Raw genomic sequence first — 138,957 nt, forward strand, 5'->3', positions numbered from 1 at the left:
CCACTCTTATTTTCTTTCCTCTGCCTCCTTCCTTTCCTTCCTTCCTCCCCTTTCTTTTCTGTTTCCTTCCTTCCATCCTTCTTTCCTTCCTTCTTTCCTTCCCTTCAAATCTTTCCTCTGCCTTTTTCCTTTCCTTTCTTCCTCCTTTCCCTCCCCTTCCTTTCCTTCCTTGTTCCGTTCCTTCCTTGTTTTTCTCCAAATCCTCTTTCCTCTGCCTCTTTCCCTTCCTTCCTTCCTTCCTTCCCCACACATCCACCCATCCGTCCCTCTCTTCATATTTCTCCCTCCCTCCTCTCTATTATTGTTATCACCAGAATTTCCAAACTCTAAACCCTGGTTAACGGTGAGATAAAACAGAGAAGAAAACAAGGAAAAACAATGAGTTGAGCCCCGGATCCTGATTTTATTTTCCTTCACGTTTTTAATCTCCTCACCTGGTTGCCAAAAGGTGGTAAAATCAAGATAATTTGAAAGGGGAGGGGGAATGAATATAATCTCTCTCTCTCTCTTCCTTTGGGGGGGGGGCAGCTGTTTCCTCCAGACTGTTCTCCGCCCCTGCAAAAATTAACCTGTAAATATATTCTGTACTTGGGGTAGGGGGGAGTTGTTGTTTTTTTAACAGAACAAACTGCTTCCGATTGGGAGAATATCTCTCTCTCTCTCTCTCTCTCTCTCTCTCTCTCTCTTTCTTTCTTTTTTCTTTCTTTCCCCCCCTCTCTCACTTTCTCTGTGTGTGTCTCTGTCTTTCTCTGTCTCTATCTCTTTCTATCTCTCTCTCTCTGTGTGTCTCTGTTTTTCTCTCTGTCTTTCTCTGTGTCTCTCTTTCTCTCTGCCTTTGCCCCCCTCTCTCTCCTCTCTCTGTCTCTATCATTCTCCTCTTTCTGTCTTTCTCTGTCTCTCTCTTTTTCTCTCTGTCTTTGTCTCTCTCTCTCCCCCCTCTGTCTCTCTCCTCTCTCTTTCTCTCTCCTCTCTCTCTCTCTTTTTCTCTCTCTCTGTCTCTTTCTCTGACTGTCTTGTCTGTCTCTCTTTCTTTCTCTCTCTCTCACACACACACACACAAACAAACACACACGTGTTTCCGAATCCCTTTTGCTTTCCTTTGCAAGCGGTTCCTCCAAGCAGGAATTCTGCAGAGGCTCGAACGCTTTCCCAAACGGACAAGAGACCCCCGACTCAAAATAATTTGGTCTGTTTTCGTGCAGGATTTTTTTCTTGTTCTTTTTGTGACGGGGAGACAGTAAAATCTCTTTTTGCAGCTGCCACCTCGAGCGCCTTGGCCAGACCCCTTTCGCGATTTTTCAATCTACGTTCCTCGGAACCTCCTGAAGGATGGGTGGATGATTGATGGATTACCGATCGGGGCGTGGACGGAAAAAGGGGAGGGGGCCGCTAGAGAAAAAGAGACAGGGAAGGGCAGGAAAGAACGATCTACGCGGGGAGGGGGCTAGAGAGCCGTTTACGACCGTCGCCCCCGCCCCATTATTCTTCAACCATGGAGAAGTACCAGGTCGGGCTACTATTAAAGTTTGGGTCGGGAAGGTGGGTGGTGGTGGTGGGGGGTTAGGACATTGGACACCCACCCACCCGTTTCCCCAGGAAAAAGACACGTTTTTTGAAAAAAGTGAGTGGGTGGGTGGGTGGGTGGTCTGGACTGGACCCAAACTACAATTTAAAAATTTCACCTGAATTAAAATGGATAGGTTTAAATTTTTGATGTAGTGGGGAAGGTACCAGGTTAAAAACGAGGAGAGGGTGAGCTATACTCTATCTATCCATCTATCTATCTATCTATCTACCTACCTACCTACCTATCACCTATCTATCATCTATCTATCTATCTATCTCATCCATCTATCTATCTACCTACCTACCTACTTACCTGTAGATATATAGATGTCTATTTATTTGATATTTTATGTTGTCCTTCTCATTACTGAGGGCGGCAGCTTACAACATGTTAGCAATAGCATTTTTTAACAGAGCCAGCATATATATTGCCCCCACAATCCGGGTCCTCATTTTACCCACCTCGGAAGAATGGAAGGCTGAGTCAACCTTGAGCAGGTGGTGAGATTTGAACCACAGACTTAGCAGTCAGCTTTAGTGGCTTGCAGTACTACTGCACTCTACCCACTGCGCCACCTCGGCTCATACTTTAGCTTGTGTTTCCTGCTCATCCAATCAACCACAGTTAAAGAAACCATGGTTCATGGTTTCAACCATGGTAATGTGTAAAATAAATCAGAGAATGTGTGTGCCCGCATGTAATTAGATACGTGTTTATATACACACATACAGCTAGAGAGAGGAAATAGCTATATTGATAGATAGTTCATATGAGATAGATAGATAGATAGATAGATAGATAGATAGATAGATAGATAGATAGATAGATAGATAGGGTGGGTGGGTAGATAGATAGATAGATAGATAGATAGATAGATAGATAGATAGATAGATAGATAGATAGATAGATAGATAGATAGATGATAGATAGATTTATTTATTTGTCCAATACACAATACATATGGAAGAGAATAGACATGAAGTAATATATATAAAGATAATATGTAAAAATAGAGGAGAAAATATATGAAAGGAAGAAAATATATATGATATATGAGATAAAGGAAAGACAATTGGACAGGGGACGAAAGGCACTTATGATAGATAGATAGATAGATAGATAGATAGATAGATAGATAGATAGATAGATAGATAGAGATAAAGGATAGACAGACAGACAGATAGATATAGATAGAGAAAGGATAGATAGATAGGCAGACAGACAGAGACAGATGACATAGCTAAGAGACACAGAGATTAGATAGATGGATAAATTAGTCAAGATAGACAGATATAGATGGATGGATAGGTAGACAGACAGATGCTGGCCATTATAGAGGTATAATATTATTACAATATTGTCTGTTTTAAAGGGAAAGAGGATTCTGATTATTACAAAATACGGAACAAATTTTATAATTGGTTAAAAGAATGAAATGGCAAATTATATATGGAAACAGTTTAGTAGTTTAATAATAAAAGTAGTAACTTAATTCACAGTAAACATAAAGAATGTGCGATCATAACGTTATGTAATGTTAAATGTATATGCAGCCAATGATGGCTTCTGAGAGAAACAGGGTTACAAATAACCCAAATGTTTGTTGTATGTTTGACTGTGTTATGTGTGTATCTATTCAAAAAATAATACTTTAAAATAAAATAAAATATTATCTGTTTGCTGGCAATGCAGATTGTGAAGGAGCTGCCCCCAGGGGCTCTGGGAACGATGCTAGTTGTAGACTCCATAGCAAAAGGAAAAGATACCACAACAAAGAAATACATGTTGAAAAAGGTGAGAGAGGAGAGCAAGGAAAGGCACGTCACTATGGCAACAGGATCCGATTCCCAAATCCATCCCTGTGAATTAACTCAAGAGGCCAATCCGCAGGTTCGAAAAAGCGGCAGAATAAAATCCAGCTTTGGGCTTTGTCAAAAATAGAATAAAATTAAGTTTATTAGTCTGGCCATAACCAGGGTTTCTTTGATGGCTCCAGCCTTGCCATCTCTTTCCAAAGATTTAGCGTTGATGTTCAGCCTTTTATATCCTGTTTAATATTCACCAAATCTTTCTGCTTCTTTAAGCATAAAACCAGAATAAAAATCAGCCGCTGGCAGGAATGGATTTTGTCAATGTTTAGAAACATAGAAGACTGACGGCAGAAAAAGACCTCCTGGTCCATCTGGTCTGCCCTTATACTATTTTCTGTATTTTATCTTAGAATGGATCTGTGTTTATCCCAGGCATGTTTAAATTCAGCGACTGTGGATTGACCAACCACGTCTGCTGGAAGTTGGTTCCAAGCATCTACTACTCTTTCTGTCTAATAATAGTTTCTCACGTTGCTTCTGATCTTTCCCCCAACTAACTTGTTCTTGTGTCCACTTTCCTATTAAAAACACTTCCCTCCTAAACCTCATTTAACCCTTTCACATATTTAAATGTTTCAATCATGTCCCCCCTTTCCCTTCAGTCCTCCAGACTATACAGATGGAGTTCATGAAGTCTTTCCTGATATTTTTTATGCTTAAGACCTTCCAAATATATTCAAGGCTTAAATAAGGTTCAGGAGGGAAGTTCTTTTTAACAGGAAAGTGAACACAAGAACATGGGGGCACAATCTGAGGTCAGTTGGGGCAAAGATCAGAAGCAACGTGAGAAAATATTATTTGACTGAAAGAGTAGCAGATGCTTGGAACAAACTTCCAGCAGACATGGTTAGTAAATCCACAGCAACTGAATTTAAACATGCCTAGATAAACATAGATCCACCCTAAGATAAAATACAGGAAATACTGTAGTATAAGGGCAGACTAGATGGACCAGGAGGTCTTTTTCTGCCATCAATCTTCTCTGTTTCTCTGTTTGGCTTGTTTCTTAGTTGGTATTTGGGTTTTGTGTTATCATGATTTATTTAAACTTTAACAAAAAAAAAAGATTATTATCTATGTTTTGACTCTTTGGGGGCAGGTTGAATGCATTGACGAAAACCAGGCGAACAACGCTCTCCAAGAGGTAACACTGCCTTCATTCTCCTTTATTTTTTAAAACTATACATCCCACGAAATAATATAAGACTGTTTGCTTATGTTTACAGGTGATGGAGCTGTTGAAAATAAAGCATAAGAACATTTGTGCCTACAAAGAGTTTTTTATCATTTGGGACAATAAGGTGAGAAACGGGATCGCTGATGTTGCAAGCATTCGGAAGGTTTTTTTAAAAAAATATTATAAATATTTTTTAAAATATTATTTTAAAATTTAATGGGATTTGGGAACAGCTGTGGGGGGTGTGGAGAAGAGGAAAAAACTGCAGGAAGTAAAGTGATAGAATAATAAAATGAAAAAAATAACCCAAGGAACTCAATGAGAATAATACATTCGTGTCATAACCAAATATTACAACCAAAATGACTTGCTTCGGTTTGCAACTTACCCCAGACAGAAGAACAATATTTGAAGGCTCCTAAAAAGGGGACTTTTGGCCAAGATTTTATTATGATTTTAATTCAGATTATGGTCTTTCTGATCAATCATTGCAAAATTATAGGCTATGACCTATAAAGCCCTTCATGGCACCAGACCAGAATATCTCAGGGACCGCCTTCTGCTGCACGAATCCCACCGACCAGTTAGGTCCCACAGAGTGGGTCTTCTCCAGGTCCCGTCAACTAAACAATGTCGCTTGGCGGGACCCAGGGGAAGAGCCTTCTCTGTGGCGGCCCCGGCCCTCTGGAACCAACTCCCCCCAGAGATTAGAATTGCCCCCACCCTCCTTGCCTTTCGTAAGCTGCTTAAAACCCACTTCTGCCGCCAGGCATGGGGGAAGAGATACTCTTTGCCTTAGGCCTCTACAATTTTATGCATGGTATATCTGTATGTATGTTTGGTTTTTATAATAATGGGTTTTTAACTGTTTTTAGTATTGGATTATTATTATATGCTGTTTTGTTACTGTTGTTAGCTGCCCCGAGTCTGCGGAGAGGGGCGGCATATAAATCCAATAAATAAATAAATAAATAAAATTGAGCTCGTTGTTGGTGGATTGGGAGAAACAAGATTTTTTGTGTGTGTGATTGTGTGTGTATGTGTAAGGAATCTTTGTGTTACATGCCCTGACACAAGGGTAAAGCTATTTGAGCTGTTATTCTCTCTTTTTTTCCAGATTTCTTCTCTCTTCCTTTGTCTGGTGATGCACCAATACCACCACAAGGATCTCTTCTCGCGCATCGAAGCCAAGAGGCTAAGATATGAGGAATTTCCAAACAAGGTCAAACCAAAGCTACACGAATTGTCATGATCTTTGCAAATCGTGCACAAATTCGTCAACTTGCAGAAACTATATTGTTGTGAGCTGCCCCGAGTCTTCGGAGAGGGGCGGCATACAAATCTAATAAATTATTATTATTATTATTATTATTATTATTATTATTATTATTATTATTAAATTTCCCCCCACCCTCAGAATTATGATTCAAGAACTCTCGGTTCTTCCTAAACCGTCTATATAATTTCTCTCCGCAGGTCATTCAGATGTTCGCAGGACAAATGGTGGATATATTAGTTTACATCCATCGGCTAAAAATTTTCCATCGGTGAGGAAGATTTGATTATTTAGGAGGGACACAATCCTCATCAATTTGAGAGTAGTTGGTCTAGGGGTGGCTCAGTGGTTAGAGCGCAGCCCTGCAGGCTACTTCAGCTAACTGCTAGCTGTAGTTCAGCAGTTCAAATCTCACCACCATCTCAAGGTTGATTCAGACTTCCATCCATCCGAGGTGGGTCAAATGAGGATTGTTGTGGGCGATATGCTGATTCGGTAAATTGCTTAGAGAGAGCTGTAAAAGCACTATGAAGCGGTATATAAGTCTAAATGCTATTGCTATAGAGAAGGACCAGGGGAGACAGGATAGCAGTCTTCCAAAATTTGAGGGGCTGCCACAGAAAGGAGGGGATCAAGCTATTTTCCAAAGGACCCAAAGGCCAGACAAGGAATAATGGGTGGAAATTGACCAAGGAGACATTCAACCTGGAAATAAGGAATGAGAAGGGGGGTTGGACTAAATCAGGGGTGGGCAAAGTTGGCTCTTCTATGACTTGAGGACTTCAACTCCCAGAATTCCTGAGCCAATCATGCTAGCTCAGGAATTCTGGGAGTTGAAGCCCACATGTTATAGAAGAGCCAACTTTGCCTACACCTGGACTAGATGACCTGCAAGGTCCCTTCCAACTCTGTTAATCGGATCTAATCTTTCAGAAGTTGGGGGGTAGTTGGATTAGACATCCCAATGGTCAAGGTCAGCCGTGGTCACCCAATTAAACTTCAGTGGCTCAGCAAAACTGCACCTGCCATTTTATGACAGTTTTAAGAGGTGGGGTTTTTTATTTTAGCAAAACGGCGTCTGTAGCTAACCATTTATTTGTTTAACCACCGTTCTGATGAAAAGAAATTCTATGTGTCTTTCATGGGGGTTGGGGGAAGTTTGGCGCGAGCCTGCTTGATGGTGGCCCCCTTCTGTTCTATTCCAGGAATCTGAAGCCATCTAACATCCTTTCCACTGACGAAGCCTCTTTCATGGTTTGTGATTTCGGTTCGGAAACGCTGATGACGGATGAGGTGAAATGGAAAATAAGGGTCGAAGAAGGTAAGTTGCTTAGTGGCCTCAAGGACTCTCTAAAAAGGATGCAGATTGTTAGTACAATGTACACAACTGATTGGGTTTGGCAATATATAACACAAATCAACAATGTGTTCCATGGCTGCCATTTGCAGGACGTTTGGAGTACTGTGTTCAGTTCTGGAGACCTCACCTACAAAAAGATATTGACAAAATTGAACGGGTCCAAAGACGGGCCACAAGAATGGTGGAAGGTCTTAAGCATGAAACATATCAGGAAAGACTTCATTAACTCAATCTGTATTGTCTGGAGGACAGAAGGAAAAGGGGGGACATGATCGAAACATTTAAATATGTTAAAGGGTTAAATCAGGTTCAGGAGGGAAGTGTTTTTAATAGGAAAGTGAACACAAGAACAAGGGGACACAATCTGAAATTAGTTGGGGGAAAGATCAAAACAACGTGAGAAAATATTATTTCACTGAAAGAGTGGTAGATCCTTGGAACAAACTTCCGGCAGACGTGGTTGGTAAATCCACAGTAACTGAATTTAAACATGCCTGGGATAAACATAGATCCATCCTAAGATAAAATACAGAAAATAGTATAAGGGCAGACGAGATGGACCATGAGGTCTTTTTCTGCTGTCAGTCTTCTATGTTAAAAATTGTTCCTGGGTGAATTTTCTTTCCTTGCAGAGCCTGACTCTAAATGCTGGATGGCTCCGGAGGCACTTGAGTTTTCTTTTAGCGACAAATCCGACATTTGGTCGCTGGGCTCCATTTTGCTGGATATGATAGCCTGCTCAAAGGTGCGTTGTATATACAGTGAAGGGCTGCAAAATCATTTACTACAAGGTGGGTGTGGCTTATTTTGTGGGTGTGGCTTGCCAGCCATGATGTGACCAGATGGGAGTGGTTTGACGATCATGTGACTGGCGGTGGCTCCTATTGAGAATCTCTCTGGCGTTGTGCATCTTTCGCAGGTGTCAGAGTCTACGTTGTTGCTGCACAACATTAAAAAGGAGGCCAGAGCTGTGGAGCAGGCAGTGAGCGACGTGAACCAACAGCAGCCCTTGCTGTCTCCTATCCTCCTCCGCATGTTGAAAATCGATCCTTTTGCGAGGCCAACGGCAGAGTGAGTCCAGGCTGAGATTGCCCTGTTGTAGAATAACACATCTTTCGGCTGTGGCGAGGGGGGCGTTTGCCCAGGTTCGCCTGGTGCACCAGTTGCGACCCTATCTGGACCGGGAGTCACTGCTCACAGTCACTCATGCCCTCATCACCTCGAGGCTCGACTACTGTAACGCTCTCTACATGGGGCTACCTTTGAAGAGTGTTTGGAAACTTCAGATCATGCAGAATGCAGTTGCGAGAGCAATCATGGGCTTCCCAAGGTATGCCCATGTCACACCAACACTCCGCAGTCTGCATTGGTTGCTGATCAGTTTCCGGTCACAATTCAAAGTGTTGGTTATGACCTATAAAGCCCTTCATGGCATCGGACCAGAATATCTCCGATACTGCCTTCTGCCGCACGAATCCCAGCGACCGATTAGGTCCCACAGAATGGACCTTCTCCGGGTCCCGTCAACTAAACAATGTCGTTTGGTGGGCCCCAGGGGAAGAGCCTTCTCTGTGACGGCCCCGACTCTCTGGAACCAGCTCCCCCCAGAGATTAGAACTGCCCCTACCCTCCTTGGCTTTCGTAAGCTCCTTAAAACCCACCTTTGTCGTCAGGCATGGGGGAACTGAGACATCTCCCCCGGGCATATACAATTTATGTATGGTATGTTTGTGCGTATGTCTGCTTAATAATGGGGTTTTTAAAATATTTTACATTGTAAATTATTAGATTTGTCATGAACTGTTTTATTGTGTTGTGAGCCGCCCCAAGTCTACGGAGAGGGGCGGCATACAAATCTAATAAATGAATGAATGAATGAATGTCATTAAAATAATGTTCATCCATCGTGTTCGAAGAGGACCTTGACATCTCACAGGTTGTGGGCTGTCCGCGATGTGCCCACAGGCGGCTGGCGAAGCCTCTACGGGCACAAAATGTTCTGCCACATGTCGGGCAGAAATGGGTGGGCACCGTTGTCAAAGCATTTGCAGCTCTGGTTTTGTGGAGATTTCGCTTCTCTTCTGCTCTAAATGTTCTTCTGGCCTCAGGTGTCGGGCAGCCTTGGTGGATCAGTGCACCATGTCGGTCGATCTTGTGCCGGGGTTTCCCAGGAGGTAGTGCCGATATCGAGGGACTGGAAGGAAGCTTTCAACGTGTCTTCATATCACCTCCACTGTCCCTCGTGCGATCGCTTTCCTTGAGACAGCTCACCACTACATACATATATGTTGTGGTGGGCTCTGGGCCAGCTCCTGCCCCAAAGGACTGTGGGGGTGGATGTGGGTGAATCCTCCTAGTGTCAGAGGCCAGTTTCACTGCCGATGGCTTCCGACAGCGAAGCATCGGTAGTTGATAGTGAAAGTGAAATGGGATCCCCATTAGATAGTCGCCCCATCATCGTTATCATCATTGGATTCAGAGGGAGAGACATTCATTGATGTGCACAGACGCAGGGAAATGTCTAGGAAAGGGCAACTGCGTAAATACTACAGGAAATAAGAGCACCTGTGGCTGGGTGTAATTAGACTAATTGGGGGCTGATGTTAAATTGTCAGCGTTCTGGCCTCTGGGTGTGGAAGTTTATCCGTTTGGCGAGGAAGAGACGTGTATTTTTGTATCAGGATTCTACAAGACCCTCTTTGAACTGTTTCCAGGACTTTTGAACTAAATCATAGTCAAGTTTGTGAGTTGAGAACTCTTGAAGGAGAGCGGCTGTGACGTCTTCACAGCTGCTTGTTATCTGCTTTGGGTTTTTTTATTGTTCTTCACAGCATTCAAGGCGGTGAGCCCTTTGACTGACTACAAGGGTGTTTGGCTCCTGTTTTACTTTCGATAAAAACAGTGTTGTTGACTTTACAACTGTTTGTGTCTGAATTCCTACCTTTGAACTTAATTGAGGGCTCGTGCTGAGAAGCCCGGCAGAACACATATGTACAATAAAATAAAATAACAGAATATCAGAGTTAGGCAGGAAACCCTACACCACTTCAGAGAGTAATCCAACAACTTCCTAAAAGCTTCCAATGTTGGAGCATTCACAACTTCTGGAGGCAACTTCTGTTCCACGGATTAATTGTTCAGTCAGGAATTTTCTCCTTAGTTCTAAGTTGCTTCTCTCGCCTCTTTCCTACAATTATAGGGAGTTGGTCGAAGATCCATATATCCGAAGATGCCTCATTGAAGCTAAATCGCCTCTAATAAAAGTGACAAAGAAACTTCCTCCAGGTTTCCTGGACATAATTCAGACCGATAAGGTCCAGACAATTCTAGGTAATATGATGTACATCACTTAATGATTGTCATAGGGGTCAAATAAGCAATGAGGAAACAATCAATATTAATAAAAATCTTAAGGATACAAGCAACATGTTAGAGTCACGCATTCATAAGTGGGAGGAAATGGGTGATAGGAATGATGGGGGAAAAACTATAAAATTATAAAACTATTTTAAAAAACTATAAAAGACTATTTAAAAACTATAAAAATTAAAATTAAAAAATCAATACAATAGAAAATCTGAGAAAACCAATATAAAACTTAGAAACAATATAAACGTAATCTAAAATCCCACATAATTAAAAAATGTCATCTGGCGGGACCCAGGGGAAGAGCCTTTTCTGTGGTGGCCACGGCCCTCTGGAATCAACTCGCCCGGGAGATTAGAACTGCCCTCACCCTCCTTGCCTTTCACAAACTCCTTAAAACCCACCTCTGCCATCAGGCATGGGGGAATTGATTCCCCTGGGCCGTTTCCGCTTTACGTATAGTTTGTATGAGATGTATGATTGTTTTTTATATTAAGGGTTTTAAATTGTTTTAACCATTGGATTTGTACTGTTTTGTTGTTGTGAGCCGCTCCGAGTCTCCGGAGAGGGGCGGCATACAAATCTAATAAATCACAATAATAACAATGATTCTTGACAAATGTATCTTTTTCTTTTATGTACACTGAGAGCATCTGCACCAAAGACAAGTTCCTTGTGTGTCTAATCCCACTTGGCCAATAATTGATTGATTGATTGATTTTATTAAGAGTCCGCAACAGAAGGGTGGCTTAGAAATCCAATAAAATAAGTAAATAAAATCTTTCTTTGCACGTCTGTGCAAAACGTACCAGAAGAATTTGAAAACGGGAGCGTTTTTGGTTTTGATTGTAGGATGGATAGCATAGAAAGTGGTTTTTTCTTTTAATTTTTAATCCCCTGCAGAATTCATGATGTCTTACCCGGAAGTTGAAGAAGGGCAAGAAAAGGCCATCGAACGTCTCAACAGCCTGCTGAACGAGGGGAGAAGTATGGAGAAGCTTCTTTAGCTCTGATTGGATGATGGTGGGGAATGGAAGGATTTATAGTCCCTGCAGAAAACTAGTCATTTGCATCCTTTTAGAGAGTCGTTGAGGCTACTTGGAGGTTTGTCTGCATCCTCAGTGGTGCAAATAGGCATGGAGCCTTCTTGGAGCTGCTGAGTTAAGGACTCCCAAGTACAGTGGTACCTCTACTTACGAACTTAATTCGTTCCGTGGCCAGGTTCTTAAGTAGAAAAGTTTGTAAGAAGAAGCAATTTTTCCCATAGGAATCAATGTAAAAGCAAATTATCCGTGTGATTGGGGAAACCACAGGGAGGGTGGAGGCCCTGTTTCCTTCCAGGAGATGCCTAGAGAGGCCCCTTGGAGGCTTCTCCCCACCTTTTTCAGCCGTTTCCTCCCAGGAGATTCCTAGAGAGGCCCCACGGAGCCTTCCCCCCATCTTTTCTGGCCCTGTTTCCTCCCAGGAGATTCCTAGAGAGGCCCCACAGAGGCTTTGTAAATGGAAAATGGTTCTTGAGAAGAGGCAAAAAAATTATTGAACCTCCAGTTCTTGTCTAGAAAAGTTCTTTAAGTAGAGGCGTTCTTAGGTAGAGGTGCCACTGTATTTCCAACCTGTTCCAAATCAGTAATAATTGATGCTAAATTGCAGGGAGATTATCAATTAGGCAAGGAATACGAAAGTGGACAGCTGCGGTTTCTTCCCTCCACAGTTGGGGTCAAGGTGTTTCTTCACCTGGTCGACCCGGTGATCAATGCCATGAATAAACACAGCGATTCTATTGAGACGCTGCTGGCTGGATTTTCGTTGCTGCTCGGGATCGCCGGGCGAGGTAAGAGAACCGGCAAACATTAGATCCTCTCTGATAACCAAAATAATTATTTATTTATTATTTATTTATTGGATTTGTATGCCGTCCCTCTCCATAGACTCGGGGCGGCTGACAACAGTAATAAAAAACATCATGTAAATCCAATACTAAAAACAACTAAAAAACCCTTATTATAACACTAAACATCCTTACAAACATACCATGCATAAATTGTAAAGGGCTAGGGGGAAAGAGTATCTCAATTCCCCCATGCCTGATGGCAGAGGTGGGTTTTAAGGAGCTTACGAAAGGCGAGGAGGGTGGGGGCAATTCTAATCTCTGGGGGGAGTTGGTTCCAGAGGGTCGGGGCCACCACAGAGAAGGCTTTTCCCCTGGGCCCCGCCAAGCGACATTGTTTTGTTGACGGGACCCGGAGAAGGCCCATTCTGTGGGACCTAACCGGTCGCTGGGATTCGTGCAGCAGAAGGCGGTCTCGTAGATACCCTGGTCCGGCGCCATGAAGGGCTTTATAGGTGATGACCAACACTTTATTGCTCCTTAATTGTATGCCAATGACGACATACAAATCTAATAAATAATAATAATAATAATAAATACATTTAAAAAAAATCTTTCCTCTACTTCACGGAAATTCGTTTTTCACGGGTGATCTTGGAACGCATCCCCCGCAAAAAACGAGGGATTACTGTAGTGGCAAAGTAGCTTAGATGTTTCCGTGTGGACTTTTTGCTACTGACAGCTGTTGCTCAGGACTTGAACGTTGAGATCCTGGCAGAGGAGAACCACCTCAGCTGCCTGCTGAATTCGATGAGGACCCATTCGGACCACGAAGAGCTGCTCTGTATGATCTGCACCTTGTTGATGATGATGTCCTCCAACGGTAAGGCGCGCTTCGCTCGGCCCGGTGGCTTTGCCGGGCTGGGAATTCTAGCACGGCTCAGGTGGGCCTACAACTCCACGATCCATTGTTCCGTCCCCTCCCTCTTCTCTTTTTTTTAGAAGCAGCTGCCGAAGCCCTCCGGGGAGCCAACATCTTCACCGACATCTTGACCATCTTGTGTAGTTTTGCTCACAACAAAGAGATCTGCTTCGCTTGTTGCGGCCTCATTTGGACCCTGGCTGTAAACGGTGGGTCGAAAACAAGTCCATTGGGGCCCCTCTGATTGCGCAGCTGGAAAATAGGGCCTCTGCTGGAGACACTCATCCCCAGCTCTTCCAGATGTTTTGGGCCACTTTGGATGGGGAGTAACCTATTGTAGCTACTTAGGAAGTTCAGGAGGAAGACAGGCAATGGATGAGTTGATGAAAGAGGCAAGGTTAATCTATCCTAGCAGAAGGAAGGAGTGAAAGGTTTCATACGGGAAGTCTTCGACTTACAAATGACTCATTTGATGACCTAGAACTAAGAAGAAAGTTCCTAAAAGTTAGAACAATTAATCAGTGGAGCCACTTGCTTTCAGAAGTTAATTTATAGATGCATAGATAGATATATCTATATCTATCTTTCTATCCATCTATCCATCTATCCATCTATCCATCTATCTATCTATCTATCTGCCGCCCTTCTCCAAATAGACTCAAGGCGACATAGAGCAATAAAAAATACAATGATTAAAATACAGTCTAAAACCCCAATACTAGCATTCATACATCGGTCATTCATAGCTAGTTTGCAGGTAGAGTATAACACTCAAGAGCCCCAGGCCTGCCGGGAAGCTGTGTTTTCAAAGCCTTTCAAAAGGCCACAAGGGTGGGGGCCATGCAAACCTCCAGGGGGAGTGGTTTCCAGAGGACTGGAGCCACCACAGAGAAGGCCCTTCCCTACGGCCCCGCCAGGTGACATTGTTTGGCTGATGGGACCTGGAGACTGTGGGATGTGTGAGGCAGGAGACGGTCCAACAAGTAGCCACGTAGGTACTCCAAAACTGGAGGTTTTTAAGCAGAGATTGGATGGCCATTTGTCTGGAATGGGATAGGGTTTTCTGCCCCAGTTTGGGGGGGGGGTTGGACTAGAAGACCTCCAAGGTCCCTTCTGACTGTGTTACTTGAAGTTACAGCGGTACCTTTACTTACGAACTTAATTCGTCCCATGACCAGGTTCTTAAGTAGAAAAGTTTGTAAGAAGAGGTACCACTGTATTTCGGGCTCACCTGTGGTCGTAAGCACGCACTCCGGGCCTAACGTTGTTGCCTTCTTTCTTTCGTCAATTCAGTGGCCGACGTGACCCAGAGCCCCCTGAAATACGCCACGGAGCTGGTCTCCGTCATCCTTCACATGCATCTCGCCCACGTGGAAGTTGCAGAGACGGCCTGCAGTGCCTTTTGGGCCCTGTCTCTTCACGGTGAGTCTCCCAAGCGAGAAGGAAGATTGACGCCTGTTGGGCACCAACAATATAATCGGGAACGGAATTTCTGCTGTAAGTTGCTGCGGGCCGTTAAGTCAAGATTGACTCAATTTAGGTGCTAGCGAGTGAAGCCATCGTACTTTGCCTACTTTTCTGTTTTCTCTCTCCGACGATCAGCTGTGTTTTAGAAGCAATTTTTCAGCCCTAACGAGGTGCTACCAGAGAAGCAATCTTCTGTTTTGCCTGCTTTTTTCATTGCTCTCCAATGATCAGCTGTTTTTCAACTGTGCTTTAGAAGCGGGTTTTCAGCCCTAACAATCTTCCGCGCTTCGCCTGCTTTTCTCATTGCTTCTTTCTCCAACGATCAGCTGTGCTTTAGAAGCTGCTTTGTATGTCCAACCAGGGGATAAAACACATGCGCATATGCTCAAAACCAGAGAATTAATGCTCAATCTGACTAAGGAGGCTAGCCAGATTATTATTATTATTTATTATTATTTATTAGATTTGTATGCCGCCCCTCTCCGAAGACTCGGGGCGGCTCGCAACATAACAGTGATAAAATGCATTACAAATCCAATAGTAGAAAAATAAAATCAATTTAAAAAACATTAATAACATAGTAAAATCCCTAACTATACAATCATACACATTCAACCTAATCCGTCATACAGTAAGGCCGAGCAAAAAAAGGGGGGAGAGAGTGGTAATTATCCCCACGCCTGGCGACAAAGGTGGGTCTTCAACATTTTATGGAAGGCGAGGAGGGTGGGGGCTGTTCGAATCTCTGGAGGGAGTTGATTCCAGAGGGTCGGGGCCGCCACAGAGAAGGCTCTTCCCCTGGGTCCCACCAGCCGACATTGTTTAGTTGACAGGACCTGGAGGCCAACTCTGTGGGACCTAATCGGCCACTGGGATTCGTGCGGCAGAAGGCAGTCCTGGAGATATTCTGGTCCGATGCCATGTAGGGCTTTATAGGTCATAACCAACACTTTGAATTGTGACCGGAAACTGATTGGCAGCCAATGCACGCCGCAGTGTTGATGAGACATGGGCATACCTAGGGAAGCCCATGATTGAATACCTGGTAGGCAGAATTTCTCTCCCTTCCCCCTCCAATTCCCTAAAAACTAAGGTGCATCTTATACTCCGAAACATACGGTAATAATTTCATCAGAGGTATTATCTCTGGCTTCCCTTGCAGGATGCATAGACGAAGTCAGATATGAGCCTTATGCTCTGCTTTTGCTTGAAGCTATGAGGCAACATCCCGACAGCCCCGTGGTGGTGAAGAACGCTTGCCTCACCCTGGCCAGCCTCCTGAGGACGTCCGGTAAGAGTTTTGAAGCAACGCCTCAAACCTCCATCGCTCTGAACCTCCATTGCGAAGGGATTTTAATAAAATCCCTCCCTTTTCAGAGTTATCCGGTTTCCGGTTCATAGTTACGGATGAGAAGGGTAACGGGATAGTCCTGCTGAAAGATTGCTACCAGATCCACAGGGAGGATCCCGAAGTGGTGGAAAACATTTGCATCCTGATCGACGAGATGTTTAAATATGGTAAACGTTTTGTGTGGAAGATCCTGTCTGCCCAGACCTGTGGGTTGCTTGCCGGTTCAGACGGCTTTGCCCGTACTAGTGGGGGAATTTATTTATTTATTTATTTATTTATTTTTACTTACTTACTTACTTACTTACTTATTGGATTTGTATGCCGCCCCTCTCCGGAGACTCAGGGCGGCTAACAGCAATAATAAAACAGCATATAATAATAATCCAATACTAAAAAGTTAAAAGCCCATTATTATAAAAACCAAACATACATACAGACATACCATGCATAAAATTGTAAAGGCCTAGGGGGAAAGAGTATCTCAATTCCCCCTTGCCTGGTGGCAGAGGTGGGTTTTAAGCAGCTTACGAAAGGCAAGGAGGGTGGGGGCAGTTCTAATCTCTGGGGAGAGTTAGTTCCAGAGGGCCGGGGCCACCACAGAGAAGGCTCTTCCCCTGGGTCCCGCCAAGCGACATTGTTTAGTTGACGGGACCCGGAGAAGACCCACTCTGTGGGACCTAACCGGTCGCTGTGATTCGTGCAGCAGAAGGCGGTCCCTGACATAATCTGGTCCGCTGCCATGAAGGGCTTTATAGGTCATAACCAACACTTTGAATTGTGACCGGAAAGTGATCGGCAACCAATGCAGACTGTGGAGTGTTGGTGTAACATGGGCATATTTAGGGAAAGCCCATGATTGCTCTCGCAGCTGCATTCTGCACGATCTGAAGTTTCCGAACACTTTTCAAAGGTAGCCCCATGTAGAGAGCGTAACAGTAGTCGAGCCTCGAGGTGATGAGGGCATGAGTGACTGTGAGCAGTGACTCCCGGTCCAAATAGGGCCGCAACTGGTGAACTGGCAGCGATGGCTGGCTGTCCAGGCCCCCGAACCAGTTCTCTGTTCGCCGTGGCTTGCAAAAAAAACCCCCTTTGCACATGCACAAAGGCTTCTCATTTGTGTGACATGAGGGGCGTACGAACGAGTGAAGCTAGCCAGTAGGGAAGGTAAATAGAACCCACCCCTTCCCGCGAGCCACGGCAAAATGATCCCAGCCTTTTAACCTATCTCTTAAATCGCAGATGAAATTATCGCAGAGATGGTCTCCCACGGCATCACGGAGCTGCTAAGAGAAATGAAGGACAGATTTACTTCTAGCTTGGTAAGTGGGGAGGGAGGACTATTAAGGGGACGCTTTTCGCGGCAGCAAGATTTATTTCAACCCAGTTATCAAGGTCTGAGAAGGGACCCAAGGAACCCAGGGTAAGCAAGGAGAAGATGAAATTGGAAGGGGGTATTGTGGTCCGCCAGTGACCTGCGGAGCTGGCAGCAGAGTCGGAGAGCGAGGAGGCTGGGAAGGAATCTAGGCCAGGCCTGGAGAAGGCTCTATGTACGAGGCAGAGAGGGAGCCTGGGCCATCTGGGAGTTTTGTGCTGACTGCAGAGCCTCCAGAGGATGACATGAGCAAGGCAAAGGAACAGGGGAAACCTGTTCCCGATGCATGTTATGCGCAGAGCTGCCAGAAGGCAAGTTACGGAAGAAAAGGACTCCTCGGGATGAAGGATTGGAGATGATTGGCTGAAAGCATTCCGCCCTCCCCCGATGGGTCGCCCTCTAGGGAGGCACAGCATGCCATGATTGCCACATCAGAATGAAATGACAGAGAAAGTTTTCTCAATGGGGCGACCTTGAATGCAACAAGACCTCTCCTGACATGTGGTACAGAAAACCAATTCGCGAACGCCACATACGTTAAGCCATCCTCCAACTACTATTCATTCCTATACCATATAAGGCTTCCCTTTGGGTAATAAACAGAAGCTACATTCCTTGCCTTTTCCCTAGATTTCGTGTTAGCAAAGGAATGTCAGTAATGCATCCTTATATGGAAGTTAGCTATAGGTTTTAATTGCTTTATGGTCATGGATTCTGCAGAATGCTTGCTCAGCCTGGGCTGCCTTTCCATAGAGGAAGAATTAAAGTTTTATTCAGCACATGATTTAGGCTTAAAACATCACTCTCCAGCAATATTTTATTCCCAAATTTCAGTGCTTAAAAATCTATGATTACAACAATTGGCTCCTCCCATAGGACATAATAGCAGAGCAAACATATGTGCTTGTTGCAAGAAGCAACTTGCTTCAATTCTGGTCGGTGTAACTCAGGAGTTCCATTTGTGTTTGGCCTTGCAAACACAAGCCTTTGCTAGCGTTTCAAGAGTGGTAAAGGTTGGTACTTATCAGCCTTCTTCTGAAAGACTGTGGAAGACTTGTTGGACTAATTAACATCACTTGGGACTTTTTATGGCTGGGAATGAACAGAATTCACAGCCGTTGAAATAAAAAAGTTTGTTTGGGATTATATTTGTGTTTTACGATTTATCCGGAAGCCAAAGTCAGAACATTGGAGTGGATCATGGGACTTATTACGGCTGGGAATGAACAGAATTCACAGCCATTGAAATAAAGAGGGGGTTTTTTTTGGGGGGGGACTACATTTGTGTTTTATGATTTATCAGGAAGCCTGGGTCAGAACAGGTGTTTCTTTATTTACTTAACAGTTGTTAAGCGAATTTACAAGTGTGTTTCTGACGCCACAAATGTTGTACGCATTTACCCTCAGGAAATTATTGCCCTGACAGAGAAGGCACTCTCAAAACTGCAGAAGAAAGGTGAACACTTTAAGTTTATTGATCTTAAATGAAATATATTATTGTCTAAAAGAAAGTCCTCACCTTTTAAAAACGTTGCCTTTTTAAAAAAAATTAAAACATTAACCTCTTCTCAATTTTTACACTCCACAGGACTTCTCGTACAGCACGACCCCTGATAGAAGATACATTTTTCTTTTTTACGGAACTTTGGAATTTATTTGTAAAATGTGAACAGACTGATGTTCTGCTGAAAACAATGAAAGGTTCTATAATAAATAGGAAAACGAGTTGCAACAATGAAGTTTTTTCCCCCCAACAGGTGGTTGATTGCCAGGATCAAATCCTATCCATGGAATATGGCAAAAAGGTGGGGAGACAAAAGAATGAATTTGTTTTAAAGCTTTTTGACAGATTTAGACAGAAAACAGCAGAGGGAAGGGGGAGAGAGGGAGGGAAAGGGAGAAAGAAAGAAAGAAAGAAAGAGAGAGGGAGAGAGAATGCTTTCTTCTGCTATATTCCTGCAAATTTTGGAACCTCAACACAATTTCAAAATTCAATTTCTGCATAAGGCAGGAACAGGTACGGAGAAAAAGATGGTAGCTATTTCACTTAAATACTATCCAATGCATAGTCTGGGCAGTTAAAAAACTCAACTGATTTAAAAGGAATCCTTACTGGTGCCTACAGATGAAACAATCTAATAAAAGATGAACTGTTATTGCCCATACTCTAGCTGTGGAGGTAGGTCCCCGACTTACGACAAAAAATTACAATGGATTTATAGCCATCGAGGACTGCTGTTTATGATGCTTTTGCCAAAATCCCAGCTTTTGGCAAAACCAGGTCCCCCCAGCGATTTACTAGCTCGTGTAGAGTGCCAAAAAAAAAGGTCGTAAACAGATCGCTCGCATAATCAGTCTGCTTTTACCACTATCGCAATTTTACGGCTATGGCGGGTAGGGTCCATTACGGTTGTAAAGTTGAGGAATACCTGTATCAATTCCCGCAGGAGGACAATTCCATAGACTGCAGGAGCAGCTTTCACATTCAAAGGTCACATTTTCACTTCTCATTCTCTAGCCATCTAATTGGCCAAATGCCGCAGCGCCTCACCGTCTCTGTAAAAGCCCACGCGTAACTGGTCGGTTGTTTTAAACGCTCATTTCGAAAAGTAAAATAGAATTCAAGAGGCGGATGAGAAATCCAACAGGCACAGCGACGTGGGCCAAAGGAGGAATCTGAATTGTTCATTTTGCAAACGTTTTTGAACTGGATTTAGGGATCGAAGCTTCTGGCCCAGCAACACGCAAAGGTTTTTTTTTGGGGGGGGGGGTGATCCTCAATATCTGATCCCTGACTAGAGACTTACGACAAGAGGATCAATAGAGCATTATAGCATTTAGACTTATAAACCGCTTCACAGTGCTTTTATAGCCCTCTCCAAGCGGTTTACACAGTCAGCCTCTTGCCCCCAAAAATCTGGGTCCTCATTTGACCCACCTCGGAAGGATGGAAGGCTGAGTCAACTTTGAGCCTACTGAGATTCGATCTGCCAAACGGCTGGCAGCCGGTGATCAGCAGAAGTAGCTTGCAGGACTGCACTCTGACCACTGCGCCACCAAGGAAGGAAGGAGGGAGGGAGAGGAAGGAAGGATGGAAGAAAGGAAGGGAGGGAGGGATTGAGGGAAGGAAGGAAGGCTGAGTCAACCTTGAGCCTACTGAGATTCGATCTGCCAAACGGCTAGCAGCCGGTGATCAGCACAATTAGCTTGCAGTACTGTACTCTGACCACTGCACCACCGAGGCAGTATCCCAAATCTACGACTGCACGGGAAATAAACCCTCTCCCCCAATTAATTTATCTCCGATACCCAATTTTAGGGCCAAAAGGAACAGCGGCAGAATTGATCAAGCAAAAACCCCAGCCAGCCAAATCAAACGGCAATAACTGGATGCGAAAGAATAGTCTGGATTTAATTTTTCTTGGCCTTGTGGATGTCTTTCAGAGATGCTTCCCACTGTTTTTTCACCAACGTGTAAAGTCGCATCGCTGCTTGAGCGTCTTGGACCTGCGGAGGTGGGAGGAGGGAAAGAAAGAAGCAGGGAGTGAAATGTGGCTAAAAAAATTTTTAGCAATGGATTCTCTGCCCAGTTGCTGGGTGAGTGAGCATGGCTGTGGTGGCCGTGGCCTAGCTGGCCTCCTGCACCGCAGTGTGGAGGCTGTTTTTGCCTTCCCGGACTTCGGAGATTTTCCTCAAGTCTCCAGAAAGACAAAAACGGGCTCACTTGGGCTGTAGAGTCCCCCCAGAAGGCTGAAAAGGGGCCCATTTTTCCGAACCTCCAGGGGGATGAAAATGGACTCCGTGGGCTGCAGAGGCCCTCTGGAAGGCTGAAAATGGGCCCAATTTTCCGAGCCTCCAGGAGGATGAAAACGAACTCCGTGGGCTGCAGAGGCCCTCTGGAAGGCTGGAAAGGGAGCCCATTTCCTCAAGCCTCCGGAGGAACAAAAACAGACTCCCTTGGGCTGCAGAGGCCCTCTGGGAGGCCGGAAATGGCTCCTTTTCCTCAAGCCTCCGGGAGGATGAAAACGGACTCCTTGGGCTGCAGAGGCCCTTTGGAAGGCTGGAAATGGAGCCTATTTCCTCAAACTTCCGGGGGAACGAAAACAGATCACTTGGGCTGTAGAGGCCCTCCGGGAGGCCGGAAATGGCCCCTTTTCCTCAAGCCTCCGGGAGGATGAAAACAGACTCTCTCGGGCTGCAGAGGCTCTTCAGAAGGGTGGAAATAAGCCCATTTCCTCAAGCCTCCGGGAGGACGAAAACGGGCTCTCTCGGGTTGCGGAGGCCCTCCGGAAGGCCAGAAACAGGCCCATTTCTGGCTTCCAAGGGCCTTTGCAGCCCAAGGGAGTCCGTTTTCATCCTCCTGGAGACTTGAGGAAATGGGGCCATTTCCGGCCTTCCGGAGCCTTCGAGAGGCCCATTTTTCACCCTCCATGTGGACCCTGACCTTACCTGGCATCCAAAATGGGCTGCGTGGAGATTCCTCGGAGGGGCAGGGTGGGCAGGTTTGGGATTTGGGAGGGGGTTCGATGAAACATGCAGAATCTTCACTAGTGGATCACCCTAGCCCGGAGCAGCCCACCCACTGGGCAGGAGGCTTTCCCCCCTGCCATTCTGTTAGCTTTCTCGGGTCGATCGACCGGGACCCGGGTTCTAATCGCTTACCGAACTGTGTTCCGATGTTTGCACCTTTACATTGAGAAGTTTCTGGCACAGCAATTTGAGGGAAGGTCTCGAGCTCTGCGGAAACAGGGAAGCGTTGATCAGCGAGAAGAACTTGAACGCTTGAATTTCCCCAGCTGGCAGCCCCCGGCTTACGGCCACAGTTGTTCAACGAGACATTTGCTAAGTGCATCTTGCCCCATTCTGCAACGGCCTTGCTTGCCACGGCCATTAAGCGAATCACTGCAGTTATTAAATTTGTTGAATAAATAAGTAAGTGAATGAAAAACGGCTTATAAGCGGCAGTTGCTGTCACGCTGAATATTGACAGCCCCAGAGACATCCTAAGTCATTTAGTTATGCAGTAATTAAATAGTTAAGAGTGTATGTGTTGTATTAGCTCCACCCATTATGATGTAAAATCCTGCCACATCATACATGCATCATTTCCTTCTTGTTGAGATCCTCCATATTGTCTTTACTATATTCTCTGTTAGTTTCAATGATGTAGCACGCATCTCAGATGCCTTCTAAGGCAGAGGTCCCCAACCTTTTTTGCACCAGGGACCGGCTTTAAGCTAGACCAGTTTTACATGGCCCGGTGGGGGGGGGGGGAGCTAGCTGTCAGCGGCGCCGTAAAAGGGGCGATCAAGAGAGGAATGGGTGAATGAATGGACGGAGGGTGGGAAGGAAGGAAGGAAAGAGGGAAGGGACAGGAACAGAAGAAGGGTGCAAAGGAAGCAAGGAAAGGTGTGAAAGGGGAGAGTAAGAGAGGAAGGAGTGAAAGAAGGGAATGAGGGAGGAAAGAAGGGAGGAAGGAAAAGGAAAGCAAGAAATGGAGGGAGGAAAGGAAGGAAGGAAAGGAAGGAAGAAGGGGGGAAGGGACAGGAACAGAGGAAGGAAGCAAGGAAACTTATGAAAGGGGAGAGTAAGGGAAGAAGGTAGGAAGGAGAAAGAAAAGAAGAAATAGAGGAAGGGAAGGTAAAAGAGAGAAAGAAAAAGAGCAAGAAAGAAAGCAAGAAAGAGAAAGAAAGAAAGAAAGAAAGAAAGAAAGGCAACTTCAAAGAAAGGCTCACTGAGCATCTCTCACTCTCTCTCTCTTTCTATCCCTCTTTCTTTCTTTCTCTTCCTTTATCTCCTCTCTCCCTCTCTCTTTCTCTCCCCTTTCCCTCTCTTTCTCTCTCTCCCTCTCTTGCTATCTCTCCCCCCTCTCCCTCTCTCTCCCTCTCCCTCTCTTTCTCTCTCTCTCCCTCTTTCTCTCTCTTCTTCTCACTTTCTCTCTTGTTTTCTTTCTGTCTCTTTTGCTTTCTCTCTCTCTCACTCTTTCTTGTTTTCTTTCTCACGCTCTTTCTCTCTCTTGTTCTCTCTCTTGCTATCTCTTTCTCCCCCCCTTTCTCACTCTCTCTTTCTCACTTTCTCTCTATCTTGCTGTCTGTTGCTCTCACTCACTCTCGTTCTCCGTTCTTCTCAGCGGTGACGCGCGCACGCCCTGCCCGCCTCACCTTTGCGAGAGCACTTTCGCCCCGGGCTCTCAGCAAGGGGGTTTGCAGGAGAGGTGGGGCCGGCGAAGGTGATATTCAATGTCGGGGGCGCACAGGCGGTTGCACGCGCTCCCTATCTCCCTGCTAGCCCACTCGGAATATTCAAAATAAGAAAAGCCTTCGCCGGCAACGGTTTTTCTTATTTTGAATACTCCGAGTGGGCTAGCAGGGAGATAGGGAGCGCGTGCAACCGCCCGTGCGCCCCCGACATTGAAGACCTCCGCTGAGAAAAGCCTTTGCCGGCATTTCCTCTCGGCGTCAAGGAGGCGCAGCGGCGGGCGGAGGGAAGGGGGGGGCAGCGGCGTCCCTCCTGGCCTTGGCGGGCCGCCCGACCCTCCCCACCTCCTGCAAACGCGGCGGGCGGCGGGCGGCGGGGGGAGAGCGAGGAGCCGGTTCCGGCGGGCGCGGGGCTTGGCTGGCTGGCGGGGGGAGCGCCGCTGGTGGTGCGGAAAGGCCGAGGGGGCCCTGGCGCCGCGGACCGGCTGAAAACCCCCAACGGCCCGGTGCCGGTCCGCGGACCGGCGGTTGGGGACCTCTGTTCTAAGGCATTCAATTATATTTTTTATTTTCGTAATAAAAGTAACTTTGTTTGAAAGCTGATTCTCTATTTTAATCCATCGACTCTCGGAAATTATTATGGTCCACGCGGGCTGTAATTTATCTCTATTTCTGTCATGGTAGCAGAGGATGGTTTCGATCCATCGACCTCTCGGAAATGATTTATTATGGTCCACGCGGGCTGTAATTTATCTCTATTTCTGTCAGTTGCCTCTGTATAGAACAGGGGTCCTCAAACTTTTTAAATGGGGCCAATTCACAGTCCCTGACAGTTCCACCCCGCAGGGCTAGCGAAGATGAGTCCTGTGCTCCACTGAAGGGTGGGCGGGGCGATATGGGACGGATTAATGGCTTCAGCGGCCCGCATGAGCCGTAGTTTGAGGACCCACGGTATAGAATCTGTTCCTTTGAAATCAAAAAAAGGATATTTTCTTACCTGGACCTGCTTTTTGAAAGGTTTGTATTTTTGTGTGTCTCGGATTTTTTTTTTGGGGTGGTCAAGAAGTAGAATCTGGAAAATAAATTTTAAAAAGACCCATTGGAATGATTACTCGGAGCCTCTTTCTCTCTCTCATCTATCCATCATCTATAATCTCATTTATCTCTCTATCTCATTTATAATCTCTAACATTGTTCAGAGGTCAAACATTAGTGGAACAAGGTGGGGAAGTGGATAAAAGAAATAACAAAGGAAGAAGTGGGGGAAAAAACCAGAATTATATTTACTGGGTATTCTCAAAAAGAATTTTTTTTTAAAAAGTACAGTAATACCACGTCTTACGAACCTAATTGGTTCCGGAAGGAGGTTCGTAAGGCGAAAAGTTCGTAACACGAAACAATGTTTCCCATTGGAAACAATGTAAAAGCGTGCAAGGGGGGGGGAAATCCCAAAATAGTGCTCCGCTGGGCGCCGCCGCCTGGCTGTCACCTTTTAAAACAGCTGGTGGGCTTCTCGGCATTCTCCCGAACCTGAACCTGGAAGTTCAGGTTCAGGAGGCCGCCGAGAAGCGCACGGCTGTTTCAGAAGGTTATAGCCCGGCGGCGCCACTCGGCGGAGTGCCGTTTTCGGCCGATCTGGAGGCTGGAAAGGAGGTGGGGAATCCCAATAGGGAATTCCATGGGCGGAGCTTTGACGTCACGAAGACGTCCTTCCTGGTCGGCCGAAACGTGGATGTAACTTGATGACTAATGGCATGTGACTGCATGATAATTACAATTTACACATGGTATGTTTGTATGTATGTTTGGTTTTATAATAAGGGTTTTTAGTTGTTTTAGTATTGGATTGTTACATGCTGTTTTTATCATTGTTGTTAGCCGCCCCAAGTCTACGGAGAGGGGCGGCATACAAATCCAATAAATAAATAAATAAATAAATAAATAAATAATAATAATAATAATAATAATAATAATAATAATAATAATAGAAGGGGGTGCCAGGCTTTGTCAAAAATAAGTGCCTTCCCACAACAGGCTGCCTCCTGTCTCTTGATGGATCTCAATAACCACAGCCCATCGTTACCTTTAAGTCGTTGTGAAGTGCATGTCCAACTAAGGTCCTACCCCTGAGGATGTCCGCTACTTCTTTCTGGACAGTTTTGAAATCCTCCCCTAAAATTCAAAGAAGAAAAATAAAAATAAAAAAGCACAACATTGCAGAGAATTTAGAAACATAGAAGACTGACGGCAGAAAAAGACCTCATGGTCCATCTAGTCTGCCCTTATACTACTTCCTGTATTTTATCTTAGGATGGATATATGTTTATCCCAGGCATGTTTCAATTCAGTGACTGTGGATTTACCAACCACGTCTGCTGGAAGTTTGTTCCAAGGATCTACTACTCTTTCAGTCAAATAATATTTTCTCACGTTGCTTTTGATCTTTCCCCCAACCAACTTCTGATTGTGTCCCCTTGTTCTTGTGTTCACTTTCCTATTAAAAACACTTCCCTCCTGAACCTTATTTAACCCTTTGACATATTTAAATGTTTTGATCATGTCCCCTCTTTCCCTTCTGTCCTCCAGACTATACAGATTGAGTTCATTAAGTCTTTCCTGATACGTTTTATGCTTAAGACCTTCCACCATTCTGGTAGACCGTCTTTGGACCCGTTCAATTTTGTCAATATCTTTTTGTAGGTGAGGTCTCCAGAACTGGACACAGTATTATTCCAAATGTGGTCTCACCAGCGCCCTATACAGCGGGATCACTATCTCCCTCTTCCTGCTTGTTATACCTCTAGCTATGCATTCAAGCATCCTACTTGCTTTTCCTACTGCCCGACCACACTGCTCACCCATTTGGAGACTGTCAGAAATCACGACCCCTAAATTCTTCTCTTCTGAAGTTTTTGCTAACACAGATCTGCCAATACAATTTTATTTCATTTAGTGAATTTATACTGTTAAAGGGTTGTGCACAAGTCTTTTGCAATGAGGCTACCAGTTTTGTAGAGAAACCGTGGTTTATCCAACCATGGAGATCAATTATGGTTTATCCACATAAGTGATGAGTGGAACCACATAATGCAGTGCAGGAGGGCATTGAATTATGTGTGTGAGCATGAACGTGCATGCTATCGCGATTGTGTCTACACGCTTTTGGGAAAAACAGGTCACCATCACTGACCTAGACATCCAAGTTCAAAACCGCCAACAGACAGCTCACTTACCTGCTTTTAAGTCATCAGGCCGAATCCCGCTAACGCCGGTTCTGTAGTCGGTCACGCTTTCCGTAGGCTTGACATACTTGTCATAAACGCATTTGCCGAATACATTCACAACCGAGATGCGGGCCAGCATGCTGTCTTCGCCGGTGGGCCCTATGCCCACCATCTCGCAATCTATGGCCACCGCTTTGGTTAGCCTGCCAAGAAAAAGAAGGTTTAATTGCCGTAGAGTTGAATGGACGCCTCGAATGGCAGCAGAACGACCACCAACTGCTGCTAATTCTCAACTTACAAAAATTCATTTTGTCCGGATATCAGAATATCTATCTATCTATCTATCTATCTATCTATCTATCTATCTATCTATCTATCTATCTATCTATCTATCTATCTATCTATCTATCTATCTATCTATCTATCTATCTATTGGATTTGTATGCTGCCCCCCTCCGCAGACTCGGGGCGGCTAACACAGTGATAAAAACAGCATGTAACAATCCAATACTAAAAGAACTAAAAAACCCTTATTATAAAACCAAACATACATACAAACATACCATGCGTAAATTGTAAAGGGCCTAGGGGGAAAGAGGATCTCAGTTCCCCCATGCCTGATGGCAGAGGTGGTTTTAAGGAGCTTACGAAAGGCGAGGAGGGTGGGGGCAATTCTAATCTCTGGGGGGAGTTGGTTCCAAAGGGCCAGGGCTGCCACAGAGAAGGCTCTTCCCCCTGGGTTCCGCCAAACGACATTGCTTAGTCGATGGGACCTGGAGAAAGCCCACTCTGTGGGACCTAACTGGTTGCTGGGATTCGTGCAACAGAAGGTGGTCCCTGAGATGATGTTTAAATTCAGTTACTTTGGATTTACCAACCTCGTCTGCTAGAAATTTGTTCCAAACATCTACTACTCTTTCAGTGAAATAATATTTTCTCATGTTGCTTTTGATCTTTCCCCCAACTAACCTCAGATTGTGTGCCCTTGTTCTTGTGTTCACTTTCCTATTAAAAACACTTCCCTCCTGGACCTTATTTAACCCTTTAACATATTTAAATGTTTCGGTCATGTCCCCCCTTTTCCTTCTGCCCTCCAGACTCTACAGATGGAGTCCATGAAGTCTTTCCTGATACGTTCTATGCTGAAGACCTTCCACCATTTTTGTAGCCCGTCTTTGGACCCGTTCAATTTTGTCAATCTCTTTTTGTAGGTGAGGTCTCCAGAACTGAACACAGTATTATTCCAAATGTGGTCTCACCAGCACTCTCTACAGGGGGATCACAATCTCCCTCTTCCTGCTTGTTATACCTCTAGCTATGCAGCCAAAAGCTCCCTTAAGAAATGTCCCACTTGACCACAGGAAATTTGGGCCTCGGTTGTGATGATTGAGCCCCCCACTGCAATAAACTCCCTCCGCGTTCAACCCTCGGAATCTATATAACCGTCATTACCCTTCAAAAGCATGTTCTTTCACCAGTTCTGGGTGGGTTCTCTCGTTTGGGATGCCCAGATTCTGCCGGGCGACTTTTGCAGCTTCCGGTCCCAAAGCTGCTTCGATATCATCTGGATCCACATCATCGAACCAGATGCTAGAAAGACAAAGGAAGCCACAAATGAGGGGAAGGGAGGCCTAAGAAAGCCCCCTTCAGTTACCCGCTGCGAAATAAACGCGAGGTTCACAACAACCGTGCATGGCTGGATAAAAATCAATGACATTTTTTAAAAACAATTAAAAAAAACCAGATTTTTAAAAAATAAATTGGATTTATTTAAAAAATAAATTGGATTTTTTTAAAAATTATTTTTATAAAATTTATATTAATAAGGAGTAAAAATCTATCTAAAGATAGTTTATTTAAGATTTATTTATGAGCCGAGGTGGCGCAGTGGGTAGAGTGCAGTACTGCAGGCCACTAAAGCTGACTGCCAGATCTGCAGGTCAGCGGTTCAAATCTCATCACCGGCTCAAAGTTGACTCAGCCATCCATCCTTCCGAGGTGGGTAAATTGAGGGACCCGGATTGTAGGGGCATAGGCTGGCTCTGTTTTTAAAAAGTGCTATTGCTAACATCTTGTAAGCCGCCCTGAGTCTAAGGAGAAGGGCGGCATAAAAAAAACCAAATAAATAAATATTCATTAAATTTGTATGCCAACCATTCCTGAAGGACTCTTGGGCATATCCCAGCGACCGGTTAGGTCCCACAGAGTTGGTCTCCTCTGGGTCCCGTCAACTAAACAATGTCGTTTGGCAGGACCCAGAGGAAGAGCCTTCTCTGTGGCGGCTCCGACCCTCTGGAATCAGCTCCCTCCAGAGATTAGAACTGCCCCCCACCCTCCTTGCCTTTCGTAAACTCCTTAAAACCCACCTCTGTCGTCAAGTGTGGGGGAACTGAAACATCTCCCCCTGCCTATGTAGTTTTCTGTGTATGATATGACTGTATGTATGCTTTTTATATATTGGGGTTTCTTGCTTTTTAGACTTTTTAAATGTATTATTGTTATTTTAGAGTTTAACTATTAGATTTGTCGTTATATATTGTTTTTATCATTGCTGTGAGCCGCCCTGAGTCTGCGGAGAGTCTGCGGAGAGGGGCGGCAGACAAATCTAATAAATAATAATAATAATAATAATAATAATATACAAGGAGTATAAATCCTTCCATTCCCCCACCATCCAGTCAGAGTTGAAGCAGCTTCTAGGATGAGGAGCAAAACATATTCAAAAGAAAACCCAAGAAACTCCAGTGGTCTCTTGAAAAATGCACCTTTGGGATTAATTCCAAAGCCCTGAAGACTTACTCCACTGGCGCTGTTTCTACTGGTTCATCCTCTTTCCTTCTTTTATGTTTAATATCTCCTGGTTTCTTCTCCCCGTTGCCCATCTGGAGGCTTCTCTGCTTTTCACCGGCTTCTTGAACCTTCTGTTGTCCATTCTTCACAGACTTTTTTGGTCTCTTGACACCTGCAGGACTCAAACTTCGAACCTGAACCTTTGAGGTCAGCTTCTTCTCAATTCCATTCGATCCCTGATACCGTGTGAGACAGTTTTCACGTCTTTGGCAGAGTGGTTTTTCTTGGAGTAAGTATCAGGAGCAGTAGTAACAGCAGGATTCAAATGGTTGGCCTTTTGCTGCAGAAGCTAAAAAAAGAAACCGGAAAATTCAATTTTCAGGTTGGATTTGCACAGCGTAGTAAACCAAATGTCCACATTTGTTATGTAAGGCACAAAGTTGGTTGGGTTTACCCAACTTCCAGAGCTAAAACCAGCTATGACTTTTTTCGGCCTGGTCTCAAATTTAGAATACGCTGCTGGGGATTCCAACCAACTTCAGTTTAAGAGGATTTTAATTTAGTGACCATAAGTGCCTCCTAAACATGTTTATTTTTATGAAATTCAAGATGCTTCCCCCCCCCCCCCCTTTGCATCTGGGAGCATTTGGGTAAAATTCAAGCCCAGAATTATGAACTTGACTTGGTCTGAAATGTCAGCAATAGGATTGTAGGATGTCAACCTTTGTTTACTTAAGTTGGTGAACAACTCTTATCTCATATTTTCCTTCCTTTTATATGATTAATATGGTAATATGGTAAATGATTTAGCTTTACTAGATAAATGGTCAAAGCAATGGAAACTGCAGTTTAATGTTTCCAAATGTAAAATAATGCACTTGGGGAAAAGGAATCCTCAGTCTGAGTATTGTATTGGCAGTTCTGTGTTAGCAAATACTTCAAAAGAAAAGGATTTAGGGGTAGTGATTTCTGACAGTCTCAAAATGGGTGAACAGTGCAGTCAGGCAGTAGGGAAAGCAAGTAGGATGCTTGGCTGCATACCTAGAGGTATAACAAGCAGGAAGAGGGAGATTATGATCCCCGCTATATAGAATGCTGGTGAGACCACATTTGGAATACTGTGTTCAGTTCTGGAGACCTCACCTACAAAAAGATATTGACAAAATTGAACGGGTCCAAAGACGGGCTACAAGAATGTGGAAGGTCTTAAGCATAAAACGTATCAGGAAAGACTTAATGAACTCAATCTGTATAGTCTGGTGGACAGAAGGAAAAGGGGGGACATGATCGAAAACATTTAAATATATTAAAGGGTTAAATAAGGTTCAGAAGGGAAGTGTTTTTTAATAGGAAAGTGAACACAAGAACAAGGGGACACAATCTGAAGTTAGTTGGGGGGAAAGATCAAGAGCAACATGAGAAAATATTATTTTACTGAAAGAGTAGTAGATCCTTGGAACAAACTTCCAGCAGACGTGGTAGATAAATCCACAGTAACTGAATCTAAAACATGCCTGGGATAAACATATATCCATCCTAAGATAAAATACAGAAAATAGTATAAGGGCAGACTAGATGGACCATGAGGTCTTTTTCCTGCCGTCAGACTTCTATGTTTCTATGTTTCTATTAAGCAAAGATTACACGATTTTTATACCCAGCATCTTTATATACCCATTTTTATACCCAGCATCTATTCTTTTTTTTTGGAAAAAGTTTATTTTCTCCACATTATCTCATATATACAATACAGCACATATACCGTAAACATATATTCATACAAACATTAGTTTACTTTAACTTCAAATCTTACTATTATTGACTATTATTAGCCCATCTGTTCTTTCCTTCTCACCTCTCTCCCATCTACTTTTACGCCTTCTCTCCATCTTTCTTCCCTCTCCACTTCCTCTTTCCCCCTTTCTTCCCTTCCCTTCTACTTCCTCCTTCTACATCCTTCCCGGAGTGAAATAGTTTTATTCTACTAGGTGTTTAATATGACGGACTGGCAATTTATTTCCATGCTTCTTTAAATTTATCCAGCCAATTATTATACTTTTTATTTATCAACCTGTTATTCATATTCATCTCCTTAAGCTTTATTTTAGGTATATGTCATTTATCTAATGCTCCTTCCTTTTATAGTTTTGTCATCTGGGTTATCTATTTGTTTCTATCATTCTGCTGCACGAATCCCAGCGACCAGTTAGGTCCCTACAGAGTGGGCCTTCTCCGGGTCCCGTCAACTAAACAATGTCGTTTGGCGGGGCCCCAGGGGAAGAGCCTTCTCTGTGGCGGCCCCGGCCCTCTGGAACCAACTCCCCCCGGAGATTAGAATTGCCCCCCACCCTCCTCACCTTTCGTAAGCTCCTTAAAACCCACCTCTGCCGTCAGGCGTGGGGGAACTGAGATACTCTTTCCCCCCTAGGCCTTTACAATTTATGCATGGTATGTTTGTTTGCTTGTAGGTATGATTGGTTTTAAAATAAGGTTTTTTTTAGTTGTTGTAGTATTGGATTTACATGCTGTTTTTATTATTGTTGTTAGCCGCCCCGAGTCTACGGAGAGGGGCAGCATACAAATCAAATCAAATCAAATCAAATCAAAAAATCACTAACTAACTAACTAACTAACTAACTAACTAACTAACTAACTCAATAAATAAATAAATAAATAAATACTGGTTCCTTAAAAAGCTCCCCTCCTGCACTCAATGATCTCAAAGAAAAGTCCACTGTCCAACTATACCTTTTGTAAGGCTTTCCCAATTTTGATGAAAACTTCCTGAGATGTTTTTGGTGGCAAATCTACCACTGCTTTGGATTCTGTGATTGCTCTCTTCTCCACTCGGTTGATCGTTTTCCAAAATATCTTTTTCTTCTTCTTCTTTCTGTGCTGATTCTTAAGGTTCCCTGGTTTAGTCCGTAGAGTTATCTGCTGGGGGATGGGGATTCCTTCTTCTTTGTTTTGGTCATTTCTGAGATGAGACGGTCATTCAGCAATCACTGTGAAAAGACACGAGACTCAGAATTGGAAGGGACCTTGGAGGTAATAATAACAAAAGAAGGGACACCTGGAGGTCTTTTAATCCAACCTCCTGCTTAGGCAAGAAACCCTACACTACTTCAGACAGATGGTTATCCAACATCTGCTTAAAAACTTCCAGTGTTGGAGCAGATTATCTCAGGGACTGCCTTCTGCAGCACAAATCCCAGCGACCAGTTAGGTCCCACAGAGTGGGTCTTCTCCGGGTCCCGTCAACTAAACAATGCCAGGGGAAGAGCCTTCTCTGTGGCGGCCCCGGCCCCTCTGGAACCAACTCCCCCCAGAGATTAGAATTGCCCCCACCCTCCTTGCTTTTCGTAAGCTACTTAAAACCCACCTCTGCCGCCAGGAGAGGGGCGGCATACAAATCTAATAAATTATTATTATTATTATTATTAATTAAGATTCCTTTTCCCCCTAGGCCTTTACAATTGTATGCATGGTATGTTTGTATGTATGTTTGGTTTTTTTATATTAAGGGGTTTTTTAATTTGCTTTTAGTATTGGATTATTATTGTACACTTTTTACGATTGTTGTTAGCCATCCTGAGTTTTCGGAGAGGGGCGGCATATAAATCCCAATAAATAAATAAATAAATAAAATTCACAACTTCTGGAGACAAGCTGTTCCATTGATCAACCGTTCTGACTGTCAGGAAATTTATCCTTGTTTAGTTTCCACACATTGCTTATTGTTCTACCCTCAGGACTCTTTGGAGAAGAGGTTGACTCCCTCTTCTTTGTGGCAGCCCGAGATATTGGAACACAGCTATAATGTCCCCCCTGGTCCTTTTTTTCATTAAACTAGCCATGCTCAGTTCTTGCAACTGTTCTTCATATGTTTTAGCCTCCAGTCCCCTAATCCTCTTTGTCACTCTTCTCTGCACTTTTTTCTAGAGTCTCAACATCCTTTTTGCATCGTGGCAACCAAAACTAAATGCCGTATTCCAGGTGTGGCCTCACCAAGGCCTTATAAAGTGGCATTAACACTTTGTGTGATCTTGATTCTATCCCTCTGTTAATGCAGCCTAGAACTGTGTTGGCTTTTTTGGCAGCTGCTGCACACTGCTGGCTCATATTTAAATAGTTGTCCACCAGGACTCCAAGATCCCTCTCACAGTTACTACTGTTGAGCAATGTACCACATATACTGTACCTGTGTTTTATTTTTCTTGCCTAAATGTAGAACCTTACTTTTTCACCATTGAATTTTATTTTGTTAGATAGCGCCCATTGTTCAAGTTTGTCAAGATCCTTCCGTATTTTGTGCCTATCTATATAGATAGAATGTATCTATCTATCTATATAGATAGAATCTATAGAATATAGAAAAACCACACACACGTTTGTGTGTGTGTGCGTGTGTCTTTGTGTCATTTTCAAATTCAGCAAAATATGTTACATATACATACACTGCTCAAAAAAATAAAGGGAACACTTAAACAACGCAATATAACTCCAAGTAAATCAAACATCTGTGAAATCAAACTGTCCACTTAGGAAGCAACCCTGATTGACAATCAATTTTACATGCTGTTCAGCACATTCAACTTTGTAAGTTCAGATCTAGGATGTGTTGTTTGAGTGTTCCCTTTATTTTTTTGAGCAGTGTATATAATCCATATTATATATACTGTATTTCATATACAGTATATAAAATATATAGAATCCAGAGCATGATACCATGGTCCTTTCGAGATTGAAGGATGCCAATGCAATACACACATTCACACACACATACATATACCTTTTTATTTTTTTATTTATTTATTTTGTCCAATACAGAATGAGGGTTTTAGTGGGTATACTGTATATCCTATATACACATAGTAAAATACATGATGAAGGTTATAGAGGAGATACTCATAGTAAAATATGTCTAAGAAATAATAGAAAAGAAGGTATAGTAATAGGAACATATCAATGAAAGAATAGAAGAAGAGAGATAGGAATAGAAGAAAGGTATAGGAGAGATATAGGAGAGCAATAGGACAGGGGACGGAAGGCACTCTAGTGCACTTGTACTCGCCCCTTATACATATATACATACATATGCATATATATACACATACATGTTTTTTCTGTCATTTTCAAATTCAGCAAAATATATTACATATATATGTTACACACACACATATGTACACAAACACACTTACTATTACTACTACAGTACTACTACTTTATTAAGGATAGCTGCTTATGTCAATGCAAGGCAATAGCTTGCCCAGACACGCTCACCTGGCCTTTCCCGGCTCCCAAGCTCCACCAGGGACTTCCTGAGCGGACGAAAAAGACCTCCGGCTTCCCCCACCACCCCTTGCAGCAAAGCCGCTCCTAATGCAAGCAGCCCCACGTGGCTGGCAGTAGCAGCAGCAGCAGCGTTGGTTTAAACCGGAAGTGGGTCCTTCCCCAGATGGCGCCCGGTAGGAAACAGGAAGTCGGTGACTTTGGTTCCTACCGGCAGGCAGCATTCATCAGGATAAGATGCGAAAGGGACCTTTGGAGGTTTTCTAGTCCAGCCCCTTGCTCAAGCTGGAGACCCTACCGTTTCAGACGAGGGGCTTCCAGTCTCTCCTGAAAATCTCCAGTGAATGGAGCACTCACAACTTTATAGTGGCAAGCTGTTCCACTGGTTAACTGTCCTCACTGTTAGGAAGTTTCTCCTTAATTCCAGGTTGCTTCTCTGCTTGATTAGTTTCCATCTGTTGTTTCTTTGTCCTGCATTTGGAGAATAAGTTGGACCCTTTCTCATTTGTGGAAGCCCCTCAAATATTGGAATATTGCTATTCACAATAAAACCTATTTTAGTTTTACTGTTGTGAGCCACCCTGAGTCCTGAAGGATTGGATGGAATTATAAATCAAATTAAATAAATAAAATATTTTTTCCCCCTCTCTCTGTCCCCTTCTCCCCCCAGACTGGTCATTCCCAAATCTTGCAACCGTTCTTCATACATTTTAGTCTCCAGGCTGTTAATCATCTTAGTTGCTCTTCCTTGCATCAAAGTCTCAACATATTTGGGGGGGGGAATGTGACCAATGCTGGATACATTCTCTAAATAAATTTCATACGAATTTTGGCAACTTCAACATGGGGAATTGTGGGCTTGGGGATTGTGGCAGTTGAAGTCCTCCTATCTCAAAGAGGCCAAAGTGGAGAAGGCTTGCTCTAGAACAGCGGTTCACAACCTTCTAAGCCCACGACCTCTTAATACAGTTCTTCGTGTTCTGATCCCCAACCATAAGTCTAGCACCAATTATCCCAACAGTTTTAAGATGAGTGACAGGAAGGTCAGAGGGATATCCCCACTGTAAACGCCTGATTGGTTGGATTGCAAAAATATGTTCAAAAGGCACCAGAATAAAAGCTTTAGTTCCTAACACAGGAAATTTGTCTCTTCCCATGTGGTCTTAGGGGACCCCTGTGAAATAGTCACTCGACCTCCAAAGGGATCGAAAACCACTGCTCTAGAAAGAAAAGAATAGCAGCCAATCAGAGTATTTTGGCCAGAAAGTGAAAAGCTTGGCTTAGCTACATTTTAAACAGAAGATTATGGAATTACTTGTAGAAGAGAATATTGGTAGTTTTAGGGTTTGAACTGTCCTGTGCTCTCTGAACTTGGTTGTTTTCTTGCAAAAGTTTCATCACGCTGCACTGATGATGTTACCTAATTGGGTAATGAAACGTCTCAAAGAAAACCACCAAGCTCAAAGGGCATCAAGTCAATTGAGAATACCCCATAATATTGGGACTACTAGTGGCTAGCTGTTGGTGGTCCAGCTAAAAGATAAGTTCTGGTTAATCTTGGTTGCTTTTTAAACAGTTAGGAGTTTAGATAGGAGATCACCAGAAATTCCAGGAGTATTGGCTAGCTGGAGAAGGACTTTAAACAATATTTTGGAATCAAAATCAGTTGAACTTAATAGAACAAATGATTTTAAAGTTGACTTATGACTGTAACACTTTCCTTGTCTTCTTTGCCTTCTCTCTATGCCCACTAAATTTAAAGATATCCTAAAGCAGAAGTGCCTGCTTTCCCACGAAGACAATTTTCCCCAAAATATTAGACCAGCTGATCCAATTTTTCAGTTTCTTAACATTTGTCGATATCTTACATTTCCCTTAAGATGGGACAGGAAATACTTGAATCAACAGTTCCACTTTTTATGAATTGGATATTCGTGGCTTTGCTCCAACAGTAGGGGAGTTTCCAGAATTATACAGTCGAGAAAGATTGGTTTAAAAAAAGAGTAAATTTTGAGCTATTGCTAGCTAAAGTCACAGGGTCCGTGAATAGAGTAGAGTAGAATAAGCCAATAAGATTGGACACACAAGGAATTTTTCTTGGTACATCTGCTATCTGAACATAAAACATAAATAAGAATCATAAGATACAATTCTTAATTATTGTCCAGGTACAAATAAGCAATCAAATCATATTAGGAACTAGTCAATATAAATTGTAAGGATACAAGCAACAAGGTTACAGACATACAGTCATTTGTGGGAGGAGATGGATGATGGGAAAGATGAGAAGATTAAACACTATTAATTCAGCCTTCTTCATGCTTTCTAGAGATATTAGGCTGTTACTGGAGAAATAAACACGGGAAACAACCTTACACAGATTTATTTTTCCTCCTCTTCCATCCTTTCTGTTCTATAGCTTGTAACATCCCCCCCGCACACACACATCCTTTTAACCTCACTTCCATCTCAATTATTTGGTTGCTGCTGATCTGCAAATATTGCGTAACCTCGCCCTCTGCCCACTGGTGCCTTTAGCAAAAACATTGTCCCCTGATCGCTTTTCACATTTCCTTAAATGTGGGGCCCTTCTGCCGCACAGCTGCCTGTTTGCAAAAGCCGAAAGAAATCAGTGTATTTTTTTTCCTGGTTACTCAGTAGGGTGGCTTCAGCTCTTGAATCATGGCTAAGCGTCTTTTGATGTTGTTTATGACAATGAAGGTTTGCTGGACATCTGAAACGCACAAGGTAAGTGTGACCTCTAACCGAATAATGATTTGAAGGGCAGGAGAGAGAGAGAGAGAGCTGCTAGTTTTGTGCATTTGTGTGTGTTGATCGGCAAAGGGGAGTACATAAGCGCACTAGAGTGCCTTCCGTCCCCTGTCCTATAGTCTCTCCTATATCTCGTATTTCTTCTCTACTATATTCTCTATAACCTTCATTGTGTATTATTCTGTTTTGGACAAAATAAATAAATAAATAAAAGTGTCCAACTGAGCAGTTAGAAAACGTGCAATTTACAAATGACACTAATGGGTTTTCTTTCATTTCCTCCCAGCTCACATTAATTTTTCCAGGTCCAGTCTTCGATCCAACCTCTGCAAACTTTCAACTTTCTAACAACTAATAACTCTGCAAACTTTCAAACTTTCAACAAGAGGCATGTATAAGCGCACCAGCCTGCCTTCCGTCCCCTGTCCTAATACTTCTCTTATATTTCTACTAACTACATGCATATATGTTTATGAACTCTAGTATTTCTTCCCATATTATTCCTATATCTTTTCTTCTAATCTTCCATTGATATACTTTACTATGTTTATATCTTCTGAAACCTACATTATGTATTGAACATAATAAATAAATAAGTAAACTGCATCTCTTTTTATCTCTCTCTTTCTCTGTCTCACTCTCTTGCTTGCTGGTTTGATGTGTGGAGGTTTGATTTCTTTCATCTGTGGTCCTTTGATCCATGATCTTTTGATCTGTGGTCAATTTTTTTTTTGATCTTGATCTGTGAGGTTTTGACTTTCTTTCCCCTTGTAGGCATTTCTGAATAGTTTGGAAGCCCATGACATTTACTTTTATTTTGGGACAAATTCAAGTCTCAAAGGTAAGAAGACGGCACGTCTGGCACCGATTTAAATGATTCTCGCTCTGATTCTAATTTTAAGCTTGAAATGCAATAAGGCAAGTATATGGATTTAGCTCAGTTGTGTTGCCTATTTAGACTGGAATTGGAATTGGTATAGAATAGAATGCAGAATAGAGTAGAATAGAATAGAATGCAGAATAGAATGGAATAGAATTGAAAACAGAAAAGAAAGCAATAGAAAATAAAAATTAGAATAGAATAGAAATTAGAATAGAAAAGAATAGAAAATAGAAAAGAATAGAAAATAGAGAATTGAATAGAATAATACAATATAGACTAGAATGCAGAACAAATAGAATAGATTACAAAATAGAATAGAATGCAGTATACAACAGAAAATAGAATAGAAAATAAAACAGAATAGAAAGGAGTAGAAAATAAAAATGAGAATAGAAAAAAATAGAAAATTGAATAGAATAATACAATATAGAATAGAATGCAGAATAGAATAGATTACAGAATGGAATAGAATAGAACAGAACAGAATAAAATGCAGAATGGAATGGAATAGAATACTTCAGATATAAAATCAATCCAAATTTGGTTCTGTCCAGGACCAACGTATCCCCCTCTCTATTCTCGTTTTTCCAGTGCCAGAATTTGAGTTCGTGCCCCTGACTTGTTCCTGCAAAGACAGAGAGACACCTTGTGTAGACCAGCGCTGCTCCTTCCATGCTTTGGGAGATCACTTTGCCGTTGAGTTCTCTCCAGATCGAGCTCTTTCCCCTCCGTTTTTCGTCAGCGCCCAAAGGCTAAACTCTTCCACCAGTTTGCTACAGCGTTTAAGGCCTAATTGCTTTGCTGGAGGGAAGCCACTCAAACCCCCGGGGGCAAAATGCCGTGTCACATATTGTGAAGGACAGCTGGTGAGTAACATCTTGAGATCTTACGGGCTGCAGTGGTGCCAAGTTCCATTAAAAGTCCCCCAAGCAGTGCAAAAACAGGTGCTTTACTGGCAACAGAAGTCCGGAGGTGGGGTTTCGAGGACTTACGTGTTTTTGCGATGCTGCAATTTCGCTGAGGCTCCCCTCACTGGGAAACCCCACGGAAGTCCAGAGGTGGGGTTTCCCATGGAGGGGAGCCTCAGGGGAATCCCAGCAGCACAAAAACAGGCGCTTCGGCTGGCAAAAGGGGTGAGTTTGGGGCTTGCACGCATTAATTGCTTTTCCATTGATTCCTATGGGAAACATTGTTTTGTCTTACAAACTTTTCACCTTACAAACCTTGTTCCAGAACTAATTAAGTTTGTAAGACAAGATACCCAGTTGTACATCTCCACCCCATGTCCAGTCAACGAAGCAGTGGAAGTGATGTGCCGGTGCCTGGAGGCTGTTGGGGCCTGGATGGCTGTCAACAAACTCAAACTCAACCCAGACAAGACGGAGTGGCTGTGGGTTTTGCCTCCCAAGGACAATTCTATCTGTCCGTCCATTACCCTGGGGGGGGAGGGAGAGAGGGTCCGCAACTTGGGCGTCCTCCTCGATCCACAGCTCACATTAGAAAAACACCTTTCAGCTGTGGCGAGGGGGGCGTTTGCCCAGGTTCACCTGGTGCGCCAGTTGCGGCCCTATTTGGACCGGGAGTCATTGCTCACAGTCACTCATGCCCTCGTCACCTCGAGGCTCGACTACTGTAATGCTCTCTACATGGGGCTACCTTTGAAAAGTGTTCGGAAACTTCAGATCGTGCAGAATGCAGCTGCGAGAACAATTATGGGCTTCTACAAGTATGCCCATATCACTCCAAGAATCCGCAGTCTGCATTGGTTGCCGATCAGTTTCCGGTCACAATTCAAAGTGTTGGTTATGACCTATAAAGCCCTTCATGGCACCGGACCAGAATATCTTCGGGACCGCCTCCTGCCGCACGAATCCCAGCGACCGTTTAGGTCCCACAGAGTTGGCCTTCTCCGGGTCCCATCAACTAAACAATGTCGTCTGGCGGGACCCAGGGGAAGAGCCTTCTCTGTGGGGGCCCCAACCCTCTGGAACCAGCTCCCCGCTGAGATTAGGATTGCCCCCACCCTCCCTGTCTTTCGTAAACTCCTTAAGACCCACCTCTGCCGTCAGGCATGGGGGAACTAAAACACCTCCCCCTTGCCCATGTTGTTTTGTTGATTGATTGACTGTGTGCCTGTTTTTTATATATACTGCGGAGAGGGGCGGCATACAAATCTAAATAAATAAATAAATAAATAAATTTTAAATTGTAATTAGGTTGGTGGGCATTGGATTTGGTATGATGTACTGTGCTGTTTTTTATTATTGTTGTGAGCCGCCCCGAGTTTGCGGAGAGGGGCGGCATATAAATCCAATAAATCTAATCTAATCACTGTATTTACATTATTTGCAATTATCAGGTCATTAGAATACTGAGCATCTCTTGTTTCCCTTAGCAAGGTTTTATCAGTGTTCGTGGAAAGAAGGTCCAAATCAGACCGGTTAGAAAACAACACCAAATCCAGCTGGCGGAACCCTATCTCCCCAGGCCTCACATCGTCTTCAGCAGTCTGATAGATGATTCAAAATCATCACAGACCAGTATGTTGTTATTATTTTTCCTATTGGAAATGAGAGAGACTCGAGAAGCAGTTTAATGTTTCCAAATGCAAAATGATGCACTTGGGGGAAAAGGAATCCTCAGTCTGAGTATTGCATTGGCAGTTCTGTGTTAGCAAAAACTTCAGAAGAGAAGGATTTAGGGGTCGTGATTTCCGACAGTCTCAAAATGGGTGAACACTGCGTTCAGGCGGCAGGGAAAGCGAGTAGAATGCTTGGCTGCATAGCTAGAGGTATAACAAGCAGGAAGAGGGAGATTGTGATCCCGCTGTATAGAGTGTTGGTGAGACCCCATTTGGAATACTGTGTTCAGTTCTGGAGACGTCACCTACAAAAAGGGGCGTACATAAGTGCACTGGTGTGCCTTTCGTCCCCTGTCCAATTGTCTTTCCTTTCTCTCACTTATCATATATATTTTCTTTCTTTCATATATCCTCTCCTCTAAGTTCAATTTACCCTTATATATATTACTACATGTCTATTTTTCTTCCTATGTATTTGTGTATTGGACAAATGAATAAATTTTTTAAAAAGATATAGATTAAATTGAACGGGTCCAAAGACGGGCTGCAAATTTTGTAAGTCATTTGTCTCCAGATGTCCAAGAACCTCAACACCTAGCATGTCTTTGTTGACTTGGGTGACGACCAACTTTGGATGGTCAACGAATTGCTGTAAGTCAAGGACTACATTTATCACCCCAGAATCTGCTACTAGGATCAAAGAGATACTAAAATGTCTCGATTCTAAGAATCTGAAACAGTTCCGTTTTTAAAAAATTATTATTATTATATTGATGGTCTTTGACTGTAATAAAGGTCTATTATTATTATTTCTGGAGACCTCACCTACAAAAAGATATGGATAAAATTGAACAGCTACAAAAATGGTGGAAGGTCTTAAGAATAAAACTTATCAGGAAAGACTTCATGAACTCAATCTGTATAGTCTGGAGGACAGAAGGAGTGACATAATGAAAACATTTAAATAAGAACAAGGGGGCACAATCTGAGGTTAGTTGGGGGAAAGATCAGAAGCAACGGGATAAAATATTATTTGACTGGAAGAGTAGTAGATGCTTGGAACAAACTTCCAGCAGACGTGGTTGGTAAATCTACCGGGACTGAATTTAAACATGTCTGGGATAAACATAGATCCACCCTAAGATAAAATACAGGAAATAGTATGAGGGCAGATTAGATGGATCATGAGGTCTATTTCTGCCGTCAGTCTTCTATGTTTCTATGTTTCTAAGCGAAGGGACAGCCTTTTGCTTAAACCTGTCTGTATGGGTCAGCATTTCTTGGAAATGCAAAATTAAAAATTGAAGTTGTATAGCTATACTACTCTCACTTCTTTAAACTTTGGGTTTATGTTGCTTCATGATTCTTTCGTCTCTCTCTCTCTCTCTCCCCTGCGCCGTTGCAGATGGAAAGGTTTCCTCCCGGATTCGCAGAGGGGTTGTGGAGAAAGTGAAACATCTGGAGCTCCTAGTGGTGGTAGGGCCAGATGTTCAACAGTTCCACAAAGAAGATACTGAGAGGTACATCCTCACCAACCTCAACATTGTGAGTTCCTTTGGGGCTACACACAGGAAAATTCCTTCCTTCCTTCCTTCTTCTTCCTTTCTTCCTTTCTCTCCTTTCCATCTCTTTCTCTCATTCCTTTCCTCCTTCCCTTCTTTTTCCTTCCTTCCTTCCTCCCTCGCGTTCCCATCTCTCTCTCTTTCCTTCCTTCCTTCCCTTTCCCTTCTTCCCTTCCTTCCTTTCTTCCTTCCCTCCCTTCCTCCATCTCTCTGTTTCCTTTCCTCACTATTTGCATTTTTCTCTCTCTGCAAATAATAATGTTAAAATTTGAATTTCTCCTTACAAGTCATCTGAATATATTTATTTATGTATATACATATATATGTATTTCTCTTACGTAGGGAGCCGAACTTCTTCGAGATCCCTCACTGGGTATCCAGTTCAGGGTTCACCTGATCAAAATGATTATCCTCACAGAACCTGAGGTAAAAAGAGAAAGAGAGACATTGATATTTCCCCCCTCCATAGTCTCCAGAAAAATGGAACTGAAATTGGGAATTTGTGACGCAGCTCAGGAAGTGACCGGAGACGATCCACCATATGTATTCAAATGTGGAACCCTCCTCAGATAGAGATAAAATATTAATTGTCGAGGCCACGTAAAGTATTTGGACTGTCCAGAGTGGAAGAAGTTTAGGTCTTTCTCATTTCTAATAGACCTACCGGTCTGGACAATCCAAATTTGTGGGCCTGAAGTTTAACGTTGACCACATAAAGTTATGAGTGTTCCATGCAGGGGTGGGTTTTGATTTACCTCACTGCTGGTTCGTTTCCTCACGTGCCGTATGGGCACACCGTGTGGGCGCACGCATGCACAGTCCTAAAAACTTAGCTTCTGCGCATGGGCAGAAGCGAAAAACAAGATGGCGTTGCCTACAACGGTTCGGCCAGCGTGAGGAAATTCCCGCTACTAGTTCTATAGAACCAGTCCGAATCGCCAGGAACCCAATCTGGTTCTATCGCCGAAGATTTCGTTGTACCATATGGATCTATCGCGTCTCTGTCTTAATTGTACCCCCTTGATTCTGGATCTAATGGGGGGTCAACATGTCCCGTCTTCCCAGGAAGGCATCCAGATCTCCACCAACATCACAAGTTCGATCCTGAGCGTTTGCCGATGGAGCCTGGAGATCAACCCGGAGAATGACCTGGATCCTTATCATGCAGACCTCGTTCTTTACGTAACCAAGTAATTACCGTTAAATTTTGAGGAACGGTTAGGGAGGCAATAAGCTTGGCACTCAGGAGACAGATTCCGTTCTCCAGAACAATAATGCTTTGTGGGAAATATTAGGGAGCATAAAATATTGTTCAAACCTACAATGGGCCATTTAAAATCCAGGTCGTAAATACCTTCCGGGTTTTCTGTCAGAACTTCAACTGGTCTTTGGGTTGGGGGGGGACTTATGTTATGACTCAGATTCTAACTTCTAGGGGTTCTTCCTCCTGTTGTGTGACCATATTTCAAGTAGCCAACACCGTACCTACAGGACCGTCTTCTGTCTCATGTATCCCAGTGGCCGGTTAGGTCCCACAGAATCGGCCTTCTCCAGGTCCCGTCTGCAAGACAACGTCATCTGGCGGGGCCTAGGGGAAGAGCCTTCTCTGTGGTGGCCCCGGCCCTCTGGAATGAACTCCCTCCAGAGATACGTACTGCCCTCTCCCTCCTGGCCTTTCATAAAGCTTTGAAGACCTACCTCTGCCAGCGGGCACGGGGACCGTGAGTTACGAGATTGTCCCCGGCCGATATGACTGATTGAATTGGATGAATGTAGATAATTGCATAAGGGGTTTTAGATTTTTACTAATTTTGCATATGTCTTTTAAAATAATTAGATTTCTCATGTATATTGTGTTTATTTACAATGTTGTACGCCGCCCTGAGTCGCTTCGAGAAGAGCGGCGTAGAAATCTAATAAATAAATTAATTGATGTTCATCTATAGCGCCCTGCAGTCACGTGACTGTCCATTTTATGAGCAAAGATTTGGAGACAAAGTCATTAATCCTTTTCAGGAACTTCCGTAACTCTGGAAACCGCAATTTGAACCTAGGTACAAACCACTCAACTGGTGGCAATCTGAGCCTAGCTTACTTTCTTCTATTTCCCTCAATTTTTTTTTCATTCTTTCTTTGCCTGCCTAGATTTGATCTAGAGCTCCCAGATGGAAACAAGCAGGTGCGTGGAGTCACCTCGAAAGGAGGCGCCTGTTCAAAGTCTTGGAGCTGCGTCATTACCGAAGACACCGGCTTCGGTTTGGGCATCACCATTGCGCATGAGATTGCCCACAGGTCAGTGGGCAAGTATGACTAGAACGAGCTGGGAATGTATGGATGGGTGGATGGGTGGATGGCTGAGAATGAATGAATGAATGAATGAATGAATGAATGATGGATGGATGGATGGATGGGTGAACAGTGCAGTCAGACGGTAGGGAAAGCAAGTAGGATGCTTGGCTGCATAGCTAGAGGTATAACAAGCAGAAAGAGGGAGATTATGATCCCGCTATATAGAACGCTGGAACCACATTTGGAATAATACTGTGTCCAGTTCTGGAGACCTCACCTACAAAAAGATATTGACAAAATTGAACGGGTCCAAAGACGGGCTACAAGAATGGTGGAAGGTCTTAAGCATAAAACGTATCAGGAAAGACTTAATGAACTCAATTTGTAGAGTCTGGAGGACAGAAGGAAAAGGGGGGACATGATCGAAACATTTAAATATGTTAAAGGGTTAAATAAGGTCCGGGAGGGAAGTGTTTTTAATAGGAAAGTGAACACAAGAACAAGGGGCCACAATCTGAAGTTAGTTGGGGGAAAGATCAAAAGCAACATGAGAAAATATTATTTTATTGAAAGAGTAGTAGATCCTCGAAACAAACTTCCAGCAGACATGGTAGATAAATCCACAGTAACTGAGTTTAAACATGCCTGTGATAAACATATATCCATCCTAAGATTAAATACAGAAAATAGTATAAGGGCAGACTAGATGGACCATGAGGTCTTTTTCTGCCGTCAGACTTCTATGTTTCTATGTTTCTATGTTTCTATGTTTCTATGTTTCTATGTTTCTATGTTTCTATGTTTCTATGTTTCTATGTTTCTATGTTTCTATGTTTCTATGTTTCTATGTTTCTATGTTTCTATGTTTCTATGTTTCTATGTTTCTATGTTTCTATGTTTCTATGTTTCTATGTTTCTATGTTTCTATGTTTCTATGTTTCTATGTTTCTATGTTTCTATGTTTCTATGTTTCTATGTTTCTATGTTTCTATGTTTCTATGGGTGGGTGGGTGGGTGGGTGGGTGGGTGGGTGGGTGGGTGGGTGGATGGATGGATGGATGAATATCAGTTTCCAGCAAAATACACAATAAATTATGATCGTAAATAAGAGCTGGTCACCAAAAACGCAAAAGGAAAATTGTCCCAAGAGCAATTGTGGAATTTGGGATAACCGTAGGAAAATCGTGATCCCTATCGCTCCTCTGATTTCTATATATTTTTTCCATCCTGCTTTTGTTGACAGCTTTGGGATTGACCACGATGGGGAAGGGAACCGCTGCGTGGGAGACCGACACGTGATGGGCTCCGAAGGAGGACACAACAACGTGGACCTGACATGGTCGGTGTGTAGCAGAGAGCAGCTCCGGGCATTTGTCAGGTAAAAAGGACCAAGGTTGTGTTTTTCTCTCTCTTCCTTGGATCTTTCCATCAATTATCCTTTGCTAAGAATGTGTGCTCAGAGCTACTAGACATAAAAAAGGAGCAAAGCACACTCACACTCAACAAGGATGATGTTACCTAGTAGGGTCATAAAACATCTGCAAGAAAACAACCAGGTTCAGAGACCACCAAGGACTCCATAGTCTCCTACCGTTACTCTTTATCCTCCTCCACCTGGCAATCTTGAGATGGTCTGTTGTATTCTTCCCAACTGACCCAGCAACCTTTGGTGTCCTCTGGTTTATTACCAGTACAGGCCAAGCAAGCTGCACAGATGATTTGCCGGTGTTAAAGAGAAGTTTGCCGGAAGCGAAGCCTGGACTGTATTTTGGAGCAGAGGAACAGTGCAAAATTGCCTTCGGCTCAGGGGCGTCAGCCTGCACTTTCAGCTACGACGTGGTAGGTAAAAACCGTTGTTTCTGGATTAGGTGGGCTTCCATTACTGTGAAGACAGGCTTTAGAAGGTTTAAAGGATTCATTCAAACAGGCTTCCTTCCTTCCCTCCCTTCTCTTCCCTGATTTCAGCATCTCTCAATTCTTCTCCCTCCCTCCTTCCCTCCCTTTTTCCTTCCTTCCTTTCTTCCCCCCGTCCTTCCTTCCCTCCCTCCCTCTCTTCCATGATTTCAGCATCTCTCAATTCTTTTCCTTCCTTCCCTCCTTCTTTCCTTCTCTCCTTCCTTCCTTCCCTCCCTTCTCTTCCCTGATTTCAGCATCTCTCAATTCTTCTCCTTCCTTCCTTCCCTCCCTCCTTCTCTCCTTCCCTCCCTCCATCCTTCCTTCCCTCCTTCCCTCCTTCCCTCCTTCCCTCCCTCCCTCTCTTCCCTGATTTCAGCATCTCTCAATTCTTCTCCTTCCTTCCTTCCCTCCCTCTCTCCTTCCCTCCCTCCCTCCTTCCTTCCTTCCCTCCTTCCCTCCCTCCCTGCCTCCTTCCTTCCCTCCCTCCTTCCTTCTTTCCTTCCCTCCCTCCCTCCCTCCTTCCTTCCTTCTTTCCCTCCCTTCTCTTCCCTGATTTCAGCATCTCTCAATTCTTCTCCTTCCTTCCTTCCCTCCCTCCTTCTCTCCTTCCCTCCCTCCATCCTTCCTTCCCTCCTTCCCTCCCTCCTTCCCTCCCTCCCTCTCTTCCCTGATTTCAGCATCTCTCAATTCTTCTCCTTCCTTCCTTCCCTCCCTCCTTCTCTCCTTCCCTCCCTCCCTCCTTCCTTCCTTCCCTCCTTCCCTCCCTCCCTGCCTCCTTCCTTCCTTCCCTCCCTCCTTCCTTCTTTCCTTCCCTCCCTCCCTCCTTCCTTCCTTCTTTCCCTCCCTTCTCTTCCCTAATTTCAGCATCTCTCAATTTTTTTCCTTCCTTCCTTCGTTCCCTCCTTCCTTCCTTCCTCCTCCCCTCCCGGTGTATAAGTCTAAATGCTATTCCTATTGTTTTAGCTTTATTACATTTTTGTGGGATAAAGGAGGCCAAAGAAATAGATTTTTACGAGTCACAAACATCGTTTTCCCTTCCCTTGACCCCCATCCCCATTTCCTAGGACATGTGTCGAGTTCTCTCTTGCCACACCCATTCCGATCAATCCACCTGCTCTCGTCTCCACGTCCCGCTTCTGGATGGAACCGAATGTGGGATCAACAAGGTAAAAAAAATCAAATTTTCTTGGTGGCGCAATTCTCAAACTCACACCCAGCTTTGGACCCGGGAGATCCGATGCATCTTTTGCCAGATGCTCCTGTAAAGGCATAAAGTCATTGGATATGTAAAGCTGTTTCATCGTCAACTACAGTGGTACCTCTACTTACAAATTTAATTCGGTCGGTGACCAGGTTATTAAGTAGAAAAGTTTGTAAGAAGAAGCAATTTTTCACATGGGAATCAATGTAAAAGCAAATAATGTGTGTGATTGGGGAAACCACAGGGAAGGTGGAGGCCCTCTTTTCTCCCAGGAGATTCCTAGAGAGGCCCTACAGAGGCTTCTCCCCACCTTTTCCAGCCCTGTTTCCTCCCAGGAGATTCCTAGAGAGGCCCCATGGAGGCTTCTCCCTGCCTTTTCCGGCCCTGCTTCCTCCCAGGAGATTCCTAGAGAGGCCCCACGGAAGCTTCTCCACACCTTTTCTGGCCCTCTTTCCTCCCAGGAGTTTCCTAGAGAGGCCCCACGGAGGCTCCTCCCTGCCTTTTCTGGCCCTGTTTCCTCCCAGGAGTTTCCTAGAGAGGCCCCACGGAGGTTCCTCCCTGCCTTTTCCGGTTACAGTTTCGGAGGCTCGGGTTTGTAAGTGGAAAATGGTTCTTGAGAAGAGGCAAAAAAATCTTGAATCCTATCCTATCTAGAAAATTTCGTAAGTAGAGGCATTCTTAGGTAGAGGTGCCACTGTATGTTTCTATCCCGAACGGTGGTTCTTCTATCGTGCTCTCTCTCTCTCTTCCTCCAGTGGTGTTCCAGAGGACGTTGCAGTTCTCTGGAAGAGCTCTCTCCGGTTAGCATGGTGCACGGACAGTGGTCCAGCTGGACCTCCTTCACTTCCTGTTCCAGGAGCTGTGGAGGGGGAATCATGTTAAGACAACGACAATGCAACAACCCCCGGTAAATATGTCTTTGATCTTCCCAGTTTGACACATGCCTCTCGTCAAGAGCTTACCGTCTGTTGCAGGATACGAGGTCTGGGCAGCTGTTGAGTCTAGTATAGTTTGTTACTAGTTGGTCGAGTCCCAGATTGGCAACAGCATTGTATAAGGTAGTATTGTTGGGTTCCGTAGTACATTCTTTTAGGGTCCAGTTAATCCATCGTAAAGCTACGCTGGTTGCCAAGTGCCCTGAATTTTGATCATGGGACCATGGTGGTCTGCAAAGACCGGTCCCCAAGTCGCTTTGGCCAGTCCCGTCATTAACTTCGAACGGACGTCAATTGAATGTTCGTCAACTAATTAACAAGACTGCCTGTGTGAAGTCAGGCAAAATAAGAGCAGATTTTTTTTTTCAACAACAACAACAAAAATGGTTGCAGATGAAATCTCACAAGAGTCAAGATAATCGAATTTTTTTTTTCTTTCCAGACCTGCTTTTGGTGGTCAAGCTTGCCAGGGAGAAGCTTTGCAGGCAGAGATGTGTCATGTGCAGGTAAGGTGGACTTAAGATCCGAACGTTCTCTCCCAAAGTGTTCATACCTCAAAATCATTAAAACGTTCCACAAGTCATTCTAAGATTTATGGCTAGTCAGAGCTAGCCCAGAGTCATAAAAACTGCAATTAAAAGCACACAAGGCATAGCTTACATTCGGAGCTGCTGGAAAAAACCTCCATATTTCTAAACGGCAGATTGACGACTCAACTCTTCTCTTCCGCTGACACCCGAACGTGACAAATTAATTACTCAATTAATTAACCCGTTCCTCTCCTTAATATTTCTTCCCTGACACTTGCTCTCTTCGCCACTGCAAGCGTCTGAAATACGGATTTACCCACCTAGCACCTGCTTCTCCTTCGCTTGAATCTGAACCCATAGAAACATCCTGTGGTTGGTCTCCTACTTCTTCTTCTGCCTCTAAATCAGGCCCTACCACTAATTCATCACCACTTTCTGAATCAGAATCTGAAACATCCCCAAACTGAACAGGAGTATACACAACGCTCATCATCTCCTCCTCCCTTTTGCACACTCATTCACGCTCATACGCTCATCTCGCCAAGTGCAGTTTGCGGTTGTGGTGTTCCATAATTAGATGCTTCTATTTGTAAAGGCCAGAAAAATGTGCAGGCCTTGCTGGAAATTCTCAGAGAGGACTAACCCCTCAAAAGCAAAGTCCAAAAATCTCTTTTTGGGGGGAGAGAGAAAAACTGTGAGAATGTGGATGTGAACTTCTGACTTCTCTTCTCTTGAAGCCCTGCGTGAAAACCCAGATGGATTTCATGGATGAACAATGTTCGGCAACCAACATGAAGCCCCTCTACCTCCATGAACAGTTGCCTTCCTTCTACAGGTGGATTTCAGCAGCTAGCTATGCCAAAGGTAATTGCTTCCTTCCTTCCTTCCTTCCTTCCTTCCTTCCTTCCTTCCATTCCTTCCTTCCTTCCTTCCTTCCTTCCATTCCTTCCCTCCCTCCCTCTCCCCTCTCTCCCTCCCTCCCTCCTTCCTTCCTTCCCTCCCTCCCTCCCCTCCTCTCCCACTTATTCCCAGCTTGTATAACAAGCAGGAAGAGGGAGATTGTGATCCAGCTGTATAGAGCGCTGCTGAGACCACATTTAGAATACTGTGTTCAGTTCTGGAGACCTCACCTACAAAAAGATATTGACAATATTAAACGGGTCCAAAGACGGGCTACAAGAATGGTTGAAGGTCTTAAGCATAAAACTTATCAGAAAAGACTTAATGAACTCAATCTGTCTAGTCTGGAGGACAGAAAGGAAAGAGGGGACACGATCGAAACATTTAAATATGTTAAAGGGTTAAATAAGGTCCAGGAGGGAAGTGTTTTTAATAGGAAAGTGAACCCAAGAACAAGGGGGCACAATCTGAGGTTAGTTGGGGGAAAGATCAGAAGCAACGTGTGAAAATATTATTTGACTGAAAGAGTCGTAGATGCTTGGAACAAACTTCCAGCAGACGTGGTTGGTAAATCCACAGTAACTGAATTTAAACATGCCTGGGATAAACATATATCCATCCTAAGATAAAATACAGGAAATAATATAAGGGCAGACTAGATGGACCAGGAGGTCTTTTTCTGCCGACAATCTTCTATGTTTCTTCTCCTTCCTCTCTCTTCCTCTTTTTCTCCTCCTCCCGGGGTCACCACTTGACGAGACGCGATCCCCGCTGGACGGGGGTCTCGACAACCCTGTGATGGTTCACTTTACGAGGCCCGATCCTGAAACCATTATTAGTGCTTACCAATGAAACACGGAGTCAATGGTCTGGGTAAAGTGACAAAGCTTTATTGTTTACAGGTGTGCTTTTTATACCCTTCATATGCAAATGAAGGGGTTTCAGCTAGTAATTTTCTATTGGCTAAATACAAGTCTAATTTCTCCTAATATACGTTTCTTATAGGCTACAAATATAAGGTTTTTCAAATCTATAGGCTAATAATAAAACTTTTGAATACGCAGTTTATCATAGGCTATTTCTATATGCAAAAATAAGGCTTCTAGATACCTAACTGTTTATAGGCTATTTCTATTAAGCTTCTAATTGGTTATAAAAGGTATCATCTACAGCTTATGATAGGCTGCTAAATTCTCACTTTATGCACCTATCGGTAGCTGAGTTGCCAGCCAATCACACTGCCAGTGTCTTATCTCGTGCCAGGAGTGCTGTTGAGGGTTTTTTCTTACTGTGTGAAAAGTTCATGGCCATTGTATGACTCACTGTCTCTGGGCAAATCTTCACCATGCTTTTTCAGATAACTGTCTCTGTGTATATCCTAAAGCATAGCTAATATTTGGCTTACACAATCCCTACACCCCATGTCCTTTTCCTCCAGGAGATGCTCTGTGCCAATATATGTGCCAGGCAGCTGGGAAGAACTTCATGGTGAGCCGTGGGGACCGATTCACTGATGGGACCAGATGCAAAAAACCCAGTCTGGTGGACAAGGATACCCTTGCTTTGTGTGTGATGGGCAGCTGCAGGGTGAGGGTGAAGGACTTCCAAATCCTCTTCTTGCTTCTTTCTTTCCTTAAACGTCTGCTCACAGTTACTCTCTCCTTATCAATTTATTTTTTATTCCTTTCCAGATGATCTAAGCATGGAATTAGAGTGGCTTTAGAGTAGCAATTTGTCCATATTTTGTATATATCATCCCATTCTTAAGAGGTCTATAAGGGGCGTGCATAAGCGCACGATCGTGCCTACCGTCCCTGTCTTACTGTACTATTGTCCAAATTTACATATATCTGTTTGCTTTTGTTTATGTTTATATCATACATATTATCTTGTACACGTTTAGATAGATAGATAGATAGATAGATAGATAGATAGATAGATAGATGATTGATAGAAAGATGATAGATAGCTAGCTAGCTAGATGATAGATAGATAGATAGATAGATAGATGATAGATAGATAGATAGATAGATTGATCGATAGATGATAGATAGATAGATAGATAGATAGATTGATTGATAGAGAGATGATAGATAGGTAGGTAGGTAGGTAGATAGATTGATCGATAGATGATAGATAGATAGATAGATAGATAGATTGATAGAGAGATGATAGATAGATAGATAGATAGATAGATAGATAGATAGATAGATAGATAGGAAATAGATACTGTGGATGGATAGATGGATGGATGATAGATAGATAGATAGATAGATAGATAGATAGATAGATAGATAGATAGATAGATAGATATTTTGGAGTGGGGCATTTGAGTGGACATTTTCTTTGGCGCATAATTTTCATGCTACATACCGGTCTTCCCAAAACTCCAATTGAAGTTGAGGTTGAAAATGTTGAATCCTCTATCATTGAATCTCCCAGAATTCTCAGCCTCCCCAAGAATTCTGGAAGATGCTGTTCCTGGAGAGTATTCAATAGGCCAGGCTGGCTTCTAGATCCATGGTTCCAAACAAGCAATTTCAGCTCATTTCCCCCCTACACCTTTTTTTTATCTTCAGGTGTTTGGGTGTGATGGCCGGATGGACTCTGGAAAGAAGATGGATGCATGTCAAATATGCGGGGGAGACGGCACATCATGTGTCAACGTGAAGGGCTCTTTCACTGAGGGAAAAGCGAGAGGTACAATTCCATTCTACCCTGTCGATTGCCTTTTTTGTCCAGTCCTAACTGCAGATAATCCTTGTTACGATGATAATTGGGACCGGAACTTGGGTTGCTAATCAAGGCGGTTGTTAAATAAGTCACACCTGTTTATACAACTGTTTGGGGATGGTTGTTACTTACATAAATCTAAATGCTATTGCTATTTTCATGGTCCTGGTTGAGGTCTTCACAATAATCTTTTATCTCCTGTGGATTGCATTCTCTTTCAGAGTACACCACCTTCCTGACGTTGTCTCCTAACACCACCTCGGTCCACGTGGTCAACCGGAAACCCCTCTTCACCCACTTGGGTGAGTCAATGAAACCCAAAATTGGTTTGGCAGGATAAAGGCGATGTTAACACCCCAGTAAACATCCGAGAAATAACGAAGGTTTCACAGGCTGGAAAAAAGCCTCTGAAACGGAGGCTTCACAGTGTTCTGTTGGGCTCCCTGGTAGACTCCTCCCAAAAATTCATAGGTACAAATTTCAGACACACACACGTTTGAAAATTCAGAACAATATTCTTTATAATGAAAATCACTTAAACTAAGCCCTCTTTTGATTGACCATGAGGTCTTTTTCTGCTGTCAATCTTCTATGTTTCTATGTTAATCCTAGCTGTGAAAATTCGAGGACAATACGCAGTGGCTGGGAAAGGACTCATTTCTTTAAATGTCACCTATCCTTCAATTTTGGAAGACAGTCAGTTGGAGTACAGGGTCTACCTTACCGAGGATAACCTGCCCATCTTGGAGGAGATTCACCTGGCCGGGCGCGTCCAGGAAGAGACAAAGATACAGGTAAGGTGGTAAAATCTCAAGCAGTTAAGGAGCAGGGCCTCTAAACTGGAAGGCAAGGAAACTGAATAAATAAAATTAAACCAAACTAATCCTAAGTCTATTTTTTTTCTCTCTCTCCAAATAGTCACTAAACAAACGGTTGCAATTTGAGCACTCCTTGCACACCTGTTCCTTTCTTCCATCCAGGTTTACAGGAAATACGGGAAAGAATATGGCGGTGCCACCAGTCCCGATATCACCTTCAGCTACTTTAGACCGAGCGCCAAAGAGAACCACACCTGGGGGCCCCAGCTCAGCCCTTGCTCAGTCACCTGTGGGACAGGTCAGTTTGTTTATTTATGCAATTAATTTTTCCATATTTATTTATTTATTTAAATTTTAAAATGTTTAATTTTTTTTATTTTTTTTAAATTTAGCTTTAATTTTAGTTTTAGTTTTAGTTTTAGTTTGTTTTAGTTTTAGTTTTAGTTTTAGTTTTAATATTAATTTTAATTTTAATTTTAATTTTTATTATTTTAATTTTAATTTTAATTTTAATTTTAATTTTAATTTTAATTTTAATTTTAATTTTAATTTTAATTTTAATTTTAATTTTAATTTTAATTTTAATTTTAATTTTAATTTTAATTTTAATTTTAATTTTAATTTTAATTTTAATTTTAATTTTAATTTTAATTTTAATTTAATTTTAATTATTTTATTTTAATTTACAATAAAATAATATAATATATAAATAATATAGAGTTATAAAATTCCCTATTTATTTCTTTATTTAAATTGTTAAATGTTTAATTTTGTTTTTAAAAATTAAATTTTAATTTTAATTTTCAATAAAATAATATAGAGTTATAAAATAAAATGAAACAAGACAAAACAATAGAATAAAATAAATAAAATAAATAAAATAAATAAAATAAATAAAATAAATAAAATAAATAAAATAAATAAAATAAATAAAATAAATAAAATAAATAAAATAAATAAAATAAATAAAATAAATAAAATAAATAAAATAAATAAAATAAATATAATAAATAAATAAAGTAAAATGAATAAAGTAAAATGAATAAAGTAAAATAAATAAAGTAAAATAAATAAAGTAAAATAAATAAAGTAAAATAAATAAAATAAAATATGGTGGAAAACCAAAGGAATACCTATATATCTTTTTTTTTAAAAAAAAAATTCAGCCAGAATGATGCCTTTTCAATTGTCTTTGAATTTCGCCTCTCCTTCTGTGGAAACACCACGGTGTTTCCGCAGAGGACTTCCCTCAATTTTACCCCGCAGGCACGCTGCGAGTCCGTTACTCCTGCTTTGACCAGGTGAGGGGTGAGGAGGTAGATGACCACTATTGCCTCAAGATGCCAAAAACCCCTTCTAGGCAAGAAACTTGTACCGTGAAACTGTGCCAACCACAGTAAGTAAGGAATACGTTGTAAGATAATAGCACTGGCTCACAGTTAGAAATGCTTCCAACAGGTCCCAACAAGCCAGTTTTTTTGAAATTATTATTATTATTATTATTATTATTATTATTATTATTATTATTAATTAGATTTGTATGCCGCCCCTCTCCGAAGACTCCAAAATCCAAACCTCATTCTTTCTTTTTTCTTTGTATGTTTTGTTTGTTTAAATTGTCTTTCTTTTCTTTCTATTTTTATATGTAAAAACTTAATAAAGATTATTTAAAAACAAAAACAAAACTCCCCGTGTTGGAGCATTCACAACTTCTGGAGGCAAGCCGTTCCACTGATCAACCCTTCTGACTGTCAGGAAATTTCTCCTTGGTTCTAAGTTGGAGAAATTTTCCTGAGTATCATTTTTTTTTAATCAAGAAAGAGAAAGGACAGCCAATCCTGGACTCCTCTTTCTTTCCCCCATCCAGTTGGAAGAAATCACAGCTGGCCAGATGTTCTGCCATTTGTGGCTTGGGATCGGCCACGTGGAACGTGACTTGTGTCCAGGAGGTGGATGGGATGGAATCCACTGTGGATGAGAGGCTGTGTCCAGCTGACCAGAAGCCCCCGGCCTTCGGACCTTGCACAGTGGACCTGTGCCCATTGGGATGGATCAACGTATGTATCTCTGGCCTTCATGTAGTCCTCACTTTAATTGTAATATAATTATAATTAAATAATATATTAAATAATATTAAATAAATATTAAATAAATTAAATAATTTAATATAATCGTTTAAATCCGATTAATTTAAGGGACGTGCATTAATTTAAAACACTAAATATACTAACCTATAAAACCCAGGACAGTGGTACCTCTACCTAAGAACGCCTCTACTTACAAACTTTTCTAGATAAGAACCGGGTGTTCAAGATTTTTTTGCCTCTTCTCAAGAACCATTTTCCACTTACAAACCCGAGCCTCCGAAACTGTAACTGGAAAAGGCAGGGAGAAGCCTCCGTGGGGCCTCTCTAGGAATCTCCTGGGAGGAAACAGGGCCAGAAAAGGCAGGGAGAAGCCTCTGTGGGGCCTCTCTAGGAATCCCCTGGGAGGAATCAGGGCCGGAAAAGGCAGTGAGAAGCTTCTGTGGGGCCTCTCTAGGAATCTCCTGGGAGGAAACAGGGCCGGAAAACGCAGGGAGAAAGCCTCCATGGGGCCTCTCTAAGAATCTCCTGGGAGGAAACAGGGCCGAAAAACACAGGGAGAAAGCCTCCGTGGGGCCTCTCTAGGAATCTCCTGGGAGGAAACAGGGCCGAAAAACGCAGGGAGAAGCCTCCGTGGGGCCTCTCTAGGAATCTCCTGGGAGGAAACAGGGCCGAAAAACGCAGGGAGAAGCCTCCGTGGGGCCTCTCTAGGAATCTCCTGGGAGGAGACAACCGGAAAAGGCGGGAAGAAGCCTCCGTGAGGACTCTCTAGGAATCTCCTGGGAGGAAACAGGGCCTCCACCCTCCCTGTGGTTTCCCCAATCGCAGGCATTATTTGCTTTTACATTGATTCCTATGGGAGAAATTGCTTCTTCTTACAAACTTTCCTACTTAAGAACTAGGTCACGGAAGGAATTAAGTTCGTAAGTAGAGGCACCACTGTATTATTAAAAAACCAATCACACCCATTCAAACAACAGCCATACGTAACATTCGTTACCCATGGGGCTACATTTGGAAAAGGTAGTAGACCAACTGGAGACTAGAAAACACCATACAGGTATTTCTCAAGTTACAAACGGTAAGCGACCAGTTGTAAGAACAGGGACTGTTTGCAATCCCCGATTTCCCTTTTGGGCCCTAGTTGGATCTGATCAGCAAAGTACTTTTCTTTCGCACCCGTATCCCCTTGTGATGGTGTTTGGTGTCTCCTGAAACAGGAATCGAAGCCTGGTCCTCCCGAAGAGCGAGTCCAGATTGGAAACCAACCTGTCTACGTCTGGAGCCCTTTGGCTGGGAAGTGTCCGGTCTCCTGTGGAGGAGGTGAAGATTCCCACCCCCTACCCCCGGATTCCTTGACCATAGATCTGGTTTCAGTATCTGTTCCAGAAGAGGGAAGGAAGGAAGGTTGAAGAAGGGAAGGGAGGGGAAGGAAGAGTGGAGGGGAAGGAAGAAAAGGAGGGGAGGGAGGGAGGGAAGAAGGGAATAGAATAGAATAGAATGGAATGGAATAGAATGTGGAATAGAATAAGGAACAGAACAGAATAGAATAGAATAAGAAATAGAATAGAATAGAATGTGGAATGTGGAATGGAATAGAATAGAATAAAATAGAATAAGGAATAGAATTAGAGTAGAATGGAATGGAATAGAATAGAATAGAATTTTTATTGGCCAAGTGTGATTGGACACACAAGGGATTTGTCTTTGGTGCAGATGCTCTCAGTGTACATAAAAGAGAAGATATATTTGTCAAGAATCATAAGGTACATACAACACTTCATGATAAGCAATCGAATCATACAGGGACACAATCAATATAAATCATAAGGATACAAGCAACAAGATACATCATATAGCCATAAGTGGGAGGAGATGGGTGGAAGGAAGGAAGGAAGGAAGGAAGGAAGGAGAGGAAGGAAGGAAGGAACAAAGGAAGGAAGGAACAAAGGAAGGGAGGAAGGAAGGAAGGAAGGAAGGATGGAAGGAAGGAAGGAAGGAAGGAGTGACTAAAGTCATTGTTCTCAATTTTGGCAACTTTAAGATGGTTGGACTTCAACTCCCAGAATTCCCCAGCGAAGATAAAGTCATGTTCTCTGGATAGATGACAGCATAATCCTGCTGAGGACGAACTAAGGAAAGCAGGAAAAAAAATCAGACCACTAATAACCTTCTCTCCGACTGCCCCTTTCTAACAGGACGGACGTTGCTGAGTTACGTCTGCCTGGTTTTTGACACGAAGGAAGAAACCGAGGAGAGACTCTGTAACCAGACCCAGAAACCAGCCAGCCGTCAAGAAATTTGCAACCCTGAGCCATGTCCACCAAGGTAAGGGGGGGTCTGCAGACCTTCCCCACTTATACAGGTGGTCCTTGAGTTATGACTGCATAATGCAGTAATGGAGAAACGTAGAAGTCTGACGGCAGAAAAAGACCTCATGGTCCATCTAGTCTGCCCTTATACTATTTCCTGTATTTTATCATAGGATGGATCTATGTTTATCCCAGGCATGTTTAAATTCAGTTACTGTGGATTTATCTACCATGTCTGCTGGAAGTTTGTTCCAAGGATCTACTACTCTTTCAGTAAAATAATATTTTCTCATGTTGCCTTTGATCTTTATTCCAACTAATCTCAGATTGTGTCCCCTTGTTCTTGTATTCACTTTCCTATTAAAAACACTTCCCTCCTGAACCTTATTTAACCCTTTAACATATTTAAATGTTTCGATCATGTCCCCCCTTCTGTCCTCCAGACTAGACAGGTTGAGTTCATGAAGTCTTTCCTGATACGTTGTAGGCTTAAGACCTTCCACCATTCTTGTAGCCCGTCTTTGGACCCGTTCAATTTTGTCAATATCTTTTTGTAGTGAGGTCTCCAGAACTGGACACAGTATTATTCCAAATGCGGTCTCCCCAGCATTCTATATAGCGGGATCACAATCTCCCTCTTCCTGCTTGTTATACCTCTAGCACGGGGGCCACAGGTGGCACGCGGAGCCATAGCTGCTGGCACGCGAGCCATTGCCCTAACTCAGCTCCAACGTGCATGTGTGTGCCAGTCAGCTGATTTTTGGCTCACACAGAGGCTCTGGGAGGGCGTTTTTGGCTTCCATAGAGCCTCCAGGGGATGGTGGAGGGCAAACACTCCCTGAAGGCCTTTGGAGCCTGGGGAGGGCAAAACATGAGCCTACTGGGTCCACCAGGAGTTGGGAAACAAGCCGTTTCCGGCTTCCAGAGGGCTTCGGTGGGGTGGGGGAAGCTGTTTTTATTTTTATTTATTTATTTTATTTTATTTGACTTCTATGCTGCCCAATCCTGAAGGACTCACAACATAATAACAATACAAAAAGATACAGCAATTAAAAAGAACTTGAATATAAGCTCTATAAACTAACCCCAGTAAAACCCATTGATATAAAAACCAATCAAATCTTATGCATGCACACCATTCATAAAATAAAATTTGGCCATGAAAGATGCCCCCTTCCGAGGCATTGAATTATGGGCGTGCGCACTCGCACATGTGCGATAGCGCACGGTCTTTCGGCACCTCAGGGGAAAAAAGGATTTGCCATCACTGGTATAATGGACCCCACCTATTATGGTCAGAAGTCCTGACAGTTGCAATCAGAATGAATTTTCTCACCTTTCTTGTGGCGGCTAATTAAGCAAATGACACCGCTGTTAAAAGTGAAATCATCATCATTTTGACAACCAGTGTGTAGTTGTGATGGTTGTGGTGCTTGGGAGGGGGAGGGTACCATTATTATTTATGACCTTCCAGCTAGGGAGTTGGATTCACCCAATGGCCAACAACATCTGACACACTACGGGTAACGTCCTCATTGTTTCAGCGACGAAACTGTCGTTCTGGTTTTAGTGTCATAAGTCTGAGGACTACCTCGACTCCTTGGAAGAGGGTCCCCTAACCAGGGGCAGAAAAAATGGGGGTCGGGGGCTGCTTTTCTCACCAGGGTTCTGCCTCTCTCCCTCCCACTCAGGTGGTTTTACAAGCAAGGTGCGTGTAGCGTGACGTGTGGGAAAGGCGTTATGCGCAAGGTCTTGTACTGTGCGCGAGAGACCGACGAGGAGGAGGAGGAGGAAGAGGTCCTACCGGACGCAGCCTGCGAGGACTTGTTGCGCCCCGAAGAACAGGAAGTGTGTCACCTGGAATCTTGTCCACCCAGGTTTTTAGCTTTGTCCTTGTAAATTGGGAAACTAGGAAGCAATTTTCATTTCGTTTTGTTTCATTTTGTTTAGGATTAGTTTTTTAATTTTTTAGTTTAGTTTTTGTTTAGTTTTTTAGTTGTTTTTTAGTTTTTTAATTATTTAGTTTTTTTGTTTTTTTGCTTTTTAGTTTTTATTAGATTAGTTTTTAGTTTAGCAGTTTAGTTTAGTACTTTACTTTACTTTTTACTTTAAGTTACTGTGTCTTTGCACCTGGTTGGTTTTGGTTTTGGTTTGGCTGTCATTGCACCTTATACAACAAAATTAAATGCCATTAGACATAAAATAAAATCCTATAAAAATAAAATGCAAACACACCCCTTTACTTTCTATACAATTGAATTGAAAACCCCTGATACTGCATTAATATTGCATTGCACAGTAGAATTCAACATGCTCGGGGATAGGAGCTGTTTTTCAGCCTATTTGTCCTTGTTTTTATTATCCAGTACCGGCTGCCAGATGGTAATAGTTCAAAAAAAAAAGGGGGGGTTGCCTAGATGAGATGGATTTTTAAAAATGTTTTGAACTTTCTTAAGGCAGAGAGAAGAGCTATAAAAAAGAAGAGAAGAAAGAGAGCGAAGGCAGGCAGGAGGAAGGAAGGAAGGAAAGAGAGAGGGGGGAATAGAAGGAAGGAAGAGAGAGAAAGAGAGAATGGAAGGAAAGAAGGAAGGAAGGAAAGACAGAGAGAATGGAAGGAAGGATGGAAAGAGAGAGAGAGAGAATGGATGGAAGGAAGAAAAGAGAGAGAATGGAAAAAAAGGAAGGAAGGAAGTGTGGATGCTGCTGAGTCCCCAATGAAAGCAATGTCCTCAAAAGGGGCTAAGAGCAACCCAGCCGTGTGGGGTCACTCACGAACATGAATCCTAGAAAGAAAGCTTGGGCACATTGTCTCTCTCTGCATGAAGTGACATGGAGTAGAGCCATGCACCCCTTTTTATTTAGGAACATAAGGAAATGGGGTATAATTACATATACATGTCAAATGATACATCCAACCATGCAGCTTCAAACGTATCCTTTTGAGTTCTTCCTTTCCCATAGATATCAAGAAACAATCTCCTTGGAACTTCCTAAAAGCAGATATTTATTCACACCTAATTTCTCTGAAGGTTTCTTCTTTATCTGGCTTAATCTTTCTTAATTGCCCTGCTTGTTTGTGTGCTCCAGGCAATGAAATTTTCCCCCCTTTGATCCTATAATGTCCTGTCCGGAGTTGTGAAAGCTTTGTTTATAGTGAGATGTTTATTCTGAGCCCCGTTTGTTTCCCAGGAATGCAGATTAGTATTCTGTCCTGGTTTTATAGAATCAGGGTCAGGCAGAGTATATATATTTTTATACTAAAAATCCAGATTTAATACAATCCTATCCTAACATAATTTGCTATACTGCAACAAGGAAGGAAGGAAGGAAGGAAGGAAAGGAAAGGAAGGAAGGAAGGATAGACAGGTAATGGATAAACAATTGCAACTGCTTTGCAGTTGTAACTGACTTGCAATCTCTCCCTATAAAACGCAGCTGGAAAGTGATGGAGCGTGGACCGTGCTCCGCAACTTGTGGCCTTGGAGTTGCCACCCAATCCGTGTCTTGCACGAAGCTTTCTGGAGACCAAGAGGTGGAGGTGGCCGAGGACCAGTGCCCAGAAGCGGAGAAACCTCTCTCGGTCGTGCCCTGCATTCTTCGTGTCTGCCCTTACGAATGGGGGTTCACTCAGTGGACGGAGGTACCCCTACATTTGCACAGCGATGACATTCAGGAATCCTGGGGAAAACAATAAGTCTAATATTTTTTTAAAAAATTAGAATGTGCAGAAATGGATAGATTAACACTTAAAATCAAGTCACTGGTCATAAATTGAGGACCGTCTGCAATCTCTGTTTATTTCCTTCCAGTGCTCTGTTTCGTGTGGAACCGGCATCCAGAGACGGCAGGACTTCTGCACCAACCCCCAAACCAAGACCCGTGTCAACCCACTCTTGTGCATGCATGTTCCTAAGGCCATGATGGTTAGAACGTGTTCCGGTATCCCTTGCGTCAAACAGGCCACGATGAAGACAGGTCTTCCATCAGATGTCCCGACGGCAACCCGGCTTCCAGCGACGGAGCCCCTGACCACCCCTGAAGCCACTCCACCTCTCAAAGGGCGGCAGGACCTTCCGTGGTCCAAAGGAGAAGGTTCTGAGAAGAAAGAGACCGAGGCTAAACCCTGGGGGGATGTCTCTGAGGAACCCAGTTACGTAGCGCGGCTGGTTATTAACAGGGCGTCTGTACACAGGGGCAGGGGAAACGGGTTGGGTGGGCAAATTTTACTTTTGTTCATTCACTCAATTTATTCATTTATTTAATTTATTATTTATTTGCTTATTTATTCGCTTACTTACTTATTCATTCATTCATTCATTCCATTTATTTATTTATTAACTTATTTATTTGCTTATTTATTCACTTAGTTATTCATTCATTCATTCATTCATTTATTCATTCATTATTTGCTTATTTATTTGCTTATTCATTCATTCATTCATTCATTCATTCCATTTATTTATTTATTACCTTATTTATTTGCTTATTTATTTGCTTACTCGTTCATTCATGCATTCATTCAATATTTATTTATTTATTATTTGCTTATTTATTAGCTTATTAACTTACTTATTCATTCATTTGTTCATTTATTCATTCATTCATTATTAGCTTATTTATTTGCTTATTTATTAACTTAATTATTCATTCATTCATTCATTCCATTTATTTATTTATTAGCTTATTTATTAGCTTATTTATTTGCTTATTTATTCGCTCACTTACTCGTTCATCCATTCATTTATTCAATATTTATTTATTTATTTATTATTTGCTTCATTTACTTGCTTATTTATTCACTTAGTTACTCATTCATTCATTATTTGCTTATTTATTCATTCATTCATTCAATTTTTATTTATTTACCGTATTTATTATTTGCTTATTTATTTGCTTGTTTATTCACTTACTTACTACGACTTATGTATGACTCCCCTGTTCCCATTGCTAATATCTCCTCTTCCTCTGGCTTTTTCCCCCCCATCCAGGTGTCTGTGGAAGGCAGTGGCTGGGTCCCAGCGGACTAATCAACATGACGGGTGTGCAAGCCAGGATTTGCACGGTGGCTATAGGCCGGCCTTTAGGGGAGGTGATCATAGTCCAGGTGTTGCAGAGTTCCTTGAACTGCAGCGCAGGTGAGCATCCCTCAGGTTGGTGCCTATCATCACCCAGGAAGCCTCAAATCCTGTATCTTACCATGTTATCCAGCCCTTTTCTTGCCTCTCTTGCTGAAGAAATAATAGAATTCACCCTCAAATTCCAGTTCTTCTCTTTGTTGATTTATATTCGTTCTGTCTTTCTGTCTGTCCACCCATCCATCTAATGTATCTATCCATCTTATCATGTCTGTCTGTCTATCATCCATCCATCCATCCATCCATCCATCCATCCATCCATCCATCTATCTATCTATCTATCTATCTATCTATCTCTGTATCTATCTCTACCTACCTACCTATCTATCATCTTTATCCATCTATCTATCTATCTATCTATCTATCTATCTATCTATCTATCTATCTATCTATCTCTGTATCTATCTCTACCTACCTACCTACCTACCTACCTATCATCTTTATCTATCTATCATCTATCTATCTCTGTATCTATCTCTGTATCTATCTCTACCTACCTACCTACCTACCTACCTACCTACCTATCATCTTTATCTATCTATCTGTCTGTCTGTCTGTCTGTCTATCTATCTATCTATCTATCTATCTATCTATCTATCTATCTATCTCTACCTACCTACCTACCTACCTACCTACCTACCTATCTATCATCTCTATTTATCTATCTATCTATCTATCTATCTATCTATCATCCATACATACATACGTCCATCCATCCATTTACTATCCATCTATCATCTCTATCGTTCTATTAACTTAAATTCATCAAATTGAGGAGATTTTAAAGGAATGAAGAAGAAAAACATCTTTAGATACGCTAGAATATAGATAGGTAATTTTGAATTAAATAGTTGTTTTTTTTCCATGATAAGCAAGCTACATTAATTTGATCTAGAACGATTCTTATTTGTTGTCAATATTTAAGTCTTTATTATTAATATAACTCACTATTATTACTACCACAAGGAATAGAGTTAAATCGAAAAAGCATATACTGTGTGTTATCGATATGAAAATGTGCAAACAATTTAGAAATGCATTACATTAAAACACCTAAGTAAAGAGAGAGCAAGTTCATCTCTCTTATTATTCTTTTTCTAATAAAAACTTTAAAAAGAAAAAAAAGAACAGACATTTTGGGCCTCACTCGTGGTCGTAACCTGAGGACAATCCTCGGTCAAGTTTATCCAGAGTTTCAAAGGTTGAATCCATCCTCTCTTTCTTGCCCAGGAGAAATATTATTCTTCTCGACTCGGACAATGTGGCGGATGGCTTGTAAGAAACTCAAGCTGTTGATGGTGAACACCCAAGCCAACACCCTGATCATAAGGCAACGCCGGCTGTTGTCGGGCAGTGGCGTTGTGCTACGCTACACCAGCAGATTGGCAGAGAAGAAACACCACCAAGGTGTGTAGTTGGAAGGGACCTTGGAGCAATCACTGGTCCCGAAATCAAAAGCAAGACACTGATATAATTGTCACCAGAAGACCTCCAAGATCCCTTCAAAACTGTTATTCTGCGGTATTTTTTCTCTCTCACTCTGCAGCCTGTGATCGGCAATTGTTTGGTCCTTGGGGGCTCATCCTGAACCCAGAACCCTCTCTGGATGGGGAACGACAAATGGCTTGCAGGATATTCATCGATGTGGCACCGCACCTGCGCATCGCCATCCATGCGGCGTATATGGAATTCCAAACCACAACCAATGAAACACACTCCAGCTACATTTCAGTAAGCATGGCTCGGGGTGTGGGGTAAGGACCCTTCACATTAGAACGTAGAATAATAAGGCTGGACGGGACCTTGGAGGTCTTCTAGTCCAACCCCCTGCTCAAGGCAGGAGACTTTGTATCATCTCGGACAAATGGATGGCCATTTGTTTTCTTCAAAACCTACACATAGATAGATGATAGAAAGGTGGTGGGTGGGTGGGTGGGGGGTTGGTTGGGGGGCGGGTGGATGGCGAATGAGAGAGATAGGGTAGGGATGGAGGGAGGGACAAAGAGAGAGATAGGGTAGGGATGGATTGATGGATGGAGAAAGAGAGATAGTGAGGATGGATGGATGGGTGGATGGGTTGGGTGGATGGATGGAGAAAGAGGATGGATGGATAGATGGATGGAGAAAGAGAAAGATTGAGTGAGGATGGATGGGTGGGTGGAGAAAGAGAGAGAGGGTAGGGTTGGTTGGATGGATGGGTAGATGGATGGATGGAAAAAGAGATAGAGTGGGGATGGATGGATGGAGAAAGAGAGAGATGGTAGGGTTGGTTGGATGGATGGATGGAGAAAGATAGGGTGTGGATGATGGATGGATGGAGAAAGAGAGAGGGTGGAGTTCGATGGATAGATGGATGGAGAAAGAAAGAGATAGAGTAAGGATGAATGGATGGATGATGGACTTGCAAAAAGCCATCGATGGAGGCAGTCTGAGCACGAGCACCCTTTCCTCTTCCAGATTCGAGATGTCGAATCCTTGAGGACTACCATCTTCCACGGGAACCGTCTTTTCTTCTGGGAGTCCCTCGGCAGCCGAGCCGAGATCGAATTCAACCAAGCCCTGGCCAATGTCAGCTTTCGAGCGGAGTATTGGGCCACCAAGTAGCCCTTCATTCGATCGGCCGAGGTGGAAAACGCCGCAAAAGAGGCAATTACAAGTATAGTCGGAAGGGACCTCGGAGGTCTTCTAGTCCAACCCCTTGATTGAGCCAGATGGGAGGAAGGAAAGGGCTGAGATCGGTCCCCAAAAACACGAAATGGATGAACAAAGGATAGTGTTCTACCTTTCATTGACTCAGGAAGGTGCTTTTTCATATTTCTCTTATGCCTCTGTTTTTCCAAACAGTGGTGATCTCCTCTTGGTACTTTTTTCAACCTACACAAAACTGGACCAAGGGCCTACCTGCAGGGTTGTTGTATAGGGACTTGAGCATAAGATGAATCCCTGTGGAGTAGCCGCTTGGTGCCTCTGGAAAAACGTCTGCCTTTTAAATAAAACATGTCAGTTGAAAGACAAACAACAACTTTGCCTCCAAATTTTGTTCGGCTGCAATGGGCTAACGTGGTTCTCGCTTCATCGTGGTTGAAACTCGGCTCAAAAGCAGCCTTGGGCATTCGCAGGAAAGGCGTTAACCTGGTTAGTCTCGTTTTAGGAATTTAGGATTCGAGGGATCTTGGGAAAAAGGAATAAGTAGCTAGGTGAATGCAGCTACTAGGTTATTATTATTATTATTATTATTATTATTATTATTATTATTATTATTATTATTATTATTATTATTATTATGTCAGTACAACATAGCAAACAAGATAACTATGCTGGATTTCGTATTTCATCCCCAGTCGGGCGCTTCCCAAGCACCTAGGACTGCGTGATGTAGCCGTGAATTATGTTTGCCGATCCCAGTAAAGCGGCCTTTTGCAATTGACAGGTGGAGATTTTGTCATTTCCAATGGTTTTCAAATGTCCGCTGAGATCCTTTCGCACTGCGCCCAGCGTGCCAAGGACCACTGGGACCACTTTCACGGGTTTATGCCAGAGTCGTTGCAGCTCGATTTTTAGATCTTCGTATTTCACTAATTTCTCTAGCTGCTTCTCCTCAATTCTGCTGTCCCCTGGGATTGCGATGTCGATGATCCATACTTTCTTTTTCTCCACAATCAGGATGTCTGGTGTGTTATGCTTCAGAGTTCGGTCAGTCCAAAGTCGGAAGTCCCACAGTAGTTTTGCTTGCTCATTTTCGACCACTTTTTCGGGCTTATGATCCCACCAGTTCTTTGCCACTGGTAAATGGTAGTTCCGGCACAGGTTCCAGTAATAATAATAATAATAATAATAATAATAATAATAATAATAATAGCCCGACTGGTGATGAAATACGAAATCCAGCATAGTGATCTCATTTGCTGTGTTGTATTGAAATAATAATAATAATTATTATTATTATTATTATTATTATTATAATTATTATTATTATTATTATTATTGAGTAGAGAATAGACTAGACTAGACTAGAACAGAACAGAATAGAATTAGAGTCGAGTAGGGAATAGAATAGAACAGGAAAGAATAGAATAGAAAGAATAGAATAGAATAGAATACAGAATATAATATAATAAGAATAAGAATAAAATAATAATAATAATAATAATAATAATAATAATAATAATAATAAATAATTAGATTTGTACGTCGCCCCTCTCCAAAGACTCAGGGCAGCTGTTGTTCTGTTCTTTCTATTCCATTAAAGAAAGATGGGGTGAGATTTAATCAGAGCCCGTGCATCTGTTTTGGCTGGAAACTGACACCCGGGGCAGCCTCGCCCTCTCTGGCCAGGTCACTCTTTGCATAGAGGGATGAGCCCAGCTTTCTCCTCCTGCTGAAGGGAGGGACCCGTCATGCACTGCCAGAGAGAGAGCCCATGTGTAGTAGGGAGCTGGAAGGGGGCAGGGCAGCCTCTCTTCATTGTCCTGCCAGCACCCGGTGGTGGGCAGCAGCAGCAGCCCTGGCTGGGCAGCCCGGAGGGGGATGCCTTGAGGACTAGCAGCGTGGCTAGATGTCCATCTGGCAAGCAGAAGGAGGAGGGGCAGACAGGATGAACCCCCAGGGGGAGCAGCCCGACGAAGCCGACAATGAAGGGTCACCGGCTGGAACCCAGGACGATGGGATGACCTGGTGGTACAAGTGGCTCTGCAGGCTGGCAGGCATTTTGGGGGCCCTCTGTGAGTAGGCCCTTCCTGGGAGGAGGAGAAAGAAAACCCGGTCCTGCTGTCTATGTGTGGGTGTCTGTGTGTGTGTATGAGAGAGAGAGAGAAAGAAATGACTTGTTCTGCACAACTGAATAAGTGGGTGGGTGTGAGTGAGAGAGAGAGAAAGAGAAAGAATGAGTAAAAGAGAGAGACAGAAAGAGAGAGAGAACCTGTTCTGCACAGCTGAATGAGTGTGTTTGTGTGTGTGTGTGTGTGTGTGTAAGAGAGAGAGAGAAAGAAAGACAGAGACAGAGAGAGACAGAGAGAAAGAGAATACAGTTGTGTTCTGCACAACTGAATGAGTGTGTGTGTGTTGTTGTTGTTGTTATTATTATTATTATTATTATTATTGTTATTATTGTTATTATTTATTAGATTTGTATGCCGCCCCTCTCTGAAGACTCATGTGTGTGTGCATGTGCGTGCGCGCTTGTGTGTTTGTGTGTGTGTGTGTGAGAGATGACCTATTCTGCGCAACCGAACAAATGTGTGTGTGTGGGGGCTGCTGGGACTCTTTGTGTGTGAGAGAGGGGGGCGGGAGGGTGACCTGTTCTGCACAACTAAATGTGTGTGTGTGTCTGGGTGCATTTTGTGAACAATGACCTCTTCTACACAACCAAATCTAATGCACCTCAAAGGGGGGTTGAGGAGTCACAGAATAGGGAAATACCCCTGCCAAGTTTTAAAAAGTTATGCTCTGAGCCCTTCCTCTCTATATTTTTTTTTTGGCCACATTTAGCCTATAAATGCTGAATATGACTCCGCAATGGCAACAGGAAGGGCATCCGGGCACCAGGAAACACCCAGTGCCATTCAGTTGCCCGAATTCTACCCTGCAAGGGATGATGGGTTCAAAGATGTTGAGTTTTAGCCCATCAATGTCCACGCAGCCAGTTGCTTCATTCCCCAGGTATTCCCCGGGGAATGCGATTGGGCTCACAATTTAGACCCACAACACATACACACAAGCCCGACTTTTGAAAACCCTCTTGGGCAACACCGATTAGATCATCCTCATTTGAAAGGTACAGAGTCCATGTTTGCAAAGTGGAACTCAAAGACACGCCTAGCGAGACTGCAGCTTTAGGGAAACAATCCCAGGTTTTTCAATCCACACTCCACACACACCCTCCCAGCCAGCGATGGGAATTCTGGGACTGGAAGTTCACAACTCTTCCAGTGGCAGATGTTGTGTTATTTTTTTTTTAAAAACCACCCATCTGAACATTGCTGGAAGGTACACAAGACAACATCCACCTTGGGCGGCATGCAAGTCAAATGAATGAATGAATGAATGAATGAATGAATGAATGAATGAATGAATGAATGAATGAATAAATAAGCAAATAAACAAATAAGTAAATAAATATGGCAAATAACCTTTTTCTACCTATCTTGAGAGACAGAGGACAAATTTTATTTATTTTATAATTATATCTTCTATCAATCATCTATTACATACCTACCTATCTATCAATATCATTCTACCCACCTACCTATCCATATATCAATCATCCATCCCTCCATCATCAATGTGTCTGTCTCTCTCTTTCTTTCTTTCTCTATCTAGCTATCATCTATCAATCATCTATATTATCTATCATCCATCCACATCTCTCTCTCTCTCTCTCTCTCTCTCTCTCTATCTATCTAATCTATCTATCTATCTTATCTATCTATCTATCTATCTTATCTATCTATCTATCTATCTTATCTATCTATCTATCTATCTATCTATATCTTATCTATCTATCTATTTTATCTATCTTATCTATCTATCTATCTATTTATCTATATATCTATTATCTATCTATCTATCTATCTATCTATCTATCTATCTTACGTAGCATTGTTTGTATCCTTACAATTTATATTAATATTGATTGTTTCATTGCTTATTTGTACCCTATGGCAATCATTAAGTGTTGTATCTCATGATTCTTGACAAATGTACTTTTTTCTTTATCTACACATCTGCACCAAAGACAAATTCCTTGTGTGTCCAATCACACTTGGCCAATAAAGAATTCCATTCCATTCTATTCCATTCTTAGCCACTGCCTTTCCAGCTAGACTCAGATGTCTTGAAGAATATTAACTCAGGTGCCTTGAAAAATATTAAGTTACTTGGATGAGCTACGTTCAATGGAACGGAGATCGTGTTGCAAGGATAATGTAACGTAATCATCAGCTGAGTTGGGTAGCAGCCCTGGCTGGCTATTCTGCCCATTAGGGACAACAACAACAACAACAACGGGACATTATTTTAGCAAGTGGCAGCCTCCCGTGAAGTTCATCTCAGGGGGTTTAAGCCAGTCAGAGAGGGCACCCACAGGAAATCCCAAGCTTGAAAAGTTGGGGTGAACCCCCCCCCCCACTCCCTTGGAAAAAAACCAAGCATTCCCTTAACATTGTAGGGGCAATGGTGCTTTCTGAGGTGAGTGGTTTCCTTGAAGATGTTTCATTACCCATCTAGCTACCATCATCAGTACTAGAAGAAAGTGAGGTTTGTAGAAAGGGAGAGGAAGAGGAGGAAAAAGAGGAGGAGGAGGAAAAAGAGGAGGAGGAAGAGGAGGAGGAAAAAGAGGAGGAGGAGGAGGAAGAGAAGGAGGAGGAAGAGGAGGAGGAGGAAGAGGAGGAGGAGGAAGAGGAGGAGGAGGAAGAGGAGGAAGAGGAAGAGGAGGAAGAGTAATACATAGGGTTTTTAGCTATAGTTTTTTAAATGTATTAAATTTGTACTGTACGCTGTGTTTTTATATTTATTCTTTGAGCCGTCCCGAGTTTTTGGAGAAGAGCAGCATACAAATCTAAATAATAATAATAATAATAATAATAATAATAATAATAATAATAATAATAATAGGAGGAGGAATGTGAGGTCCTTGGTGGTCTTCCAATTTGGTGTTTAATTACCAACCAGGCATCATATTGAAAAAACTCAGTCGTCTCGCTTAGCAATGGAAATTTGGGGCTCAAATGTGATTGTAAACCAGAGACTAGCTGCACCTACTATGTGATTTTTTTTCCTCTTGTCCTCAGCTTCTTCCTTTAATCTAATTTCTTTTCATTCAGCTTGTGCTTTTTCCGGGCTCTGGATGTGCCTGACGATTTACCCTCTGAACATAGCTGCCGGCGTCTGGATGATGTAAGTATGAAAGTCCATTTTTTTACTGACCAAATTTGGGACTGGATTTACCCAGTGTTTATTTCACAGTCTCTCCTGCCCTTGTCACCTCGAGGTTCGACGACTGCAATGCTCTCTACATGGGGCTACCTCTGAAGAGTGTTCGAAAAACTTTAATGAACAATTTTTTTGAAAGAAGGTGGCTAGAAAGTGTTCTGCCGGCCAGCGTGTCCCAGCCGCCTGTAATTACAGGGTAATTGGTCCAAAAAGACACACACCACACAATAGAAGGAAAACCAAAAGTCTTTATCAACAGAAAAGCAGAAAAAACTCCCTTTTTAAATGTCAAAGGGATTTTCTGGTACACACAAGGCACAGGTTAAATGCAATCCAATTTCTCACCCAGTAACTGGGAAATTGAGTCCAATTCCAAAGTCCAGAAAGTCCACACATAATCTTGAAGAGGGAAACAGCAAAACCACGATCTTGACGAAACTATGAATCAGATAAACTTCCACGAGGCTAAACCAGCACGCTGCTCTTTTTATCTGTAGCACTAATTACAGCAGCCCCACCCAACCACAGGTGGCCTCACTTATCTCCTGTAATAATCCTTCAGTTGTTCTCTCCTATGCATCACTCTACGCATGCGTGGGTCTGTCATACGTTCTTGTTCAGAATCCAGGGATGGTAAGGATGATTGATCTCCTCCTGGGCTGTCTGCCAAACTCCCCTCTTCCCTGCTACTCACGCTTCCTTCGTCAGAGGAGCCTTCATCAGGAGATTCTATCGGGAGCAAAACAGGCCTGTGGCATGTGGATGTTTCCCCCACACCCACCTCCACATTCCTTGGGGCAGGAGTTGGGACAGAGCTAACCACAACAGAAAGAAAGGGTCCCCCCCTCCAAGAGGTATGGCCCAGAAAGATAGATGACTGGATCCAGTTTTTTTCCTTCTTCCCAAAGGTTGAATGCCTTCATCCTCCTACTATGCGAAGCTCCCTTCTGTTGCCAGTTTGTTGAGTTTGCAAATATTGTCTCGGCCAGAGCAGATAAACTTCGGCCCTGGCAGAAGGCACTTTTCTACTGTGGGTAAGTGCATTCTCTTTGGGTTATCCTCGGTCTTTAAAAAAAAGCCTTACAGGGCATCGGACCAGATTATTTGTGGGATCGCCTCCTGCTGCATGAGTCCCAGCAACTGGTCAGGTCTCACAGTCGGTCTTCTCCAGGTACCATCAACTAGACCAGTGTTTTTCAACCAGTGTGCCGTGGCACACTAGTGTGCCGCAAGACATGGTCAGGTGTGCCGCGAAGCTCAGAGAGAAAGAAAGCAAGAGAGAAAGAAAGCAAGAGAGAGAGAAAGAGAGAGAGAGAAAGAACAAGAGAAAGAAAGAGAGAGAGAAAGAGAAAGAAAGCAAGAGAGAGAGAGAGAAAGAGGGAGGGAAGGAGAGAGAGAGAAAGACATAGAGGGATGTAGGGAGGGAGAGAGAAAGAGAGCAACAAAGAGAGGAAGGAAGGAAGAGAAAGAGGGATGGAGACAGAGAGAGAAAGAAAGAGGAAGAAAGGGAGAGAAAGAGGGAGGAAGAAATAGAGCGAAGGGGAGGAAGAGAGAGAGAGAATGTTTTTGTCCAAACTTTTTTTAGCCCCCCCCCCCCCCCAACGTGCCCCAGGGTTTCATAAATGTAAAAAATGTGTTGCGGCTCAAAAAAGGTTGAAAATCACTGAACTAGACAATGTCGCTTGACAGGGCCTAGAGGAAGAGCCTTCTTTGTGGGGGCCCCGGCTGTAAGAACTTGAAAACCCATCTATGCCGCCTGGCTTGGGGTCACTACTAAACCCCTTTTCCCAGCCGACCAATGGGATGCGTGCTGTTGTCTGAATGTGAATGAATGATTTTTAATATTTTGGTGTTTTAGAGTAGTTAATTATATTAATTGGATTGTAAGTTTCATATTATATACTGTTTTCTTTTGTGTTGTGAGCTGCCCCGAGTTTTCGGAGAGGGGTGGCATTCAAATCAAATCAAATCAAATCAAATCATTAATGAATGAATCAATCAGCCAACCAACCAACCAGGCTTTTATCCTCGGTTTTGTCTCTCCTCCTTTCCAGGATGGCTCTATTCCCGGTTATTCTAAGCCCGACTCTGACGACTTTTTTCGGCAACGCCATTGCCTTTGCTACCGGCATGCTTTACGGGCTGTCTGCGTTGGGTAAAAAGTAAGATTTCTTTTTTAACCCCCTTGCACTAGAGGAATTCAATTGAATTTAAAAAATAATAATAATTCAGACTGGTTTTGTTTCATTGGCGTTGCCAGGATGGGAGAGACGTGGGTTCTTTGATTTATTTTATTTTTCGGAGTATAAGACACACCTTAGTTTTTGGGGAGGAAAATAGGGAAAAGAATCTGCTTACCAGGGATTCATCTGGCTAGTGTCCTTAGTCTGGTCAGTTTCAGCACATTATTTTAGCTCCTGATTAGGGCTTTTTTTAAAAAAACCTTTTCTACTTAAAAATCCAAGCCCGGAAAAATTTCCCAGGAAATTTGAGAGCAACACGAAGACCCGGCCAGTTTCCTGCCATTCCCTCTTTAATCCTGGTCATCTCGAGATTTTCTGGGCTGCCAGAGTAGCCTTTCGGTGGTGCTTAAGGAGGCTTTGGCAGCCCAAAGCGAACGAAGCATTTTCCTTTCTCTGGGCGCTTGGAGAGGGAATAAACCTCTGCCAGCACCCAGAGAAAAGAAATGCTTCCTTCGCTCTGGGCAGCGACTGTCCTCCTCTTCTTCTTCTTCCTCCTCCTCCTCCCACCCAAATTCCGAGCTTTTATTTCTTTCCTAATGGTTTTGCACGCCTTATTTGCTTTTACATTGATTCCTATGGGAAAAATGCTTCTACTTACAAACTTTTCTACTTAAGAACCTGGTCACGGAACAAATTAAGTTTGTAAGCAGCGGTTCCACTGTACTAAGAAATTCAGTTATGCAAATCTGGAAAGAAATAAAAAAACAACACTATCCAAAAATACCGGAAGGGGTTTCACCAATAGAATTAAAATATCATCCAAATTTAATATGATTAGAAAACACAATTCGATACAAAGAATTATTAGATGAACAACCAAATTTAAGATCAAAGGAAGAATTGGGAAAAAAAGATAAATTACTGGATGGGTGGACTTATTTCCAAATAAAAGATACTTATCAAAAAGACAAGAAAGGACAAGGATTTTAAGTGGGAAGGGGAGGCCTAGACAGGACACTCTTGGTGAAGTCCACAAGTCTTAAAGTCACCAAGTTTGAAGACTTCTGGTCTTCAGGATCCCCAATTCCAGGTTAGGATATATATATAGAATGCTGGTGAGACCACATTTGGAATACTGTGTTGAGTTCTGGAGACCTCACCTACAAAAAGATATTGACAAAATTGAACGGGTCCAAAGACGGGCTACAAGAATGGTGGAAGGTCTTAAGCATAAAACGTATCAGGAAAGACTTCATGAACTCAATCTGTACAGTCTGGAGGACAGAAGGAAAAGGGGGGACATGATCGAAACATTTAAATATGTTAAAGGGTTAAATAAGGTTCAGGAGGGAAGTGTTTTTAATAGGAAAGTGAACACAAGAACAAGGGGATACAATCTGAAGTTAGTTGGGGGAAAGATCAAAAGCAACATGAGAAAATATTATTTTACTGAAAGAGTAGTAGATCCTTGGAACAAACTTTCAGCAGACGTGGTAGATAAATCCACAGTAACTGAATTTAAACATGCCTGTGATAAACATATATCCATCCTAAGATAAAATACAGGAAATAGTATAAGGGCAGACGAGATGGACCAGGAGGTCTTTTTCTGCCGTTAATCTTCAATGTTTCTAGGATCTGATTTCTGTTCCGACTGCACCAGCGGTTCTGTGAAGTGATCTTTCTGTTGTGTTCCACAGGGGAGACGCCATTGCATACGCTAGGATGCAACAAATTCAACAAAAATCTGCCGGCCACGATGGGACAACAGAAAATACACAGGCACAATTGGTGTGACATAATTTTTCCCCACCACCACAGTTTTTCAATGCAGACTCCGGCTGCGAGTCTCTGGTGTTCTTTTGAAGTGCTTCCAAAATGAACTCCGTTAAAAAAAAAAACCCGATGCCCTGAATTTATGCATCACTGTGAATTTTAATATGCAGTTTTAAAACTGCAGTTTTTAATACGCTGCAGTTTTTAAGGATTTCAAATCGGGGGGGCTGCCTCCTCTTCTTCCACGACGCCTCCCAGCCCTTCTTAAATATCTCAGGTCAAAGTGGAATCAATCAGGTACAAGCAAGAATTTTTTAAAAAAAATATCTTCCCATCCAGATGAAATCTCTTTGGCTGTTTTCCGAAGAGAGATGGAAGCATCCGTTCCCATTTGCATCACAAATTTTGAAGAACTGGGCAGAAGAAATATTTTCTCTTCCTAATGGTTTCCACTGGTTTTTTTTAAAAAAAATTGCTTCTTTTTACACTTTGCAACTGTGATTAAACAAACGCAACAGAGGTGTGTATGTGCAGGGGAAGGATGAAATCAACGGTTTTGGAAAAAATTTGCCTATTGCAATTTATTTGCAAAAAAGGACCCACCCCAAAACGTGGATAGATTTTTGGGGGGCTGGTGGTGAGAGAATTGCAATACTCTGGAGATTAAAATCCATGCCGTTTTTATTTACAGCCATTAATCCACCTTGGATTATCGTCGGAGAGTCGCAGAATCAGGGAAAAAGCAAGTTTTGAAACCAGAAGAGGACAAAAAATGAATTTTAATTCTTCCCCACCCTTCACCCCTCTGATAAATGTATTCTTTGGGCTGTAAAGTGTGTTATTTTTCACCCGTTCTCCAAACTTTTGCAAAGCGTTTTGTATGCTGAATTTTTAAAGAGAGCTATGATTTCATATTGTGAGATGCATTTTGGTAGGCAGAGAAATAACCGAACAATTGTTTTCTTTGTGTCTTTATTTCCCTTTCGTGGTCTTCCTCGTTTGAGGATTTTCAGCAACCGAAATTCAGAATTTCATCTCGAAGGCTATTTACTTCTAGCAGCTTTGAATATCGAAACAGAGAAGTAGCAGTTGAATAAGGCTGGGCCAATTAATTGCTCTCTTAAACTGAAGGGAAAACTCCCAGAAGCACGAATTTTCTTCATTTTTAGGGGGTACGAAAGATAGACCAAGTTTGTTATCTTCTTAGGAAAGGGTGGTAAATTCTTCGCAATTGTAAAGCACAAAACTTTGGTACTTTTAAAAACTTTTGGCTAGGTGCATTTTCTCTTGTGGGTTTTCCAGACCAGGGAGGTGAGGTGGGGAGAAAATTTACAGACTTGGGTAGGGGTGAAATTCAAATTTTTTCTCTAATGGTTCTGTGGGCATGACTTGGTGGTTATGGCTGGGGAAGGAATCTCCATTTTCATCCCATTCCAGGGGAAGGATACTGCAAAACCCCCATTCCTTCCCCACTCCAGCAAAAGGATACTGCAAAATCCCCATTCCCTCCCCATTCCAGGGGAAGGATACGAGTCTACGGAGAGGGGTGGCATACAAATCCAATAAATAATTAAAATCCCCATTCCCTCCCCAGTCCTGGGGGAAGAATACTGCAAAATAAATAAAAATAAAAATAAATCTTGGTTTGATTTTGTTGTAAACTCGGTACACCCAAGTTAGCCAAATAGTGCTTATTCCGTTAACCAGAGTTTAACTAACTATGGCTTAGTTGACAATGGTGAGATCTTGAATTCTGGGCTACCTTTACCTTTTTCAAACAGGCAGCTTCTAATCCCTTATTTATAAATTCTATCACAAGCTCAAGTGGTTTTGTCGTTATTTTTTTATCCTCTTCCGTGGTCTTTAAAAGATAAAAAACTAGTCTGCAGAGGGGGGGAATTGAAAAGAGTTTGTTTTTCTTAGACAATAATCTCTTTAACTGACGTTTTTTTTAAAAAGTGACTCTCATGGAATTTCTTTTGTGTATGCAGTGAATAAAAGGAGAAAAAACACTGTTCTACCTCTGGTAATAAAGTGTGTGGTTTTAATGCTTTTTTAAATAGGAATTGTGTGCATGCAGAGTTATCGAAATGTGTTTTCACTGAAAGCTGAGCAATTAAAAGCAGAGTTTTTGCAGTCCTTCAGAAAGAAAAGAGTAAACATGGCTATTATATTTTGAAAAAATAGTATTTTGTCACCTTTTCTATAGACTTCCACTTATGAGTCCTAACTTCATTTCTATTCCTTCCACAGCATTAAAAAAAACCCCAACCTTCTAAGTTTCTAGCCCCCTTTGTTAAATTCTTGGTATGTACGAAGAATGCTTGAAAAACTTGGGAGCAGGGTGGAAATTCTCTGGAATTTTTAATCCAAGATGTTTCTATAACGCTTCTTCTATTGCTCTTGAATTTAACTGAAGCCCGTTTAGATGCTCCTGGACTTACGACAATCTGTTTAACGACCGTCTGAAGTTTTTAACAGCACTGAAAGAAGCAACCGATGGCCGATCCTTGCATTTACAACCGTCATATCACTCCAACAGGGTCATGTGATCAAAATTCAGGCTACTAGTGTTATTTACAACAAGTGCAGCACCCTTTGTGTGTGTGTATGCGTGTGTGTCACAATTTTTTGACCTTCCACAACTAGCCAAGTCAGTAAGGGAAAGGTGGATTCGGTGAGCGATGGCACGATTTTAACTCAACAACCGCAGTGGTTTGCTTAACATCAACAAAAGAGCCGGGGTGGCGCTGTGGCTAGTGTGCAGCACTGCAGGCTGCTTCAGCTAACTGCAAGCTGTAGTTCAGCAGTTCAAATCTCACCACCGGCTCAAGGTTGATTCAGCCTTCCGTCCTTCCGAGGTGGGTCAACTGAAGACCCAGATTGCTGGGGGAAAGAGGCTGATTCTGTAAACTGCTTAGAGAGGGCTGGAAAAGCACCGTGGAGAGGTATATAAGTCTAAGGGCTACTGCTATTGCTCCTTCCTTCTCTACCTAATTTCCCTCCTTCTCTTTTCCCGTTCCCTCCTTCCTTCCTTCCTCTGTCTGTCTATCTATCTCTATCTATCTATCTATCTATCTATCTATCTATCTATCTATCATCCATCCATCCATCCATCCATCTATCTATCTATCTATCTATCATCCATCTACATACCTACCTTTCCTTCCTCCCTCCCTTCCTTCCTTCCTCCCCTCCCTCCCTCCCTCCTTCCATGGTAAGCAGTGGTTAGAATGCAGTATTGCAGGCTAACGCTGACAAGTTCGAATCTCACTAGGTTCAAGGTTGACTCAGCCTTCCGTCCTTCCGAGGTGGGTCAAAGGAGGGCCAAGATTGTTGAGGGCAATAAACCGCCCAGAGAGGGCTGCAAAAGCACCGTGAACCGGTATATAGTTTTTGGAGAAGGATGGCATAGAAATCTAATAAATAATAATAATACTATAAGTCTAAATGCTATTGTTAAAAGGGGGGGGGGTTTCATAAAATCAGGCACCACTTGGTTCACAGTTGCCTTGCTTAGCAATGGTTGATTCAGCCTTCCTTCCTTCCGAGGTGGGTAAGATGAGGACCCGGATTGTGGGGGCAATAGCCTAGCTCTGTTAAAAAAGTGCTGTTGCTAACATGTTGTAAGCCACCCTGAGTTTAAGGAGAAGGGCGGCATAAAAAATGAATGAATGATTGAATGAATGAATGAATGAATGAATGATTGAATGATTGAATGATTGAATGATTGAATGAATGAATGAATGAATGAATGAATGATTGAATGAATGAATGAATGAATGATTGAATGAATGATTGAATGAATGAATGATTGAATGAATGAATGATTGAATGAATGATTGAATGAATGAATGATTGAATGATTGAATGATTGAATGAATGAATGAATGAATGAATGAATGATTGAATGAATGATTGAATGAATGATTGATTGAATGATTGATTGAATGATTGAATGAATGAATGAATGAATGATTGAATGAATGATTGAATGAATGAATGAATGATTGAATGAACGAACGAACAAGCGAACAAACAAACAAACAAACAAACAAACAAACAAACAAACAAACAAATGGAAATTATAGCCCTGACTCCCAAGAATTGCCCATATTTATCTTCCGCTCCTTCGCCAATGCTTCCTTGAAGGTTGAAAGCATCGAGAGAAACACGCATACAAATAAACTAGAGCTGTATTGTAACGTACACCTACAAACCACTTGAATAACATTCCTTCAAAACCGTCCTGTAGATCCCACTGGGAACCTTCTCTTTTGGGGCCAAGTCTAATGAATACGACATCGGTGGAGATTTCTTCTTCTTTTTAAAAAAATACCTAACCCGCGCTCCTCCGTCTCATGCTTCATGTTTTATGCAGCGCTATCATCAAACCACGGTTTTATCAGCCGTTCTTAAACGACAAGCCAGGTTAAGCCGGTGGGAGCGTTTCCCACACTTTGGGGAGGGATCCAAGCCAGGCCAGGCAGCCGGCATCAAAAAGTTCCCGGCAACGCTGAGATTCCGATGCAGAATTCCTCGTTCGGCGTGGAACTGCTTGGATTTTCAGCGTAGCGACGCTATGTTGGTTTGAGGCCTTTCCCGGTTTTTGCGGAAGAAAGGGAGAAGAGACAAGGACCGGCTTGGAAAGCCACAGGCTGATGTCCATCCAGATTCGGGTTCTTGGGCTTAGACAAAGGGGGACTCTCACCTCTGTCGCCGGAACGATTCCAGGAATGATTTCCGCCCCGTGCGGAAATACGACTCGATCCGTTCCAAAGATCTCCCTTTGGTCTCGGGGATGAAATAGGTGAAGAAGAGGTTGATCACGCAGATGACGCTGAAGAAGAAGAAAGGCACCTCCAGGCCGTATTTTTCCTGGGGAATAGAAGAAAGGGAGTTTGTGGAGGTGATCCGGAAAGGTAGAAAAAGACCGAGGAGAAAACAACAACGACGACAACATTAAGCCAAAATGAGACAAACTCCATTGTGGTCTTAGTTGCTCTGTGGAGTTGTTGATGCGCTCTGTTTTATTGAAGACGTTTCATGATGTTTCAATTATACCCAGATTTTCCCAGATTAATAATAATAATAATAATAATAATAATAATAATAATAAGATATGATATAATATAATATAATATAATATAATAATAATAATAATATAATATAATATAATATAATATAATATAATAATAATAATAATATGATATGATATAATATAATATAATAATAATAATAATATGATATAATATAATATAATATAATAATAATAATATGATATAATATAATATAATATAATAATAATAATAACAACAACAACAACAACAACAACAACAGTGTTGAAAAGGACCTTGGAGGTCTTCTAGGCCAGTGTTTCCCAACCTTGGCAACTTGAAGATATTTGAACTTCAACTCCCAGAATTCCCCAGACAGCGAATTCTGGGAGTTGAAGTCCAGATATCTTCAAGTTGCCAAGGTTGGGAAACACTGTTCTAGCCCAACCCCCTGTTTAGGCAGGAAACCCTACATTACTTCAGGCAGGTGGTTATCCAACATCTGCTTAAAAACGTCCAGTGTTGAGGTATTCACAACTTCTGGAGGCAACTTCTGTTCCACTGTTCTGACTGTCAGGAAATGTTTCCTTAGTTCTAAGTTGCTTCTCTCCTGTTTCCATCCATTGCTTCTTGTTCTACCCTCGGATGCTTTGGAGAATAGCTTGACTCCTCCTTCTTTGTGGCAACCCCTGAGATATTGGAAGGCTGCTACTCTGTCTCCCCTGGTCCTTCTTCTCATTAAACTAGCCATGCCCAGTTCCTGCAATCGTTCTTCATATCTTTTAGCCTCCAGGCCCCTAATCCTCTTTGTTGCTCTTCTCTGCACTTTTTCTAGAGTCTCAATGTCCTCTTTGCATCATGGCAACCAAAACTGAATCCAATATTCCAAGTGTGGCCTTACCAAGGGCTTACCAAGTGGTATTAACACTTCACGTGATCTTGATTTTGTCCCTCTGCTGATGCAGCCTAGAACTATGTTGGCTTTTTTGGCAGCTGCTGCACACGGCTGGCTCCTATTTAAATGGTTGTCCACTAGGACTCCAAGATCCCTCTCATAGTTACTACTTTTGAGCAAGGTACCACATATACTGTACCTGTGCGTTTTATTTTTAGTCTACCATCTGGGCATTTCCTAGTGGTCTCTTTTCCAAGTATGTACCAGGTCGGCTTAAATTTGAAAGATTGGCTCTAATTGTCCTTTTACAAGGAGTAAATGATTAGAAACATAGTAGATTGACGGCAGAAAAAGACCTCATGGTCCCTCTAGTCTGCCCTTATACGATTTCCTGTATTTTATCTTAGGATGGACCTATGTTTATCCCAGGCATGTTTAAATTCAATCACTATGGATTTACCAACCACGTCTGCTGGAAGTTTGTTCCAAGCATCTACGACTCTTTCAGTAAAATAATATTTTCTCATGTTGTTTCTGATCTTTCCCCTGACTAACCTCAGATTGTGCCCCCTTGTCCTTGTGTTCACTTTCCTATTAAAAACACTTCTGCGTGTGTTGCATGGTTTTTAAATGATGGGTTTTTTAGACGTTATTATTATTGTTGTGAGCTGCCCCGAGTCTTAGGAGAGGGGCCGCATACAAATCTAATAAATTATTATTATTAATTATAAGTCTTAGAGGTCTTTTTCTGCCGTCAGTCTTCTATGTTTCTATTACTTCTCTCCTGAACCTTATTTAACCCTTCAAGATATTTAAATGTTTTGATCATTCCCCCCTTTCCCTTCTGTCCTCCAGACGATACAGATTGAGTTCATGAAGTCTTTCCTGATAAGTTTGATGCTTAAGACCTTCCACCATTCTTGTAGCCCGTCTTTGGACCCTTCAATTTGATCAATCTCTTTTAGTAGGTGAGGTCACCAGACACAGTCTTCCAAAGTGATCTCACCTGTAATTAAACCTATAATTTAAAACCATCACTGTGTCCTTACCTTAACCAACAGAAAGACTTTGGTCAAGGCGAAGGCAGTCACCCAGCTTACAAGTACACAAAGACCAGAAACCACTCCTCGTGCCTTCAGGGGAAGGACCTCTGCCATCAACAACCACGTGATGGGACCCCAACCCATGGCATAGCCTAGAAGAAGAAAAGAATTATCGAAATGAAAAAAAAGTCAGAAGCAGTGAGGAAATCATGTCAGTCCTTGTCTTAAAATGATTTGTTTAGTGACGGTTGAAACTTTGGGATCCTATCTCCTATCAGAGCAAAAATTAATCCACGGGAAAAAGCTGTAAATGATCCAACACCAGATGTATTTAAGAAGCGATTGGACAACACTCTGTCTGAAGCAGTGTAGGGTTTCCTGCCTAAGCAGGGGGTTGGACTAGAAGACCTCCAAGGTCCCTTACAACTCTGTTATTCTATTCTAAAATAAACAGAGTTGGAGGGACCTTGGATGTCTTCTACTACAAACCCCTGCTTAGGCAGGAAACCCTACACTGCTTCAGACAGATGGTTATCTAACATCTTATTTAAAACTTCCAGTGTTGGAGCATTCACAACTTCTGGAGGCAACTTCTGGACCACAAATTAATTGTTCTAACTGTCAGGAAATTTCTCCTTAGTTCTAAGTTGCTTCTCTCCTTGGTTAGTTTCCACCCATTAATTCTTGTCCTACTCTCAAGTGCTTTGGAGAATAGAATTAGAATATTCTAATTCTAATTTCTTCTTCTTCTTCTTCTTCTTCTTCTTCTTCTTCTTCTTCTTCTTCTTCTTCTTCTTCTCCTCCTCCTCCTCCTCCTCCTCTTCTACTCTACTCTACTCAACTCTACTCTACTCAATTCTATTCTGATAAATTTGTGTGGGAGGTGTGATTGTCTGAAAACCTTTTATGTATGCGTAAATGGACTATTTTCTTGGAAACCCATCCCTCTAAAGTCTTCTACATCTCCCTGCCTTCTATCCACCTCCCCTCAACTCTCCAGAGAAATTCTGGAAAAGTTGGCCGCCAACCCTTCCTTCCTATGACCTACCTATGATGAAGAACATGGTGGCCACCAAAGGAATCGCCGTGAGGCCCACCATGGGCGTATCGCCAAGGCCCGCGTGGGTCCCATTCCCCACCAGCGCTGAAGAATTGTGGAGGAGTTGAGGGATGAAGCGGATGTAGAAGCCCAAGGTCAGATTTGAGGCGAGCATGAGGCAAGCTAGGAGAGAAACAGAAGGAAACCAAGATTGTGAACCCAGCACAGAAATCTCTCTTGCAACGTGATTATCCCTGAATTAGCCACCCTCGCCCATACAGGGAGTCCTTGGGTTATAACTATTCAGTCTAGGCTTGGCAAACCCCAGAAAATAACATCCAGGCACCGAAGGAATCAGACCGGGTTCGTATAAAATAGAAGCACCATATTTTTCGGAGTATAAAATGCACCTTTTTCCTCCCTAAGAGTCTGAAAATTCAGGTGTGTTTTATATTCTGAGTGCAGCTTTTTTTTGAAGCTTTCTCCCCCCAGCCCTAACCAGGTGCTAACGATGTTCCCAGCTCTTACCTTGCAGGTTCCTTCGTTGTTACTGTCTGCAAAGAATGTTTTCCAAGCTCTAAGTCTTTGTAGAGTTTTTTTTCATTACTCTAACTTGCTCCAAGTAAGTTTCTTTCCAGCCCTAACCAGGTGCTAACGATGTTCCCAGCTCTTACCTTGCAGGTTCCTTCGTTGTTACTGTCTGCAAAGAATGTTTTCCAAGCTCTATGTCTTTGTAGAGTTTTTTTTCATTACTCTAACTTGCTCCAAGTAAGTTTCTTTCCAGCCCTAACCAGCTGCTAGCGATGTTCCCAGCTCTTACCTTGCAGGTTCTTTCATTGTTACTGTTTGCGAAGAATGTTTTCCAAGCTCTAAGTCTTTGCAGAGGTTTTTTTCATTACTCTAACTTGTTCCAAGTAAGCTTCTTTCAAGCCCTAACCAGGTGCTAGTCATGTTCCCAGCTCTTACCGACTTGCAAGCTCTTTCATTGTTTCTCTCTGCTAGGAATGTTTTCCAAGCCCTGTATTTGCAGGGGGGTTTTCCCCATTGCTCTAACTTGCTCCAAATGTATATTTCCAGCCCTAACCAGGTGCTAACAATGTTCCCAGCTCTTATGGACTTGCAAGGTCTTTCACTGTTACTCTCTCTGAACAAGGATTTTTAAAGCCCTAACCAGGGGATAAAATAAAATAAATGTGTGCGTAAAAGGAAGAACTACAAAACCCATACCGGAGACGTAGAGGAGAATCTTTCGCCCAGCTTTATCCATCGAGAAAGCCGCCACCAGGACTGAGGCTAAACGGACGCCACCCACGATAACAGCATCATATTGAGAAGCCTGAAAAGTCAAAATAACGGCTGTGAGCTGTCAATCAAATTAGTTCATTCATTCATTCATTCATTCATTACTTATGAGTTTGGAAATAGAGGTTCTTTCTTCTTTCTAACAACAACAACAGAGTTGGAAGGGACCTTGGAGGTCTTCTAGTCCAACCCCCTGCTTAGGCAGGAAAGCCTACACCACTACAGACAAATGGGACTGGGCAGTATGTAAATCAAATCAAATAAATTAAATTAAATTATCCAACATCTTCTTAAAAACTTCCAGTACTGGAGTGTTCACAACTTCTGGTTAATTGCTCCAACTGTCAGGAAATTTCTCCTTAGTTCTAAGTTGCTTCTCTTCTTGTTTAATTTCCACCCATTGCTTCTTGTTCTACCCTCAGGTGCTTTGGAGAATAGCTTGACTCCTTCATCTTAACATATGAGATATTGAGATTCCTCCTTTTTGACCGATGGATACTTGGACCTCTAAAACTTGCCCTTTTTAACGTGTGCCGTTGCGCGTACCAAAAAAACCCGACATTAAAACTTATCTTTATTTCAGAAAGCTTTAGAAAGTGTTTTTAATAGGAAAGCGAACACAAGAACAAGGGGACACAATCTGAGGTTAATTGGGGGAAAGATCAGAAGCAATATTATTTTACTGAAAGAATCGTAGATGCTTGGAACAAACTCCCAGCAGACGTGGTTGGTAAATCCACAGTAACTGAATTTAAACATGCCTGGGATAAACATAGATCCATCCTAAGATAAAATACATAAAATAGTATAAGGGCAGACTAGATGGACCATGGGGTCTTTTTCTGCCGTCAGACTTCTATGTTTCTATGTTTATCTGCTCTGAAGAAGACTTATTTCCACCAAGTTTTGATATTTTCCTTTTTAAAAAAAGGGAGATAGAGGTAGCCTTCCATTGGAAAGCACGCCTCTGTAGACTGAGTGTCAAGGAAAATATAGGATAGGATGGCAGAGAGACGGAGGTTTATTTATTTTTTTATTTGTTTTATCAAGTATGTATTGGTGGTATGTAATAATATTTATATACATGATACTAGTAAAAGAGAAACATTAGGACGGGATAGAAGGCACGCTGGTGCACTTATGCACGCCCCTTACTGACCTCATAGGAATCGCGAGAGGTCAACTGTGGAGAGTCTAAGGGTAAAGTTTTGGGGGTTAGGTGATGATACTACAGTGTCTGGTAGTGAGTTCCGTGCATCAACTACTCGGTTACTAAAGTCGTATTTCTTGCCGTCGAGTTTGGAGTGGTTTACTTTAAGCTTGTATCCACTGTGTGCTCGTGTGTTGTTGTGGTTGAAGCTGAAGTAGTCATTGACGGGAAGGACGTTGTAGCAGATGATTTTATGGGCTATGCTTAGGTTGTATTTAAGGCGAACGACGTAGTTCTAAGCTTTCTAAACCTAGGATTGTAAGTCTAATTGCGTAGGGTTTTCTGTGGCGAGTGGAGGAGTGGAGGGTTAGGAAGAGACGGAATTTGAGGAAGGGGCGTGAAAATATTGGGAGGAAAATTGGGTTGGGGGGTTTGCATTACCCGACTTGCTGTTTTGGGGCCAATCTTGAATATGGAAGGAGAAACAGTGACACCTTGTGTGTTTTAGATTGAAAAAGTGTCGTAGATGCTCTACACAGCAAGGATCCAACTTCAGCAGCTTTAACCCTGCCAAAGTTGGATTCAGATCGTGCAGAATGCAGCTGCGAGAGCAATCATGGGCTTTCCCCAAAATGCCCATGTAACACCAACACTCCACAGTCTGCATTGGTTGCCGATCAGTTCCTGGTCACAATTCAAAGTGTTGGTCATCACCTATAAAGCCCTTCATGGCAACGGACCAGGGTATCTACGAGACCGCCTTCTGCCGCACGAATCCCAGCGACCGGTTAGGTCCCACAGAGTCGGCCTTCTCTGGGTCCCGTCGACTAAACAATGTCATTTGGGGAGGCCCAGGGGAAGAGCCTTCTCTGTGGCGGCCCTGGCCCTCTGGAACCAACTCCCCCCAGAGATCAGAATTGCTCCCATCCTCCTCACCTTTCGTAAACTCCTTAAAACCCACCTCTGCCGTCAGGCATGGGGGAACTGAGATATTCTTTCCCCCTAGGCCTTTACAATTCATGCATGGTATGTTTGTTTGTATGGATGTTTGGTTTTTACAATAAGGGTTTTTTAGTTGTTTTAGTATTGGGTTTACATGTTTTTTATTACTGTTAGGCCCCCTGAGTCTACAGAGATGGGCAGCATACAAATCCAATAAGTAAGTAAGTAAGTGAGTGAGTGAGTGAGTGAGTGAGTGAGTGAGTGAATGAATGAATGAAGGAAGGAAGGAAGGAAGAAAGAAAGAAAGAAACAAGGGGGGTGAGGGGAGGAGAGGAAAAGAGAGAGAGAGAGATGGAGAGAGAAAGGGGAGAGAGAAACAGATGGAGAGATAGATAGGAAGAGAGAAAGAAAGAAAGAAAGAAAGAAAGAAACAAACAAACAAACAAACAAACCCTGCTGTGGATTTTTTAAACTCCCAGAATTCCCCAAGCTGGTCATGCTGGCTGGGGAATTCTGGGAATTGAAGTCCACAAAACTCTTTTAAAAAGTTGCTAAGGCTGGCATCCCGTGCTCTACGGGCTGACTTACCAGGATCACCTCGGTGCTGTCAAATATCAGCTGCAGATAGACCAGGATGGGGGTCACTCCTGAAAGTTGCTGTAGGAACCTCATCAGCAAAGTGATCGCGATGGGCTTGATGATGTGAGGCTTACGGATTTCGGTCCAGGTGATGGCTTGAGTCTGGGAGAAGACACAGAGAGAGTCAAAGGGAATTATGGGTGTGTGTTTTTCAGGTGGAGAAAAATAATAACAACAAACTTATAGTACTAAAAAAAGAAAGTCAAAGGGAAGAGAATGTTTGGAGCTCGGGATTAAATTGTGTGGTTTTCTTTGGAGACGTTTCATGACCCAACGAGGTAACATCATCAGAGCTAGAAAAGAAGGGGGGTTGTGAAAAAAAGGAGGAGGAGGAGGAGAAAGAGGAAGAGGAGGAGGAGGAAGAAGAGGAGGAAGAGGAAGAAGAAGTTTAAGTTTAAGTTTAATTGGATTTATATGCCGCCCCTCTCCGAGGACGAGGAAGGAGAGGAGGAGGAAGAAGAGGAGAAGAGGGAAGAGGAGGAGAAGGAGGAAGAGAAGGAAAAGGAGGAGGGGGAGGAGGAAGAGGAGGAGGAAGAGGAAGAAGAGGTGGAGGAAGAGGAAGAAGAAGTTTAAGTTTAGTTGGATTTGTATGCCGCCCCGCTGCGAGGAGGAGGAAGAGGAAGGAGAGGAGGAGGAGAAAAAGGAGAAGGAGGAAGAAGGGGAGGAAGAAGAAGAGGAGGAAAAGGAGGAGGGGGGGGAGACCTGGCCCCAGACTGGGGTGGGAATGGGGATTTGCTTGGTGTGTATGTGTGTATGACTGTATAGTTTTGTTCAGGGTTTTTTAGCTTAATCAGGGTTTTACTGTTTTATATTTGACTTATTGTATAAAGTAAATTAAAGTAAAGTAATTAAATTAAATTAAATTAAAGTATCCTTCCCCTGCCACGCCCACAAAGCTACGCCCACCATGCCACAGCCCATTGGTAAAAAAAATGGATTTCACCACCGCGTGGACCTACCTGTGCCCGAACGCTGGTTTTGATTTGGTCGTATTCCCACCAATAATCCACTTCCTGGCCTCTCAGCCAGCGGAGTGCGCACAACGCCTCCTCTTCCTTCCCCTTAGAAATCAGGAAGCGTGGCGAGTCAGGCATGAAGAAGAGGAGGGAGATCATGAGAAGGACGGGGACTTCTCCGGCAACGGCCAGCCAACGCCAGGGCACCACGAGACCTACGGGGAGGAGCAGCTTCCTCTTCTTAGGTTCACCAGGGAGAGCAGTCCCTGGATTCCACCCTCACAGGAAAGGCTGGCTATCTATCTATCTATCTATCTATCTATCTATCTATCTATCTATCTATCTATCTATCTATCTATCTATCTTCTTTATCCTATATATCGTCTGTCTGTGTCCCTGTCTGTCTGTCTGTCTGTCTGTCTATCTAATCATCTATCTATCTATCTAATCATCTATCTATCTATCTATCTATCTATCTATCTATCTATCTATCTATCTACAGATCTATCTATCTATCTATCTATCTATCTATCTATCTATCTACAGATCTATCTATCTATCTATCTATCTACAGATCTATCTATCTACCTACCTACCTACCTACCTACCTACCTACCTATCTATCTATCTATCTATCTATCTACAGATCTATCTATCTATCTATCTATCTATCTATCTATCTATCTATCTATCTATCTACAGATCTATCTATCTATCTATCTATCTATCTATCTATCTATCTATCTATCTATCTATCTATCTATCTATCTATCTATCTATCTATCTATCTACAGATCCATCTATCTACAGATCTATCCTATCTATCTATCTATCTATCTATCTATCTATCTATCTATCTATCTATCTATCTATCTATCTATCTACAGATCCATCTATCTACAGATCTATCTACCTACCTACCTACCTACCTACCTACCTACCTATCTATCTATCTATCTATCTATCTATCTATCTATCTATCTATCTACAGATCTATCTATCTATCTATCTATCTATCTATCTATCTATCTATCTATCTATGTATGAGTGTCATCAGCGTACTGGTAGTAACTCATCCCGTGAGTTGATCTCCCCTTCTGATGATCTTACTAAAGTTTCTCTCTAACTAGTATCATGTACACTGCTCAAAAAAATAAATAAATGAACACAATATACAGTAACTCCAAGTCAATCAAACTTCTGTGAAATCAAACTGTCCACTTAAGAAGCAACACTGATTGACAACCAATTTCACCTGCTGTCGTGCAAATGAAATAGTTGTGCAAATGGAATATTCCATGAGAATATTTCATTCATTCAGATCTAGGATGTGTTCTTTGAGTGTTCCCTTTATTTATTAAAAACTCATCTTTGCCGCCAGGCATGGGGAAATTAACACACACCCTAGTTGTCAAGGTTGATGTATGGTTTGGTTTGATTGGATTGTGTGATTATCTTATTATAAGGGTTTTAAATTGTATTTTTCTAAAATTGGATTTGTGCACTGTTTATGTTGTTGTGAGTCGCCCCGAGTCTTCGGAGAGGGGCGGCATACAAATCTAATAAATAATAATAATAATAATAATAATAATAATTATTATTATTATTATTATTATTATTATTATTATTATTTAGCTGTATATATATAAACATTGTTATATCTTTATATGCTACCAATAGATACTTGACAAAACAAACAAATAAATAAATAATACTAATCTAATTTGTATACAAATCTAATAAATAATACTGTAATAAGCGAAATCAACGCTCGCTAACTACACAACTGCAGCGAATGAACGGTTGTTTGGTACTTGCCTAAAGCGTATAGGACGAGGGCGCCCAAAACAGCCATGATTTGAGGACAGGAGCCCAACGCCCCTCGGATTCCCGGATGGGAGATCTCGGAAATGTAGATCTGGAGAAGACAAAAAGATTTAAAATAAAAAATAAGCGGTTCTGTTGCGGGAACGAAGGCGCTTCTGAGCCAGAGCTGATAACCTTCTCAAGGCATTTATTGCCTTTCTGTATCTAGGCAAGAAAAAGCTGATTTTTACAGGATTAAAAAAGAGGAAAGGGAGGAAGGGGAGGGAAGGACAAAGGAAAAGGAAAGGAAAGGAAGAAGGAAAGAAAAGGAGAGAAGGAAGCGAGAAGGGAAGGAAAGGAAGATAGAAGAAGGAAAGGAGAGGAGAGGAGGAAGAGAGAAGGGAAGGAAAAGAAGATAGAAGAAGGAAAGGAAAGGAGGAAGAGAGAAGGAAAGGAAGATTGAAGAAGGAAACGAGAGGAGGGAGAGAGAAGGGAAGGGAAGGAAGATAGAAGAAGGAAAGGAGAGGAAAGGAGGAAGAGAGAAGGGAAGGAAAAGAAGATAGAAGAAGGAAAGGAAAGGAGGAAGAGAGAAGGGAAGGAAAGGAAGATAGAAGAAGGAAAGGAAAGGAGGAAGAGAGAAGGGAAGGAAAAGAAGATAGAAGAAGGAAAGGAAAGGAGGAAGAGAGAAGGGAAGGAAAGGAAAGATAGAAGGAAAGGAGAGGAGAGGAGGAAGAGAGAAGGGAAGGGGGAAAACGGAAGGAAAGGTGGCTATTGAAACGGATGTCCGTGTGCCACCCCTATATTGGTTGAGGCAGGCAGGGTTCCCTTGGGTCCCATTTGTTGGGGGATCAAGGAAAAGAGAGAGTTTTGCCTTTTCTTTCTGCTCAAGATCCCCATGGACAATTGGTGAGCCTGTGTGGGCCACAGAATGCTGGACTCGAGGGGCTTTGGCCTGATTCAGCAGGACTCTTCTTAGATTCTTATGTTCAACATGAGGACCTGTATTAAAGGGCCGTGGCCTTAGAAAGGTTGAGAACCGCTGCCCTAGATCTCAAGATTAGCGCTCTTGAATCATCCCTAAGAGGTTCCTCGAAAGTCAGGCACGTCAACGATCTCAAGGTCTTCCAGGGAAGGGCCAATGGGGAGAGGCCACACTTACTGGAATGGCGGCCGAGGTGACTCCTCCGGCGAAGCCCGTCAGAAGCCTCCCGACCAAGAGCATCCACACCTGCTGGGCGCTGCCCATCAAGAGGAACCCAACCACAGAAGGGAGCGAGGAGAACATGATGCTCAGCTTGCGCCCCAGGCGGTCATTGAAGTACATGGTGCACAGGCCTCCCGCGGCGACTCCCAAGGTGAAGATGGACTAGAAAGACAGAGAGGGCGGAGGGTCAGCGGAGAAGGCCGCAGGATCGTAACTGTGGTGGCGCAATAGTTGGAATGGTCTCTTGCGGGCTAAACTCTGCCCACTGCCAGGGGTTCGATCCTGACCAACTCAAGATTGACTTTGATCCTTTTGAGGTTGGTTAATTAAGGACCTGGATTGCTTGGGGTAACAAGAGGCTGACTGTGTAAACCGCTTGGAGAGGGCTGTAAAGCACTGTGAAGCGGTATATAAGTGCCATTGCTGTTGCCTCCTACCTCCCTCCCCTGATTCTAATAGCCTTCTCATTCTTATCTCCTTCCTTCCTTCCTTCCTTCCTCCCCTGATTCTAATTTCCTTCTCATTCCTATCTCTTTCCTCCCTCCGTCCCTTCCTTCCTCCCTCCTCCCTCCCCTGATTCTAATACCCTTCTCATTCTTATCTCCTTCCTTCCTTCCTCCCTCCCCTAATACCCTTCTCATTCTTACCTCCTTCCTTCCTTCTTTCTTTCCTCCCTCCCTCCCTCCCTCTCCTAATTCTAATACCCTTCTCATTCTTATCTCCTTCCTTCCTTCCTCCCTTCTTTCCTCCCCTGATTCTAATTCCTTTCTCATTCCTATCTCCTTCTTTCTTTCCTTCCTTCCTCCCTCCCTCCCTCTCCTAATTCTAATACCCTTCTCATTCTTATCTCCTTCCTTCCTTCTTTCCTTCCTCCCTTCTTTCCTTCCTCCCTTCTTTCCTCCCCTGATTCTAATTCCCTTCTCATTCCTATCTCCTTCTTTCTTTCCTTCCTTCCTTCCTCCCTTCCTCCCTCCCGATTCTAATTCCCTTCTCATATAATTACACAACCTGTCCCTGGATTCCTCAATTTACCCCACTTACCCCAAACCAGGAAGCGGTAACCTCGGTGAGTTGCAAGTTGGGGACTGGAGATTTCACCAAAACCGGTATGACAGGCGAGGTGTACACCAAAGCAAAACCGAAATTGAAATTCCCCAACACGGCGGCGAAGCTGGCAAGGAGGAGGCGATGGTTTCCAAGTGTCCTGCGGGAGGGAAAACAGGAAGCAAAGATAGACCCCCCTCAGAAGGGCTGAAGGCAAACAAAATATCTTTTAAACAAAGAGTCTACTTGCAAAGCTTTCAAGTTGCCATAAGCAGGGGGGGAATAGAATAGAATAGAATAGAATTCTTTATTGGCCAAGTGTGATTGGACATACAAGGAATTTGTCTTTGGTGCAGATGCTCTCAGTGTACATAAAAGAAAAAGATACATTTGTCAAGAATCATGTGGTACAACACTTAATGATTGTCACAGGGGTCAAATAAGCAATGAAGAAACAATCAATATTAATAAAAACCTTAGGATACAAGCAACAAGTTACAGTCATACAGTCCTAAGTGGGAGGAAAAGGATGATAGGAATGATGAAAAAACTAGTAGAATAGAAGTGCAGACTTTAGTAAAAAGTTTGACAGTGTTGAGGGAATTATTTGTTTAGCAGAGTGATGGCGCTCGGGGGGAAAACTGTTCTTGTGTTTAGTTGTCTTGGTGTGCAGTGCTCTGTAGCGACGTTTTTGAGGGTAGGAGTTGAAATGATTTATGTCCAGGATGCGAGGGGTCATTAAATATTTTCATGCCCTCTTTTTGACTCGTGCAGTCTACAGGTCCTCAATGGAAGGTAGGATGGTCCCAATGGTTTTTTCTGCAGTTCTGATTCTCCTCTGAAGTCCGCGTCGGTCTTGTTGGGTTGCAGAACCAAACCAGGCAGTTATAGAGGTGCAGAGGACAGACTCAAGGATTCCTCTGTAGCTGATGGAGTTTCCCATTGTACAAACTGAAACTAAATCCCACAAATGTTTTTTGTAAACAAAATTGATTGTGTCCTAGGGTTACAGGATTCGGCATCTCAAATATTCTGCCCTAAATGCAGAAGATTTGCCGAAAGTCCTTTTTCTTCTCAAGATGGACAACAGGCAAACTGAAGTGAAAACATGGGTTTTTATACATTTTTTTAAAGTGCCAGTAATTGTGTGGTCGAGAGAGAAGAAGGGAAGTTGAGAAAATATATCTGAGACGGAACTGAGACATTCTCAGGAGTTTGAGAGAGATGGAAACGGTACCTGTAATATTCTTTCTCCACCTGCCGGGGGTCCTTCTCTCTAAGCGACGCATAATCATCCAGGGGGTCCTGGCCCAACAGCGGCTGGTTCACGCCGGGCTCCAGGGTGGCGGGAGGTGAGGGCTGCCCCCTGCGAGGAGAAGAAGAAGAAGAGAAAGGTGGGAGTCAGAGAGCCACGCGGGGGGTTTCTCCTCCGACAGGCAGCCCAGGGAGCTTCGAAAGCCGAACGGGCGAGGAAGGAAGGGAAGAAGAAAAGCGAAAGGAAAGACGGACGAGATGCGCAATTTTGGAGAGGGGAAATCACGGGGGAGAAGAGGAAGCCCCAGAGAGTGAAGAAACCGGTTGTGGGGCAAGATGACAGGGGGCCAAAAGGGGAAAGGCACTGATAGAGGGAAGGAGGGAGAGAGGAGGGAGGGAAAAATTTATTTTATTTTATTTTATTTTATTTTATTTTATTTTATTTTATTTTATTTTATTTTATTTTATTTTATTTTATTTTATTTTATTTTATTTTATTTTATTTTATTTTATTTATTTTATTTTATTTTTTGATTTGATTTGATTTGTATGCCGCCCCTCTCCGTAGACTCGGGGCGGCTCACAACGCAATAAAAAAGTTCATGACAAATCTAAGAATTTACAATTTAAAATATTTTTTAAAACCCCATTATTAAGCAGACATGCGCACAAACATACCATACATAAATTGCATAGACCCGGGGGAGATATCTCAGTTCCCCCATGCCTGACGACAAAGGTGGGTTTTGAGGAGTTTACAAAAGGCAAGGAGGGTGGGGGCAGTTCTAGTCTCTGGGGGGAGCTGGTTCCAGAGGGTTGGAGCCGCCACAGAGAAGGCTCTTCCCCTGGGGCCCGCCAACCGACATTGTTTAGTTGACGGGACCCGGAGAAGGCCAACTCTGTGGGACCTAATCGGTCGCTGGGATTCGTGCAGCAGAAGGCGGTCCCGGAGATATTCTGGTCCGATGCCATGAAGGGCTTTAAAGGTCATAACCAACAGTTTGAATTGTGACCGGAAATTGATCGGCAGCCAATGCAGACGGCAGAGTGTTGGTGTAACATGGGCATGCCTTGGGAAGCCCATGACTGCTCTCGCAGCTGCATTCTGCACAATCTGAAGTTTCCGAACACTTTTCAAAGGTAGCCCCATGTAGAGAGCGTTACAGTGGTCGAGCCTCGAGGTGATGAGGGCATGAGTGACTGTGAGCAGTGACTCCCGGTCCAAATAGAGGGAGAGATGGAGGGAGGGAGAGGGAGGGGAGGAGAAAGAGAAGGAGGGAGGAAAGAGAGGGAGAGAGAGGAGGGAGAAAAATAAAGGGAGGGAAAGTCTTCACTCAGGTCCACATATAAACCTTAAATAGATGGGCATGGATATAGAAACATAGCAGCAAAGAAGATCGACGGCAGAAAAAGTCCTCCTGGTCCATCTAGTCTGCCCTTATACTATTTCCTGTATTTTATCTTAGAATGGATATATGTTTATCTCAGGCATGTTTAAATTCAGTTCCTGTGGATTTACCAACCACGTCTGCTGGAAGTTTGTTCCAAGCATCTACTACTCTTTCAGTCAAATCATATTTTCTCACGTTGCTTCTGATCTTCCCCCCAACTGACCTCAGATTGTGTCCCCTTGTTCTTGGGTTCACTTTCCTATTAAAAACACTTCCCTCCTGAACCTTATTTAACCCTTTAACACATTTAAATGTTTTGATCACGTCCCCCCTTTCCCTTCTGTCCTCCAGACTCTACAGATGGAGTTCATGAAGTCTTTCCTGATCAGTTTATAGCTTAAGACCTTCCACCATTTTTGTAGCCCGTCTTTGGACCCCTTCAATTTGATCCATATCATTTTGTAGGTGAGGTCTCCAGAACTGGACACAGGATTCCAAACGGGGTCTCACCAGCGCTCCATGTAGGTCACTGTCCTATGCCTTGTGAAGTCTTCACTCAGGTCCAGTGCTCCCCCCTCCCCTCCCTTCCTCCGAGTAGCATCCCTGAGGGCTGATGACCAGCCTTTTACCAAGGGGATGGTGGTGTCGCAAGCTCCTGCTATTTAAAGTCGTTGTAGAAATTGGGGAAATTCCAGTATAAACTCCACTAAGCCAATGTTACATAAACTTCTCTCCTCCTCTCGAAAGAAACTACTTTACTCCTCCAGACTTCAAATGCTACGGTTAGACAATCTATGTTGCCTCCAAACTGATTTAACTGTTGTTCATAAGATCATACCCCATAACGTCCCTCCTGTTAGTGACTACTTCACCTTCAACAACAACAACACAAGAGCACGCAATAGATACAAACTCAATGTAAATTGTTCCAAACTTGACTGCAGAAAATATGACTTCAGCAACCGAGGGATCAATGCCTGGAACTCACTACCTGACTCTGTTGTTTCTTCCCCCAACCCCAAAATCTTCAACCTTAGATTGCCCACAGTTGACCTCTCCCCTTTTCTAAGAGGTCTGTAAGGGGCGTGCATAAGCACCTACCGTCTCTGTCCTTCTTTCCTTTTAATCACTTCTTTATACTTTGTTGTTATTATTATTATTATTATTATTATTATTTATTAGATTTGTATGCTGCCCCTCTCCGGAGACTCGGAGTGGCTTATATTATGTTAATACAAACAATTATATACTTGTTTGACAAATATAATAAACAAAATAAAATAAAATAAAACTAACTAAGTAACATCATCACCAGCGATGTTATGGTAGGAAGTTAGCAATCTACCCTTCTCCTGGGTAGAAAATATTTTAGGAAATATTAAAAGGGCAGAATATTTCCAAGAAAAGGGAAGTAGAAACTCAGCCCTACTACATACTTAATGGCCCACTGACAAAGGTACTGGCGGGGGTTATTCTGTACATGTTTGACAAATAAAATAAAATAAAACAAAAAATATATTAAGTAAGTAAGTAAGTAAGTAAGTAAGTAAGTAAGTAAGTAAGTAAGTAAATAAATAAATTGAAATGAAATGAAATGAAATGAAATAAAATAAATTCTTGTAGGTCAAACCAGAAAATGATTAATGTTAGAGAGTGATTTAGCCAGCTTTCATGGCTAATACATAATTAGAACTCACCATCTCTTGCCCCCAAGTCACCAAACCAGGTTTCATGGCTAGAATGGAACTAGAACTCACATCACCATCTCCTGGTGCCAAGTCACTTAGGCAGCTTTCATGGCTAATATGGAACTAGAACTCACCATCTCCTGGTGCCAAGTCCCCCAGCCAGCTTTTGCGGCTAAGGCAGGACTCAAATTCAGGGTCCTTTTGCTCATAAGACTCAAGGGTCCTGGAACACTTAATCCCCAAACCAAACTGGCTCTCATTGCCATATTTCCCCACAACCACCCTGCGGAGTAGAGTTTGGCTGAGAGAGAGAGTATGTGCGCCTGGTTCAAAGTCACCTGCCTTGCTTCCATGCCTCCGAGGCAGGGCAGGAGCCCCGGTCTCTGGCTCTTATCTTAGATTCGCTGGAATCTGCAACCCAAAGTAGCTACTACACTTTGCAGCGCAAGACAGGAGGAAAGGTTGCGAGTTGCACAACCCCAACCCCATTTACCTAGAGGCAGGTGAGAGGTCCATGGGAGGGTTTGCCAGGCGGAGGTGAGGCAGCGAGCCTGCACAATTATTCCTTCTTCTTCTTCTTCTTTTAAAAAAAACTTGCAAACGGTTTTCCCTACCTGGAAGGGAAAAAAAAACTCCCAGAGTTTTAACTTTCCTCCTCCCGTTTCTCCTTAAAGCCTCCGGAGAGCAGCTACGACAAGGAGGATTGAGGTAGTCCCATCCTTTGAGGATGGATGCGTGCGGGGGGAGTAGGGGCGGATGGATTTATTTTATTTGGGGCTTATGCTTTCCCCCCCTCCCTCGCTCCAGGCGGTATTCAGGGATAGGCTGGCCAACAGGAACCCCATTCCTAGCACTTGAAAAAAAACCTAGGTGAAAAAAAATTAGGCGCTTTCAATTGGTGTTTGTTTTTTTAAAGGCTCTAAGGGTGATTGGCAGCTTTTCTTCTTCCCCCCTCGGATTCTCAAATGAAGAAGTAGGTTGGCTTTGGGATGGGGGAAGGAGGGAAGGAAGGGAGGGAGGAAGAAAGTGAGGGAGGGAAGGAGGGAAGGAGGGAGGGAAGGAAGGAGATAGGAATGAAGGAAGGAAGGAGGGAGGAAGGAGATAGGAAGAGAGGAAGGAAGGAAGGAAGGTGGGAGGGAGGGAGGAAAGGAAGAAAGGAAGGAGAGAGGAATGGAGGAAGAGGGGAAGAAAGGAGATAGGAATGGAGGAAGAAAGGAAGGAAGGAAGGAGGGAAAGAGAGAGGGAGGGAAGGAAGGGAGGGGAGATGAATGGAGGAAGGGAGGGAGGGAGGGAGGAAAGAAGGAAGGAAAAAAGAAGATAGAAATGGAGGAAGGAAGGTGGGTGGGAGGAAAGGAAGGAAGGAAAGAAGGAAGGAAGGAAGGAAAAAAGGAGATAGAAATGGAGGAAGGAAGGAAGGTAGGAAGGAGGGAGGGAGGGAGGAAAGGAAGAAAGGAAGGAGAGAGGAATGGAGGAAGAGGGGAAGAAAGGAGATAGGAATGGAGGAAGAAAGGAAGGAGGGAAGGAGAGAGGGAGGGAAGGAAGGGAGGGAAGGGAGAGGAATGGAGGGAGGGAGGAAGGAAGGAAGGAAAAAAGAAGATAGAAATGGAGGAAGGAAGGTGGGAGGGAGGAAAGGAAGAAAGGAAGGAAGCAGAGAGGAATGGAGGAAGAGGGGAAGAAAGGAAAGAAGGAGGGAGGGAGAGAGAGAGAGAGAAATGGACCTGAGTGAAGACTTCACAATTGTGGTTCATAGCTATAAGAACCTATAAGGTTTGTCTTCAGTAGAATTTTCTATGTATAAGGAGTGGGAGAGCGGGAGGGGGGGGAGAGGAGAGGGACCTGAGTGAAGACTTCACAACGCACCCTACTGTGGCTTATAGTTATGCCTAGGTAAAGTGAGGACCTGAGTGAAGACTTTATGATACACAACAGCCTCTCTTGAAATGGAGATGGTAACTTATATCAATGTATACAAGGAGCTGTATGAGGAAAATTAAATGGGAAATAAATAATTTATATCTTTAAATGTAAGGGAGGTGTGTGTGTGTGTTTGTGTGTGTGTGTGAGAGAGAGAGGGACAGAGGACCTAAATAAATACGTACATGACTATCTGCGTGTGTGTGTCTGTTTTGTGTTTGTATTTTTGTCTTCAGGTGTTTGTATTTCTTTGTATTTTTGTTACAGTTTAAATGTCTATGTACAGAGAAACGTAAGTGAACAGTATAGCACATCACAATGTTGTTGTTATTGTTATTGATGTTGTTACTACTACTACTATTATTTTGTCAAACATACAAGACAACAGGTATAGTATAAACATAAATCTGAACATAGTAAATGGTATATAAAAACATAGTAATTTTTTTAGATTTTATATTTAATTAATTGGATCTAAAATGTTATAAATGTTAAAGAGCCGGGGTGGAGCAGCAGGTAGAGGGCTGTACTGCAGACCACTGAAGCTGACTGTAGATCTGCAGGTCAGCGGTTCAGATCTCATCACTGGCCCAAGGTTGACTCAGCCTTCCATCCTTCCGAGGTGGGTAAAATGAGGACCCGGATTGTGGGGGCAATAGACTGATTCTCTGTTCAAAAGTGCTATTGCTAACATGTTGTAAGCCGCCCTGACTCTAAGGAGAAGGGTGGCATAAAAATCAAATAAATAAATAAATATACAGTACATTGTTTTATTATATGTTTTAAGCCGCCCCAAGTCCTCGGAGAAAAAGAGAAGAAGCACAAAGCAGGAAGTGAGTTGGAGCAAAGTTGAGCATCTGAGTCAATTTTCCAGTTCTTCTACTTTGGGTTTAACGGAAGGCACGGTTATTTTTCACCCTTGTCCCTCTTAAAAGGAGAATGTTCGTAGTTTTTCTCTTGTTTTTGGGGAATGGAGATGATAGTATGTCGAAATTCCCCCAACAGAATGATATTTATTCCTGTAAGGCATTTTAAAAAAAATTCAACATGAAATCAAGAAAGTCCATACTATTTCCTGTATTTTATCTTAGGATGGATATATGTTTATCCCAGGCATGTTTAAGTTTCAGTTACTGCGGATTTACCAACCGCGTCTGCTGGAAGTTTGTTCCAAGTATCTACTACTCTTTCAGTCAAATAATATTTTCTCACGTTGCTTCTGATCTTTCCCCCAGCTAACCTCAGATTGTGCCCTCTTGTTTTTCTGTCATATACAAGGGACATTCTACCACATGTGGTGGACACGTTCGGATGCAAAGAGATGTTTTATTTTAATTTGTTTGTTTATTTTGTCAAGTACATATTGGTAGAATACAAAGATATAGCAATGTTTATATACATGATACTAGTAAGAGAGAAACATTAGGACAGGGGATGGAAGGCACACTGGTGCACTTATGCACGCCCCTTAATGAACTCTTAGGAATCGGGAGAGGTCAACAGTGTAAAGTCTCAGGGTAAAGTTTTGGGGGTTAGGAGATGACACTACAGAGTCTGGTAGTGAGTTCCATGCATCAGCTACTCAGTTACTAAACTTGTACAGTATTTCCTTTAGTCGAGTTTGGAGCGGTTTACTTTAAGTTTGCATCTGTTGTGTGTTCGTGTGTTGTTGTGGTTGAAGCTGAAGTAGCTGTTGACAGGAAGGACGTTGTGGCAGATGAATTTATGGGCTATGCTTAAGTCGTGTTTAAGGCAACATAGTTCTAAGCTTTCTAAATGTATCGTGCCTTTCAAAGGTTCATTCTTAGGCTGTAAAAAAATGCAACTGAAATATTCTTATCCCATCTTGTTTTCCCTCCACTGGTTCAATAGGGGCCAGATGCTTGGCAGAACATCATAAACAGAGGCCAATTCAAGAAATGTTGGATTGCTCAGCGGATAGTAAGTAGCCGTTGTCCGTTCGCAGTTTCTTGGTTAATAGCTAGATGCAGTGAAGGGCTACACATTTTTTTACTACCACGCTGTGGGCGTGGGCTATTTTGTGGGTGTGGTTTGCCAGCCATGTGACCAGGTGGGAGTGGCTTGAGGATCATGTGACCGGTGGGTGGCTTAAAGGTCATGTGACTGGCTTAAAGTTGGCCAACTTGACGTCACCCACGTCAAAGGTTAGGGTTATGGTGCCTGGCCTCTCCTCGCCTCAAAGAGATACAATTTCGCTCTCTATATACTCTTGCTGAACATCCAAAATATACTATTTAATTTTACGTATATATGCCATAGGTGTACGTACATATTACACACAGGCACACAAAAATATACACGATCTACTATATAAACTATATGTGTATATGCACAGACAGTTCTTCTAAAATTATACACATTTACTGCGATAGGAAAAACATGCCCAGAGCCCAGAAGGGAAAATAAGAAAAAAAAATCAAAATTTTTGTACCAGTTTTTGTACCATTTGATCCAACTTTTTCTATCAGTTCTGCGTACCTGACCATACCCTTAGGAGTCTATCACTGGCTAAATGCTTTCTCCAATCCTGATGCTTAGTTATGGAACTCCCTGCTACAAGAGGCTTTGAAGTTGAAAGGCACGAACTGTTTTTTGTCGCGTAAAACTTCACTGAGGTTTTTTTTAAAAGTTTTCCACCAGTTGAGAAAACAGCTGGCTATGGGTGTGTTGCAAATGTTAACTTTTCACATGGATTATGCAATTGCCTCTTGCAAGCAGGGAAGCTAGGCTAGCTTTCTAGATTAGCTTGTTTCTTATTTACTAGTAGGGAGCTTTATGAAAGAGTTTTGCAGGGTGAGATCTTACCTCTTGATCCAGAATGTAACCATCTTACAGTGGTTCTCAACCTTTCTAATGCCGCGACTCCTTGATACAATTCCTGGTGTAGTGGTGGCCCCCAACCATAAGTCTAGCACCAATTCTCCCAACAGAGCTTTAAGCTGATTGGCAGGAAGGTCAAAGGGATACCTCCACTGTAAACGCCCAATTGGTCAGATTGTAAAAATATCTTCCAAGGTGCCAAGTTCCTAAAATTTGTCTTTTCCCATGGTCTTAGGCGACCCCTGTAAAATGGTATTTCAACCCCAAAGGGGTCCTGACCCCCAGGTTGAGAACCACTGATTTAAAAGAAAAAGGAGTCAACCTATTCTCCAAAGCACCTGAGGGGAGAACAAGAAGCAATGGGTGGAAACTAAACAAGGAGAGAAGCAGCTGAGAACTAAGGAGAAATTTCCTGACAGTGAGAACAATTAATCAGTGGAACAGCTTGCCTCCAGAAGTTGTGAATGTTCCAACACTGGAAGTTTTAAGAAGATGTTGGATAACCATCTGTCTGAAGTAGCTCCAAGGTCCCTTCCAACTTTGTTATTCTATTCTAAAATAAACAGAGTTGGAAGGGATCTTCTTCTTCTTCTTCTTCTTCTTCCTTCTTCATCATCTTCTTATTCTTCTCCTCCTCCTTCTCCTCCTCCTCTATTCTATTTTCTATTCTATATTATTGTTGTTATTATTATTATCATTATCATTATTATCCTGCTTTTATTTTTAAATTCCTGAGAGTTGAATTGTTGTTTTCTTTCCTCGGCGCTAAAAGATGAAGAGATGGAGGAAAGACGAAGGGATGATGAAAGCTGCATGGACAACAGGAACCTTCAGGAACCTTCCTGTGACACTAGGAAGCACACTGAGGACCAGACGGATGAGAAGTCCCAAGAGTCTGGATGTTCGGGAGGCCCATCTTGGCAGCCTCAGGAATCGGATTGCCTCCCTTCCATCCTTCTCGCCGCCCTTCTGGCCCTCATCTTCGTCTCCGTTTCAGTGGTGATAATTTGTCAGGAGGCTGTTCACTTTCCTTTGAGGGACCTCAAGGCTTTGAGTCCCAATGGTGATGGCTGTCCCAAGGGAAATTTGCAATCGCTCCCTCTCTTTTTCCCAAACCAACCGAAAACAACTTGGAGAACAGTCCTGCGGTACATTGACAACCCGCGTCCGGAGGAGTCTTGGATCCTGGTTGGAATTGGCCCAGGGGATACAAGCCAGACCCTGCTCTGCTTCACAAAAACAATGCTCTCCTTACCGACTCAGGCAAAATCCATCGGGGTTGAGTTTCTGGACTCCACCAGCCCTTGGCTTCCTCCGATGGGTTCTTCTGAAAACACGACCTGGTTGATCAGCAGCGTGAAGGTTCTTCAGGCCGAAAAGAGTCTCCTGAACGGATTGGTGGTGTCATTGGAAAGCCACCAGCATGGGAAAGGGGAGGTCACCAAGAACACATTTGCCCTTGTCGGGGAGCAAATTCAGGAGAGGCTCCTACTACAAAGATTGATGCCGTCACTGATCTCAAGAATCTTGACCTTGAATCCCGATAGGGGACTAAAGACGATGACGATTGACCGTGAGGACTTTCTCGTCCTCTTCGTTGCAGCTGAGCCATATTTGGAAAGTGGGTTGGTTTGCTTGGCGTGTTCGTGGCAAAAAGAATGGATCGCCCAGCCTTCCCAACTGTTGCAATCCAGATGTGAATAAGTCCTGGAATTCTACTTGTGAATTGTGATGATCGGATACAGGTCCTACTACATTCTTGTACTTAAAAGCTGCCTCCATTAAAATGTGATCAATCTGCCAAGCTAGGATAGGTGTGGGAATTTATTAAGTGTGGTATGTTTATATTTCAGCCAACTCCCTTCAAATTCTTCCAATCAAGGTATCCGGCATATTAAAACGTTGAATCTCTTATTTGTTGTTCTCAACACCAACACATCTTTGTCGACGTGTCTTAAGGTTGGGGGGAAAGCGGGTGTAATGGTATGTGAGAATGGGCTTTGGAGACAGGAGAAAGAATTTCAGGCCAAGCAATGGTCAGATAACCAGATTATCTACGGGACTGTCTTCTGCCTCACATGTCCCACTGGCTGATTAGGTCACAAAGAGTCGGCCTTCTCTGGGTCTCGTCAGCCAAACAACGGGGAAGGGCCTTCTCTGTTGTGGCCCCGGTCCTCTGCAACCCACTCCTCCCTCCTGAGATTCGTACTGCCCCCACTCTCTTCGCCTTTTGAAAAGCTCTTAAATAACCATGAGGAATCAGAATTTTATGATATTTGGCAGAAGGTATATACTTGGTGGGAAACAAAGAAAAAGAGATGTGTGTTCTTATATTACTTTGAATATTTGAATTTAGTAGTCAAATTGTATTAGATGGTGATTATTTACAATATAAATGTAAATTCTTCCTTCTTCTCTTAAAATTTCTATATATATTTTCATAAACTTTTATATAGGTTTATATTTACTACTTTCAAATTGATACTTTCACATATTTCGTAGACGATGTTAAATAACAAAATGACTCTTTTTTTTTCTTTATTACAATGATGACTTCCACTTTGAGCAGAGTGACTGTAGCTCCACTAAATGTTGTATGTCATGTTTGTTATGTTTGTTTTTGAAAACTAATAAAAAATTTTTTTTTTAAAAAAGAAAAGAAAAGCTCTTAAAACACATTTATGTCGGCAGATCTGGGGTCGTTGAGTGAGTTTCCGCTCTGACCAGTAGCATATGAATGAGGGATGATTGAATGTGATGTATACTGGGCTTTAGTTTTTACTTGTTTTTAATAATAATAATAATAATAATAATAATAATAATAATAATAATAACAACAACAACAACAACAAAACAACAACAACAACAGCAACAACAATAATAATAATAGTACTGAGGGGCTCCATTTCCTTGATCATTCTTATGGCCCTTTTGTGGGGGAGTTCCACGGTTGACCTCTCCAGGTTCCTAAGAGGTCAGTAAGGGGCGTACATAAGCGCACTAGAGTGCCTTCTGTCCTCTGTCCTATAGTCTCTCCTATATCTCGTATTTCTTCTCTACTATATCCTCTATAACCTTCATTGTTTTATTTATTTATTTATTTATTTTGTCCAATACACAATGAGGGTTTTAGTGGATATATATCTATATACATATAGTAAAATACATGATGTGTTCTGTCTGGGTTCCCCCAAACCTCAACACCAACTGGAAAAAACAGCCAGACACTCTGGTAGAAGCCAAAAGTATTTTATAGCTGGAAAAAATAAACACAGAGGAAAACCTGTTCTTCCCAACAGACAGGATATAATACGGTACAGCAGGGTCCTGATGTCCAGACAATACAGCAAGCTTCTTGCTGGCACCCCCCCCCCCCAAGGTTTCAATAGTCAAAGGCACAAACCAGGATTCCAAGACGCCAAAGTTCACAGCCAGGTCCCAAGACTCTCAAAGATAAAACTCCACAAGCCAGGAAGGGTGGGTCTGCCTTTTAGCCTTTCCAAAGAGCACCACACCCAAACCCAGCTGTTGCCTCTTTAATGCTGAAAGTACTTAGCCAATTGATTCCTTCTCTGAGTAGCTCTTCTCTGTCGCAGATCAATTATGGCTTGTGCATTTTCCTCTAAGGAATCCAAGCTGCTTGCTGGGGAGAGCTCCCTCTGGGGGGACTCTGGTTGTCCTCCCTCTTCTTCAGTCTGGGATTCCTCCTCCTCGTCTGCCTGCACCTCCTGTTCCTCAGCCTCTCCCTCTGAGCTGGAAACCGACAGAAGATCAGCCGTTCCCTGAGGGGCCTCAGACGGAACCACAACAATGATGAAGGTTATAGAGGAGATACTCATAGTAAAATATATCTAAGAAAGAATAGAAAAGAAGGTATAGTAATAGAACATATCAATGAAAGAATAGAAGAAGAGATATAGGAATAGAAGAAAAGTATAGGAGATATAGGAGAGAATAGGACAAGGGACGGAAGGCACTCTAGTGCACTTGTACTCGCCCCTTACTGACCTCTTAGGAATCTGGATAGGTCAACCGTAGATAATCTAAGGGTAAAGTGTTGGGGGTTTGGGGATGACACTATGGAGTCCGGTAATGAGTTCCACACTTCGACAACTCGGTTACTGAAGTCATATTTTTGTTACAGTCAAGTTTGGAGCGGTTAATATTAAGTTTAAATCTGTTGTGTGCTCTTGTGTTGTTGTGGTTGAAGCTGAAGTAGTCGCCGACAGGCAGGACGTTGCAGCATATGATCTTGTGGGCAATACTTAGATCTTGTTTAAGGCGTCTTAGTTCTAGGCCCAGGATTGAAAGTCTAGTCTCGTAGGGTGTTCTGTTTCGAGTGGAGGAGTGAAGGGCTCTTCTGGTATTGTGTATTATTGTGTATTGGACAAAACAAATAAATAAAATAAAAAGGACAATAATGTCAGCGGCTCCAAGCTGGGATCAAAGTGTCCATCTCCATAGCAGCCCTGGGAGAAGCCCGTGCCGTCTTCTACCGTGTTGTCTCCTTGGTTTCTGGCGATCAACAACAGCTGCCTCCGGTCCTTGCAGTGCTGAAAACCCAGATCCCTGGGGAATCGACTGGCAGACAAGGATCTGGCGGGGTGGAGGTGAAAGATCCTGCGTTCCCCTCTCCTCCTTGGATGGAGGCCCTGCCTCTCTCTCTTTGTGCAACCTGGACGCAAGAATGAGGAAGATTCCAGTGGCAAGGTGGGCCGAATGCTTTCGAGGGAGGGGTTGGGGTGGAGAAGGGGCTGGGCTTCTGCGCGGTTTGCCAGGAGGGAGATGACATTCCCTGGGCCCCCAGGATTAAGATGGTCCAGGGGGTTGGGTTGAAGCAAGAGATTGAGTTGCAAACCTCTTGAGCAACTGACATGGTTTGAAGAGGTCTGTAAGGGCCCGTCCCTGTCCTTTTTAAACATAGAAACATAGAAGATTGATGGCAGAAAAAGACCTCATCTAGTTTGCCCTTATACTATTTCCTGTATTTTATCTTTGGATGGATATTTATTTATTTTATTTATTTATTTTGTTAAACAATTATAAGGTGGTAATTTGTACAAATAAAACATTAGATAAGTAATGATGAAAAGTAACAAAAGAAGACAATAGGACAGGGACGGTAGGCACGGTGGTGCGCTTATGCACGCCCGTTTATCCCAGGCATGTTTCAATTCAGTTCCTGTGGATTTATATATATATATATATATGATTAGATCAAAATTGGCTTGTTTGGAAAGCTGCTTCCAGAGTTCTCCAATGTTTAATAGTGGTGTTTAATAAGATTTCAACAAGAAGAAGAAGCAAATAATATTTATATTTATAGACACGCTGTCATTGCAATGGACTTGGGGTGTTTTAAGTGGAAGGCAGCTGGGTTCTCAATACAACAGATTGTAGTGGAGAAAACGAGAAACTATGGGCAGGTCTTACTTTGACCACAATTAGGGCCAAAACCTCTGTTGTTAAGCGAGGATTTTGCAATCTGTTGTTAAATAACTCGCTGCAGTCGCTAAGCGAATCCTGTGATTGCCAAGTGAATCCAAATGTCCAAATTTTGACCACTCGACCTCTGCAACGGTCATATGAGAACAATTTGCAAGTCAATTTTTCAATGCCGTTATGGCTTCAGAATGCCATGAAGTCAAACGGGGAGTGTCCCGTTTACCTCTGCATCATGAGGGCTAGAAACTTAAACGGGTTAAACCCAAACGAGTGCAAGCTTCCGCCTCCTCCCTCATCTCCGCGATCATATCATAGACTCTCGGTCCCTGGGGACAGCGGCTTGCCATATTCTGTAACGCATTACGTCCTCAGATAGTACGGTATAAATAACAGCGTGTAATTTGAGCATTCCCAGGGGTTTTTGTGCACATCCAGCCTTTGTTTCTCATTCTAACTTCTCTCTTCTGTTGTCGTTGGTTTTTTTTTTTAATAGCTCCAGCGATGGATTTCACGTGCTTTAAAGAAAGGGGGGGGCTTCAATCTGCCCAGCAATCCCACGTGCCCACCCCCAGGATGCTACGAAACTGACTTGCAATGCTTTTGCCGGCTCTTTTGAGCCTCGTGGGCAATTTTAATAAACATCAGGCTGTCGGGGACAGAGAGAGAGACCGTCCGAGACAGGAGGAGGAGTCAAGCAGGGAATTAGCCTGGAAACTTTACATGGGGCACAAGGAAGTCTGATCTCTCTTGGATGCCATTGAATCGTATGTTTCCAAATGTAAAATAATGCACTTGGGGAAAAGGAATCCTCAATCTTTTTTTAAAAAATGTTTTGAAATTATTAGATTTGTCATGAATTGTTTTATTGTGTTGTGAGTCTACGGAGAGGGGCGGCATACAAATCTAATAAATAAATAAATAAAATAATAAATAAATAAATAATAAATAAATAAATCTGAGTATTGTATTGGCAGTTCTGTGTTAGCAAAAACTTCAAAAGGGAAGGATACCTCTGGGACTATCTTCTGCTGTACGAATCCCACAGAGTTGGCCTTCTCCGGGTCCCGTCGACTAAACAATGTTGTCTGTCGGGCCCCAGGGGAAGAGCCTTCTCTGTGGTGGCCCCAGCCCTCAGAACTGCCCCCACCCTCCTTGTTTTTCGTAAATTGCTTAAGACCCACCTATATCACCAGGCATGGGGGAATTGAGACATCTCCCCCAGGCTTATATAGTTTTATGTATGGTATGCTTGTGATGCATGGTTTTTAAATGATGGGTTTTTAGATACTTTCTTTTAAATATTGGATATGTTACATTGCACATTGTTATTATTATTGTGAGCCTCCCCGAATCTGCGGAGAAGGGTGGCATACAAATTTAATCTATTATTATTATTATTATTATTATTATTATTATTTAGGCGTAGTGATTTCTGACAGTCTCAAAATGGGTGGGCAGTGCGGTCAGGCGGTAAGGAAAGCAAGTAGAATGCTTGGCTGCATAGCTAGAGATATCACAAGCAGGAAGAGGGAGATTGTGATCCCACTGTATAGAGCGTTGGTGAGACCCCATTGGGAATCCTATGTCCAGTTCTGGAGACCTCACCTACAAAAAGATATTGATCAAATTGAACGGGTCCAAAGACGGGCTACAAAAACGGTGGAAGGTCTTAAGCATAAAACTTATCAGTAGAGACTTAATGAACTCAATCTGTATTGAGGTGGAGGACAGAAGGGAAAGGGGGGGACACACGATCGAAACATTTAAATATGTTAAAGGGTTAAATAAGGATCAGGAGGGAAGTGTTTTTAATAGGAAAGTGAACCCAAGAACAAGGGGACACAATCTGAGGTTAGTTGGGGGAAGATCAGAAGCAACTTGAGAAAATATTATTTTACTGAGAGTAGTAGATGCTTGGAACAAACTTCCAGCAGTTGGTCAATCCACAGGAACTGAATTTAAACACGCCTGGGATAAACATAGATCCATCCTAAGAGAAAATACAGGAAATAGTATAAGGGCAGACTAGACAAACCATGAGGTCTTTTTCCGCCGTCAATCTTCTATGTTTCTATGTTTTCTATCTAGTTCGGTCCATGTGCAAACTGCCAGTTTGGAAGAATTCACGTGAATCAGCCCTGAAGTTGTGTATAAAGTCTCCAACTGCAGTGCAGGTCGTTCATGCTTCACAGAACCGCTTTCCGATCTCATGAGCCAAAAAGCCATGGCCAAAAACGTCGACCAGGAGCCAAGCTCGGTTTCCGAATGCCCCGTTTGCTGGAACGCTTACGACAACGTTTTCCGGACTCCCAAACTCTTACGATGCGGCCATTCTTTTTGCATCGAGTGCCTGGCGCACCTCAGCCTGATCGCCGCCACCCAGAACCAGCTGCCTTGCCCTCTTTGCCGCTGCTTGACCTTGTTGCCGGCCAACCAGCCGGTAACCGAACTGCCCACCAACGTGTCCCTCTTGCACAAGTTGGGCCTAGAGCCCAACCACATTATCCTCGAAGGGCGGCAACTGTGTCTGAAGGAGAAACGTAAAGTCAGGTACTTTCTTCGGCAACCCAGGGTCTATACTTTGGATTTGGGCACGGACCCTGAACTCGGCACCCAGTCTTACCCGGAAAGCCCCCAGCCTCCGGCCACCGTGGCCAGCACCCCCACGGTTCCTCGGCGCTCCATTTTCCGCGAATGTTCTCGTAACCCACACCTCCGCATCTTCACCTACCTGATGGTCATTATCTTAAGCTTGACTTTGCTACTTGTCTTCTCTGTTTTCTGGACGAAAAACCTTTTCCCGGGTTTGGGATGAGGGAGAAAACTTGATGTGGTGGGGACATTTGGGAAAGAGAATTAAAAAAAATCCTTTCCTAAAGAGAGGAGGTTCTGAATTTGGGGGGGCGAGAAGGCAGGAGATATGAGGGCTACGATGACCCCTCGTCTAAGTCCAATTCCTTGGTCGTAAAGAATGAGGGTTTTTGGCAAAAGAGAACACACTACAGAATTTGTGAGTGGCGTACCATACACTGCCCAATCCAGAGATCTTAAAACAGTTTTGCTGTTACCCTACCTTTACACCGATGGGGGGGAAAAAACACCCCACCAGCACCAAGAGACTAAGATCAAAGAGAGAAAGGAGCCAACTTGCCTCCAGAAGTTGTGGGTGCTCCAACCCCGGAGGTTTTTAAAAACAGATTGGACAACACTTTGCCTGAAATGGAATATAGTGTTCCCTCGATTTCCGCGGAGGATGCGTTCCGAGACCACCCGCGAAAGTCGAATATCCGCGGAGTAGAGATGCAGAAATAAATACACTATTTTTGGCTATGAACAGTATCACAAGCCTTCCCTTAACACTTTAAACCCCTAAATTACAATTTCCCATTCCCTTAGCAACCATTTAGATTATTACTCACCATGTTTATTTATTAAAGTTTATTAAAAAAATATTTATTAAAGGCGGACGAAAGTTTGGCGATGACAAATGATGTCATCAGGTGGGAAAAACCGTGGTATAGGGGGAAAAACCCGCAAAGTATTTTTTAATTAATATTTTTGAAAAACCGTGGTATAGACTTTTCACGAAGTTTGAACCCGTGAAAATCAAGGGAACACTGTATAAGGTTTCCTGCTTGGGACTAAGAGTCCTCCAAAGTCCCTTCCAATTCTTTTATTATTCTGTTACGGCACTTAATTGAAAATCAAGTTAAATTTGTCTTTGTACTTAAGATGCGGCGTTTGTTCAATGCAAAAATCAGAGAATCAAATCAAGCCTATTAAAGAAATGTTTTAATTTTTTCCCCCACATTATCTGCTGGGCAGGCTTGTCTCATTCATTTATTTAATGAATGTCCAAATATTATGAAGTTCACCAGACGTTTTGTACCTAGCAAGTGCATTCAGCCCTTGCTGTAGATGTTTTGACCAATTTAACAAGCAGGAAGGGAGAGATTGTGATCCCCTTATATAGAGCGCTAGTGAAACCACATTTGGAATAATACTGTGTTCAGTTCTGGAGACCTCACCTACAAAAAGATATGGATAAAATTGAACGGGTCCAAAGACGGGCTACAAGAATGGTGGAAGGTCTTAAGCATAAAACGTATCAGGAAAGACTTCATGAACTCAATCTGTAGAGTCTGGAGGACAGAAGGAAAAGTGGGGACATGATCGAAACATTTAAATATGTTAAAGGGTTAAATAATGTTCAGGAGGGAAGTGTTTTTAATAGGAAAGTGAACACAAGAACAAGGGGACACAATCTGAGGTTAGTTGGGGGAAAGATCAAAAGAAACATGAGAAAATATTATTTTACTGAAAGAGTAGTAGATTCTTGGAACAAACCTCCAGCAGACGTGGTTGGTAAATCCACAGTAACTGAATTTAAACATGCCTGGGATAAACATATATCCATTGTTAAGATAAAATACAGGAAATAGTATAAGGGCAGACGAGATGGACCATGAGGTCTTTTTCTGCCATCAGTCTTCTATGTTTCTACTTTTAATATAACACAACTTGTAGATTTACACCTACTTGAAATATAAAAGGAAAGTGGAGATAGGAAGAGAGAAATTGAAGACTTTCTTTTTGAAGAGACCTCACCTACAAAAAGATTTTGATCAAATTGAACGGGTCCAAAGATGGGCTACAAAAATGGTGGAAGGTCTTCACCATCAAACTTATCAGGAAAGACTTCATGAACTCCATCTGTATAGTCTGGAGGACAGAAGGAAAAGGGGGGACATGATCGAAACATTTAAATATGTTAAAGGGTTAAATAATGTTCAGGAGGGAAGTGTTTTTAATAGGAAAGTGAACACAAGAACAAGGGGACACAATCTGAGGTTAGTTGGGGGAAAGATCAAAAGCAACGTGAGAAAATATTATTTCAATGAAAGAGTAGTAGATCCTTGGAACAAACTTCCAGCAGACGTGGTTGGTAAATCCACAGTAACTGAATTTAAACATGCCTGGGATAAACATATATCCATTGTAAGATAAAATACAGGAAATAGTATAAGGGCAGACTAGATGGACCATGAGGTCTTTTTCTGCCGTCAATCTTCTATGTTTCTAAGGTTAGCTGAGTTTTTTTTTTTTTTTTAGCAACCTGGTCAATTCTGGAAACCTGGCCTGTTTGATGTCCAATTCAGTAACGCGAATGCAGATGTGAGCTAATTCAACCATTGTGTCAACCCTGCCACTGAATTACAACCGAAGGGGTTGAAATTAAATTTATCGAGGGAGGGTGACAGGAAGGAATCCAACTTTGGTGCCCAGAAGGGAGTTTCTTGCAAAGATTTTGTTGCTGAATCAAGATAAAGAAAAGGAGGATCTGCTTTAAAAAGATTTAATTAGGAAATCCGACATTTCCCATCCAAACTGGGTGGCCTAGGTTCTGTTAAGTTCCTGCACGTGAGCACATAAAGGAGATAAATCAAGCATGAAGAGAAGTCACATAAACTACTCAAAAATCATTTGAAGGCCTTTGATGCTTGGTTTCAGTTAGGCACAGAGCAAATACTTAAAAAAATAAAATAAAATAAGTGGAATTACGCAAAGCAGACTCAGGGTTGCAAAAGAGGCTGAATTCAGAACAAAAGGATGTTGGCTTAATTCGCCCTTTGTTATCCAGCTCATTTCTATAACAGTAAGAGGAAGGCGCTGGAGAGAAAACCTCCCTCACAAAACTGGGTTAAAATAACACCGGTGTTTTATTTGGGGTTTTCAAGGTATATTTGCTACCAGGAGTAACCCAACACTTATATTTGTACGTCTGTTTGTGTATTTGGCTCCTGGTCTAAATTTTTAGCCATGGGTGTATGTAAACAGTTATATATTTGCTAAGCAGGCATAAACCTTTTGGAGTGGGTAAGGAAAGAGAGAAAGGGAGGGAGGGAGAGACTAATTTAACAGAAAAAGCACACGAAACTCCAGCATTGGTAAAATACAGCAAAAACCAGTTTGTAAATCCATGTTGTGAGAAAAATACACCAGGGAAATCAACAGGGGTCATTTCAGATATCTACACACTTCCTCTATCTAATGGTCAGCATGTCTCTTTCTCAGAGTCTTGCAGCACAGACATATCCTCTCTAAGCGTAAGTATATCCTGTTTATGGGAACCAGAAAGAAACGCAGAAAGTACATTCTGCTTATACAATATACACTGCTCAAAAATATAGTCTCAAAATGGGTGAGCAGTGTGGCCGGGCAGTAGGAAAAGCAAGTAGGATGCTTGGCTGCATAGCTAGAGGTATAACAAGCAGGAAGAGGGAGATTATGATCCTGCTATATAGAGCGCTGGTGAGACCACATTTGGAATACTGTGTTCAGTTCTGGAGACCTCACTTACAGAAAGATATTGACAAAATTGAACGGGTCCAAAGACGGGCTACAAGAATGGTGGAAGGTCTTAAGCATAAAACGTATCAGGAAAGACTTCATGAACTCAATCTGTAGAGTCTGGAGGACAGAAGGGAAAGGGGGGACACAATCGAAACATTTAAATATGTTAAAGGGTTAAATAAGGTCCAGGAGGGAAGTGTTTTTAATAGGAAAGTGAACACAAGAACAAGGGGACACAATCTGAAGTTAGTTGGGGGAAAGATCAAAAGCAACCGTGAGAAAATATTATTTCACTGAAAGAGTAGTAGATCCTTGGAACAAACTTCCAGCAGACGTGGTTGGTAAATCCACAGTCACTGAATTTAAACATGCCTGGGATAAACATATATCCATTGTCTTTTTCTGCCGTCAGTCTTCTATGTTTCTATAAAGGGAACCCTCAAAGAACACACCCTAGATCTGAATGAATGAAATATTCTCATGGAATACTTTTGTTCTGTACAAAGTTGAATGCGCACAACAGCAGGTGGAATTGATGGACAGTCAGTGTTGCTTCCTAAGTGGACAGCTTGATTTCACAGAAGTTTGATTGACTTGGATTTCTGTTGTGTTGTTTAAGAGTTCCCTTTATTTTCTTCAGCAGTATAGTATGCCGTAAAGATGGCTGGTGTCATTGCTCTTTTTTCTTACAAGAATAAGTTGCCATTTCTCACACACGTTTTGTTTGAACTGTGAACAGTTTCAGTCATTAGTTGGTTGCCAAGCTGTGCGACATTCGGAGGGTGGGTGTGTTACTCTCAGGAGGCCGGGCTGAGCCAAGGAAAATCCAGCTGCTGACTTGCCTTTATAAGGCCCGAAGCAGCATCAACAATAAATAATACTATATGCAGGAAGGATTTGGTTTGGAATACAGCAATAGCATTTAGACTTATATACCGCTTCATAGTGCTTTTATAGCCTTCTCTAAGCGGTTTACAGAATCAGCATATTTGCCCCCCAACAATCTGGATCCTCATTTGACCCACCTTGGAAGGACGGAAGGCTGAGTCAACCTGGAGCAGGTGCTGGGATTTGAACTGCTGAATTACAGCTAGCAGTTAGCGGAAGTAGCCTGCAGTGCTGTACACTAACCACCGAGCCACCCTGGCTCTCTCTATACGTGTCATATCCATCCAGGATATGCAATGGGTTTGGTTTGGCATAGAAAGAGTATTTGGGTTGCTTAGTGTCGAAGAAAGTCTTTCCGAACTGTAAGAATCAAAGCCGATTTGTTCAAGAAATTGTGGAAACGGAAGTGGGCCAAACCTCACTTGTGGTGGTTGGCTTAGAGGTTGAGTGGCCTGCCCACAGCCCTTAGGGCAGAAAAGGAGATGGGAGGGAAAGGGATTAGAAAGTGTAGGGGAAGCAAAGGATAGAGGTGTGAAAAAGGGAAGGGAAGAGAAGGAGAGGAAGAAAGGAGAAAGGGGAGAATAAAGCAGAAATGGTGAACGGAAGAGAGGAGAAGAGAGAGAAAGGAGAGGAAAGGAGAGTAGAGGAAAAGGGAATGGAGAAGAAGGAAAGGAAAGAGGAGAGAGAGGAAAGCAGGAAAGGAAAGAAGGGAAGGAAAGAGAAGAAAGAAAATAAGGGAAAGGAAGAAGAGAAAGAAAGAAAAATGAAAGGAAAGGAGGAAGGAAAAAGGAAAGAAGGAAAGGGGAGAGAAAGGAAAGGCGGGAAGGAAGAAGGGAAAGCAAGGAAGGAGAAAGAAAGGAAGGAAGGGAAGAGGAAAGGAAAAGGAAAGGAGGGAAGGGAGAAGGGAAGGAGAGAAGAAGGGAAGGAAAGAGGAGAGAGAAGAAAGGAGGAAAGGAAAGAAGAGAAAGAAAGAAAAAGAAAAGGAAAGGAGGAAGGAAAAAGGGAAGAAGGAAAGGGGAGTGAAAGGAAAGGAGGGAAGAAAGAATGGAAAGAAAAGAAGAAGAAGAAAGGAAGGAAGGAAAGGAAGAGGGAAGGAAAAGGAAAGAAGGGAAGGGAGAAGGGAAGGAAAGGAGAGAAGGGAAGGAAAGAGGAGAAAGAGGAAAGGAGGGAAGGAAAGAAGATAAAGAAAGAAAAAGGAAAGGAAAGGAAAGGAGGAAGGAAAAAGGAAAGAAGGAAAGGGGAGTGAAAGGAAAGGAAAGGAGGGAAGGAAGAAGGGAAGGAAAGAAGAAAGGAATGAAGGGAAGGGAAGAGGAAAGGAAAAGGAGGGAAGGGAGAATGGAAGGAAAGGAGGTAAGAAGTGAAGGAAAGAGGAAAGGGATAGAAGGAAGGAACTGTCGGTCCTTGCAGTCATTAAACAAGCTGCTGTAACATGAGGGCTACCCGTACAAGCCATCAGGAACCAAGTTAAAAAGACGAAACTGCAGGCAAGGAAACAGCTGGAGGCTTTGAAAAAGAAGCAGCCACTTGGCTTTAATACACTTAATTTTTGTTTTTGTAAAGTCTCTGCCCAACAGAGAAAAAGGACCCCGATCCCAAACCGAGAGGCCCAATGACCACCCCTTTGAGGGGACCCTTGGAAGAGTCTCCGTCTGAGATCCGCAAACACAGGGAAGCCGAATGAAAAGTTCCCTCGAACGTAGCCAGCACAGGAGGAGGGGGCTTTTGCAGGCCAGCGGTGATCGGATTTCCCTGGCCATAAAGCCCGGCTCCTCCCAGGGATGCGAGAAAGGTTTAGGATAGATGGAAATATACCCTGCTTATTCCGCCATCCATAGCTTGAAGGTCCGGTCGTAGGAGCAGGTGGCGATCAATTGGCCGTCCATGGAGATGTCCAAGCCCATCACTTTACCCTCGTGTCCAGCCAAAGTCTTCAAGGGAGACCAGCCGGGGTGGGTCCACACCTTGGCCGTGTTGTCGTAGGCCCCGGTCAGCAGGAAATTGCCGTGATTCGCTGCACAAGGAGGGAAGCACAAAGAGAAACGATCCACGGGGGAAACTTAATGGAGGGAAGGTTGTTGTTATTATTATAGCAATAGAGCCGGGGTGGCGCAGCAGGTGGAGTGCTCTACTGCAGGCCACTGAAGCTGACTGTACACCTGTAGGTCAGCGGTTCAAATCTCATCACCGGCTCAAGGTTGACTCAGCCTTCCATCCTTCCGAGGTGGGTAAAATGAGGACCCAGATTATTGGGGGCAATAGACGTGGTAGATAAATCCACAGTAACTGAATTGAAACCTGCCTGGGATAAACATAGATCCATCCTCAGATAAAATACAGAAAATAGTATAAGGGCAGACTAGATGGACCAGGAGGTCTTTTTCTGCCATCAGACTTCTATGTTTCTATGCTTCTTGACAAATGTATCTTTTCTTTTATGTACGCTGAGAACATCTGCACCAAAGACAAATTACTTGTGTGTCCAATCCCACTTGGCCAGTAAAGAATTCTATACTATTCTATTTCCAAGGGGTTCACTTACCAACTCTGAACCCAGTTTGATGTGAGGCTGTTTCGCTTTCTTTAAGATCAGGCAAAGCTGTCTGGGTGATGCCCCTAAGGGCAAACTAAGTTGGCTTAAAAGAACAAGGGAAGGTGCCCCATTGCCCTCAAACCTTAGCCCCAATCCTTCAGGCCCCCAGCAGTTGCCAAAAGCTGATACTTGAGTTCTCAGAGTTCAGATTTTAGCCTCCTGGGGCAAGATCGTGGTGGAGAGGCTTACGTTCGAATTTCACTCCGGTGATCAGATTCTGATGGGCGGGGATGGTGTAAATGCATCTCCTCTGGCGAAGGTCCCAAACTTTACAGGTGTTGTCTCCACTGCCCGTGGCGATGTGGTACCTATGAATGGTAGGGGGGGGGGGGAGAAGGAGGAGGAGGAAGAAGAGAGAAGCTGGGGCTTATACTTAGCAGACAAAGAATGGAAACAACAATACCAATAGCGACCGGCCAGGTGGCCTCCTCCAGGTTCTGTCAACCAGACAATCCCAGGGGGAGAGCCTTCTCTGTGAGGGCCCCGGGCCTCTGGAATCAGCTCCCCCTGAGATTCGTACTGCCCCCACCCTCCTTGCCTTCCGTAAGAGTCTGAAGACTCACTTATGCACCCAGGCCTTAGGCCATTAGATCTTTGCCCCTTCACCAATAAATGTGTTGAGAGAATGTGGAGTGAATGGAATGATTGGTTTTTTATGGGTTTTGGGGAGGGGGTTTCTTAGATTTTTAATTAGTTAATTAGATTAAGATATTTTGTATTGTATATTTTATATGTTGTGAGCCTCGGGGTGGGGAGGCATAGAAATCAAATCAAATCAAATCAATCAATCAATCCTTAGATTTATATAGCGCTTTTCAGTGCTTTACAGCAATAATATTAGCGTTTAGACTTATATACCGCTTCCTAGTGCTTTTACAGCCCCCTCTAAGCGGTTTACAGAGTCAGCCTCTTGCCCCCCAAAAATCCAAGTCCTCATTTGACCCACCTCAGAAGGATGGAAGGCTGAGTCAACCTTGAGTCAGTGGCGAGATTTGAACCGCTGAACTGCAGTTAGCTAAAGTAGCCTGCAGTGCTGCACTCTAACCGCTGTGCCACCCCTTTCTAAGCCCTCTCTAAGTGGTTTACAGAGTCACCTATTGCCCCCCAACAATCTGGGTCTTCATTTGACCCACCTTGGAAGGATGGAAGGCTGAGTCAACCTTGAGCCAATCACGATTAAACTTCTGGCAGCCAGCAGAATTAGCCTGCAATACTAAATTCTAACCACTGCACACCATGGATGGATGGACGGACGGACGGACGGAAGAAAGGAGGGAGGGAGGGAGGGAAGGAAGGAAGGAAGGAAGGAAGGAAGGAAAGCAACAGAGCCGCGGTGGCGCAGCAGGTGGAGTGCTGTACTGCAGGCCACTGAAGCTGACTTGTAGATCTGAAGGTCAGGGGTTCAAACCTCATCACCGGCTCAAGGTGGACTCAGCCTTCCATCCTTCCGAGGTGGGTCAAATGAGGACCCAGATTGTGGGGGCAATAGCCTAGCTCTGTTTAAAAAAGTGCTATTGCTAACATGTTGTAAACCGCCCTGAGTCTAAGGAGAAGGGCGGCATAAAAATCGAATAAATAAAATAGATAAATAAATAGCAATAGGTTGACTCAGCCTTCCATGGTCGGTAAAACCACTTCGCCACCGCGGAAAGATGAACGAGCTAACGTTTAAGAACACACGAGCCATGGCAAGGTGTGGGACTTACCCGTTCGGAGAAAAGCTGACCCCGTAGATCTCTTTGAGGTGACCTTCCAAGAACATGATGCAACGCCCAGTGCGCAGGTCCCAGACACGGCCAAAGGCATCCAGACCACTGGGGGAGAAAAAACAAACAAAATATGTCTGATAAATACAGGTAGCCCTCAAAGTTATAACAGCACAGGAAAAAAGAAGACTTTTGACCGTTTTTCACACTCACAACCATAGGCAGCATCACCATGGTTACATGATCAAAATTTGGATGCTTCGCAACTGGCTCGTATCTATGACGCCGTGGGGATCGTGTGATCCCCATTTCCAGCCTTGCCAGGAGATCGCCAATTCAGTGGGGGAGGCCAGATTCGCTCTACGACCGCACTGCTCACTCAATGACTGCAGCAATTTGCGTAAATAAGTCGTAAAATTGGACGCAGTTCACAGGCGCAAGATCCGACTGGCTGAGCAATGGATATTCTGGTCTCGAATGAGGTTGTAAAGCAAGGACGCCTTGCGTGAGGCTTGTAATTGAAGGCCGGCCTTAGGAAAGCCTCACCGCTTGGCCCTGGCACAGGCGTTGAGCACTTACCCGGTGCCGGCTAAGGAGCCATCGCCATGGAAGGCAATGTCGTAGACCCCTTTGCTGTGCCCTTCCTGGTGGAGAATCTCCTCTTGGGCTTCCAGGTCCCACAAACGCCAGGAGTGGTCATAGCTACGACAGGAGAAATAAAGAAAGGTTAACCTGGTAGATCTTGTAGAGGTCCAGCGAGTATTTTCCCCATACTATCTATCTATCTATCTATCTATCTATCTATCTATCTATCTATCTATCTATCTATCTATCTATCTACCTATCTACCTACCTACCTACCTATCTATCATGTATCAATCTATCATCTATCAATATGTCGCTTTTTGTCTATCTATCTATCCATCCATCCATCATCTATCTTTTATCAGTTTGTCTGTCTGTCTGTCTGTCTGTCTGTCTGTCTGTCTATCTATCTATCTATCTATCTATCTATCTATCCATCCATCATCTGTCCATTTATGCATCCATCATCCATCAGTCTCTATCTATCCATCCTTCATCTATCTAGCTTTCTTTCTCTCTTTCTTTCATCTATCCATCCATTCCCTCTTCCTCTCTCTATTCATCCATTCTCTCTCTCTCTCTCTCCATCCAATGTCTGTCTGTCTGTCTATACATCTATCTTTATAATCTATAATCTATTATCTCTCTCTCTCTCATTTCTATCAATCGTCTCATCTCTCTCTCTTTGTTTTCTCTGCCCCCCCCTTCCAGATCTGAATCATGGTTGCATAGTGGTTAGAATACAGTATTGCGGGCAAATTCTGCCCCCTCAGCCAGCAGTTCGATCCTGACCGGCTCAAGACTGACTCAGCCTTCCATCCTTCCAAGGTAGATAAAATCAGGACCCAAATTGTTGGGGGAAAGAGGCTGACTCTGTGAACCACTTAGAGGGCTGTAAAGCACTGTGAAGCGATATATAAGTGCTCTAGAACTAATTAAGGAATAATTATAGATACCACAAATCCCAGAATCTTCAGCTAGCTGTGGGAGTGACAATTTCAATCCTCCCTCGCCTCCCCCACCCCATTTAGCAGAGAGAGAGAGAAAGAGATCGTACCACGTGGTGCCCAAAAACCGGCCAGAGGGATGCCAAGTGACTCGAGCCACTCTCACCGTGTGACCTTCTATATCAGCCACTGGTTCATCGCTGAAAGAAACGAAGAAGGTGCAGAAGATAAGAAATCGGGCAAGATAAAGGAATAAAGGGAGTTAAAATTTAAAAAGAAGAATATAAACTACAAGCTTTTGCTGATGAATTTGGTGTTTATTTTGGAGGGTCCAACTGAGACAGGCCCAGGGGCTGGATTAAAAATTTACAAAGAGAAGACTAAACTATTATTATTATTATTATTATTATTATTATTATTATTATTATTATTATTATTTATTAGATTAGTATGCCGCCCCTCTCCGTAGACTCGGGGCAGCTCACAGCAATGATAAAAACAATATACAATGACAAATCTAATAGTTAGAATCTAAAATAACATTAATACATTTAAAAAGTCTAAAAAACAAGAAACTCCAAATAGGTTTTTGTAACCCAGGGCTAGGTGTAGGTTGTGAGAAGGAGGAGGAGGAGGAAGAGGATGACGACCACTGTGGCAGCCTTGGTGCTTTCTGAGCTTGGTTGTTTTATTTATTTATTTATTGGATTTATATGCTGCCCCTCTCCAGAGACTCGGAGCGGCTAACAGTAACAATAAAACAGTGTACAATAGTAATCTAATACTAAAAACGATTAAAAACCCATTAATATAAAAACCAAACATACATACAGACATACATACCATGCATAGAATTGTAGAGGCCTAGGGGGAAAGAGTATCTCAATTCCCCCATGCCTGACAGCAGAGGTGGGTTTTAAGGAGCTTTCGAAAGGCAAGGAGGGTGGGGGCGATTCTAATCTCTGGGGGGAGTTGGTTCCAGAGGGTCGGGGCCGCCACAGAGAAGGTTCTTCCCCTGGGTCCCACCAAACGACATTGTTTAGTTGACAGGACCCGGAGAAGGCCCACTCTGTGGGACCTAACCGGTCGCTGGGATTCGTGCGGCAGAAGGCGGTCCCGGAGATAATCTGGTCCGGTGCCATGTAGGGCTTTATAGGTCATAACCAACACTTTGAATTGTGATTGGAAATTGATCGGCAACCAATGCAGACTGCGGAGTGTTGGTGTAACATGGGCATATTTGGGAAAGTCCATGATTGCTCTCGCAGCTGCATTCTGCACGATCTGAAGTTTCCGAACACTTTTCAAAGGTGGCCCCAATTGTAGTTTTCTTGCAGATGTTTCATGATCCAATGAGGTAACATCATCAGTGCTAGAAGGAAGTAAGGTATGGGAAGGAGGAGGAGGTCTGTGGTAGCCTTGGTGCTTTCATGAGCTTGGTTGTTTTCTTGTAGACATTTCACGACCCGATCGGATGTCGCCTAACACTGAACGCCCAACGCTAAATAAATGCTCTGTTTGTAAAGGAATTGCAGTTCTGCCTCCTCAGTTATAGCTGGGCAACAATTCCAGCCAGCGCCGCTCACCAGCAGATTCCGTGTTGCCTACTGCTAGCTCAGCAACATCGCAAGGGCTGCAAATTCTGGAATGCAAATCCAGGTCATCAGCAGAATGTGACAGCAGCCACACTCGATTTATGCAGGAGAGTGTTTAGTCTTCAATGTTACTGGGAAGCAGAGTCATGGATTTATAAGAGTAGTAGTCATATTTTTAAGGAGTTGGACAACTGTAGAAACACCTTAGTCAACTGTTGTGGTTAGCTCTGGCCCAGCTCCTGCCCAAAGGACTGTGGATGTGGGGGAGACATCCACATGCTGCAGGCCTGTTTTGCCCCCCCCAGGTGGAATCTGCTGATGAAGGCTCCTCTGACCAAGAAGACATGAGTGACAGGGAGGAGAGTGGGGCAGACAGCTCAGAAGGAGATCAATTCTCTAGCTCCTCCTTGGATTCGGAACAAGAGTTAATGATACAGCCACGCATGCGGAGAGCGATGCATAGGCAACAACAGTGGAGAGATTATTATCAAAGAAAATGAGGCCACCTGTGGTTGGGTGGGGCTGTGGTCATTAGTGAGGCTGCTATAAAGAGCAGCCTGTGGGTTTGGCCATTGTGGAGGATTATCTGATCGTTGTATTTCGTGACTGCTTTACTGACTTTGACCTTTTGTGTGTGATTTTTCCCCGCTTTGAAACTAAACCAGAGCAAAGTGTGTTTCACAAACGAGAAACGAGAAAAGTCTGCCTTCTGCCGCATGAATCCCAGAGGCCGGTTAGGTCCCACAGAGTTGGCCTTCTCCAGGTCCCGTCGACTAAACAATGTCTTTTGGCGGGCCCCAGGGGAAGAGCCTTCTCTGTGGCGGCCCAGGCTCTCTGGAACCATCTCCCCCCGGAGATTAGAACTGCCCCCACCCTCCCTGCCTTTCGTAAACTCCTTAAAACCCACCTTTGCCGTCAGGCATGGGGGAATTGAGTCATCTCCTCCGGGCCTATACAATTTAAGCATGGTATGTCTGTGTGTATGTATGTTTTAATAACGGGGATTTTAATGTTTTCTTTTTTAATAGTTAAAATTATTAGATTTGTTATGAACTGTTTCCTATTGTTGTTGTGAGCCGCCCTGAGTCTACAGAGAGGGACGGCAAAGAAATCTAATAAATAAATAAAATAAATAAATGTACCTTTCCAAACTCCAGAGCTTGACAGACCCGTCGGCAGCGCAAGACGCTAGATTGACGTCCTTCTTGTCCAATGAAATGGTGGCTTTGGGGTGGAAGACGATGGCCCCGACGTTGGTATTGTGCCCTTGGGAGAGTTGAGATAATTGTCAGTTCGAATCACAACACCCGGTTCTGAACCCAGGCTCTGTTTGAGGTTGCGGGTCGAGGGGAAGGGAGGGATGCTATACCTCGCAAAGTGAGGACGAGGTTGCAATCTGGCACTGACCATATCTTGCAGAGGCCGCTCCTGTGGGCCGAAGGAAAGGAGACCACAAGGAAAAGATTAGGAGTCTTCGCTGCTCTAACATTATTCGTCCTCAGCGTATTCAAATCTGGGATGTTTTTTTTAGTAGAGGCGTCTAATCTTTTTTTTCACAGTTCATAGCAACCAGTAAATCAATAATCAAACAATAATCAATAATTCCCTGACATTTCCCTGTAACTTGCGATCTAGTTAAGGCGCGGTCGTAGAGGACGTCATACCAAACGGCTAAGCCGTGGAGAAATATCGGGAGCTGAGGAAGCAAGTTGCTGCTCCTTTTTGCTTGACTCTGCCAGGCAGCGCGATCCATTTAAAAAAAAAAAAGTATATGTATCAACTTTATTTGATTAGTCAATCGGCCATATCAAAACGAGGAAAAGGACCCCATCGGTCGTCATAAAACTGTGACTGGTTAAAATACAATTAAATTGGCTAAAATAGAGGGAATCTGAATAAATAATAAGTTAAAATGCAGTATAATATGCTAAAATTGAGTAGTAAAACATGAGAATATAACTCGTGCAAAGGATTATATTAAACATATCTAAGATACTGATATAAAATATTCTTAAGTGAGTTCATCCCCTTTGCATGCCACCGCAATATGTTCTATAAAACGTATTCTCATCTGAACAGCCCTGACTATAAACTTAGCGGTTCTAGAAACTACATATATATTTGTACCCTGAAGAAAATATGATAATTGTTTATTACAGTCCCAGTGTATGATTTTGTCAAGTAGGGGCTGTAAATACTGAGGTCTTACTGAGGAGTAGAGTTTACAATTACTGAGGAGTATAGTTTACAATTACTGAGCAGTAATGATTTTCCCCTGACTTTTAAACATTTTAATAGTTTGTTTTCCCCCCTGATTTATTCCATTTCCCCCCCAAATTCCCTGATAATTCCCTGATTTCCCCGTTTTCCAGGTTTGCTGGACACCCTGAATAATACATGAAACTAAAGACTTAGAGAGCAATACCACCCACTGTCATGAAGGTGCGCATAATAAAAATGCAGATGATCTTAAATTAACGGGCCATGTCACTTGCAGATTTAGGCCTATAAATGTCGGGGGGGGGTTGTTTTAAACTGGGTGCCCACCTTCAGCCATTCCTTTGCCCTCTCCTGCCTGAGGTGACCACCCCCCGCCCCGTCTCCCCCCAAAAGACAACAAAATCCTTCTTACCAACAGGCTGTGGCCAAGAGTTTGGAGTTGGCACTGAAGTGACAGAAAGAAATAGGACGATCGTCTCCAATTTGGCTGCAGAAGTTATTCAGCGACTGGAAACAAAACCATACCGAAAAGGATGAAGCTGCCAATTCTTTCCAAAGAATTATTAATATCTATTGCTAGTCTATTGCTAATATCTATTGCTAGAAACTGAGACATCTCCCCCAGGCTTTTACATTTTATGTATGGTATGCGTGTGTTGCATGGTTTTTTAAATGATGGGTTTTTAACTGTATTTTAATATTAGATTTGTTTTCCATTGTAATATTGTTTTATTGTTGTTGTGAGCCGCCCCGAGTCTTCGGAGAGGGGCGGCATACAAATCTAATAAATTATTATTATTATTAGTCCATGTATGATACGCCATGTGCTAAATCATAAATTATAATCTTTCAAAAGGATTTAAAAAAAGAGAGGGAGAGGAGACAGAGGAATGGAAAGGGGAAAGAAATGGAGAGGCAAAGAGTATAAAAGGAGAGGGGAAGAGGAAAGGGAGAGGAGAAAGGTTTGAGGAGAAAGGAGAGAGGAGAGAGGAAAGGGAGAGGAGAGAAGAGGCAAAGAGAGGAGAAAGGGAGAGGGGGAGAGAAGAGGGAGAGGAGAGAGAAAGAGAGAAAGAGGGAGAAGATGAGAGAAGAGAGAGAAAAGGACAGGCAATGAGAGGAGGAAAAGAGGGAGAGAAAGAGAGAGGAAAGGAAGGAGAGGAGAGAGAGGGAGGAGAGAGAAAAGGAGAGGCAAGGAGAGGAGAGGAGGAAGAGAGGGAAAGAAAGGGAGATGAGAGGAGAAGAAAAGTGTAGGAAGAAAAAAATTTCCTGAATGCTTCCTCTTTCATCCTCAAAATCATTTATTGAAGATCTTGGAAGGCTGATTTTTGAAAATATATTTACACAGCTATTTGTTGGCTTAACAATCAACAACAGAGCCCAATGTTTCTGCTGCTAAGCAAAGCAATTGTGACTTCAGTTTTGCACAATAAGGCTGGTAGATAACAACCCCCCCCCCCCCCCCAGCCAGAAAAAGCCACTGCAACGTTTAGCTTGCAAAGCAGATCTAGCCACTCAAAGCTTCCGTCTTTTTTGGGAGGTTTCAATCTGCAACTCTCTGACTGGTAGAGACACCCCACCCCACATCCTCACCCTTAAAGATTTTTGTAGCTCTTGTTTCTGCGATGTCCGTGTGGCTTCAGCCACCTCCTTAAACCACCGGGCTTCGTCCAGTCGCTTCACTGCCCTGCAGAAGGACAGAGAGAAATGTGTTACACGTTAAGGAAGGATATTTGTAGGTCAAGGTTGAACTGCGGGATCCTGTCTAGGAGGAAGAGGAAAACTGTGGGGTCCTTGCTTTGTTTTCTTGCAGACGTTTCGTTACCTAGCTAGGTGATAACATCAGTGCTAGAGGGGTGTGGGGCTTGCAGAGAGGAGAACGACTATGGGGTCCTTGTTGCTTTCAAAGCTGCGTCGTTTTTTGTCACCTAACTAGGTAACAACAGTGCTAGGAGGGAGTGGAGCTTGCTCTCTTATTAACAGTCTTACCGGGGAAGGGAGTAGTTTGCAATCCAGAGTCTTGCGGTCTTCAAGGTGGTTGGCCCTTCGTGGTACCAAGTCTGCTGATACTAGGAAAGACAAATTGCAAGAATAATGGGACCGCCTCCTGCCTCATACCTCCCAGCGACCGGTCAGAGCCCACAGGGTCGGCCTTCTCCGGGCCCTGTCGACTAAGCAGTGTCGGTTGGCGGCCCTGCAGGGGAGGGCCTTCTCTGTGGTGGCCCCATCTCTTTGGAACCGACCACCCCTCTGGCATCCATTCGGTCCCCACCCTACTGGCTTTATGGAAAGCCTTGAAAACCTGGCTTTGCTGGCAGGCCTGGGGGCTGGGACATCTTTTAATCCTGTCCGAAATGAGTTTTGATGGGTATGTGTGATAATAGTATGATTGCATGGATTAGACAAAAGGATTTTACATTGTTATTAATGTTGCGTAATGATTTTATACTGTTTTATCGTTTTATTGTTGTGAGCTGCCCTGAGCCCTTCGGGATTTGGCGGCATACAAGTCAAAATAAGTAAGTAAGTAAGTAAATAAATATTCCACATTTTTTTCTAGAAGTGATATGATTTTCCATAGAGGATTCTTATGTATTTCCACTCTGGCTACAAAATCATGACACATTCATGTCCACAACCGAGTTTAATTCTCAGAAAACTGCTAATGATTTATGCACAAATCAAAACTCTTGATCCCTCCGGCTTGGAAGGGATTGTTCTTTTATATATGCGTTTGGTGTTAGTGGAAATTCAGCAAAGAGGAGACAAAGGTAATTTAAACCGTTAGCCCCAAACGTGAATGAGAGCAACTATATAAGAGACTCACCTCCTCTTTGGACTTCTTCGATTTTTCGTCGTCTTTCTTGGTTTTCTTCAAGGCGTCGGGACCGACGACCGAGAGAATATTACGTAGCCTGGCGAGACGTGAAAATGCTTTTTAAGTTTTACAGAAGCCGAGGAGGGTCAGTTCAGTTTATTTATTCATTTATTTATTTTATTCGACTTCCGTGCAATCCCGAAGGACTCAGGGCGGCTTACAACCATATAAAAAAATTCAAACACAATAAAAAGAAGTCAAATATAAATATTTAAAGTGATAAACCCCAGTTAAAAACCCACAACTCAAACAATCCAAGTGACACCTATGTAAACCATTCAATACAATTCGGCCATGACAGATGTCAATTTCATGGCCCCCAGCAGCAAAAACCAGGTCTTCACAGCCTTTTGGAAGGCCAGTGGTGTGTGTGCAGTACAGACATCTGGGGGTGGGGGCGCAGTTGGGTTGGTTGCATAGAGCCGGGGCAGTCACAAAGAAGGCCCTACCTCGCGGCCCCGCCAACCGGCATTGCTTAGTCGACAGGACCTGGAGAAGGCCAACCCTGTGCGATTCTAATAAGTCTCTGGGAGGTATGCGGCAGGAGACGGTCGCGTAGATAGTCTGGCCCTAAGCCATGTACGACTTTATAGGTAATAACACCTCGAATTGTGACTAATCGATGTTCTGCCGGGCTCTCTGGTAGGAGCCTCCCGAAAACTCAAGGGTACAAATTTCAGACACACACACGTTTGAAAATTCAAAACAATGTTCTTTATCCCAAAATTCAAAATAAACTAAGCACTCTTTTGTATTGCAAAAAACACTCATTCCAAAACAACCAGGTAGTCTGTACAATTCCCCTTAAGCAGTCATTAAGTACTTAGCTAGCAGCTGTGAAGAAACTTCACACCCCTTCTTCTTCCATGAAGTGAGACACACACACACACACACACACACACACACGTTGCTCTGCTTTTTTTCAAAATAAAAATCAACAAGCAAAGTCCAGAAACCAGCAACCCAGGATTCCTGACGAACTGCGATCAGATACTCTTCCACATTGGCCAAACCCACATGCTGCTATTTATAGCAACAGCCCTAATTACTGGAGCCCCACCCAAACATAGGTGGCCGCTCTTATCTCCTGTAATATGTCCTTACTTGGTCTCTTCTACGTACAATTCTGCGCTTGCGTGGGTCCAAAACGTCTTCATCCGAATCAATGGAAGATAAGGGAGATTGACTGCCTGGGCTGTGTGCCAAGCCCCCCTCAGCCGAGTCACTCCCACCTTCTTCTTCGTCCGAGGAAACTAAACTCTGAACTGACTCTATCGGCAATAACACAGGCCTGTGACATGTTGAAGTTTCCCCTGCATCCACCTCCACATTCCCTGGGGCAAGAGCTGGGCCAGAGCCAACCACAACAATCGATAACCAGTGTAACTCGTGGAGGGTAGGTGTTATATGGCTGTGCCGAGATACACCCATAATAGCTCGCGTGGCTGCATTCTGGACCAGGGGTAGGCAAAGTTGACATGTGGACTTCAACTACCAGAATTCCTGAGCTAGCATGACTGGCTCAGATATTCTGGGAGTTGGAGCCTACAAGTCATAGAAGAGCCAACTTTGCCCACCCCTGTTCTGGACTATCTGTAGTCTCTGAACATTCTTCAAGGACACTTGAAAAGTGTTCGGAAACTTCAGATCGTGCAGAATGCAGCTGCGAGAGCAGTCATGGGCTTCCCCAGGTATGCCCATGTTACATCAACACTCCGCAGTCTGCGTTGGTTGCCGATCAATTTCCGGTCACAATTCAAAGTGTTGGTTATGACCTTTAAAGCCCTTCATGGCACCGGACCAGAATATCTCCGAGACCGCCTTCTGCCGCACGAATCCCAGCGACCGATTAGGTCCCACAGAGTGGGCCTTCTCCAGGTCCCGTCAACTAAACAATGTCGTTTGGCGGGCCCCAGAGGAAGAGCCTTCTCTGTGGCGGCCCCAACTTTCTGGAACCAGCTCCCCCCAGAGATTAGAACTGCCCCTACCCTCCTTGCCTTCCGCAAACTCCTTAAAACGCACCTTTGTCATCAGGCATGGGGGAACTGAGATATCTCCCTCGGGCCTATACAATTTATGTATGGTATGTTTGTATGTATGTCTGCTTAATAATGGGGTTTTTAAAAATATTTTAAATTGTAAATTATTAGTTGTCATGAACTGTTTTTATTGTGTTGTGAGTCGCCCTGAGTCTGCGGAAAGGGGCGGCATACAAATCTAATAAATAATAATAATAATAAAATAATAATAATAATAATGAACTCTTCAAGTTGAAATACATCGGTTCTCACCTCTCCCTCCTTTCGGCTGGCCCTTCTCCAAACAGCGTTATAGGTTCTCCGAGTGCGCGCAAGCAGGCCTTGACTTCGGAGTCATCCGTGGAAACGTTGATTTGCCTCGCCCGTTTCCGGCGCTCAAATTCAGCCAGGACTTCTGCTTGACGTTCGCTGATGTGGTCGTCCAGGTCAAAAACTTCCCCTAGCCCAGTAGAGAAATTCAGCAAACTCTCTGCGCGGCCCAGTTTTGGCCCGTTTTTCGCAAAAATGGGATGCGGGGATAGGGTTTCGGGGAAGCCAAAAATGGCTGTGTTTGGTTTATAAGATGCACCAACATTTCCACCCACTTTGGGAGTGGGGGTGGGAAGGTGCGTCTTATATTCCGAAAAATATATGGCATGTGTGTTCTGGGTTGGGAATTAGGGAGGGAAATGACAGGTGACAAAGGCCAGAGGATACTGTATGTTTGCTATTTATTTATTTATTGGATTTGTATGCCGCCCCTCTCCGGAGAATCGGGGCGGCTAACAGCAACAATAAAGCAGTGTTAGAAATAATTAAAAGCCCATTAATATAAAAAAAACCAAACATACATACATACATACCATGCATAGAATTGTAAAGGCCTAGGGGGAAGAGGGTCTCAATTCCCCCATGCCTGACGACAAGATGGGTTTTAAGCAGCTTACGAAAGGCAAGGAGGGTGGGGGCAATTCTAATCTTTGGGGGAGTTGGTTCCAGAGGGCCGGGGTCGCCACAGAGATGGCTCTTCCCCTGGGTCTCCGCCAAGCGATTTAGTCTATAATAAACCCAAAAGAGAAAAAAAACCCACAACCACCCCAAACTTGTTGCTTTCCTGGGCATCTTCTTACCTGAAGAGATATTGATGTTGCCCGCCTCAATGGCTGCTTTGACAGCTTCTTTGCCCATCGTCCGCGATTCCCCCTTCAGGATCCGTTCGCGCTCTTTCTCCTCCAGGCTCCCATAGAAAAATGGGGGCCTTCTTCGCCGGAGGCGCATCATCATCATCGGACGCCTTCGTTTTTATCCCCTGGGAAGAAAACCAAAGTGTGACGATCTGGGGTTGTTGCCACAGGCAGGGTGTCCAGGGGGAAAGCAGTTTGAAATTCCCTGAGATTTCCCTGTAACTTGCGATCCGGTTAAGGCGTGGTCGCAGAGGGCGTCATACCAAACAGCTAAGCCGTGGAGATATATCAGTAGCTGAGGAAGCAAGTTGTTGCCACAATTATGCTCACTTTGCTTGACTCTGACAGGCAGCCGCGATCCGGTTTTTTTAAACATGATTTTTCCCTGACTTTTAAACATTTTAACACAGTTTGGGATTTTTCCCTGATTTATTCAGTTATTTTCACGAATTCCCTGACATTTCCTGAACGTGATAATTCCCTGATATTTCCTGAACCGTGATAATTCCCTGATTTCCCTTTTTCCAGGTTTGCTGGACACCCTGCACAGGGTAAATCCTCAGCCCAAAGAGGACGATGAGAGTTGTAGTCCAAAGAGTTGTAGTCCATCCTTCTGAGGTGGGTAAAACGAGGACCCGGATTGTGGGGGCAATAGCCTAGCTAGCTCTGTTAAAAAAAAGTGCTATTGCTAACATGTTGTAAGCCGCCCTGAGTCTAAGGAGAAGGGCGGCATAAAAAATTGAATAAATAAATAAATAATAAATAAAATCCAAGCCTATTGATGGCAGACGTCGCCTCCTGTCCCCTTGCTCTCTGCTCTCCACCCATCTTTTAAACCAGTGTTTCCCAACCTTGGCAACTTGAAGATATCTGGACTTCAACTCCCAGAATTCCCTAGCCAGCAAATGCTGGCTGGGGAATTCTAGAAGTGAAGTCCAAATATCTTCAAGTTGCCAAGGTTGGGAAACAATGTTTTAAACTGTCATATTGATATGGTTCTTGTGGTGATTGTTTTTTTGTTTTTTTTAACCATCTGTGTTTGACCAGCACATGTGATATTGGCCATAACTGAACCAAATTCACGCTATTAGCAGTGGTAACAATAGCAATAATAAAATAATAATAGTGGTAGTAATAATAAATAGTAGTAGTAAAATGATAATAATATAGTAATAATGGTAAAAGTACTAGTTCTAGTACTAAAATAATAGTAACAATAATAACAATAACAAGTCAACTGAACATTTAAAAATGTGTCACAAAGTTTCATGTTTTAATGAATAAAAGAGATAATAAGAATAATAATTAATGAATTCTTAGCAGCCTCCTACTTATGATGATGAATGGAGGCGGCTGCGGCTAAAAGAAGCTGTATTAACTCCGCCGTTTGAAAGGCCCATTTATCCAGTCTGGGCATGGATGGTCCTGATTGTGGACCATGGGCACTGTAATCCAAAGTTTGAAAAGTAATGGCCTTTATTTTATTTTATATTTTATCCTTGGAAGGACGTGCAGCCTCCTCCCTAGGTAAACAGACCGAGCTCACCCACCCACCCAACGTCATCCACCCCCCATCCACCCCGCTTTGACCCACCATGATGCTCCTCGGCAAAGCCATAGCCGCCCCTCACCGACGGCCCGGCAGGATAACGGAGCTTCCCCAGAAGCACTTCCGGGGCAACGACCTCCCGCCGCTCCAGGGTCTCTGCCCCTCTTCCGGCGGAGCTCCTGAGCCAATGACGTCTCAGCAAGGCGAGTTTGGCCATTCTGGGACTGAGACTCTATGGCGGCGGGGAAAGAGAGGGCGGGCTGGGCCCGCAGGGATAGGCCAAGTGGGCTCTTCTATGACTTGTGGTCTTCAACTCCCAGAATTCCTGAGACAATCATAGACGAGCCAAAGAGAAGGTTTTGCGCATGCGTTTTTGGAGAAGCGGCTGGTAACCGGCTATAGCCCCGGGAGGATGCTGCGGAGGAAGCCGACGCGGCTGGAGCTGAAGCTGGACGACATCGAGGAGTTCGAGGGGGCTCGCAAGGAGCTGGAGGTGGGTGGTGAGAGAGACGTTCTGAGGAGGCCCCGGCCGGAGGCTGTTAAAGGAGAGAAGAAGAAAAAGGAGCCCCGGGCGCCCTCTGCCCATGCTCAGAGGCGCCCTCTCCGTAGGGAAGACTTTGGAGGGGCTTTTAAGAGACGCCGGAAGAAAAAAAGGGGGGGGGGCTTTGCTTTTGATATACTGTGTATAGGGAAGTGACGACACTGATGGTGTGTAGGGAAATTCTGCACAGGCTCAGAGGTTGCCTTTCCCCAAGGATCTGCAGGTTTGTCTCTTTTCTTTCTTCCTTTCTTCCTTTCTTTCTTCTGCTCTCTTCCCTTCCCTTTTATGACAATCATTAAGTGTTGTACCACATAATTCTTGACAAATGTGTCTTTTTCTTTTATGTACACTGAAAGCATAAGCACCAAGACAATCACACTTGGCCAATAAAATTCTATTCTATTCTATTGCTTTCTCTCCCTTTTTCTTCCCTCCATCGCTCCCTCCCTCCCCTTTCTTTCTTTCTTCTGCTCTCTCTTCTTCCCTCCCTTCATTCCTTTTTCTTCTCTTGCTTTCTCTCTTTTTCTTTCTTTCCTCCCTCCCTTCCTTTTGCTATCTCTCTCCCCTTCCCCCTTCCTTTTTCTTCTCCTTTTCTCCCTCCCTCCCTTTCTTTCTTCTCTCTCTCCTTCCCTCCCTTCCTTTTGCTATCTCTCTCTCCCCTTCCCCCTTCTTCCTTCCTTTTTCTTCTCTTGCTTTCTCTCCCTTTTCTTTCCTCCCTCGCTCCCTCCCTTCCTTTTGCTATCTCTCTCTCCCCTTCCCCCTTCCTTTTTCTTCTCTTGCTTTCTCTCCCTCCCTTTCTTTCTTCTGCTCTCTCCTTCCTTCCCTCCCTCCCTTCCTTTTTCTTCTCTTGCTTTCTGTCCCTTTTTCTTTCTTTCTTTCCTTCCTTCCTTCTTCCTTTTGCTATCTTTCTCTCCCGTTCCCTCCATCCCTTCCTTTTTCTTCTCTTGCTTTCTCTCCCCCCTTCCTTCCTTCCTTCCTTCCTTCTTTCTTTCTTTCTTTCAAGCAAAGCCTCTCCTGCCCAGGAATCTCTCTCTGATGAGAGCAGTATAAGGGCAGACTAGATGGACCAGGAGGTCTTTCTCTGCTGTCAATCTTCTATGTTTCTATGCATTACATGAAGAGTTGCTGTTGTGTTTCCCGAAGTATCTCTACCTTTCTTGCTTTTTTGCAGTCGCAAAAAAAGCAGCGTGAAGAGGTGGACATGGTGGGCACCAACGATGGCGAAGGGGCCCTGGCCTTGAACCCCGATCACAAGAGCTGGGAGCAGGTCATTCACGACCGGATCGGCTACAAACCTCAGCCGAAACCCAGCAACCGTTCGTCGCAGTTTGGGAATTTCGAGTTCTAGAGCGATCAGGATGTGGAGTGTGGCTTATGCCGCTCCCTCTCTGCACGTGGAAGATTATGACAAGCTGATTTACGATGAAGACAGAGGGAGCCATAAGGGTTTTTATGCTTCTGCAAGATAAAAGACTTTTGTATTCTCTAAAGAATGAAGTTGTGTCCTTTTTCCCCTCTCCCAACTGAAGGCCGTATTCAGACACCTGCCTGTCCTGGATATTGTTCTGTCGGGCTCTCTGGTAGAATCCTCCCAAAAATGCACAGATACAATTTCAGACACACACACGTTTGAAAATTCAAAACAATGTTCTATATAATGAAAATTCACTTAAACCAAGCCCTCTTTTGTTATAGCAAAGAGCACTCGTCTCCAAACAAACTGGTAATTTCTACAAGTCCCTTATGAGTTCTGAGATACTTAGCTTGCAGCTGTGAGGCAATTCACAGTCCTTCTTCTTTCACAAAGTGAAACACACTTTGCTCTGGTTTAGTTTCAAAGCCGGGAAAAATCAGCACACAAAAGGTCCAAGTCAGTAAAGCAGTCACAAAACACAACGATCAGATAATCCTCCACAATGGCCAAACCCACAGGCTGCTCTTTATAGCAGCCTCACTAATGACCACAGCCCCACCCAACCACAGGTGGCCTCATTTTCTTTCATAATACTCTCAATTGTTGTTGCCTATGCATCGCTCTCTGCATGCGTGGCTGTATCATTAACTCTTGTTCCGAATCCAAGGAGGAGCTAGATAATTGATCTCCTTCTGAGCTGTCTGCCACACTCTCCTCCCCACTGTCACTCATGTCTTCTTGGTCAGAGGAGCCTTCATCATCATATTCCACCGGGAGGGGGGGGCAAAACAGGCCTGCAGCATGTGGATGTCTCCCCCACATCCACAGTCCTTGGGGCAGGAGCTGGGCCAGAGCTAACCACAACAGATATCGTATTTTTTTTAGTTATAAGACACCCCCCCCCCCAAAAGAAGGTGGAAATGTCAGTGTATCTTATACATCAAATACAGCCATTTTCGCTGTCCCGAAGTCCTGCCCACGGGTCCCATTTTGGGGCAGAGGATCTGGGGAAGCTGCAGAGAGCTCCTGGGTGCTGGCAAAAATGCCAGTTTTTGCAAAAATTGGGGCGTTTTGAGGCTATATTTTCATTAAAATTGCATGGGCAAAAAGGTCAGGGGAGACTGCAGAGAGCTCCTGGGGATTGGAGGAAGGCAAAAAAGCTCCATTTTTGTGAAATGGATTGCAAAAACAAAAGGGCTGTGTTTTGCAATTCCCCCAGACCCTTTGCCCACCCAATTTTTGTGAAAAAAAAGGGACAAAAAACACCCACCACCCCCTTTGTTGCAAAATTGGGCCTTTTTTGCCTTCTAATTACCGCATCTAGCATGACTAGAGGGGGAATTCTGGTAGTTGAAGTCCACTAGTCTTAAAGCTGGCAAGTTTGAAGTCTCCTGGGTTAGGGGTGCAGCGCTCTTCAAACTTGGCAAGTTTAAGACCTGTGGACTTCAACTCCCATTCCTGAGCTAGCGTGACTGGAGGAGGAATTCTGGGAGTTGAAGTCCACTACTGTAGTCTTAAAGCTGTCCAGTTTGAACTTTGTAAAAAGTGTACACGGTTGTAAAAAGAGTGCATGTTTGTAAAAAAAAAAAAAGTATTCCGCTACCCTGGTATTTTATTAAATGATGTATTGCAACACCACTTGGTTCAGAATACTTTTTGCCTTGTTTTCCACTTCTAAAGTCTAGGTGCGTCTTATACTCTGAAAAATACGGCAAATCTCCCATTTGCAACCAGAGGCCTTAAATCTTTCAACAGCAATATTAAGGTTTTGGCACAGCTGTCCCAGCACAGCTTCTGCACACAAACATTTCCAGATGTCACAACTGGAATTTTGCACAGTGTAGCCATCCTCAATAGAAGTGTGTTTATTTCCATAACACCACATGTGTAGCGTGGGGCAAAGCTACTCCAATCATCTCAACAAGGATGAACTCATACACTTAGAAGGGATTTTGCTACGGCAGTTCTGCGTTAGCCAAAACTTCAGAAGAGAAGGATTTAGGGGTAGTGATTTCTGACAGTCTCAAAATGGGTGGACAGTGCAGTCAGGCGGTAGGGAAAGCAAGGAGGATGCTTGGCGGCATAGCTAGAGGTGTAACAAGCAGGAAGAGGGAGATTGTGATCCCGCTGTATAGAGCACTAGTGAGGCCACATTTGGAATAATATTGTGTTCAGTTCTGGTCACCACACTTCAAAAGAGATATAGAGACTCTGGAAAGGGCGCAGAAAAGAGCAATTAAAATGATAAGGGGACTAGAGACCAGGCCATATGAGGAAAGGTTGCTGGTTGTTGGACCAGAATATCTCCGAGACCGCCTCCTGCCGCACGAATCCCAGTGACCGATTAGGTCCCACAGAGTGGGCCTTCTCCGTCAACTAAGCATGTCGGTTGGCGGGCCCCAGGGGAAGAGCCTTCTCTGTGGCGGCACCGGCCCTCTGGAACCAACTCCCCCCGGAGATTAGAACTGCCCCTACTCTCCCTGCCTTCCGTAAACTCCTTAAAACCCACCTTTGCCGTCAGGCATGGGGGAACTGAAACATCTTCCCCTGGGCATGTTTAATTTATATATGGTATGCTTGTGTCTATGTCTGTTAGTATATGGGGTCTTTTTAAATCTTTAAATTTTAAATTTATCAGATTATTTATGATTTGTTTCCACGTGTTGTGAGCCGCCCCGAGTCTTCGGAGAGGGGCGGCATACAAATCTAAGTAATAAATAAATAAATAAAAATAAATAAATAAACTGGGCATGGATAGTCTATTAAAAAGAAGGGCTAGGGGGGACATGATAGCTGTATACAGGTACTTAAGGGGTTGCCACGGAGAGGAGGGGGGCACACTATTTTCCAGGGCACCAGAGAGTCGGACGAGAAACAGCGGTTGGAAGCTGACCAAGGAAAGATTCAACCTGGAGATAAGGAAGAATTTCCTGATGGTGAGAGCGATCAACCAGTGGAACGGCCTGCCACTGGAGGTTGTGAACTCCCCAACATTGGACATTTTCAAGAGGAGATTGGACTGCCATTTGGCTTGAGTGATGTAGGATTTCCTGCTCAAGCAGGGGGTTGAACTTGATGACCTGTAAGGTCCCTTTCAACTCTAATAATAAATAAAAAAGAGATGGATCCAACTGAACGGGTCCAAAGATGGGCTACAAAAATGGTGGAAGGTCTTCAGCATAAAACTTAAAACAGGAAAAACTTCATGAACTTAATCTGTATAGTCTGGAGGACAGAAGGGAAAGGGAAACACGATTGAAATATTTAAATATGTTAAATGTTCAGGAGGAAATTTTTTAACAGGAAAGTGAACACAAAAACAAGGGGCACAATCTGAGGTTAGTTGGGGGAAAGATCAGAAGCAACGTGAGAGAATATTATTTGACTGAAAGAGTAGTAGATGCTTGGAACAAACATCCAGTAGACGTGGTTGGTAAATCCACAGGAACTGAATTTAAACGTGCCCTGGGATAAACATAGATCCATCCTAAGATAAAATACAGGAAATAGTCTAAGGGCAGACTAGATGGACCAGGAGGTCTTTTTCGGCTGTCAATCTTCTTTCTAACGCCGAACGCATTAAATTGGGAGCTATTGTAGGGATACTACTACTTTGGCATATTGTGTCTGGAGGGCTGTGTATGTGCCAACCCGTTCCTCCGGTTTGGAAATGGATAGAGGTATGAGAGAAGGGCTTGTCACGCGGTGAGGCGGGCAAGACAAATTCCAGATTATGACTTGAATCTCTTTATTCTACAGAACAACAGAGGATAGGTGTAAACATTATGACACATCCATCATTTTCAGTTAAGACACACTACTTTTAGAAGGTACAACAGGGTAATCATTTGTATTCCCATAATGCTCGCCGATGGATATGCATTCATCAGCTAAGGGTTTAAAACAGACATCCTACATGGTACACTAAGGCAGTGTTTCCCAACCTTGGCCACTTGAAGATATTTGGACTTCAACTCCCAGAATTCCCCAGCCAGCATCTGCTGGCTGGGGAATTCTGGGAGTTGAAGTCCAAATATCTTCAAGTGGCCAAGGTTGGGAAATACTGCACTAAGGCACGTTTTAATTTTCATGGCTATACTGTCAATGGAGGGAGAAGGAAGACTAGAACAGCAACAATACTGGATTATGGTCAGCGAGTAAACGCGACAGGTCCATAAACAAGGGAAAGATGCTGGCATATTTTGAAATTTTAATACAGTGGGACCTCTACTTAACGCCTCTACTTAAGAACATTTCAAGATAAGAACTGGGTGTTCAAGATTTCCCCCCCTCTTCTTACGAACCATTTTCTACTTAAGAATCCGAGCCCAGAAAAATTTCCCAGGAAATTTGAGAGCGGCACAAAGGCCCGGCCAGTTTCCTGCTATTTGCCCTTTAATCCCGGCCATCTCGGGTTGTTCTGGGCGGCCAGAGGAGCCTTTCGGTGGCGCTTAAGGAGGCTTTGGCAGCCCATAGCAAACAAAGCATTTTCCTTTCTCTGGGCGTTTGGAGAGGGAATAAACCTCTGCCAGTGCCCAGAGAAAAGAAACGCTCCCTTCGCTCTGGGCAGCGACTGTCCACCTCCTCCTCTTCCTCCTCCTCCTCCCACCCAAATTCCGAGCTTTTATTTCTTTCCTAATGGGTTTGCACGCAATATTTGCTTTTACATTGATTCCTAAAATTGCTTCTACTTACAAACTTTTCTACGTCACAGAATGAATTAAGTTCTCAAGTAGAGGCGCCACTGTATTCCTCTCCCCGCCCCACTTTTTTCCTCCAGCTCTATATTAGTGATGGTGAACCTATGGCACGGGTGGCATGGGGAGCCATATCTGTTGGCACGCGAGCCGTTGCCCTAGCTCAGATCCAAAGTTCACGTGTGTACTGATTTTTGGCTCGCACAGAGGCTTTGGGAGGGCGTTTTTGGCTTCCAGAGAGCCTCCAGAGGGATGGGGAGGGTGTTTTTACCCTCTTCTGGTTCCAGGGAAGTGTTTGGGGCCTGGGGAGGGCGAAACACGAGCCTACTGGGCCCACCAGAAGTTGGGAAACAGGCTGTTTCCGGCCTCCAGAGGGCCTCTGTTTCTGCCCTCCCCAGGCATTGAATTATGGGTCTGGGCCCTCACACATTCACAATAGTGCGAGGGCACACTCTTTCGGCACCCGAGGACAAAAAGGTTCGCCACCACTCCTCTATAGCAGTGTTTCCCAACCTTGGCCACTTGAAGATATTTGGACTTCAACTCCCAGAATTCCCCAGCCTGGGGAATTCTGGGAGTTGAAGTCCAGATATCTTCAAGTGGCC

At 43.3% G+C, this 138,957-nt stretch overlaps 9 protein-coding genes and 1 long non-coding RNA gene across 20 annotated transcripts in view; 6 read left to right on the forward strand and 4 right to left on the reverse strand.

The window, feature by feature from the left end:
• The first annotated feature begins 1,324 nt into the window (after window positions 1-1,324).
• Window positions 1,325-19,289, forward strand: STKLD1 (serine/threonine kinase like domain containing 1). 3 transcript variants are annotated; one of them, XM_070758505.1, is made up of 20 exons: window positions 1,422-1,507; window positions 3,260-3,361; window positions 4,538-4,582; window positions 4,665-4,739; window positions 5,733-5,837; window positions 6,092-6,162; window positions 7,097-7,212; window positions 7,884-7,996; window positions 8,171-8,322; window positions 10,451-10,581; window positions 11,521-11,604; window positions 12,329-12,448; window positions 13,188-13,328; window positions 13,448-13,576; window positions 14,661-14,789; window positions 15,997-16,125; window positions 16,212-16,352; window positions 17,425-17,504; window positions 18,965-19,013; window positions 19,146-19,289. In XM_070758505.1, the coding sequence occupies exons 1-20, from the start codon at window positions 1,493-1,495 to the stop codon at window positions 19,169-19,171; spliced, it is 1,953 nt and encodes a 650-aa protein (XP_070614606.1). In that variant the 5' UTR covers window positions 1,422-1,492; the 3' UTR covers window positions 19,172-19,289. The 3 variants fall into 3 exon arrangements, with proteins under 3 accessions (XP_070614608.1, XP_070614606.1, XP_070614607.1); XM_070758507.1 differs by lacking the exon at window positions 3,260-3,361 and having other exon boundaries at window positions 1,325-1,507; XM_070758506.1 differs by lacking the exons at window positions 1,422-1,507; window positions 3,260-3,361 and adding an exon at window positions 3,384-3,457.
• Window positions 19,010-32,743, reverse strand: REXO4 (REX4 homolog, 3'-5' exonuclease). The gene is given in 10 exon segments (XM_070758508.1): window positions 19,010-21,064; window positions 22,220-22,294; window positions 24,752-24,826; window positions 25,838-25,926; window positions 26,988-27,181; window positions 28,431-28,568; window positions 29,778-30,016; window positions 30,019-30,117; window positions 32,517-32,708; window positions 32,711-32,743. Coding segments are annotated over 10 exon segments (1,230 nt in total). The 3' UTR covers window positions 19,010-20,968.
• Window positions 32,744-37,677: 4,934 nt separating this feature from the next.
• On the forward strand, window positions 37,678-66,707 carry ADAMTS13 (ADAM metallopeptidase with thrombospondin type 1 motif 13). 3 transcript variants are annotated; one of them, XM_070758669.1, is made up of 30 exons: window positions 37,678-37,808; window positions 38,607-38,673; window positions 39,307-39,581; window positions 41,111-41,255; window positions 42,702-42,841; window positions 43,201-43,284; window positions 43,924-44,048; window positions 45,004-45,150; window positions 46,391-46,525; window positions 46,839-46,986; window positions 48,108-48,209; window positions 49,000-49,151; window positions 49,622-49,685; window positions 50,447-50,573; window positions 52,048-52,196; window positions 53,189-53,309; window positions 53,564-53,644; window positions 53,955-54,136; window positions 54,323-54,458; window positions 55,427-55,556; window positions 56,028-56,217; window positions 57,465-57,567; window positions 58,443-58,572; window positions 60,248-60,433; window positions 61,992-62,196; window positions 62,366-62,705; window positions 63,545-63,691; window positions 64,922-65,098; window positions 65,238-65,422; window positions 66,149-66,707. In XM_070758669.1, the coding sequence occupies exons 1-30, from the start codon at window positions 37,743-37,745 to the stop codon at window positions 66,293-66,295; spliced, it is 4,386 nt and encodes a 1,461-aa protein (XP_070614770.1). In that variant the 5' UTR covers window positions 37,678-37,742; the 3' UTR covers window positions 66,296-66,707. The 3 variants fall into 3 exon arrangements, with proteins under 3 accessions (XP_070614770.1, XP_070614771.1, XP_070614772.1); XM_070758670.1 differs by lacking the exons at window positions 37,678-37,808; window positions 38,607-38,673; window positions 39,307-39,581; window positions 41,111-41,255 and having other exon boundaries at window positions 42,753-42,816; XM_070758671.1 differs by lacking the exons at window positions 37,678-37,808; window positions 38,607-38,673; window positions 39,307-39,581; ... (2 more) ...; window positions 43,201-43,284; window positions 43,924-44,048 and adding an exon at window positions 44,496-44,579.
• Window positions 66,708-68,113: 1,406 nt separating this feature from the next.
• On the forward strand, window positions 68,114-77,613 carry CACFD1 (calcium channel flower domain containing 1). Of its 3 annotated transcripts, none has more exons than XR_011559654.1 (6): window positions 68,114-68,412; window positions 71,512-71,584; window positions 72,529-72,654; window positions 73,675-73,782; window positions 75,504-76,099; window positions 76,271-77,613. XR_011559654.1 is itself a non-coding variant. In XM_070758186.1 (6 exons), the coding sequence occupies exons 1-6, from the start codon at window positions 68,247-68,249 to the stop codon at window positions 76,409-76,411; spliced, it is 705 nt and encodes a 234-aa protein (XP_070614287.1). In that variant the 5' UTR covers window positions 68,114-68,246; the 3' UTR covers window positions 76,412-77,613. The 3 variants fall into 3 exon arrangements, 2 of the variants coding, with proteins under 2 accessions (XP_070614287.1, XP_070614288.1); XM_070758186.1 differs by having other exon boundaries at window positions 75,504-75,594; XM_070758187.1 differs by having other exon boundaries at window positions 75,504-77,613.
• A 2,144-nt stretch (window positions 77,614-79,757) lies between these two features.
• On the reverse strand, window positions 79,758-97,955 carry SLC2A6 (solute carrier family 2 member 6). The gene is made up of 11 exons (XM_070758509.1): window positions 97,483-97,955; window positions 93,894-94,022; window positions 92,654-92,816; window positions 91,568-91,774; window positions 90,421-90,520; window positions 88,606-88,817; window positions 87,596-87,748; window positions 84,841-84,949; window positions 83,623-83,796; window positions 82,581-82,726; window positions 79,758-80,457 (listed from the first exon to the last, which is right to left on the reverse strand). The coding sequence occupies exons 1-11, from the start codon at window positions 97,503-97,505 to the stop codon at window positions 80,287-80,289; spliced, it is 1,587 nt and encodes a 528-aa protein (XP_070614610.1). The 5' UTR covers window positions 97,506-97,955; the 3' UTR covers window positions 79,758-80,286.
• On the forward strand, window positions 97,533-104,408 carry LOC139170908 (uncharacterized). Of its 4 annotated transcripts, none has more exons than XM_070758511.1 (3): window positions 97,533-97,962; window positions 100,776-100,844; window positions 102,517-104,408. In XM_070758511.1, exons 2-3 carry the CDS (start codon window positions 100,823-100,825, stop codon window positions 103,446-103,448), a joined length of 954 nt encoding a protein of 317 aa, XP_070614612.1. In that variant the 5' UTR covers window positions 97,533-97,962; window positions 100,776-100,822; the 3' UTR covers window positions 103,449-104,408. The 4 variants fall into 4 exon arrangements, with proteins under 4 accessions (XP_070614612.1, XP_070614615.1, XP_070614614.1 ...); XM_070758514.1 differs by having other exon boundaries at window positions 97,822-97,859; window positions 102,517-104,118; XM_070758513.1 differs by lacking the exon at window positions 97,533-97,962 and adding an exon at window positions 98,719-98,756 and having other exon boundaries at window positions 102,517-104,118.
• Window positions 104,409-106,284: 1,876 nt separating this feature from the next.
• On the forward strand, window positions 106,285-110,999 carry RNF183 (ring finger protein 183). The gene is made up of 3 exons (XM_070758515.1): window positions 106,285-106,454; window positions 107,683-107,953; window positions 109,278-110,999. The coding sequence occupies exon 3, from the start codon at window positions 109,399-109,401 to the stop codon at window positions 110,002-110,004; it is 606 nt and encodes a 201-aa protein (XP_070614616.1). The 5' UTR covers window positions 106,285-106,454; window positions 107,683-107,953; window positions 109,278-109,398; the 3' UTR covers window positions 110,005-110,999.
• Window positions 111,000-115,935: 4,936 nt separating this feature from the next.
• Window positions 115,936-131,872, reverse strand: PRPF4 (pre-mRNA splicing tri-snRNP complex factor PRPF4). Of its 2 annotated transcripts, XM_070758517.1 has the most exons (15): window positions 131,746-131,855; window positions 130,098-130,276; window positions 129,241-129,427; window positions 126,899-126,986; window positions 126,061-126,140; window positions 125,665-125,758; window positions 124,487-124,581; window positions 123,224-123,282; window positions 122,997-123,120; window positions 120,370-120,459; window positions 119,307-119,429; window positions 118,728-118,835; window positions 117,211-117,329; window positions 116,971-117,044; window positions 115,936-116,442 (listed from the first exon to the last, which is right to left on the reverse strand). In XM_070758517.1, the coding sequence occupies exons 2-15, from the start codon at window positions 130,252-130,254 to the stop codon at window positions 116,419-116,421; spliced, it is 1,422 nt and encodes a 473-aa protein (XP_070614618.1). In that variant the 5' UTR covers window positions 130,255-130,276; window positions 131,746-131,855; the 3' UTR covers window positions 115,936-116,418. The 2 variants fall into 2 exon arrangements, with proteins under 2 accessions (XP_070614618.1, XP_070614617.1); XM_070758516.1 differs by lacking the exon at window positions 116,971-117,044 and having other exon boundaries at window positions 131,746-131,872.
• A 62-nt stretch (window positions 131,873-131,934) lies between these two features.
• CDC26 (cell division cycle 26) lies at window positions 131,935-135,290 on the forward strand. Its single transcript, XM_070758518.1, has 2 exons — window positions 131,935-132,193; window positions 133,413-135,290. The coding sequence occupies exons 1-2, from the start codon at window positions 132,113-132,115 to the stop codon at window positions 133,587-133,589; spliced, it is 258 nt and encodes an 85-aa protein (XP_070614619.1). The 5' UTR covers window positions 131,935-132,112; the 3' UTR covers window positions 133,590-135,290.
• Window positions 135,291-137,851: 2,561 nt separating this feature from the next.
• Window positions 137,852-138,957, reverse strand: part of LOC139170914 (uncharacterized) — a 3,027-nt gene continuing 1,921 nt past the window's right edge. Inside the window, exon 2 of the long non-coding RNA XR_011559679.1 lies at window positions 137,852-138,865. This is a non-coding gene — a long non-coding RNA (uncharacterized lncRNA). The remainder of the gene's footprint in view (window positions 138,866-138,957) is intronic.

Source organism: Erythrolamprus reginae, chromosome 8, assembly GCF_031021105.1.
Source record: "Erythrolamprus reginae isolate rEryReg1 chromosome 8, rEryReg1.hap1, whole genome shotgun sequence".
Lineage (NCBI taxonomy): Eukaryota > Metazoa > Chordata > Lepidosauria > Squamata > Dipsadidae > Erythrolamprus > Erythrolamprus reginae.

What these genes read in the sequence shown, in the direction of transcription:
- STKLD1 (XM_070758505.1), top strand. An exon ending in TTATCATTTGGGACAATAAG is followed by an intron (nt 4,740 to 5,732) that starts GTGAGAAACGGG and finishes CTTTTTTTCCAG; the next exon opens with ATTTCTTCTCTCTTCCTTTG. An exon ending in ATGAGGAATTTCCAAACAAG is followed by an intron (nt 5,838 to 6,091) that starts GTCAAACCAAAG and finishes TTCTCTCCGCAG; the next exon opens with GTCATTCAGATGTTCGCAGG.
- ADAMTS13 (XM_070758669.1), top strand. Translation starts at nt 37,743, where the DNA reads ATGGCTAAGCGTCTTTTGATGTTGTTTATGACAATGAAGGTTTGCTGG. An exon ending in TCCTCACCAACCTCAACATT is followed by an intron (nt 42,842 to 43,200) that starts GTGAGTTCCTTT and finishes TCTCTTACGTAG; the next exon opens with GGAGCCGAACTTCTTCGAGA. An exon ending in CTCGTTCTTTACGTAACCAA is followed by an intron (nt 44,049 to 45,003) that starts GTAATTACCGTT and finishes TTGCCTGCCTAG; the next exon opens with ATTTGATCTAGAGCTCCCAG.
- CACFD1 (XM_070758186.1), top strand. Translation starts at nt 68,247, where the DNA reads ATGTCCATCTGGCAAGCAGAAGGAGGAGGGGCAGACAGGATGAACCCC. An exon ending in CTGTCTGCGTTGGGTAAAAA is followed by an intron (nt 73,783 to 75,503) that starts GTAAGATTTCTT and finishes TGTGTTCCACAG; the next exon opens with GGGAGACGCCATTGCATACG. An exon ending in AAAATACACAGGCACAATTG is followed by an intron (nt 75,595 to 76,270) that starts GTGTGACATAAT and finishes TTTTATTTACAG; the next exon opens with CCATTAATCCACCTTGGATT.
- SLC2A6 (XM_070758509.1), bottom strand. Translation starts at nt 97,505, where the DNA reads ATGGACCTCTCACCTGCCTCTAG. An exon ending in ACAGCACCGAGGTGATCCTG is followed by an intron (nt 84,950 to 87,595) that starts GTAAGTCAGCCC and finishes TTGACTTTTCAG; the next exon opens with GCTTCTCAATATGATGCTGT. An exon ending in GATTCTCCTCTACGTCTCCG is followed by an intron (nt 83,797 to 84,840) that starts GTATGGGTTTTG and finishes TTTCTCTCCTAG; the next exon opens with CTTGCCTCATGCTCGCCTCA.
- LOC139170908 (XM_070758511.1), top strand. Translation starts at nt 100,823, where the DNA reads ATGTTGGATTGCTCAGCGGATA. An exon ending in GTTGGATTGCTCAGCGGATA is followed by an intron (nt 100,845 to 102,516) that starts GTAAGTAGCCGT and finishes CGGCGCTAAAAG; the next exon opens with ATGAAGAGATGGAGGAAAGA.
- RNF183 (XM_070758515.1), top strand. Translation starts at nt 109,399, where the DNA reads ATGAGCCAAAAAGCCATGGCCAAAAACGTCGACCAGGAGCCAAGCTCG.
- PRPF4 (XM_070758516.1), bottom strand. Translation starts at nt 130,254, where the DNA reads ATGATGATGATGCGCCTCCGGCGAAGAAGGCCCCCATTTTTCTATGGG. An exon ending in GTCAGCTTTTCTCCGAACGG is followed by an intron (nt 117,330 to 118,727) that starts GTAAGTCCCACA and finishes TACCATTCATAG; the next exon opens with GTACCACATCGCCACGGGCA. An exon ending in CACCGGAGTGAAATTCGAAC is followed by an intron (nt 116,443 to 117,210) that starts GTAAGCCTCTCC and finishes CTCCTTGTGCAG; the next exon opens with CGAATCACGGCAATTTCCTG.
- CDC26 (XM_070758518.1), top strand. Translation starts at nt 132,113, where the DNA reads ATGCTGCGGAGGAAGCCGACGCGGCTGGAGCTGAAGCTGGACGACATC. An exon ending in GGGCTCGCAAGGAGCTGGAG is followed by an intron (nt 132,194 to 133,412) that starts GTGGGTGGTGAG and finishes GCTTTTTTGCAG; the next exon opens with TCGCAAAAAAAGCAGCGTGA.